A 136599-nucleotide genomic window follows, 5' to 3' on the forward strand; every position below is an offset into this window, starting at 1 on the left:
GAATGAAAGCTAACAAGGTGTGGAAGTAAGGAGAGAGATGTGCCTTCTTAAGAACAGAAGAGGAGGAAGGAGAGAGAAGAGGCTTCATTTCTTTTCTTTTTCCTTTTTTTCCTTTCGGGTATGGCCAACTATAGATGAAATTGGGGTTTGATTTTCGAAAGCTTATAGTATTGCTTTAAATTAAGGATCATTTGCATTAATGAACAAATATATAAAAGTTTCAATGTTTCATTAGGTTTAAATATGTTAATTTTGTATATATATACAGTTAGCTTATGTTGGATATATATGATTAACTAATATGAAAATTAATTAAATAACTAATTGAAAAATAATACAGAGTATTAATTTATTAGGTTTTTGTAAAAAAATTACTCATTTTGTTCTTTTTTCTTTGTCCTTTCTTTTCCGAGATATATTAAAATGGAATTTCTTTTTTCCTAATTGTTGGCTGTTATGTTAATGTTTTTTAACTGGAATCCCCATTGTCATATGGTCAGCTAGCTAATAGTGATGGATCAATTAAAAGAGTTTACATATATATATCTATATATATATATATCTATATATAATATTTGTCNATTATATTTATGTACCTAATTAATGATTGTAGTTAGTTGTCTATATATGGATTTTAATTGGTTTGTTTAATTTCCTTGTTTTGATTGTCTTTTAACCCATTGCATTGAATTAAGAACTTGCAACATATTTTTTTTTATAATATATAATTTTTAGGTGAATTTCATTTTTTTTATAAACAATAACCTCATGTCTTGATTCTCCATGCATGTATAAATATTCTATGGTTGGTACTTATTATAAAATGCATTGACTCCCAAAATTTTCTTATAAATTTTAAGACAAATGGGGCTAATCAAACATAAATATAGCTAACAAACTACACAATCATTGCTTAATTATTTAGTATTTTCTTCCTAACATGATTCATGTTCCATTTCTCACTAAAATCTTTGTTTTCCTTTTTTTTCTTCACCGGGCAGCCCAAGTTTTAGAATTTTGCTGAAAGTCTTCACCTCACGTCTTCACTAGGTTTGGTTGGAGTTAAGGCCCAAATCAATCTAGAAAGGTTCATTCAGCCTGGGCCTAAAGCCCATGTAAATACATCAAACATTCTTCATATGGGCTGAAGGAAGCCCTATAGAAGGATCCGAATTTCAACAACCAACCAGCCACTCGAAGCTTGACCAATGTCATTTCACATAAATTTCCTCTTAAAAACATCCATTATGTTCTTCAATCTAATGATGGATGAATCTGAAGGTAATAGAAAGGATTCAATCCATTTCCCAATCTTTGCTTTGAACTTTCCAAGGAATTTTGCTTAAACTCCACTAGATCAAGCAAAGAAAAAGCAAACAAAAAATTCAGAATCAAACTATTCACAAGTTAAATCTTTACTCATAAGCAAAACTTAACTAAACTGTAAACTCTGGACCAAATTCTCTTTTGAAGAACTTTCCATGGTTAAACTATGAACCTTGAGAAGAAGCTATGACTAGTGTCATTGACTTCTTCATTTGGCTTGGAAAACGGTTCACATTGTCGAAAAAATCATGAGCAATGAGAAGATGAAGAAAAAGATTAAGAGGCCGAAGAAAGGCAGAGTCATGTGGTGTATAAATTGGAAACAAGAGTGGTAGTTGGCCAAAAAAAAAATTTCTTGGATTTAATTAATGATAGTAGTTGGTGGACTTTATATTTAATTAATTCATTTCTTGAATTACGATTAACTTTTTTTTGTCCTCTAACTTGTTCTGTAATCTTATGTATTAAATTATTTTATGCAATTTTACACATTTTATATGAGAGTTAGGTGATAATTTATTTTGTAAAGAGTTAACCTCTTGTCTTGATTGATCTCCATATAAATAAAATATTTAATGCTTGGTCCATGGACTATTTTATTCCCAACATAAAATAGTATAAATGTAAGACAAGTTGTGCTAATTAAACATGAATGTTGCTGTCTATACCAAACACTACTATTAATTACATAATCATTACTAGGCTGTTAAGGCTTTAATTATTTATTTTCTTTCTAAGAGGATTTATGTTCTAAGTTAGGACCGCCTCTAGATCACTTGTTTTCTTGTTTACGGAAACGAGAAGAAATGAGAGATGGAGCTGCTTCAACATTTTAGCCATGAACATCCGCTGATTTTCAATGAAGAGCAAGGCCATGAAAGTGAGGAGCAGGCTTATTGCTCAGGATGTGGGGAGCTGGTGTCGGGTCCAAGCTTCAGCTGTGTGGAGTGTGGGTTTTACCTTGACAAGAAGTGCGCCGAGGCACCTTCACAGCTGAATCACCCCTTTCATCATAACCACAGCCTTAATCTTCTAGCAAGCTCGCCATATGATGCAAGTCTGTCTGTTATTTGTGATTTCTGTGACGAAATATGTGACAGGTTTGTTTATCATTGTTCTTGTGAATTAGACCTTCATATCAAATGTGCTTTGTTTTCATATAACATTGCTGAAAAAAGAATTGGAGAGATTCAACAAATTTCCACCATGGATCCATTGATCTCTAAGGAAAATGGTGATGAAGAACTCGAAGGAGCTGAGTGCTTTGCATGTTGGAAGCCATTACTAGATTCTGTGTATTTATCTCCTGATTGTGGATTTTACCTACATGCCAAATGTTTAGATCCATGTGCAGTCAATCACCTTCCCCTCCATGAACATCCTCTTATTTTACAGTTTAACAGTGAACTTCTCTATTGCAAGATATGCCAAGAAACCCAACGTAGGGGATTTGTTTATTGTTGTTCAATTTGCAAGTTTGCTCTTCACATTGAATGCGGGTCACCACCACCAATTATTGAAGATAAAAGTCACCAACACCCTTTTGTCTTATTTTGTAGACGTGTCTCATTTATTTGTGATGCATGTGGCACTGAAGGGAATTATGTATCCTACATTTGTTCTACATGTGGCGTTATAGTTCATAGAAAATGTATTTCATTGCCACGCACCCTCAAACACCCAAGGCATTTTGAGCACCCTATTTCCCACACCTATTTCCTTGGGCAAGATAAGTTTAAATTGTCGGAATGCAGAATTTGCCATATAGAGGATGTGAATTCAAAGCATGGAAGCTACTCTTGTTTAGATTGCGATTATATTGTCCATGTGAATTGTGCAATAGAAGATTATAAGTGGTACAAATTTGACGAGTTAGATGAGAATGTTGAAGAAAATTCAGAATTGCAACCATATGCTGTTGTTGAGGAGACTAAAGATGGAGAAAATGTGATAGCTATCGAGATAAAACATTTTAGCCATCAACACAACTTAATCTTTAGCAATGAGATCAAGGATGATAAATGTTGTGACGGTTGCGTGCTATCCATCTCTACTTCTTATTATTATTGTTCACTGTGTAATTTCTTTCTCCACAAATCCTGTGCTGAATTACCAAGAAAGAAGCATCTCTGGTTTCACGATCACCCAAAGCTTCATCCACTTACTTCAGGCTACATTTTCCGATGTGTAATTTGTGAGTGTGAAACTAGTGGTTTTGCCTACACTTGTGCTAAATGCAAGGACTACTTTTGCCTTCGATGTGCTGTATTTTCTGATAGCCACAAGTGTCAAGGACATGAACACGTCCTCCCTTTTTATGAAGATTATCAAGGGTTGTGTAATGCCTGTGGTGAGTCTACAACATGTGCATACAGATGCAAGAAATGTGATTTCTCTTTGCATGATACATGTATCAAATTACCACTTAAAGCTCAACACAAATCTGATGTGCATCACTTCACACTCACTTATCATGATGGTAATAATTATTCAGAATCTCATTATTGTGATATTTGTGAAGAAGAAAGAAATCCAAACCATTGGTTTTATTATTGTGCAAAATGTGACAATTCAGCTCATCCCAACTGCCTTCTTGAAAAATACTCATTTATCAAGCTTGGGAGCATCTACACAAAAGGAGATCATTCACACCCTCTCACTTTTGTCCAGAAGGTTCATTATTATCCAAAATGCCATGATTGTGGTGAGCCCTGCCTTGATCTAGCTCTTGAATGCAGAACAATTGGATCCAACTATATTGTTCATTGGGAATGTATAAAATATCAAAAAGTTGGAAGATAAAAATATTATTGTTTGCCAAAATAATTATTGTTGTTCAAGCAGCGATGAGACAAATAAGCAGTTTGATGATGGCACTGAAATATGCTGCTTTGCATGGTTGTTCCTAAACTATTTGTAATTATTCTGTGTTAAGTATTTGTGTCCTTATTTGGTTATCGTCATATGAGAATTTCCAAAATTCTGACTTGATAGAGGTAATGTAATTAGAATTAGTTTATGATATTTCTATTACATATTTGAGCATTGGAAGATTGCTTGGTATCTATAAAGTTCTCTATTTTTCAACTCAATCAATTGATTTGCTATTACTATGATGTGTTTATTATAGTTTATTAGATGTTATGCACTATTACATGCTTCAAAAATGCTGAACTTCCTCTTTGATTATATTAATTTGTACAGTAGTTTTGCACATAAATTTCCTCTTTAAAAACATCCATTATGTTCTTTTGTTGATTCTTCAATAATATTGTATACATGCTCGTTTTCTCATGATGGATGAATCTAAGAGTAATAGAAAGAGTCCAATCCATTTCTTAATCTTTCCAAAAATTCATAACTCTTTTCAAAAGTCAAAAGATTTGCAAGTTTCATCTTCACTCATAAGCAAAACTTGACTAAACTCTAAACCAAATTTTATTTTGAAGAATTTTCCATGCTTAAACTATGAATCTTCAGAAGAAGCTTTGCTTTATTAAAGAGATTGCATTAAATCATTCTATATTATTATCAAAGATGATAACAATGCACAGAAATTTGCCTAAGAAACAACTACAAGATCAATGTATAAAGGAATGAAATTTAGCAACAAGCAGACAACTTGAGAGGAAAAACTTACTTCTATACCACGAGCTCCCAAGGGAAAAAATTTATATTTTTGCTAATCTTTATGACTGCAAATATAAAGAATTTTCCTTTCCTGATTCTACATTAATGTTCAATTTCCTTCTTCAACTCTTAAGAATCATGTTACATTCTTAGATGTGATATAAAATGTCCATGAATAAGGCAATATGTTCGATGTTTAGATGGGCTTAAACACTTTAAAATGATAAGAGATGGAGAGATTTGGTGAGTTTATAATAATAAGATTTTGCTAACCTTGTCCTAAAAACACTTTTTAAGATTACGAAATTAAATAAAATTTTTAATCTCAATGTATTAAAATTATTACATTAACTATCAATTAGATTCAATGTATGGTTTTTTAGATTGTAGATTTTTTTTTCTTTTTGTGCAGCTTATACTTTGGATGTGCTGCTTCTTGATTAGCTACGCTTTGAGAATGGTTCTACTTGCTAATAACCATGGCTTCCATTGGTTGCTTACCTTTTTAAAAAAAATAGCACAATTGATTAGAATATAAATGAAACAATCTAAAGTTTAAAGTTTGAGTGATCTCTTTCTTCACCTTTCTGTCTCACTTTCCCTCCCACTCAAACTTAAAATGAAATGTTTAGTTTAATAAGGTTCCAAAGTAGCTATTTAGTCTCAATTTAATCAAAACAACTAAACTAATCAAAATTCTAAACTATTTTAGCCTCTGCCTTTAAGACAAAAGCAACAAAATCAGTACCATTGAACATTTTAATAAAATAACAAAGACAATGTGAATACAAGATAAGAGAGGGAGGGATGGGATGTAATGGAAATCTTAAAGATAAAAGCACTCCTGTCTATAAGAAAGAGATTGACAACATCAAAGATGAATATACCTTATGATACCTAGCTTTCTTGTTAAGCTTTACAAGCATCAAAAACATATAATTTGTAATCCAAAATCTCATGTAAAAAAAAAAAAACCATTCTAAAATTTTGAAAGTAATTACTAATTCTCCCTCCAATTGTACGCCAAGAAGATAAGCAAGAAGGAAAAGAGAATGAGAATACTCTTTTGATTAAAAGGACAGAGAATGAGAATGCTTCTTCCAATTCAGCTTCGATATGTGATTGAGATTGATGTTCCTTCGTTTTGCATTTTGTTTTCTTTTGTTTATCCTTTTGTTTTGTTTTTTTACTTAGTACTATTGATTATTTCATCTAATGCTTCAACTTAGAAGTCGAAATAATTGGTCTTTATATAATAATTCCTGTGGGATTTATATGTTTTCTTTCTTTTTTGTTTTTTAAACATTTAAAAGCGGGCATTTTTTTCTAGGTTCGAAGGAAGAGTCATAGCTTCTGTTTTTGGCATGTTATTTGGTTGTTAATGCTCTGTTTCATGAAGTTTATAAGATCATAGGTTCTCTAGTTTGGAACAGGTTTCATTACTCTGAAATTTATGTATATTGCTCTTAGAAATAAATGGTTTTCATGGATGGCTTTCTTTGGCCTTTATATCTTTCAGGTTGCTTGAGTATATTAATGCTTTATCTAGTATTATTACACATTTGCATCCAATTCATTTTTGGTATTTTTTGGGCATCGTGCCCCTTCTGCTGTTTTTGTTGTAGAATTTGTATATGTCTGCCTCATTTGGGTTTAAGGATAAGAGGACTCTGAGAATATTTGGGTTCAAAAGCTGTACGATTGTTTTCCCATAACATTTTTTATTTCTGTTGATTTCTTTATTCCAAGTAGACATGTTATATCCACCCTTTGGTGTTCCTTGAAAAAAAAGGCTTGGTTGCTTGGTTCCCTATTGTTAATCACATGAAGTTGTCTTACTTTTCAGAAAAAAAAAAAAGGAAAAGACTAAAGAGAAAGAAAAAGAGAATATTGAAGCCATTCCAAGAGAAAAGGAGCAAGAAAGGGACAAAGAACTGCTAATTGAACACGAAAAACAAAAGAAAAAAAAGTACAACGTCTAGTGCCCAATTTAGTTTCGTGGATCAATTTAATTTGGTTATAGAAACTAAATAAGTTTAAGAAAAAAAACATTCTAAAGTTTTGAAAGTAATTACTAATGTTCCCTTGAACAAGAAGAAATGAAAGAAAAGAGAATGAGAATACTCTTTTGGTTAAAGGAAAAGACTAAAGAGAAAGAGAATATTGATGATACCATTCCAAAGAGATGAAGGAGCAAGAAAGGGATAAAGAGCTGATAATTAAACAAGATAAACAAAAGAAAAAAGTCTATATCTATCATGCAATTTAGTTTCATGGATTTATTTAATTTATCTAACTTGTAAAAATTGCAAGGAATAATTGTATATCTGTTGCAAGCTTAGAACCTTACAACTAGGGCCTTGTTATTTCTTTGAACTAAGAATCTAATTAGCATGCTGCTTATTTACTTTAGTGGGAAATTAAATAGCTTCAATTGCACAGGAATTAAAGGCATTTCTCAATTCAATAGAATATCTTTGATTATTGCTTATTTTAGATAACTTTCTAAAAATTGCTTCCATTAGATAATTAACTAAAATTTAAGATTTTGAAAAGAGAATGATTAAATTAACCATTTAGACCAACAATCAATAACATGTTATCCTCTTCATAAGAATCACCCTTCCAAAATTTAAAAGAATATATCTATTTCTTAATTTATACCAATCTTGTCATGAGTAAAGAGAAAGCAATGTTTGTATCGACTGGAACTTGCTTCATCGAATCTGGGCAATGATTTACTGCTATTGTAGACTATGAACCTTTTGTAAATCATTCTCTGTTTTTGCATATTAATGAATATAACTTTGCTTTTCAAAAAAAAAAAAAAAAAGAAAGCAATGAATATAAGAGATTACTTTCAATAAAAATAAATTATGAGTGCATATATATATATATATTTTTTCTTTTACTTTTAAAGAGTAACCTTTAGATGCTCGACCTTTACTCTCCCTCGAAGTTATGCCATTCTAATTTGATAGTTCTCATAGATTTTTTGAGATAAAATAGAAAGAAATAAGTATTTTTTAATGTTTTTCGAAAAAGATAAATTGTTTCATTTCAAAATGTAATTATATATATATGTATAATATTTTAAATTGAACTTGAGATGTTGATGTCTCATATTAAGAGAAAGCTTGGGTTCCTATTGATTGGTAATACCATACACACTTATACAATATGAAAAAAACAGTGCATAAATTCTTGGTTTTAATTACAAATATTGTTTAATTAATTAAAAAAATAAAGATGAATTTGCTGAAAATAAAGAAAGAAAACAACAGTAAGAATTCCTTTCATTCTAAACAAGTTGCCACTCTCATATAAATATTTGAACCATGGACTTAAGCTTCCATAAATAACCATAAACACATTTTGCTGCTAATCAACCCACAAACTTACAAAGAAACAAACAGAAAGGAGAGATGGAGCTGCTTCAGCATTTTAGCCATGAACATCCACTGATTTTCAGTGAAGAGCAAGGCCATGAAAGTGAGGAGCAGGCTTATTGCTCAGGATGTGGGGAGCTGGTGTTGGGTCCAAGCTTCAGCTGTGTGGAGTGTGGGTTTTACCTTGACAAGAAGTGCGCCGAGGCACCTTCACAGCTGAATCACCCCTTTCACCGCAACCACAGCCTTAATCTTCTAGCAAGCTCACCATATGATGCAGGTCCGTTTATTTGTGATTTCTGTGGTGAAATATGTGACAAGTTTGTTTATCATTGTTCTTGTCATTTAGACCTTCATATCAAATGTGCATTGTTTTCATATAACATTGCTGAAAAAAGAATTGGAGAGCTTCAACAAATTACTCGTATAGATCCATCGATCTCTATGGAAATTGGTAATGAAGAACTCGAAAGAGCTGAGTGCTTTGCATGTTGGAAGCCGTTACTAGATTCTGTGTACTTATCTCCTGATTGTGGATTTTACCTACATGCCAAATGTGTTGATCTACCTGCAGTCAATCACCTTCCCCTCCATGAACATCCTCTTATTTTACAGTTTAACAGTGAACTTCTCTATTGCAAGATATGCCAAGAAACCCAACGTAGGGGATTTGTTTATTGTTGTTCAATTTGCAAGTTTGCTCTTCACATTGAATGCGGGTCACCACCACCAATTATTGAAGATAAAAGTCATCAACACCCTTTCATCCTATTTTGGAGACGTGTCCCATTCATTTGTGATGCATGTGGCACTGAAGGGAATTATGTATTCTACATTTGTTCTACCTGCGGCATTATAGTCCATAGGAAATGCATTTCATTGCCGCGCACCCTTAAACACCCATGGCATTTTGAGCACCCCATTTCCCACACCTATTTCCTTGGGCAAGATAAGTTTAAATCATGGGAATGCAGAATTTGCCATCTAAAGGATGTGAATTCAAAGCATGGAAGCTACTCTTGTTCTATTTGCGATTATATTGTCCATGTGAATTGTGCAATAGAACAATATAACTGGTACGATTTTGATGAGTCTGGAATAATAGATGAGAGTCTTGAAGAAAATTCAGCGTTGCAACCATATTCTATCATTAAGGAGACCAAAGATGGAGAAAATGTGATAGTCACCGAGATAAAACATTTTGGCCATGAACACAATTTAATTTTAAGCAATGATGTCAAGGATGACAAATGTTGTGACGGTTGCGTGTTATCCATCTTTACTTCTTATTACTATTGTTCACAATGTAATTTCTTAATTCACAAATCTTGTGCTGAATCACCGAGGAAGAAGCGCCTTTGGCGACACAGACACATGAAGCCTCATCAACTTATTACTTCAGACGGCATTCGCATATGTGATTATTGTAGGAATAAAACTAGTGGTTTTGCCTACACCTGTGTTGAATGCAACGAATGTTGTTGCCTTCGATGTGCTTTAATTTCCGTTTCTCTCAAACATCAAGGGCATGAACACCCCCTCTCCATTCAAAAGTATCAAGGGTTGTGTAATGCTTGTGGTAGGTCTTTCAAGTTTGCATATACATTCAGATGTAAGAGTTGCAATTTCTCTTTGCACCTTAAATGTATGGATCTATCACATAAAGCTCGACACAAATCTGATGTGCATCATTTCATACTCACTTATCATGATGATAATGATTATTCAGAATCTCATTATTGTGACATATGTGAAGAAGAAAGAAATCCAAACCATTGGTTTTATTATTGTGCAATATGTGACACATCAGCTCATCCCCATTGTATTATTGGAGAATATCCATTTATCAAGCTTGGGAGCATCTACACAAAAGAAGATCATCCACACCCTCTCACTTTTGTTCAGATGGTTTATTATTATCCAGAATGCCATGCTTGTGGTGAGCTCTGCCTTGATCTAGCTCTTGAATGTAAAACAATTGGATGCAACTACATTGTTCATTGGAGATGTGAAGAATTTTCTTTGTTCAGTAGTGATGAGACAGATGAGACAAATGAGTAGTTTAATGGTGGCACTCAAAACTGCTGCTTTGTCTTGTTGTTTCTAAACCATTCTGCCTAAGTATTTGTGTTCTTGTTGGATTGTTATCATTTGAGAATTTCCAAAATTCTGACTTAATAGAAATAATGTAATTGGAATTATTTTATGATATTTCTATTACATATTTGAATATTGGAAAATCGTTTGGTATCTATAAGAATCTCTGTTTTTCAACTCAATCAATTGATTTGCTATCACTCGAAGAGTTTATTACATAGTTTATCAAATATTATGCGTTGTTATGTGTTTCAGAAATGCTGAATTTCTTCTTTGATTATATTAATTTTTTAGTAGTCTTGCACATAAATATCCTTTTAAAAAAATCTATTTTGTTCTTTTGTTGATTCTGCAATAATTGTAAACTTTATCGTTTTCTAATAATGATGGATGAATCAGAAAGTAATAGAAAGAGTCCAATCCATTTCCTAATCTTTGCTTTAAACTTGTCAAGGAATTTTGCTAAAACTCCATTTGGTCGAGCAAAGATTTATCACTGTCTTTTGCATTAAATCATTCTATAATTTATCAAAGATCATAACAATACCTGCAAAATTGCCTAAGAAACAAGTACCATAATGTCAATAAAGGAATGAAGAATTGTACAAAAGATTCTTTTTCCAGGTATAACTTTGACAGATATTACAATCAATAATAGAATGTCATTGACTTCTTCATTTAACAGATAATAAGAACAACCCAAGTGCCTTCAATTCTTTCCTCCAAACAATCTCCCCTGTAAAAGAAACATATTTTCTACCAAAAAGAAAATGTAAAAAAAAAAGGAAAACTAAAAGTTTAATATTACCTCTTGATAATACAACAACTAATTAAATTTGCTTGTGTTAACGTTTCATTAATTGTAAATGATTTAATGTTATGTAATTGAGGGTGAGCCCATGTTTAAATTTTCTCGTAGGTTCATCCCCTTAAACTCGTTAAATTTGCAGGGAAGATTCCAGAGGTTAAAGATTTTATACTTGCTAGTAACATAATTGATTAGAATATAAACGAAACAATTCCAAAATAATCAACTAAGGTTTAAAATTTGAGTGATCACCGTTTCTGCTCCTCTTTCTCTCCCTCCCACTCTCCCTCCACACTCAAACTTAGAACTTTGTTTGATCATATTTGAAATGTTTAGTTTAATAAGGTTTCAAAGTGAATACAAGACAAGCGAGGGGTGAGATGTAATGGAAACCTTAAGGCACCACTGTCTATAAGAAAGAGATTGACAACACCAAAGATAAATATTTTTTTTTTCTAATTTTCAAAAAAAAAATCAAAGACTAATATACCTTATGATACCTAGCTTCCTTTCTAAGCTTTTCAAGAATCAGAAACATGTCATTTATAATCCAAAATCACATGTAAACAAAAGCCATTCTAAAGTTTTGAAAGTAATTACTAATGCTCCCTCCCATTGTACGCCAAGAAGAAAAGTAAGAAGGAAAAGAGAATGAGAATACTCTTTTGGTTAAAGGAAAAGACTAAAGAGAAAGAGAAAGAAAATACTGATACCATTTCAAGAGTAAAAGAGCAAGAAAGGGATAAAGAACTGCTAATTGCAAGGAATAACTGTAAATCTATTGCAAGCTTAGAACCTTACAACTATGGCCTTGGTATTTTTTTGAGCAAAGAATCTAATTAACATGCCGTTTATTTACTTTAGTGGGAAATTAAATAGCTTCAATTACATAGGAATCAAAGGCATTTCTGAATTCAATAGAATATCTTTGATTATTGCTTATTTTAGATAACTTTCTAAAAATTGTTTCCGTTAGATAATTAACTATAATCTAAGATTTCGAAAAGAGAATGATTAAATTAACCATTTAGATCAACAATTGATAATGTGTTATCCTCTTTATAAGGATCACTCTTCCAAGATTTAAAAGAATATGTCTCTTTTTTAATTTATACCAATCTTGTCATGCGTAAAAAGAAAGTAATAAATATAAGAGATAACTTTTAATAAAAATAAATTCTGAGAGCATAATTTTTTGTTTTGTTTTAGTTTTCAAGAGTAATCTTTAGATGTTCTGCCTTTGCTCCCCTTCAAAGTTATGTCAGACTTTTGATAGTGTTTATATATTTTTAAAGATAAGGCAATAATAGTCATTTTCTAATTCTTTTTGGAGGAGATAAATTGTTTAATTCCAAAACGTAATTATATATTATTATATAATTAAGTTGAGATGCTGATGTATTCTCCTTCAGACAAAGCTTGGGTTTTCTATAGATTGGTGTTACCATGTACCCTTATATAATATGAAACGAATGTGCATAATTCTTAGTTTTAATTAGAAATATTGTCTTTCTTTACAATAATCAAAATATTTCATTATCATATGTACCAAAAAGTTATTAATATGATATTTTATTATCATACAATGCTAAGTTGGCCTAGAACACTGTAAATTGTGTGCCTTTTATCAAACAGGTTTAAGGGAAGCTAGGAAATGATAAAACAGAGGATCTCGCTTGGCAAACAAACTAATGTAATCAAGCTCATGTGCTTTCTCCAACTACCCAAATTTCTATTAGAAAGTTAGATTAAGTCCAAATGAATTAGATTAAATATGATCAATTTGACAAGAAAATATTGGCAATTACTTACTTTTGTAGAAATGTGCATTATTTTTCGTATGAAAATATAAGCTTAAATATGTTGCTTGCGTACATCCATTTATCTTTATTATTGAAAAACATTATAATGAACTCTAAAGCTATGATGGCTTCTAGTTTCCAAAACAAATGTATGGTTGTTTAGATTGTAGATTTTTTTTTCTTTTTTGTGTAGCCAATATTTTGGCTATGCTACCACTTAATTAACTGCCAATCTGGTTTAACTGAAAATTCTAACCATTTGTACTCTTGTGATTTGGGCTACAAATGGCGATTTGGTCATACATATTTTGTTTTGACAATGAGAAATGACAATTTTTTAAAATTTTCCTTGAGGGAACACCTTATCAATTAGAACTTCATACTTTTACTTGGAAGTCTCGTGTTTGAATTTTCATATAAATAAGATGAGATTTATAAAATGACAGAAGGTTAGTTTTTATTATGTAGTCCAAAATCAAAAGGAAAAAAAAAAACCATTCTTAAGTTTTAATTTGGTTATGGAAACCAACTACAAAAAATTGAAAGGAATTTGTAAATCTCTTGCAAGCTTTAGAACCTTACAATTTTTTAAAAAAATTTTCCATTTGATAATTAACTATATATAATCCAAGATTTTGAAAGCAAATATCCAGGGTATTATAGAGAAAGAGTGGGTAGATGTTAATAATAATGAAAAAAAGAAGAAGAAAGAATAGGTGAAAAAGAAAAAAAGAAAAAAGGGAAATAAAGAGAATTTTACTTTATTCTTTTCAAGTTTATTTTGTGATTAAATTAACCATTTAGATCAACAATCAATAACGTGTTATCCTCTCTATAAGAATTACTTTTTCAAGATTTAAAATAATATATCCTTTCTCATAAGTGAAGAGAAAACAAGGAATATGAGAGATAACTTTTAATAAAAAAATAAATTCTGAAAGCATAATTTTTTTTTTCTTTTACATTTTAAGAGTAACCTNAAAGCCATAATTTTTTTTTTTCTTTTACATTTTAAGAGTAACCTTTAGATGCTCCACCTTTGCCTCCCTTCAAAGTCATGCCATTATTTTGATAGTGTTTATAGATTTTTCGAGATAAGGTAGAAATAGCCATTTTCTAATACTTTTCAAAAGAGATAAATTGCTCCATTCTAAAATGTAATTACATATATATATATTTCAAATTTAAGTCGAAATGCTGATGTGTCCTCTTTCAAATAAAGCTTGGGGTTCCTATTGATTGATAATACCATATACACTTATACAATATGAAATATATGTGCATAAATTCTTGATTTTGATTAGAAATAATTTTTCTTACAATAATCAAAATATTTCATTATCATATGTCAAAAAAATATTAATATGTTTTTTATTCACAACATATTTATTTTGCTTTGGCTACCATGGGAAACAGTGGAAAGTAATTAGAAAAAATTAAAGATGAATTTGCAGATAAACATTGAAAGAGATGGGAAATGAATCTTCCATTTAAAAACTAGATTGTTATTCGAAGCAGAAAGAGATATATTAGAAAGAAAGAAAGAGAAGAGGGGTAAAAATTCCTTTCTTTTTAAACAAGTTGCCATTCTCATCACCGAAACAATATAAATATTTGAGTCATAGGCTTAAGCTTCCATAAGTAACCATTAACACATTTAGCTGCTACTCAAACCAAAAACTTACATAGAACAAAAAAAAAAAGAGAGATGAAGCTGCTTCATCAATTTAGCCATCAACATCCACTGATTTTCAATGAAGAACAAAGCCATGAAAGTGAGAAGCAGGCTTATTGCTCAGCATGTGGGGAGTTGCTGTCGGGTCCAAGCTTCAGCTGTGTGGAGTGTGGGTTTTACCTTGACATGAGGTGCGCCGAGGCACCTTCACAGCTAAATCACCCCTTTCACCGCAACCACAGTCTTGATCTTCTAACAAGCTCGCCATATAAGACAGGTTCGTGTACTTGTCATTTCTGCAACAAAAAGTGTGAGAAGTTTGTTTATGATTGTTCTTGTACTTTAAACCTTCATATCAAATGTGCTTTGTTTTCGTATAACATGGCTGAAAAAAGAATTGGAGAGCTTCAACAAATTGCCCGTATAGATCCATTGATCTGTACGGAAAATGGTAATGAAGAACTCAAAAGAGCTAAGTGCTTTGCATGTTGGAAGCCGTTACTAGATTCTGCGTACTTATCTCTTGATTGTGGGTTTTACCTACATGTGGAATGCACTGATCTACCTGTGGAAATCAATCACTTTTTTCATCATGAACATCCTCTTATTTTACGGTTTTGCGGTGAATATTTTGACAACATTCGCCAGCGTCTCCCTTGCAACATTTGCAACATAACCCCACGTAAGGGAATTTTTTATTGTTGTTCAATTTGCAAGTTTGCTCTTCACATTGAATGTGCATCACCAACACCACCAATTATTGAAGATAAAAATCATCAACACCCTTTCACCCGACTTCGGAGACGTGTCCCATTTGTTTGTGACGCATGTGGCTCTTCAGGAAATCATGTATCCTACATTTGTTCTATATGTGACATTATGGTCCACAGGAGTTGCATTTCATTACCACACATCCTCAAACACCCAGGGCATTTTGAGCACCCCATTTCCCACACCTATTTCTTAGGGCAAGATAAGTTTAAATTGTGGGAATGCAGAATTTGCAATCTAGAGGATGTGAATTCAAATTATGGAAGCTACTATTGTTCTGATTGCGAATATGTTGTCCATGTGATTTGTGCAATAGAAGAATATAATTGGTATGATTTTGATGAGTCAGGAATAATTGATGAGAGTCTTGAAGAAATTTCAGCATTGCAACCATATTCTATTATTAAGGAGATCAAAGATGGAGAAAATGTAGTGGCAATCGAGATAAAACATTTTAGCCATCCACACAACTTAGTTTTAAACAATGACGTCAAGGATGATAAATGTTGTGACGCTTGCGTGCTACCCATCTCTACTTCTTATCATTATTGTTCACAGTGTAATTTCTTTCTCCACAAATCCTGCGCTGAATTACCAAGGAAGAAACATCTTTCGCTTCATAGTCACACGAAGCCTCATCAACTTACTTCAAACCGCATTTTCAGATGTGCACTATGTTGGAACGAAACTAATGGTTTTGCCTACACCTGTGCTGAATGCAACATTTGTTACTGCCTTCGATGTGCTTCAATTTCTGATTCTCTCAAATATGAAGGACATGAACACCTCCTCTCCTATCAAAAGTATGAAGGGTTGTGTAATGCTTGTGGTCAATCTTTAAATTATGCATTCAGATGTAAGCGTTGCAATTTCTCTTTAGGTGAGGGTTGTCTCAAACTACCACTTAAAGCTCGACACAAATCTGATGTGCATCATTTCACACTCACTCATCATGATAATGATTATCCGAAATCTCATTATTGTGACATTTGTGAAGAAGAAAGAAATCCAAACTATTGGTTTTATCATTGTGGAATATGTGATAATTCAGCTCATCCCAAATGTGTTCTTGAAAAGTACCCATTTATCAAGCTTGGGAACATCTACACAGAAGAAGGTCATCCACACCCTCTCACTTTTGTCCAGAAGGTTCATTATTATCCAGAATGCCAAAGATGTGGTAAGCCCTGCCTTGATATGGCTCTTGAATGTAAAACAATTGGATGCAGCTACATTGTTCACTGGGAGTGTATAAAACCTCGATTTTAATTTCTTTTTTGTTTTCAACCATAATTATTGTTGTTCAAGTCATGATGAGACAAATAAGCAGTATGATAATGAGACTCAAGATTGCTGCTTTCCCTGGTTGTTTGTAAACTGTTTGTAATTATTCTATGTAAGTATTTGTGTCCTTGTTTGGATTATTATCATTTAAGAATTTTCAAAATTCTAGCTTGATAGAAGTAATGTAATTGGAATTAATTTAAGATATTTCTGTTACATATTAAACATTGGAAGATCACTTGGTATGTATAAAGTTCTCTACTTTTCAACTCAATCAATTGATTTGCTATCACTCGAAGAGTTTATCAAACAGTTATTAGATATTATGCGCTATTACATGCTTAAAAATGCTGAATTTCTTCTTCGATTATATTAATTTTTTCAGTTGTCTTGCACATAAATTTCCTTTTAAAAATGTCCCTTTTGTTCTTTTCTTGATTATTCAATAATTGTAAATTTTCTCGTTTTCTAATAACGATGGATGAATCTGAAAGTAATGGAAAGAGTCCAATCCATTTCCAAATCTTTGCTTTGAACTTTTCAAGGAATTTTGCTAAAACTCCATTTGGTCGAGCAAAGATTTACCATTGTCTGTTGCATTAAATCATTGTATATTATTATCAAAGATAATAACAATACATCTAAAATTACCTAAGAAACAAGTACAATAATGTCAATAAAGGAATAAAGAATTTGTACAAAAGATTCTTGTTCTAGTTATAACTTAGACAGATAATACAATCAATAGAATGTCACTGACTAAATGAAGATATTGAGAACAATCCTGATGCCTTCTATCATCTCTTCCAAACAATCTTCCCCGTAAAAGAAACATATTTTCTACCAATAAGAAAATGTAGAAGAAACAGGAAAATTAACTAAAAAGGTCATTAAGTCTTGAAAATACAACAACTTATTAATTTTGCTTGTGTTTAATCTTTCATTAATTATAAATTGCTCTTCTTGATTTAATGTTCTGTGATTGTAGGTGAGCAGGTTCATCCCTTTAAACTTGTTAAATCTGCAAGGTAGATTCCTGAGGTTAAAGATTTTATACTTACTAATAACATAATTGAATAGAACATAAATGAAACAATTCAAACATAATCAACTAAAGTTCAAAATTTGAGTGATCTCCCTCTCGACTCCTATCTCTCTCACCCTCCCTACCACTCTCCCACCACCTCCCCTTCTCACTCAAACTTAAAATTTTGTTTGATCTATTTCAAAGTGAACACAAGACGAGAGTGTGGGATGTAATGGAAACCATAAAGAGAAAGCACCACTGTCTATAAGAAAAAGATTGACAACATCAGAGATGAATATACCTTATGGTACCTAGCTTCGTTGCTAAGCCTTCCAAGCATCTTTATTCAACGTCGTTTGTTCAAGCAGCGATGAGGCAAATAAGAAGTTTGATGATGGCACTCAAAAATGCTGCTTTTCCCGGTTGTTTCTAAACTATTTGCAATTAGTCTCTGTAAGTGTGTGTGTCCTTATTTGGATAATTATCATTTGATAATTTCTAAAATTCTGGCTTGATAGAAGTAATGTAATTGAAATTAATTTATGATATTTTTATTACATTTTTGAACTTTGGAAGATCGCTTGGTATCTATGAGGTTTTTTATTTTTCAGCTCAATCAATTGATTTGCTATTACTTGAAGAGTTTAGTATAGAGTTCATTAAATGTTATTGGCTAAAAATGCTGAATATCAGCTGATTATAAATTTCCTCGTAAAAACATCTAGTATGTTCTTTTGTTGATTCCTCAATAGTGGAAAAAGTCCAATCCATTTCCTAATCTTTGCTTGAACTTTCCAAATAATTTTGCTTAAATTCCATTTGGTCAATCAAAGACAAAGCAAACCAATAATTCAGAACTCTTTAGATCAAATTCTCTTTTGAAGAAATTTACATGGTTACCCTATGAACCTTAATTTAGAGCAAGCTTTGATTTATGTAAAGAGAAAAATTTCTCATTGTCTGTTGCATTAAATCATTCTATATTGTTATCAAAGATGATAACAATACACCAAAATGCCTAAGAAACAAGTACAAGAATGTCAATAAACTTTGACAAATAATACAGTCAATAGAATGTCACTGACTTCTTCATTTGACAGGTATTATGAACAACCCTGGTGCCTTCCATTCTCTCCTCCAAACAATCTCCTGTGTAAAAGAAACATAATTTGCTCTAAAAAGAAAATGTAAAAGAAACATGTTGCCTGGTAACATCTTTTTATCTTTATTATTGAGAAACATTATAATGAGCTCTAAAGCTTTGATGGCTTATAGTTTCCAAAACAAATGTATGGCTGTATAGATTGTAGATTTTTCTCCTTTTTTGTGCAGCCAATATTTTGGCTACGCTACCACTTAATTAACTGCTAATCTGGTTTAACTGAAAATTCTAACCATTTGTACTCTTGTGATTTTGGTTGTAAATGGCGATTTGTTTCATACATATTTTGTTTTGACAATGAGGAATGACAACTTTAAATTTTTCTCTAGGGAACAGCTTATCAATTAGAACTTCATATTTTAACTTGGAAGCCTCGTGTTTGAATCTTCATATAAAAAAGATGAGATTTATAAAATGAGAGAATGTTACTTCTGATTATGTAGTCCAAAATCAAAAGTGAAAAAAAAAAACATTCCTTAGTTTTAATTTGGTTGTGGAAACTAACTAGTAAAAATTGTAAGGAATTTGTAAATCTTTTAGAAACTTACAATTTTCTAAAATTTGTTTCCATTAGATAATTAACTATATATAATCCAAGATTTTGAAAGTAAATATGTAGGGTATTCTAGAGAAAGAGTGGATAGATATTAATAACAATGAAAAACAAAAAGAAGAAAGAAAGAATAGGTGAAAAACAGAAAAAAAAATGGAAATAAAGAGAATTTTACAATATTCTTTTCAAGTTTATCTTGTGATTAAATTAATCATTTAGATAAACAATCAATAGCGTGTTATCCTTTCTGTAAGAATCACTTGTCCAAGATTTAAAAGAATATATCTCTTTCTCGTGAGTGAAGTGAAAACAAGAAATATGAGAAATAACTTTTAATAAAAATAAATTCTGAAAGCTTAATTTTTTTTTCTTTTACATTTTAAGAGTAACCTTTAGATGCTCCACCTTTGCCTCCCTTTAAAGTTATGCCATTATTTTGATAGTGTTTATAGATTTTTTGAGCTCAGGCAGAAATAGCCATTTTCTAATACTTTTCGAAAAAGATAATTGTTCCATTCTAAAATGTAATTACATATATATATATTTCAAATTTAAGTCGAGATGCTGATGTGTCCTCTTTCAAATAAAGCTTGGGGTTCCTATTGATTGATAATACCATTTACACTTATACAATGTGAAATATATGTGCATAATTAAATTCTTGCTTTAATTAGAAATTTTTTTTGACAATATTCAAAATATTTCATTATCATATGTACCGAAAGAAAATATTATTATGTTTTTTGTTCACAACGTAATTATTTTACTTTGGCTACCATGGGAAACAGTGGTAATCAAATAGAAAAAATTAAAGATGAATTTGGAGATAAACATTGAAAGAGATGGGAAATGAATCTTCCATTAAAAAACTAGATTGTTATTTGAACAGAAAGAGATACCTTGGAAAGAAAGGAAGAAAACAAGGGTAAAAATTCCTTTCTTTTTTAAACAAGTTGCCATTCTCATCACCGGAACAATATAAATATTTGAATCATAGGCTTAAGCTTCCATAAGTAACCCACAAACACATTTTTAAACAAGCTACTCAACCCACAATCTTACAGAGAAACAAAAAGAAAGGAGAGATGGAGCTGCTTCAACATTTTAGCCATGAACATCTACTGATTTTCAATGAGGAGCAAAGCCATGAAAGTGAGAAGCAGGCTGATTGCTCAGCATGTGGGGATCTGGTGTTGGGTCCAAGTTTCAGTTGTGAAGAGTGCGGGTTTTACCTTGATAAGAAGTGTGTCGAGGCACCTTCACAGCTGAATCACCCCTTACATCGCAAACACTGCCTTGATCTTCGAGCAAGACCTCCATATGAAGGTGCATTCTTTTTTTGTCAATTCTGCTTCAAAAAATGTGAAAAGTTTCTATATGATTGTTCTTTTGGATTACTCTTTCATATCAAATGTGCTTTGTTTTCATATAACATTGCTGAAAAAAGAATTGGAGAGCTTCAACAAATTGCCCGTATAAATCCATTGATCTCTACGGAAAATGGTAATGAAGAACTCAAAAAAGCTAAGTGCTTTGCATGTTGGAAGCCATTACTGGATTCTGTATACCTATCTCCTGATTGTGGATTTTACCTACATGCCAAATGCGCTGATCTACCTGCAGAAATCAATCACCCTTTTCATTGTGAACATTCTCTTATTTTACAGTTTTGCGGTGAATATTTTGAATTTAGCCGGCATCTCCCTTGCAACGTTTGCCAAGTAACCCAACGTAAGGGATTTGTTTATTGTTGTCCAATTTGCAAGTTTGCTCTTCATATTGAATGCGCATCACCACCACCACCAATTATTAAAGATAAAATCATCAACACCCTTTCATCCGATTTCGGATACGTTTTCCATTCATTTGTGATGCATGTGGCTCTTCAGGGAATCATGTATCTTACATTTGTTCTACTTGTGAAATTATAGTCCATAGGAGCTGCATTTCATTGCCACGCATCCTCAGACACCCATGGCATTTTGAGCACCCCATTTCCCACACCTATTTTGTTGGGCAAGATAAGTTTAAATCGTGGGAATGCAGAATTTGTCATCTAGAGGATGTGAATTCAAAGTATGGAAGCTATTCCTGTTCTGATTGCGATTATATTGTCCATGTGAATTGTGCAATAGAAGAATATAATTGGTACGATTTTGATGAGTCAGGAATAATAGATGAGAGTCTTGAAGAAAATTCAGCATTGCAACCATATTCTTTTGTTAAGGAGATCAAAGATGGAGAAAATGTGGTAGCAATTGAGATAAAACATTTTAGTCATCAACACAACTTAATTTTAAGCAATGACATCAAGGATGATAAATGTTGTGATGGTTGCGTGCTATCCATCTCCACCTCTTATTATTATTGTTCACAATGTAATTTCTTTCTCCACAAATCTTGTTCTGAATTACCGAGGAAGAAGCATCTTTGGGATCACCGTCATCATGGTAAGCCTCTTTCACTTACTTCAGAGTTCATTTTCCAATGTGTAATTTGTAAGTATGAAACTAGTGGTTTTGCCTACACTTGTGCTATATGTGAGGAATATCTGTGCCTTCGATGTGCTTTAGTTTTTGATAACCCCAGATGTCATGGACATGAGCACCCCCTCTCACTTTCTCGTGTTGATCAAGGGTGGTGCAATGCTTGTGGTGATTCTACAAAACCTGCATTCAGATGTAACAGTTGCAATTTTTATTGGCATGGGAATTGTCTCAAACTACAGTATAAAGCTCGACACAAATCTGATGTGCATCATTTTACACTCACTTATCATGATAATGATTATTCAGAATCTCATTATTGTGATATCTGTGAAGAGAAAAGAAATCCAAATCATTGGTTTTATTATTGTGCCATTATGACAACTCAGCTCATCCCCAATGTGTGCTTGGAAAATACCCATTTATCAAGCTCGGGGGCAACTACATAAAAGAAGATTATCATCCAGACCTTCTCACTTTTGTCCAAAAGGTTCATTATCCAAAATGCCATAGCTGTGGTGAGCCTTGCGTTGATCTATCTCTTGAATGTAAAACAATTGGATGCAGCTACATTGTCCATTGGGAGTGTGTAAATGCTTGATTTTAATTTCTTCTCTTTTTCACCATATATAATTATTGTTGTTCAAGTAGTGATGAGACAAATAAGTCGTTTGATAATGGGACTCAAAATTGTTGCTTTGCCTGGTTGTCTGTAAACTATTTATAATTATTTTGTGCAAGTATTTGTGTCCTTGTTTGGATTATTATCATTTGAGAATTTCCAAAGTTCTAGCTTGATGCAAGTAATGTAATTGGAATTAAATTATGATATTTCTATTACATATTTGAACATTGAAAGATTGCTTGGCATCTTTTAGGTTCTCTATTTTTCAACTCAATCAACTGATTTGCTATCACTCAAAGAGTTCATTAATGTAAATTCTCTTTTGGAGAAACTTCAATCGTTAATCTTGAGAAGATGCTTCAATGGAGAAACTTATAATTGTCTAAAACACAAGTACAAGAATGTCAATAAAGGAATGAAGAATTATAGTAAAGATTTTTTTCTAGTTATAACTTTGACATGTCAATTAAACTTTTATCTTTTTATTGCATTCAATTAAGTCTCTTTATTTTCAATCAAGTAAGCCTCTCTCGTTAACATTGACTAACTTCTATTTTAAATACTTGAGCCAATCATTTTTGAACATATAGATGGATAAAAAAGTAAAAACATAATTCTTAATTAGCAATATTTAATGTCATGTCATATACTAGTAAAATGATAAGAATGACATGTCAACTTGTCACGTGCTAGATTACATAGTACAAAAGTACCAACTGTACTATTTACTAATATAAGTTAGGTAATTGTTAGTGAAAGAAATTTATTTGACTCAATAAAAGTTTAAGAAGTTAATTGAACACAATAAAAGGATATCGGCTTAATTGATTATTTTTTTTTGTATAGTGCAGAGGTTTATTTGAGTATTTAACCTTGATTCTTTTATATATTACATGTAATTGATCTCAACCATAATTCTGCTTTCTTCATTATTTTCAGTTTCTTGAAGATATTGAAGAACAATAAGACCTGTTTCTGGGCCGGTTCATGTAACAGATAAGCTTCTTCTACTTTCTAGAAATGCTACAAAACCATCCTGAAACTTTTTTCCTCATCTTTGTTTTGTTTAGTTATCCTTATTTTTTCTTTTGTTTAGTTAATTTTCTTGTGATACCATTCCTTTCTTTTAAAATTTAGCTCAGCTCATGCATGTTTAAATAATTGAATTTGATTGTTGTTATTTGTCACTTAGCTACTTAGTTTGACATTTCAAATGCAATTAAACAATATTTGAATTGGAATGAGAGCGAGAAGAGAGGAGAGATGATTCCAATTTTAAACATTTTTATTATGTTTGAAATGTCACCAATCGACTCTAGTTGCTTGGGTCTTACATACTTAACAATTATCCAGATAGCTTATAGCTACATCAATGTCTCTACTGTTTCTTAATCCCTTAATCCTTTATGTTTATTTCACAAGAGAATAGAAAGGTGAAGCTGGCCAAGCCTGCTTGTCAATGCTGAAAGAAAATATCTACAAATAACAAACTTATATCCCGCTATCCTCAACATAATGAATCAAAATTATTTCAAATTTTTAATTCCATGCGAAGTGTAAATTAATTTTTAATTTTGTGCGAAGTGTAATATTTTTAATTCCTTGCAAAGTGATATTAATGCATTTTCCATTCTTTGCCACAGTAGGAAACAAATATAAAAAAAATTATTAGTAAATATTAGAAACGCATAAAAACCATAAACTACAAGACAATAATTTCCAAATAACATCCAACATACCTTTAACATATATGAAGATCGACCAACACCTCATTTAGATTAAACAAAGTTTGTTGTCAATGCACAATAATTAATCAATGTTCACCTTCAAACATAGAAACTAAACATAACAATGGAAATCAACCCTCGTATATACTGTTCCTTAAAAGAAATAGCAACAAGTTTCAAAGATAAGCAGAACAACTAGAAGCTTCCACATATAAAAAAAAGCAATACAAATATTCCAGTATGTTAACCGAAAGCCAAGTAATCATGCAATTTAGATAATTATTATGGTACTTTACTCAAAAAATTAACATCAATTCACATTTGTAGAAGAAAAGGTTAGAGAGATTAGACGAATAATTCTAAAAAACAAACACTTATAAGAAGGATTGCTTCAGGGTTTGTGTGGGAGAAGCCATGGTTAATCACCTTATTTTTATTTTATTTTTATTTTTTAAATATTAATAATTTGTAATTTAATTATTATATTTTATTATTAATATTAATAATTTATTTATAATTTAAAAATTATTATGATTAAAATATTAGTATTTTAATTAATTTTAAAATTTAAAATATTGATTTTTATAATATAATTAAAATTTTAAACCTTTTATTTTAATTTTTTTTCTTGTCTTGTTCTTTGATTGATCACTAGGGATGTGGTCGATGTAATAGAACGTTGACCTAGCATTCCTCGTGGTCGAATTGGCCACTAAGGCACCAAATTGGCACTTCTCTTGACTAATCTAGTCATGGAATGCCAGATCGCAACAGGAGTTGTCCGATTGCTCATATTTGGTCCTAAAGCCACCAACACTAATGTCCTCCTTCAGTGGTGGATAGAGGAAATTTATAGAGAAGAGAATATAGGAACCAAAAGAGAGAAAGAAAAATGATAATGATAATGAAAAAAACTTTTTATAGATTTTTAATTGTAATTTTTTAAAATGAGTAAGGGCATTTTAGTTTTATAACTTTTATAGCATGTTTGGTTGGGTCTATTCTCAAAAATTTTCCCCTTGGTCTTGGGAGGAAGCTATTCCTCAAAATCTTGCAAAACCTTAGAATAGCTAATACCATTTCCCCCATGGTATTAGCTATTTTACACCTATGGAAATAGAATCCAAAACATTTTGGATTAAAATGTCCTTACCTACTTTTAAAAATTACAAACCTAAACTTAAAAATTAATATTTTAAATTATTAATTTTAAAATTATTAAGTAAAAATATAAATTAAAAAATACAAATACAAATAGAAAAAAAATAAAAATTATACTAATACTTAATAATAAATTATTAAATTATTAAAAATTTAAAGTTTTAATAAAATTAAAAAGTAAATGATTAAAAAAGAAAAAAATTTCTTAATTTTTCTTTTGGCATAAATTTTAGTAAATTATATGAAAAGTATTTTTGTTTTTGATGAGAATAAATCTTATTATAATAAAGAATTTAAGTTCTCAATTATATATTAAAAAATATTTTGTACTTCAAAATTAATTAAAAGTATTAATATTTTAATCATAATTATATTTAAATTATAAATAAAATACTAATATTTTAAAATTCTACTGATTAAATTATTAATAAAATATTAATATTTAAATTATCAAATATTAATATTTGAAATAAATTATAAAGTATTAATATTTTAAAAAAATAAAATAAAAAATCATATTTAAATTTTAAGTAAANTATTTATATTTAAAAAATAAAATTAAAATAAATAATATATATAATAAGGAATATTTTTATCTTTTTATTTTTTTTAAATTATTTTTATTAGTCAAACACTATAATAAGTTATAATAACTATTCCTATTCTATTCTATTTGTTGTAAAAAACTAAATAATAACTATTATATTGTATTTTTACTTTATTCTATTGTTACAAAATAATTATTCTATTTTATTTTTATTTATTCTGTAAACCAATCGTGCAGTTAGATGTTATTTCATCATGCATAGAATAGCTAATATCACAAGAGTGAGGAATGGTTAAGCCATTATTGAGGGATGGCTATTCCCCACCCAAAATGCAACCGAACAAATCAAAAAAGGAATACGGAGGGAATAAGTCATTCCCCTACCGAACCTGCTGTAAATCTCTCAACTAAAACGATGTAGTTTTTTGACAGAAGAGGGAAAGAAAGAAAATGGAGTGGGCTGGGCCAGGCCGTTTGTGGTGGGATAAATGCTTTGGGCCAGTCACAAAAGGACAGAATTGAAATAAAAATTTGAAATTTGATTTATATATTAATAGCACATAAACTAAATTGTTGAATTACCTATTGATTATATTGATTTTTATAGTAGTCTTGCACATAAATTTCCTCTTAATAACATCCATTATCTTTTTTTGTTGACTCTTCAATAATATTGTGTACTACAAGAATGTCAATAAAGGAATGAAGAATTGTACTAAAGATATTACAATCAATTGAATGTCACTGACTTCTTCATTTGACATGAGAAAGGTTTAACATTGATGAAATAATCATTTGCAAAAGAGAAAGAAGAGGAACAATGAAACAATCATTGCAAACAAGCGTGGTAGTTCGGATTTGATTCTGCAAATCTATTTTCCAAGACTTCATGCCATAACAGATCAGAAACCACTCTCCGGCACGATCGTTTGCACTTGCTTGCCGAAGGCTCATGACCAAGATGTCTCAAAACTGGTGTACTTCCTATCATCTGAACAAAATTGCAACTGCTCAAAAATTGACTCGAGAATAGGAGCTTCTATGACCGGCTGAAGGTCCACTAAACTTCCGCACTAAAGAGGAGAAAAAACTCTGCAAGAATGGCAGCATGTAATTGTAAAATTAACAACTTTTCTGTCATGTGATTACCTGTGTAGAAGAAACTGGCTGAATATACCAACTAACAAGGGGTACCTGTGTTCTATGCTGTAAGCTGGCCCAGATTTCCAAGTTTGGAATTACCTGAAGAAGGCGGAGCAAGGACATAACATAGTTAGAAGAATGGTCAACGGACCAAGATTGCCAAAGTCCTCAACTTTCATGCAGAATCTGAATTTTAGCAGCAAGCAGATAACTTCAGAGGAAAAACTTACTTCTACACCACGAACTCCGAGGAAAAAAAATCGATAAACTGTCCCAGCAAGCAGATAGGCTCCAAAGAGGCATAAGATACTAGAGACAAAACATTCAGTCAATCAATATAGACTCCTTTAGAACTACAACAGTTATCTAGATTGCTATTGATAAACTGAGGAAGAAGTAAATACCCTTACATGGTCATTAAGGTACAGAACCAGCCAAATCCTTTCTCATGAAAAGATATGATTGTTGCACAACCAGAAGGATGCCGCAGCACTGTGGCCTGTCAAAAATAAGGAAACAAACTTGAAACACCAAAGATGACAACTAATCCAACAACCAAATGTTAAAAAACAGAAAAGTTATCAACATAATAGATATTGTGCTTTATATTGAAAGTCTTTCCCACAGAGAATTTTGCAATCTGATAAGTCTTCCTCTGAACTCAAAAAAATTTAGCATCCTCATCTTTCTCGAATGGCAACTATCCCGTTCTTACTATAACCGCTATGTACACTGACAGCGCAAGCATGGGGAGACTTGAGAGAGTAATCTTAATTCTTACTACAAAAAGTTTTTGTTTCTCCAGATTGGTTAATAAAAAACACCTTAATTAAACTCAACCTCAATTATTCCCTGGCTACTTGAGCTTAGGCACAAATAATCATCCCCTAACAGGATAAAAGAGACCTAGTGTTCCCATCATGATCTCAAAACCACACCATTGAGACAGTTGATCGGTTTGATGGATGAAAGCCACATTATCTGCTAAAAGCTAGAACCCTCAGCACAAACATCAGAAAATCCACTAGAACTCACTCGCTGTTCCTTTACTCTCTCTTCCCCAGCTCTATTTCTTGAGTAGTGATCAGTCAATGCTGGGAAAAAATAATCAATTCCATGCTATGCCCCACACATTTTATAGATCTATCACCAAACAACATGGAAATCAAATGAAATGGGGAATAGCCAGAAGAGTAATTCTGTATAAGGCAATGTTTGCAAAAGCATTTACATGATTGTAGTTATTGAAGATATATATATCAGAAAAGTGCAATTCTTTAACATCATGCATGTATATGCATGTATATTCAAGTATGAGCATACTTACCACAACCACACAATGATGCTTGGTTCAAAAAATTTCAAGTATATGCAATATTAGAAACCTAAGTGGCAAAGCTAAGTTTTCTAGACTCACATAATCACAAGTCCCCAGTTTCTCCATTGAATTTGGCCCCTGTCAAACAAAGTGATAAGTAAGGTATATGTCATACATACATGTATATCCAACTCCAGGGAATTTTTATTTGATCAAATTTAGCATAAACATTAAGGAAAAAGATCTTACTTGAACTCCAGTTGAATCACAAATGATTGATACAGAGAGTGAACAATTTCGCCCTTTGCCACTGCTTGACATTCTAACAATGACACCCTTGTAAGGATTCTGCTCATCTGTCATTTGTGAAGTAGTAGAACCATCAATACTACCAAACTGCATTCATACACAGAAGCATGAAAGAAACTGTCTTCCCATAGCACAGCACCATGGAAGGAGAAAGCATGCAAACCCACAAAAGCAAAGTGCCACTAGAAGCTATGTCTTTTAAATGTGGAGCATCTAAGGCTTAACCACAGCAAGAGTTTCCACTTTGAGAGGAAACATTAAAGTGTTACTCTTATTCCTTTTAGGTCTGGAAGACAGTGAAAAGGCAATTAGAAGTAAAGGTAAAATCAACTTACCAATGACGCTAACGTTTGTACTTGAGACATGTCCAATAGTAGTGCATACTTGGTAACCTGCATAAACCACAGAAATTCAATTAGAATTTAATACTTTAACAAGCTGCACTTATTTTTTTCCAAAAAAGGGAAGAAGCAAGACAGGAAAATTTCTAGTGTCCTACAGGCATATGATAGTCTGTACTATGTTGACAATAATGGACATGTAAAAAAGTATTATAATCACTTCCATTATTGAGGAAAACTTATACTTCAAAATTTCAAGTAATGCAAATGTGAAGTAGCAATGCACTCCAAAAAGAAAGAAAATCATATATTTTAAACACTTTTTTTGTCAGACCCTGATACACTACAAAATAGAAAAGATAATCAGTTACTATAAAAGAATGCTAAAACACACAAATTAGAAAGAAAATTGAGCAATAAAGAAGAATAGCTTTGTTAAGCAACTTAATAATAGCAATTCAATTACATCTGATAATTGATTGAATCATTGATTCTCATTAACCAGTACTTGATGTAAGAAAATTATCATATTCAAAAATAGCACTCAGTAAAAACTAGTCAACAATGGAAGAACTAACTAAATGCATACAATTCTGTGAAATTATTTACCGAGAGCATTTTTAGCCACTAGTGCACTACATTCCATTCCACAGCGTGATGGGCCTCCACAGTCCTAAAGTATCATAAGACAATCAAATAAAAGAGGAGAAAAAGTTTCAATCATGTCCTGCACTCTTATTCTGGCCCCTTACATAGTCAACATGTAAAACAATACAACTCAGATAAAGTTCAAGAAGCATTTACCAAGCACTCAACACATCTAGGTGGATCATGGTTAAAAAGCATTCCATCGCAAAGCTGCTCCATTGAGTCATCAAAAAAAAAAAGCCAACAAGAAAATAAGCTGAATTTATATGGCAAGAGATTATATCCTTGCTTGTAAAAGACTCTTGTATAAAAATTTAATAACAATTTATAGCTTCTGCTCAAAGGTTACAAGTACTCTAAACACACAATTTTCCTTTGTTTACACAAGCATCAAAAGAGAAATCAAAAGAAGAAGAAAGAAAACAATGCTACATTAACAAAGAAATAAAGTGTGACCTGATGGAGCCAACCTGAAACCAGAGCACACTCTCATTCATCACCACCTTATAAAACCTGGCAAAGTAACATGAAATAAATCGTATTTCAATAAAAATAGAAGCTGACCCAATTCAGATATGAAAGTTTGCCACCAAACTAACATACGGTACACAAGCAAGCTGGTTCTCAATTGCGAAAACAACACAGTTTCCATACTCCAAACATGTCTAAAGTTCATCTAAACCACGGGCAGGGCTTCGTTATATTTTAACTAATCAAAACAAGTGTCCTAGCTAAAAATACCTTATCAACTATGACTTGATTCAACTCTAGCAAGCACCATTTTCTCTTTATCCAAAGTCAACACAACATTCTTTAATAAAAAAAAGAAAACTTTTTTATAAGTAATCAAATTGTGGACCACAGGAATTTCTCTCCTTGATTAGTTAATTATACCTAGTTGCACCAAGCATTAAACTGGACAATTTAAAATTAGTATAATATACACATAAAAGGAAAAAAATTACCAAAATTTTCAACATCGTACCACTAAAAATGACCAATATATTAATACAAATACAATATTTTATACCATAATTAAATTAAAAATAGGTAATTTAAATGACAATGAGAGACATTTAGATCAGAAAAAAACACTAAAGCTAACAGAAAGAGGGAGTTAGTGAGTTACCCATCTTCGCTGAGGACGCCATGAGGGAATCTAGGCAGAGGAGAAGCCAAGCTAAAGTTGTAGAGCTTGTTGCGTTCAACGAAGCTGAGTTCGCAGAGACCAGTGACTGAGTTAACTCGGAGTTGAATCGTCAAGAGAAGATTTACGAGAAGAAGAAGCAATCTCCGAGGTTCATTTCGGATTACCATTTTTTCTTCCTTTAACTAAATTAGAGAAGAGTTTTCTCTGATTTCCTCTCAATTTAGTTGTTTTATCGTCGATTGAAGCAGAGCTGGACCGAGGGAGACAAACAAGGAACTAGCTTCTTCATTAAGAGGAAATTTAAACTTTAAGTTAATTGCTTAATTTCGCCACAATTTTAGCTTAATTACAATTGACCCCCTTTTACTTTTGAGAATTGTATTTCAAGTGGTGGAGCGCTGACCGTGAGCCCACCGGCCTGTCCAACCTCGTCAGCCTCTTCCATTTCAACCCGACTCGCTAGTAGTATATTTAGAAACGACAGCGTTTTGCAAGTGTTATTTGGAACACTTCTTTTTCCCCCAACATGAGTAAGATCGTTACTGAGAAATTCAAAGCGGCGGCAAGTTAAACTACGAAACCTCTATATGGACTCACCGAATCCAAGCGGCGCGTTAACCGACACGCGCTTTTCCGACCTGAAACCTCCTCTCCCGGAGCCGGTTATCGAAGCCTTATCTCAAAACGGCTTTACATTCTGCACCCCAGTCCAAGCCGCCACAATCCCGCTGCTATGTAGCTTCAAGGACGTAGCCGTCGACGCCGCCACCGGCTCCGGGAAAACCCTCGCTTTCCTTATCCCTGTCGTAGAGATTCTGCGTCGGTCCTCCACCTCTCCTCCCAAACGTCACCAGGTTCTTTTTTCTTTTCCTTTTATTAAAAAAAAAGTTCTTACTTTTGTGCTGCTTTGTTGTTCATCTTTATATTACTTTCTCCTCTGTTTGGATGCTGAGAAAAACACAGGAAAAGTAGAAGAACAGTAGTGGAAAGTTTCTCTTTTCTTTTTGCAGCTTTGAAAAGATGAAACAATTGCTTTTATATAGATACTTAAATTTAACTTCTTTAAAGGCCACTTATTTATTCATTAAGCTTTGAATTGTCCGCAGGTGATGGGGGTAATTATTTCTCCTACAAGGGAGCTTTCGTCACAAATCTATAACGTAGCACAGCCTCTAATTTCTACCTTGTCTAATGTAAAGTCTATGCTTCTTGTTGGAGGTGTTGAGGTGAAAGCAGACATGAAGAAAATTGAGGAGGAAGGAGCAAATTTATTGATTGGAACACCAGGTAGACTGTATGACATAATGGACCGGATGGATGTCTTGGATTTTCGTAACCTCGAGGTAGTTATCCAAATTGTTGTTTTCTATTATCTTGTATGGAAAGTAGGAAGTTTTTTTTATTGAAAAAGTGTTTAATTGTCATTTCAATGCTATTGATAGTTTAATTAATCTTCACTATTTAGTGTCAAAGGCAAATTAAAAGAAATGTCTTCATATGTTATGATCAAATGGTAATCACCTAGATTGGTAGAAAGTCAATCACATGCATGTAATAACGTGATTTTTGGTAGTAACTAGCGAGACCGCTGTGTATGATGCTATTCTTTTCATGAACATACACTCTATTGAATTATCTGTTGCCCCATTTGGTTGGTACAGATTTTGATTTTAGATGAGGCTGATAGGCTTCTGGATATGGGATTCCAGAAGCAGATAAATTATATTATATCTCGCTTGCCAAAGCTCCGGAGAACTGGTCTTTTTTCCGCTACTCAAACAGAGGCAGTTGAAGAGCTATCTAAAGCAGGACTGAGGAATCCAGTGAGGGTTGAAGTTAAAGCTGAGACGAAGTCACTGAATAATTCAGCTTCATCCGAGCAATTAGCCTCATCAAAAACACCTTCAAGCCTCCACCTTGAGGTATATTATACTTCGATCTATTTCAATTTACACATAAAATTTTGTTCTTTAATTGCCTTTCTCCTTTTAAAATTAGAACAACCATCTCATGTTCTTTAAGGGTGGAGGTGAATAAAAGATAACTGATTCAATATTTGGCTTTGCTGTCATGTCATTAGACATTATCCCTTATTTACCACTTGTATAGCATGTTCTCATGTTCTAAGAGCAATTTGCTTTAATCAGTATGGATTTATCTGAATTTTCATTTATTTATCAATTATTTTTTTATTTTGCAGTATTTGGAATGTGAAGCAGATAAGAAACCATCACAGCTTGTTGATCTCCTCATAAAGAACAAATCTAAAAAAATTATAATGTAAGTTATACGCGGAGAATATTCTCTAAGTCTGGTTAATTCAATTCCATTTTACCGAAAAGACAATGAGTTATTGTTGGTTATTAAATGATTTCATTACTTATGCAGATATTTCATGACTTGTGCTTGTGTTGACTATTGGGGAGTTGTTCTTCCGCGTCTTACTGCTTTGAAGGGTTTCTCTTTAATCTCTCTACATGGAAAGATGAAGCAGGTAAAATTACAGACATCAGTATAGATGGTCAGTTAATAAGTTTGGAAATTCATGAATTGATTGTTGGGTGTTCTGATGTATTTATTCTTTTGCTGCTCTATAGACTGCAAGGGAGAAAGCATTGGCTGCATTTACCTCTCTTTCAAGTGGCATTCTTCTATGTACTGATGTTGCAGCACGTGGGCTTGACATTCCCGGTGTTGATTGTATAGTGCAGGTAGCTTAACAACCACAAGCCATTTAATTTTTACTAATAAATAACTATTTAGAAATTTCCATTGGTGAAGGTTAAAAGCTTTAACTTGTTGCTTCAGTTTCTGAAAGGTGATTGATGACTATGGCTTATGTGCTTGGTTCTTTTGCAGTATGATCCCCCTCAAGATCCAAATGTATTCATTCACAGAGTTGGTCGAACTGCTCGTTTGGGTAGACAAGGAAGTGCCATTGTTTTCCTTTTACCTAAGGTGCAGTTCTTTCTTCTATGTTTTTGTGTTAGATAATTCCCTGTTTAATCAAGTGTTTTTACAGTTTTGCTTTCTGATTAGGATTTTATGTTCTCTCCTTTACTAATTTCCACCATTTGTAATAAAGTTGATCAATTCGGTTGGACTTTTGTAGGAGGAAGCTTATGTAGAATTTTTGCGCATAAGAAGGGTTCCTCTTCAAGAGAGGAAATGCATTGATGATGCTTCTGATGTTGTTCCTCAGGTAAACAAAATTTGCATTTTACATTCTTGCCTCATATACCAAATTGTTCTTTCTTCATTAGTTTTCTTTTCTCAAACTTGTTTCAGATACGGTCTGCCGCAATGAAAGACCGTGATGTCATGGAGAAAGGGTTTAGAGCATATGTTTCTTATATCCGTGCATACAAAGAGCATCACTGCTCTTACATTTTCAGGTTATAACTTTGCTTTGCCTTTTTAATTAGTTGCTGCTTGTCTTTCACTTTTTTGTCTATATTAATTTTTGTTGTCTGACAGATGGAAAGAACTTGAAATTGGAAAGTTAGGCATGGGATATGGTCTATTGCAGCTCCCTTCTATGCCTGAGGTAAAGCACCATTCACTATCTGCTGAGGGTTTCACTCCAGTTGAGAACGTCAATAGGGATGATATCAAGTATAAGTAAGTAGAATCTACAAGTATGCCTCGTTAAATAGAAACTTAATCGTTTGACTGGACATATATATTGAATGATATTTCTTAAGTATCTTGACTTCATTAGCAGATCTCTTTTTTGGTTAGAAGTTCCAAAAAATTGTTCATGTTAGAACTCTTTCAGCTGTTAACTTTCCTACCTGTGGCCTTTAGAGTCTTACCTTTTATCTTCACCAATTGTTAGCCCAACTAAAGTCTATCTGACCTATTCTGGTTGCTAATGATGTTGATTATTTAGGGACAAATCTCGTGAGAAACAGAGGAAGAAAAATTTGCAAGCAAAGAAAGAACGAGAGCAACAAGAATCAAAACCCCAGAAGCCCAAAAAAGACTCAAATGCTGCAGCCCCCGCCATGAAGAAGAAAACAGCCAAACAGAGACGTGCTGCCCAAACTATTGAAGATGAAGAGGAATTGACCAGGGAATACCGTCTACTGAAGAAACTGAAAAAAGGGGCTATTGATGAGAGCGAATTTGCCAAGTTGACAGGAACTGAAGATCTACTATGAAGAATGTGATTTTCACATTTTGACTTTGCCCTGATATAGGCGGATGAATGTTATAACCCGATCTTCAGAAAGAGTTTGAGACGTATTGACGGTTTCCTTACGAGGTGCAGTTTTGCTGGTGACAGAGAGAGCACTGTTCGAGACTGACTAGTAAGTTTTAGGATTGAAGATTTCATCATTCACGTAATTGGTTTTGTTCAATCAGTGATCAATCTGTTGTAAGAAAGGGGCAGCAACCCAAAACAGAATATCTGTATACTACTTGGAATTTTAGTGTGTTAGTCCTTCAAAGAAATAAGAACATTTACCTTGCCAAATTACTGCTCTGCGGTGTGTAAAAGGTTATCTAAGTCAAGTCTGTTTAAGTCTTCTTCCACGCAGATACCATTAACATCACTGTCAAGCTGCTAGAGATTATCTGAAGACCTTAACGACTAGAAATTTACAAATGAGAAAATTATTAAATTAGAAAAAGAACAATTGTTGCAGCGAAGAACATGCTGAACTTGGAGAATTGACATAAAATTTAATTTTCAATAAAGAAAAAGCTGAACTTGGCTAAACAAACATCAATCAGATGGGCTAAAAGAGCCCATGTTCATACCGTAAAAAAAGAGAATAAAAATCCGAAAAGAACAAAGAAAGTTACCATTTTTCACATATCTGCAGGTCCAGGAAGTTACTGTTTTCACGTTTAAAGAGTCACTTTTCCGACCAAGGTTTTAACTGACAGAAATCCGAAGGCTTAAATGACTCTTCGCACCTTCGAGGAAGATTCCAAAATTGAGATGTCAGATGCCTCTAAAATCAGTGCTCCTCCTTGTACTTCGGTTTCTCCATCCCTTTGTAACCCGCAAAACTCTCAAAGCTCTCCGCAACTGCCTCAACTCAATCCTCAGAAACGTCAAAACACTCCTAAAGAAGATGTCCGTCGACCAATCCGAGGATCAGAAATTCGACCCAATACCACCACACTTTGATCCATCGAAGCCGTCCATTCCCATTTCTTACCCGATCAAGACCCTCGAAGACCTTGACTCTGGCTCTTACTTCACTTCTTTTCACTACCCTTTTAACAAATCCAGTGTTCCTCTCCCACCCAATTCAGGTTTGGCTCAAAGGCCCAGGATTTTGGTCTGCCATGACATGCAAGGTAATTACCTGGATGATAAGTGGGTCCAGGGTGGCGATAATTCCGGTGCTTATGCCATCTGGCACTGGTATTTGATCGATGTTTTTGTTTATTTTTCTCATTATTTGGTCACCTTGCCTCCTCCTTGTTGGACCAATACTGCTCATAGGCATGGAGTTAAGGTGAGTTTCTAATCGAAAAGCGGAGAATGATGATTTATTTGATTGAAAAGTGTATTCTTTGGTGAAAGTCAAGTAGAACAATGGTCGTTTCAGCTAACTCAAGTTATCAAGTCAGGGTGCTTTTTGAAATTATGATTATTTATAGATATATTGATATATGCTTATATCATTTAAGTAGAGAAGTGGGTTAATGATTTCAAGATGAACACAATCTTTTCTTTCTGCTAAACCAAGAAATGACCTCTGTTCCTTTTCTATTGTACAAGGGGTATCATGGCAGTCCAATGTGTGTGAAAGTCTGTTTCATTTTCTTTGGATTTTGGTGTGTTAGAGACTAAAGGAAGCTTTGTATATGCTTTTTTGTCTGTGGCTGTGGAATCCAAGGTATTAGGGACATTCATCACAGAATTGGATGAAGGGAAAGCTATTTGCCGGAAACTGCTCTCGACAAAGGAGTCTGCTCAGAAGTATGCTGAGCGCTTGGCAGAGCTTGCTGTTGCTTTGGGCTTTGATGGATGGCTAGTAATATGCCATTACTGAAATATCCAGCTCAGCCCTTGCACACATACACAATGTTACATAAAAACATGTTGAATTTTTTGGACAAGAATATCAAATAAATGTTCTTCCTTCTGTCACTATAATCCATAAAAGTTCCATATATCGGCACTCCATTTTCCACAATTGACCTATGAATGCTTACTTGCAGCTCAATATTGAGGTTGAACTGGAAGTCGGGCAAATCCCTAATCTGAAAGAATTCATTAGTCATTTAACTCAGACTATGCACTCCTCGCTTCCTGGATCTTTGGTTATATGGTTTGTAACAGAAGAAGCCACACTCGAATTATGCAATCTATTGAAGCATATTAGATTTTCTTGTGATTAATCTTGTTGTTACACAGGTATGATAGTGTTACAGTTGATGGAGATCTTAGCTGGCAAAATCAACTGAATGAAAAGAATAAACCTTTCTTTGATATTTGTGATGGAATCTTTATGAACTATACATGGAAGGTATTGCCTTCAATTTTATCATCCATCTCAAACCTAATTTCATCTTCTGTTGCACATAAAAACTTGTGTACTGTGCAGGAGGACTATCCAAAGCTTTCAGGAACAGTTGCTGGTGACAGAAAGTTTGATGTCTACATGGGGATAGATGTATTCGGAAGGGGCACATATGGTGGCGGGCAATGGACTGTACGTTTCATACTAATCTTATGATGATGTTTCTGTGATAGAGATATATGTTTAATTTGGCTTAATAGGTTGGTTTCAAAGGTCGATGTGGAGTTTAACAGTGTGGAAGTTATCTCAATGCTTTGATCTCTATTCTTTTTCTTGAGATACAGGATAAGTAATCAAGTTCTGATCTAGATTACTAGATATTCTACTTTACATAAGGAACTAAAGTTTGTTTCATTTTCTTTGTAGTATTATTGTTGTCTTTTGAATTTTGATGATATCTGATCTCGTAATGATATTGATCTCATATCGACCTTTGAAAACCTACATGTTCACTACTATGCCTCACGATTGGGGGAATTCACTTTAAATAAAACTGAGAGCATTGTGGTGTTATAAGAATCCTCAGAGTACATGTTTGATTAGGGTAATATCTTTGGAAATTGAAAGCTGACAATGTTCACCATTATGCTTTGGTTTTGACTGATGAAACTATTGCAATTCTTTACATAACAGACAAATGCTGCACTTGATGTGATAAAGAAGGATGATGTCTCAGCTGCCATATTTGCTCCTGGATGGGTTTATGAAAAAAAACAAGCCCCTGATTTTCAGACTGCTCAAAATCGGTAATGCACTTGTCTTTTTGCTGATTACTGTTGTTGTAGAGTGCTTGTTTATTTTGGTTAAGTAACTCTCCCCTTTACACGATGCTTTGATCCTATATGTTTTTATTTCAAGACTTTCTTGTTGATTTTCTGCTCCATGCATGAAATCAATGTAAACCTTTTCAATGAGCTTCACCACAAATACTTTGGCTTTTACAGTTGGTGGGATCTTGTTGAGAAATCATGGGGAATTGTGCAACATTATCCTAAAGACTTACCATTCTATTCAAATTTTGATCAGGTTGCAATTATGTCAAATTCTTTGTTCTTTTCTTTAAGTGTCATTCAAAATTAGAGGGCATGTAAAGCTTGCTGTAATAACCATATTATTAACTAACAGAATTCCTTGGGCACATATGCATCTATTGTCTACATGTTGACTGCCTTTGATATTGTTCAGGGCTGTGGCTATCATGTTTCAATCGAGGGGGCACAAGTATTAAGCAGTCAATGGAACAATATTTCTTCACAAACCTTTCAGGTAGGGACTACATGGATATAGTTTGCTTCTCTGATGTGTCAATTTTACTGTAGTTGCATATTTCTGAAGAAAAGGTATATGCTTCTATGTTGTTTTACCTTCTTGTTACAGCCTTTCCTTGAGTACGCTGATGATCCTACTTCGAACACTATTGAAGTCCATGTTGAGTAAGTTTTCATGAGTCGTTCTACTTGACATGATTCAGTCATATATATAATGTTCCACAGGTCTAAGAATTGGTTGATAAATGATAGCTTTAAGGAAGCATCGTTCAGCGGAGGAGGAAACCTCACGTTTAAAGGAACTCTTGGAGCCAAAGCCTCCATCTCAACAAGACTCTTTGTAGGAGATCTTCTTATGGGTGACTTACCTGTCCACTTCACATATTCTGTAAGCTATGTCGAAGAAGTGTTTTCCATGCAGCCATCTATTTCAAAAATATAATAATGTTGAGTCAGGTTGGGAATTAGAAATCAAATCATTAGACATTTTGCACATTCACTAGAATGTGACTGCTAACAATAGCATGTGATATGTGCCAATCTATGTTTCTTTTGGTATTAGCTTGGTTAACTTGAATGCCAAAACTTGCTGCAGGTAAAATCAGAAGGAAACTCTCAACTGGGCCTTTGTCTTGAATTCTCTTCTGAAATGAAAGGAAAAAAGAAGTTGCTTCTTGCGTCCGGGGGAACGAACCAATTTTCAAGCAAATTCAGTGAAGTGATTGTGCCACATCAACTAAGAAAACCAGACATGGCTTCAGGATGGGTTATACAAGAGAGTAGCATTGCAATGAATGGATACACATTAACAGAAATTCATGCGGTATGCTACAGGAAACAGCCTGAAAGATCAGAATCTAGATCAAATACCCAGGATCCAGCAGAATATTTTGCCGTGCTTGGACATATTAGAATTTCAACTTCTAACCAGAATACAGAATTTCCCCCATCTACTTCCTGGATCGTTGAGGGTCAAGATGTTGAATGGGGAGGTTCTCAAGGTTCCAAAACCCTTAGTCTTAGGATCAGCTGGAAATTGAAAGATGGAAAGAATTCTCCTTTCCCTAGGTACAATATCTATGTTGAGAAACTAACAAAACAATCCGTCCGAACTCTAGGAGGAAAACTAGGAGGCGTACAGGAGTATGTAGGAGTAGCACAAGTGGAAGCCTTCTATGTATCTGACCTTGTCATCCCTTCTGGGACTTCTGGCCTCAAATTTATTATTCAAGTATGTAGTGCTGATGGTGCGAGCCAAAAGCTTGATGAGGCCCCATTTTTTCAACTCAATGTAGAAGGTCAGTGAACATATATCACTTTTCCTTTATTTTCCCTTTGAAATTGGTCCTTGGCAAGAACAACATTGCTAGCTTGTAAACGAAAGCCATTGTATCCTGACAGCAAACTGGAAATAAACTCTCCAATAAATTTGAACCTTCAGTACAATTTACTTCGCACAGATGTTTTTCTGGTGATTAAGCTGCTCCTACATCACATATATTAAGCTGTTTGGGCAGTTTGCTTGCATTACAAGTATCTTGTCATATTGCCTGTAATTACTTTCCCTCCATGGCTGTATCTAGCTAAATTCAGACCTTTTTGTTCATTAACCTAGCTAAATAATGAAAACATAAAAACAGAAAAGAAAACGGAATGGAAGAAAGAACGGAGCAGAGCCACATGCTAGCCCAAACGTTATCTCCTTTAAGCCCAGCTTTTGAAACTCTGGGCCAAGCCCAATGTCAAGGACTTTGAGCCCAGATTTAAAAATAATGGGCCAACCTTCCTCTATCTAGAGAAAATAGTAAGCTTTACCAAATTTGATAAAGGTAATGGCATTGCACCCACAAAAAGGTCCATTACCCATAGTAGAAGTTCCTCCTATTAAGAAATAGGGTAAAATACACAACCACCTTAACATTTTTAATTTTTAATTATAATTATACGTGATCAATTAGTTTTTAAAATAAAAATTTCATCTCAAAAAAATATTTCACTAGACACATAATTGATCCTACCGTTAATCAACTGTCAATGTTTTTTTTAGTTTGATGACGTGACAATACTTTTAAGAAAATTTTATCTTTCATTAATTTTAAAAATTATCACTATATAAATTGTAATTTTTTATTTTTAAAATTTTTTTCGTTTTCAAAAGAAAAATCTTTCCGACCACTCGCGGCCAATGACACTCCCTAAGAGAGCAAGTGCTTCCCAAAGAAGTTCAAGGAGATGGGTGGTCGACCGATGTAAAGTAACACCGTCAGCTTGCCTAAGAAAAAAAAAAGGTAGAAAAAAAGCAATTTAGATATTTTAAGCATTTAATGTTTAGATGTTTATATGTTCATGTGGAATATTTACTTTGAAAATTAGTGAATTCACGTGTAATTATAGTTAAAAGTTGAAAGATGTTGGTGAATTTTACTTTAAGAAATACTAAGAACATTACCCAACTAGCATTTCATTTTCCTTGAACTTTCCTAATCCAAGACTTAGATATTTTAAGTGTTGAAAAAAAAGATTAACCATTCTTTACCTTTTCTATTTATTTTTTTTCCATTTTTCCATTGTTTTCTTTCTAGTTTGTCATATGGAACGGAGCAATGGTGAGTTTTTCTTTAGTTATAAAATAATTGTGCTCACATTTACTCGTCATATTTTTTTCAAAAATGGCGGTGGGGGTGCCCTTGAACGAATCTCCACCTCTAGAAACAAAGTTTGGAGGTCTACAGCAGCTTGTTCCTGTGGGTTTCCACTCCCCACGTCTTTGACGGATACAAAGACTTACTGTGCACCAGCAAGTTGATGGCTCCTTGAATCAAATTTGTACAAAAAGTTTTCCATTTCCTCAATCATCACTTTTCTTCCATTGAAGACTAAGTATGAAGTTGTTCGAGATTTCATCAACTCTTCGTTTTCTAGCCTCCCTAGCCCTGGTAGTCCTTCAAGTTGGTTCCCAAGATTTACCCCAGGACTTCTTAAACGCTCACAATGCTGCTCGTAAAGAGGTTGGTGTTCCGTCCATGACTTGGGACAACGTGTTGGAGGCCTATGCACTGAATTACTCTAAAGGAAAGATTGACAATTGCCAGCTAGTGCGTGCAGTAGGCCCTACGGGTCAGAATCTTGCTTGGGGCGACAGTGATCTCTCAGGAACTGATGCTGTCCAACTTTGGGTTAATGAGAAGGAGGATTATGACTTGGAATCTGGTGTTTGTGCTACAGGCGAGGGATGCGGTCATTAGACTCAGGTGATTTGGATTAATTCAACTCAACTTGGTTGTGCTAAAGTTAGATGCAGAAATAATGGAACTTTTATTGCTTGTTACTATTACCCTCCTGGAAATGTTGTTGGTACGCGTCCCACTGAAGGGATTGAATCTGTTATTGGAGTAGTCGCTCCGCGCCCTCAGATTCAGTCCCGTGCTCCGAGCCCTCAGAATCAGTCCCCCAATATTGATCCTCCAAAGGAAAGCAAAAACAGGACAGGGTTAGCGAAAAACAGGACAGGGTTAGTGATAGTGTTGAGCATAGGGGCGTCTGCGTTGATTTTTAGCCTATGTTTCACGACTTGGTTCATTTCAAGACGGAAAAGGAAGAGAGAAAACGAATTTGATGATCATGTTTTCGACATGTTCTTTGGCGATGAGTTTGGAAATGGAATGGGACCAAGGAAGTTTTCATTGAATGAACTGGCTAAAGTGACAAGTAACTTCAACGCTGAAAATAAGTTGGGAGAGGGAGGGTTTGGCTCAGTTTATAGAGGGTTCCTGAGGGATTCGGATACCTACATCGCTGTTAAAAAGGTTTCAAGGGCATCTAAGCAAGGGATTAAGGAATACGCATCCGAAGTGAAGATAATCAGCCGATTAAGACACAAGAATTTGGTGAAGCTCATCGGTTGGTGCCATGAAAGAGGGGAACTAATGCTTGTTTATGAGTTCATGGCCAATGGCAGCTTAGATTCCCATATTTTCAAAGGAAAAAGCTTGTTGACTTGGGAGGTGAGATATAGAATTGTGAAAGACCTGGCATCAGCATCGCTATATTTACATGAAGGAGATCATTGTGTGCTACACAGGGACATCAATACTAGCAACATCATGTTGGATTCTAGCTTCAATGCTAAACTTGGAGACTTCGGGTTAGCTAGGCTAGTTGATCATGCAAAAGGGTTGAAGAAGACTCTTTTGGCAGGAACTGTGGGCTACATGGCTCCCGAGTGTCTCTCTTCAGGGAAGGCCAGCAAGGAATCAGATGTCTACAGTTTCGGAGTTGTGGCACTGGAAATTGCAAGTGGTAGAAGGTCAATCGAACCCAAATTTGAGGAGTCTGAGGCTTTATTATTAGTACCTTGGGTGTGGGAATCATATGGAAATGAAAGGATTCTTGATGTAGCAGACAGGAAATTGGGTATGGCATTCTATCCTAAACAATTGGAATGCTTGGTGATGGTAGGATTATGGTGTGCGCATCCAAGTCACAATCTAAGACCATCAATAAGGCAAGTCATTCAAGTTCTTAATTTCGAGGCACCATTGCCAAATCTTCCAGGTAGCATGCCTATTCCCAATTATAATGATGTACCTATTACTCCTGGAATTGGATCAAGCGAGCCACTTATATCTAATATTACTATCACGATCCCACGTTAGATTGATCGATCTACTAGTTTTTGCAATCAAATTTACATCTCACAAACAATAAGAAAGTTTGTGGTTCAATTTCTTTTATTTGCAATGATATTGGTGTATAGATTGACTATTCCTTGTTCTCTTCTCGAAAAATTTGTCCTGCACAAGAGACAAGGGACCTTTGTGAATCAGTTTTTTTGGTTAGCTTCCATTGACAGAGGCCACAAACAGGTTAAAAGCTTGAGCTTGGCGCAACTTGATCATGTTTTTTGAGCTCAAGCTCATTAGAAAAAGAATGGTCGAAGCTTGAACTTTCCTGGCCAGGAACATTCATGTTTAATTATTCAAGATCTTTTTGGTCAGGGAACTGTTTTTTATGGCTTGTATCGTCATTAAAAGTAAGTTAATATTAATAGTAACAGAAGAGAAAAAGAAGGAAAAATAAGGAAACGAGTGAAACAAAAGAAGGTACCTGCGACTAGGCCAGACCAAGCGCTAAAGCAGCTAGGCTTTAGCCTAGGCTTTCAATCGGCCGGCCTGTAACAGCCAGCCTCTCGTCCTAAGGCAAGCTTAAACATTGCCGAGGTTGAAACTCTGGGCCAGCCTCTCTCCATGTAATTAAAGGAAGTCCTGATTAAAGTCCAAACTCTGGGCCGACCTCTCTCTGTGGCAGCATCTGAGCCAGCCTGTAAAAGGTCATAACTCGAACCCAATATAGCCAGTTTGGCTGGATCCGACCAACACTCATGCATGTAAAGTGATGACAAAATCAACAGGAGCATCTTATACACTAGGAATTCTTGGGTGAAGGAGATTATGGCATCCCAATTAATAGTAAATTTCTTCAAAGTTTCCGTCGAGTCCTTCTAGTTTTCAGAAAAATGCCGTTTTGAGTGAAAAACAACCAGGACCGGAATACTTTCCTGATTGTTTCTGTATTAGAAATTGCAAGATTCAGGCTGCAGCAGCTGCCAGCTATTGGCAGTTTGATCAATGGTAATGGAAACACAGTCACACGAAAAGAAAAAAGCTTCTTTTGAGATTCTTGCCTAAGCCAATGCCAGATTAAATCAAAGTTGAGCTAAGTAATAAGTAGTGGGGCAGTTGGTCTTAGACTTTTACCACTGTGCTTGGGTAATATTTAATGCTTTTGTTGATTGGGGCACTAGGTGAAAAGTCATTTTAAATTGCTCACTGCTGCAATCTGCTTTTCAACATCCCTGTAGATTAGCTACCAAGAGAGTTCACTGCTCAACCTTTATCTTCAGTTCCCATCTTCCAATGCACTGGCCTAGACATTCCTTAAGTTTGGTACTTTCCCAAGTCTCAAAATTCATTATTCTAGTCTATGGTGCTGAAGGAGCTTGCCAGAAGCTAAATGATTCATCATTTTTCTTCAACTAGACTTGTTAATCATGGAAAGGAAATCCCAATGATAGAACAATGATGAATCACATCATCTATACGACTACACTTAAATTCCAGGATTATGGGCTATCTACATACACCTGTGACACAATAGAAAAAACTGTTGCAGAACCATGTAAAATGTGAAAGCTCTGTTTGTGATTAATTCTTACCTAAAACAACAAATCTCCTTTCTCACCCACCGACACACATCACCTAAAAATTCAAGCGTGGTTTCCTTGAAGAAATGATCATTACCCTTCATAGTTAAAAGAAGTTCAATGCTGAGGCAAAGGTTTCCATGTTAAAAATCACACCAGAAATATTGTTGCTAGCTATTCCTCATCTTAATTTTGTCCTGGAAGTAGCATTGAGAAAACAATCTTACAACAATAACATTGTCAATTGTTTGGAAGTTTTTGTCACTTTATGTAGGCTCAGCCTGGCAGTCAATCAGGCCAACTAGGAAATTTAGAAGGTTTCCCTCATGTATTCCTATAGGTTTCCAAATGAATCTTCCCCCTCTTCCTTGTTGTAGGCTACTAAAAAGTACAACAAACAACAAATATTTGATTTCACCATCGATGGAAGAATGAAGACTACCATTTTTCCCCCCTTTTCCTGCTTCCTGAGGAAAAGAGAAAGATAGGTAAAACATGAGTAAACCTTAGACTGAAAATGGAGAGAGTAAATAGATATTGAAGTCAAACAAAAGAATACCACATCAGACTGAAAATGGTGAATCAAAATACCCTTCTGTGATTTAAGAGATAGCAGACAAAGTTGGAAGGGAACAGAACCAAACATCATCAGCCAGCATTAGAGTCAAGGGGCAATTTTGTTTTGCATCTTCCAACACTTTAAACTTGGAATTCAGTCAGGACTGTACATGCTTGAAAGCCTGCTGCAATTTCCATAATCATTCAATCATTACAATTTTTGAAACTGAGATGGATGGTCCAAAAAGAAAGTTACATCCACATATCTTTCACCGAAAAACAGGTTCATTTCAGGTTTATTGGAAAATATTGTCTGTCTTTCCACCTGTGGTGTGATAGGTTAAGTGATGTAAACATGATAAGCAACATTGGAAAGAACTGGCCAGCCTTCCTAGCTAGAATCTTTTTTTTTATTAACAGTCAGGTGATGATTGTCTCCCATCTCAATCACTTTGGCATTTTGTCTATTGAAGCAAAGTGCCTGAAAAAATATTCTAATTCAATGACTTAGACAAGAGAAAGAGGGGGAAGAAAAGAAGAAAGGAAAGAGAAAAAGAGAGAAGATAGAACTGAAAAGAGGGAGTGTAATTTGAAAAATCAAACAAACTTTCTTTGGAAGTATTATCCTCGAGCCCTCAAAAGATATACCAGGTTCTTCCCACTATCTCATCCCTGTCCCCATAAAGAAGTGGAAATCGAGGTTGATAGATCAAAAGTGAGATTATGTTTGTCTTCTTATATATACATCTCACTCTAATTAACTCCCATTTCTTTCTCATTGTTTTCAACTTAGAATTTGACTCTCCCAGCCATACATGATCATAATTATAAGTAATTGTACAGATTATAAACTAAATCAATCTTATATTACGAATATAATTATAATATTGTTATCTCTCCTAAATTATTGAAAATCCTTTTTATATGTATATATGTTATTCTTCCTATGAGTACATAATTTCGAATATAAGATTTCTCTTCTGGACCAAAAGTAGAAAGTTACATGTATGAAGCTAAATTCAATCAAGTTTTACAGCTAAATTCAGCTTATTGGCTGTCACTTTCAATGATTAAATTCTTCATTAGGCCGCCGCATGCATGACCTTTTCTTTTATATTATTATTAATCTTTGTAAAGTTTAGCCACATTATATGTATGAGCATGTGACCTGTTTGCACATGTAAACTAATTACCATGATGAACATCAGATTTGTTCTGGCAGGAAAATAAAATAAAAAAGGCATCACCATCATAATTAATTAGATTTTTGTCATTATAAGGGGAGTTGTCAATTGTTTCTCGAGTATGGCTGTGAAATTTTGATCATCTTTCATCATATTTATTTTGAAAAAAGACAAATTACAATGGTAAACTAATTATTAGCAAATTGATAATCCCTTTTTGTCTTTTTACATCTTTAATTACTTTCTAAAAGTTAAAATTAATAAAGACTCGTCTGGGTATAAATTTGTCTAAACCGAGATTCAAATACATTTGTATTTTTCATGTTTACGATATTAATATTTTATATAATTTTCTCAATAAGAATGAAATTAAGCTTTTGTTCATGTTTATGGATATATGAAAACCCAATTCAAAATTATACAAAGAAATTGTCATATATATATATAAATAAATTCAACAAAAATTCACCAAAGAAAGAGCTGGATTTTGATAGGGATATAAACAGAAGAAAACTTGGCAAAGGTTGACTTGGGATATTAATGCTTTCCAAATTAAATAAAGGCAAAGAGATGAGGAATCTTGAAGTCAGTTGTTGTTGCCTTTGTCTTTTCTTCATCATCTAAAAAATAGATGGATTTTAATTACAAAATCATAAGCAGTTGTATTGAAATTATTTAAAAAAAAAGAAACCAAAAAAAAATTATTATATTTCTTTGTTGTACTTTGCCATGAACAAATGAAGAGCTTCCTTGCAATTCCCCCTCCTCTCCCCCACGTGAAGAAGCTAAGATGAAGTGAGATCTAGTGGCACGTGGAGCTACATCAAGTTTATTTATTTATTTATGATTGATAATACGGATTATTACTAATTTAATTAGCTTAAGTATATTATTTTTTTTAAATAGGTCAAAAGAATTTTATTTAATTAGCTTAAGTACATTACCGATGGAATGGAAGCCAAGAGCATCTATTTAAAAAATATTGAAAGCATAGAGATTAAAAAATAAAGTATAAAAACAACTGTCGCAAACAAATCAGTCGATCAAATTTTTTCGTATTAATTTTAAAAAGAATTATGATAAAAAATCCAAGATCTAACAAATGCTTTTTTAATTAAGCTTTCTCTTCTTCAATAAACTTAGGGTATAGTTCCCTTTCAAGAGAAATTTTTCAAGTTTCAAATCATAGATGAAAAAATTTATGTTGAAATTAGTTTTCAATGGATGAAATGGTAATTTTGAAGAGGATTATTTTAAAAAATTTTATAACTTTTATATAATTACATTATATTAAGACGATCAAACGACAAAATAATCGATTCTATTAATTAAGACAGATTTTTAATTTATATTATTTTTGCCATATTTACTAAACTTTGTACTATAATTTTTTTTTCGTAGAAAATATTATTCTTTTTTTTTTAAAAAAAAAGAATAAACAACAATAACAATACAACAACAGGACAAGACACATGAAATGAAAGAAAGCATAAGAGAAATGAAAGAAAGCGTAAGAAAGATGGAAAATATGGTCCGAGATTCTCATGACTTTCTGCTTTTGGCCGCCAACGAAATGGAAGCTGTCCTCTATATTGTAAGAAGCAAAATCCAATTCTTCCATACTTAATTATACTAGGAATTTAATTAGGATGGCAAAATGAAAGCAAAATTCCTTTTACACCACAAATTCTGTCTCCCTCCCCCCTATCTTTTGTCAATGCAGCAATAGATTTACACCGTAAATTGCTGTAAAATCATGCTCCTAAAGCAAACTATAGGAACCCTTTTCTTCTTTCTTTGTTCATAACTATATAGGAATTTATGTCTGTTTTTTTTTTTTTTTGGAATTTATGTCTGTTTGTTTGATGGAAAAGAGCACCGACCCCACCTCCCATGGCAACTTATTTTATTGATCAAAGGGTTAAATTAATCTTTTTGGTTTATCAAAATCATGTAAGGAAAAGGGTAGAAAACTCTAGCTTACTTCACTTCCTCACATGCTAGAGTTGACCTTAATCAACTTACTCTTGTCTTAGCACACACTCTATATTCTGTCTCTGTTTATCATTTACATTAAAATATACTAGCAAAGACTTGGGACAAAAAATAAATAACTTAGAAACTACTCTTTCTCTGCCAGAAAATCAACCAAAAAGAAGAAGAAAAGGGGATTGATTTAAGAGCAAAAGAGAGAGAGATATATATATATATTTTATTAAGAAACCATGTCTCCAAAGATGCTCTCTCTCTTGAGAGAGTCTTGAATTACATTGCTGGAAGAGTTAGCAAAATTGAGGTACTGGTGGTGATGAGGGAGGACGACGTTGTTGTGGAGGAGGAAGGATTTGTCGTCTTGCTCTAGCTGTGGGGTTGGTGCCATTGGCTCTTGCTGCATCTGGATGCACAGTATTTCTGCTTGAGCCACGGCTAGCTGCATTTGGAGCTGGGACACCTGGTTCTGTAGGTAAGATATGGCCCCTACGCACCCATAGACCGGGTCCCTGACTCTTGCGTTTGCTTCATAAACCAAGCTGCTCACTGCATCTGCCCTTTGCTGAACGGGAAGCTCCTGCTTTCGAAGAAAAACCAACCTCAATCATTAGTAAAACCAAAGAAACCCCATCATCATACACATATAAGGTAGTGATAATGACCAAGTAAACATGAATGGAAAAGGGTAGAGAGGCAGTAAGGAGGGAGGGGAAATGAACCTGCAACATTTTGCTGACATTGCTAGCACCAAAAACCTTGTGAACTATGGCAAACTTGTGGGGATCATCAGAAGGGAAGTAAGGAGCAAAGATGCAGTCCTTGGCACAGCGGCGACGAAGCAACTTGCAGGAAGCACACGGCGAATTTCCCCCCATATTGGTTTGGAAATCAGAAGAAAAGTTGCTGGTAATTTGATGAAGGAAAGAAAGGGATCAGAAGAGAAAGAAAAGCTGAGGAGAGAAGTGATTTCTACTAGCTAGCTACAGGAAGGGATGTGAGTCAAGCACAAGCTTAATTTTCAAGACTTGGAGAGAATGAGCTGAGAGGGCATGCATATTTATAATAGCCCAATAACGTGTGTGCCCAAGGGTGTGCCATAGATCAACAAGGTTACCTATGTAAAATTTTTTATAATAATAATTCAATACAAATAAATAATTAAATTAATTGGCTTGATTAAATAATTTAGTTAGTACTTTCACATAATATCTAAGATACGAGAGAAATTCTTCGACCGGATACGAGAGATTAAACAATCAAGAAACTACAAAATTAGGCGACTAGCTAAGAAATTAAAGAACAAATATATAAATTCAAAATCAAATTGATAAAAATGGCTTAAAGGTAATCCTACGGGCTAATTTAGTAATATGGTTGGCATCTCAAGACCTGACAGTATTTCTTCAAACTTTTTCCTTGATTAGGATTAGACTTCCTTGAGGTTCATATGGGTCCAAAATAGAACCATTGGATGAATAAACTGATTTCAATAAAAATTGAATTTGGACCTATGCACTTTAAGAAAGGGACAAATAAAAGTTTGGAGCATTGAGGCAACCAGAGTACCAGAGCTAAGATCCCCAAAAATAAATAAATAAATTTAAAAATATGTTCGAGATTGTGCTAAAAAAAGTTCAATTTTTACTTTTTTTTTATAGTAAAAGTCATTGATTTGGTGGTGTGTAATATAATATACATTTGTTAATATTCTAGCTTCTTCAGTCCTATAGTTGTTTACTAAATGAAATTAGTGATATATATGATAATATATGAATTCAAATTGTTATCTAATTGACAACCGAATTAACCTCTTGTGTCAAGTAATTGCATCAAGATGAGAAGGGTAAAGGAATAATTATTATAATGTAAAATTGAAAATTACGATTCATAAATTAATTCTATATTTTTTTTGGAAAAAAATTCAAACCCGAATTTTTAAATTGTGAGATTTAGTACAAACAATCGAACAAAATGATTTCTTAAAAAATAATAAAAAATAAAATAGAAATACTTCTCATTTAAAGTTAAAAATTTCTCTTCAAAACAAAGAAATGTAGTAACTATCATTATCATATGTACAGACTCGAGCAAAATATCTATATTTTGCTTAAAATATCTATATTTTGCTTCTATAATGTTCCAAAAGGATGATACCAGAGGCAACCTCATCGTGGCCAAAACTGAGTAAGACGCAACGGTTACGGTTGACCGCCGCCAAAGCGTGTGATAGTTGGCCCCTATATCACTCTCTATATTTTGTGTTCTATAGACCACACCTAGGGTATTGCCTTCCACGTTCTTCTTTCATTGTCTAGAGTTCTTTATTTTCTTTTCCCTCATTTTGCTTCCTTAATATTTTATTAGAATTATTATTTTCTCAGTTAAATAAAGCAATTTTTCTTAGAATGGTAAGAAAATTTCTTTATATTATAAAAATAATGAGAAGTTCGAAAATTTACGAACAAAAACAAGAAACCCCAAAATCAAACCATTACAATATAACATAGAAATTTCTAATACGATAAATTTCAACTTTTGTTAATCCCAATCAAATAAAGTAATTTTATTAATATCACAATCTTAATATAATATAACTGTTGACATCTCAATAAAATTAAAACATGCGTACAGTTATAATTATTATTTTTTCAATCAATTAAATTATTTTTTGAAATGTAAGATTTTTTTTTAGATTATAAGATGAATGAGAAGTTTGAAAATTTACAAATAAAAATAAGAAGCCCGAAAATCAGCCTATGCAAGACAACATAAAAATCCCTAATACGATAAATTCATAATTACTGGTAGCTTAATAAAATTGAAACACGTGTATAATTAAAGAGAAAAGAGTGCATTTATATTAGAATATAAAATTTTATTTATTGGGTGAAGGCTTCAACGTGCGTGCATGGCATTAGGGTTAGGTGATAGGGGTAGGGGTAGGGGGGAGGTTAGGGTTGGAATAAGGGGTAGAAGGGGAAGAAGAGGGAAGAATTGGTTGATTTTGAGGGGTCACACACACAAAACCAAGTTGCAAAACAATGGAAAAATATAAAACCTAAGCCAAGATCCCATGATGAGAGAGGAGGCGAGGTGAGGGGAGGTTCAACGTGAATGTTTGTTAGCCACACAAACATTCACGTGAACACAAAACAAAAAAAAAGAAAAACAAACAAACAAAACCCAAAGCTCCCTCTCTAGATGTGTGTGGTTTGACCCAAAATCAATTAACTCTTAGCTCAACCAACAGTCAACCAAGAGCAAGTGTCTATACAATATGCTTTACCTTATATTTCATCATTTAATATTAATATAACCTTATCGAATGCCATTTATAAACTTATTATTCAACATAAAGTTAGATTATCATAACTTTTTTATTTGTCTTTCACAATTCTATGTCCATGTTCATATAATTTTTCTGTTTCTAAATGTTTTGATTTTAATGTATTTTATATATATATATATATATATAACAAAAAAATATTATTACAATTAAATAGAGTGCGTTCAGATAAATAATTAGAATTAATTAATAAATTTTGTTAAACTAAGGGTGCACTTATTTAAAAACATATATAAGATAATTTTCCTTAAACCGTAATTGATATTACATGATGAGACATTAATTTTTCCTTAATCTATAGTTTATCTCAAAATACGTATGATCCATCCACGAGTGCAAACAAGTAAGACACATGCACACTTTTTTGCTATAATCAAAAGTTTCACGACTTTGAACCAATTAAATAAGCTAAGATATCATTATATAGTGCAAAGCATAATTTTGTAGCATAATTTTGTTTCGTCTTGATACTCTTAATCAAGAATCCGAGCTCTCGAATTAAAAAATTTCCAAAAAAAATATAAATTTTTGTCAATTTTCTCCCTATATGTATATATATTTATTAATTTTTTTGGATTTTGGTTTAATTTTTCAATCGATGGTGGCTGGAGAGCAGTCCCGTGAGCTAGTCAACTTCAATCGTTTTCACTTGGATTGGTCGTAGCCTATTTTGATTTTGATATATCCGACGATCCATTTAAGAGACAGATTCAATATTTTGGATTAGGTCATATATAGGGCTCGTGGTATGGTTTTAGTCTTGACGAAGTCTTTGAGCCTGTGACAAATTGCTTTGCAAAAGTACAAAATGATTAATCCTATCATTAATTGAATTGGTCATTATCATCATTGGAATATTATTGCAGCCCATTGTTTTCTCTAACTTGGACAGAAAACTGGGATTTAAGCTATACCATAAGATTCAAATTAGTCAGCTAATTAATTAATTAAGCAACTAGGTATACCTCTTTATTTTATTTATCCAATAATGAATTCGAATCGAGGTAAAGATTTATCCACATAGAGTAGGATTTTTGTCAAAAAATACAAAAATCAAATATCTACCGCCGAAAAAAATTTATCCACGTAAGTAAGATTTTTATCAAAATAATAATAATAAATTTTAAATATCTACTGCCATTGGAGTTAAATATTATAGCTGAAATTTTTGGACTTAATTCAATTTCGTAGTCCTCGATCACTAAATTGAATTTGCCCTTTGCATGTTTTGCTCTTGATAATTAGCTGTCAATTCACATGAAATCATGTGAAAACAATAAATATTTGAGTGAAGTCGGGAAGTAATTCTTTTTCATTTCATAAATTTTATTCTGTTTATCTTAAAATTCAAATTTTGAACCTTCAAAATTCGAGCTCGAGACCTCCGAAATGAAATTTTAAACTCAAACGGGGTGTCTCCATGAGAATATGTATGGATGATTAGTTGGTTCATGACATATACTTTCATCAATGGATTGAAAGAATAAGAAATTATTAGATACTCTTTTCTGTGAATCAAATCTGATCATCAGCAGAAATTTAATATAGTGAAGGCCATAGACATCAAACAGATCACACGACCCTACAATGAAATTAATGACATCCTGACATGAAAAAATATTACATATATAAGGGAGGAAGGGGGGGATTTTGTTTTTCTTTAAAATATGGAAACCTGTTTCGAGGGAGATTAATATTGAAATTTGTAGTAGTTTTTAGGAACCCTAAGTCTTATCAGTACTTTGCATTTAATGGCCCCATCCACATGATTCCAAGCTTCTTTTCCTGTCTTCAAAAACAAAGCACAAGCTCTCTTTTCATTGTGTGTTGGTCTCTCAATGGAATCATGAAAAATCTTTTGCTTTTTTTTTAAATAAAAATTAATTATGATGAAGTTGATGAACATTGGTTTAGGTAGGCAGTGAAATTTTTGCCAATTCGGGCACCCCTTTCGTCCTACAGATATTTCTAGGTCGAGGTGTGTCACCTCAATGAAACGACTGGCTTGTCCCCTTACCGACAATCCATGGCCCATCCCACCTCTTCTCTTTCCAACCAAATTCGGAAAATTAAGAACTTTGGTCATTTCTCTAATCCTTTTTTATTAAGTTGACAAGTGAATATACATTTCGTATTAGTTCTTTTGATGTTCGAATTAAAACCGGCTTATCAAATTAATTAAAAATGTTAATTATAAGGTGCCGGTTTGAGAAAGGTGCCCAAAACCCCGTCTGCCACTGGTTTTTACATGTTGTGGCTGTCCATAGAAAGAAAGGCTTTATGGCTGAGTGCTCCCAACCTGGTGCATAGCCTTCTATAATGATAAAATCAACACTGTTTTTTTTTTCTTTTCAAAAACCTAAGCTCTAGGGAGGTGAGACCAAGTAAATTAACAAAGGGCAAAGAAACCTTTGTTGTTGTGTTTGGATTCTGTGAAAATTAAAAAAAAAAAAAGATTTGAAGTCAGTAATTTAGGAAGAAAAAAACAGACATCTTCACCACCTTAGAAGGAAAAACATGAGACCCCCAATGCATGTGCATTAAATGAGCTTCGATGGCAATGAATTAGGTTCATTTTCGAGATGCATGGTTCTGTCATGATACGGTCGTAATTAATGCTTAATTGTTTGTTTTTCCTTTTAACATTGGTAATCTCACTGTTGGAGTTGGGGTATTCTGCAAATGGTTTCATCTCTTTCCAACCTTGCCCCCCTCCCCTTTGTAATTTTTCTCTTTCTATATTCTTTTTGCCTTTAAGCTGTTTTTTTAGATTTCATCTTACATTCAGCATTTAAAAATGTTTAAGATACGATCCACATCATTTTTGCAAATCATAGAAATATTAGAATATTTATCTTCTACACTAACCTTGGGCTTGGGGCTTCAAGCCCTTTGCATAATGCCTAAAATTAAGAGTAGTATCAACCCAAAATCAAAATCAAGGAGCTGGCCCAAAGAAGTAAATGCCACTCGTTTTTCATTTTTGGTCTTCTTCACAATCTTTGGGATTTGCAAAGCCTATCAAAGGTAGGCTAGCCCAAACTTATAGTAATTAATTAGCATTATGCCCATTTACCCCAACTACAAAAATAGACCATTCCAATGTCCAAGTTTTAAAATTTTGAACATGAAAATTGGGTCACAAAAGGAACAAAAGAAGATTCTATGACCCATGTTTGGCCCAACTATAAAAAGTCCAAAATATATTCCCCACACATAATAGTAAATTATTAATGAATTTGATCTTAACTTGTTAATAGCATCATTTTGAGATTAAAATAAATCTAACACATGCATTCCGATCTTGTAGTGAATTAAAAATTTATATATTTTCTATCATATAATAGTATTTCCTCCGTCTTTCTTTTTTTAGAATATTTCAAAATAAAGTTTTTTTTAGATATTTCGTACTTTTATATATATATATATATATATATATATATATATATATATATATATATATATATATATATATATATATANTAATATATAATATCAAAATCAAAATTTTTATCTTAATTTTTATGAATTTTTTTTAAAAAAAGACAAACATATAAAGACGAAAAGAGTAATAATCTAAGAATTAGATACCCCACTTAAGTCATAAACTCATAATCAATGTGGAATACTTTGATAAAGTGGAACTTCTTAAGGTTCTTTCCACACATTCATCAACTTTAGCCAAGTAATCACACAATTTTACTGAAAAAAAAAGTGAAAGGCCTCCACTTATTCTATGAGATCAATTAGTACTTGTTTACTAAAGCCACACACACATCTGTCTAATTCCACCTTTAAACCATTATTGTTCCTTTCTTTGATGCTTTTCTTTTCTAAGACATCTCATCCAATTTCTTTTTGTTCTATATTTTTTTTCCTTAAAGGTGAATTATAAGCAACTATTGTATCCATTGAAACAGTTAAAAGAAACAGACAATGTTAGAGAATTTACTACTTTGATAAAAAATAGCCTTCAAACTTCAAAGATGTGCAAATTTGAAAAAAAAAGAAAAACCCTTCAAAAGCGTGGTCAATCTCTAATATAAATCTTTATCCTTTCATTACTTGTTTAGTAACATTTCTGTATAATTCCATTTACATATAGGTATTTTGTATGCATTTTTTATTATTTTAGTTTCAAAGTTGTTAGATAAATTTAATCACAAGTTATCGCTAACTTGAATTTTTATATTAACCATTCTATTTATTACTATAAGACTATTACAAAAGAAAATATGTATGAACATTGTTGGATTTTTTTCTTCTTGTTTTATGTATTTGACATCGATTTACATTGTTGACGTTTAAAAAAGAAAACTCAAATTACAATAAAAGAAAAATCTTTGCATTAATTATATATATATATATATATGTTACCACTTACCACATATGCATTAATTTATTTTTTTTATGTCTTATTTGGATTAAGATTGTTGTAATTGACTATATATTAAAAAGGTAATCAAGAAAAATGATAACTAATAAAAATTAGTCTAAATATTCAAACCCTGAACTATATAAAAAAAGTTAATTCAACCCCTATTCTTTTATTGTGTTTAAATAAGTCATTAAATTTCTATTTCGAGTCAAATAAGACATTCTCCTTATTACTCAACAATACATGTGATACTTTTATATCATATCATATGCTACGTGGCATTAAATATTATTAATTAAAATTTATGTGCTTACTTTTTGACTCATTTACTCAATCATAATCAATAATATTTAATATCATATCATCTATCACGTGTAGATGATATGGTATAAAAGTATCACATGTATTATTGACTAATAGAAGTTAGTCAATAATTAAAAAGGAAAGTTTATTTGACTCAAAATAAAAATTTATAAACTTATTAAAATGTAATAAAAAAAGGCTGAATTAATTTTTTTGACATAGTTCGAGAGCTTATTTAGATATTTAACTTAAAAATTAATGATACAACTAGCCTTATCTATATTTTACAATTATTCCATAAAAATAAGAAATAAGAATAATAATAAATAAGATATCTATTAATTTTGAAATATTTATATATGATTATACAATTTATTATTTGTATTTTATCTGAACTCCACTAACAATCCTTTAATAGAAACATGATTAAAATATAAACTTCTTTATTCGGTTAAAATTGATGTAAGCATCTATTACTAAACATGACCCGACACAAATTCGCACATTATTCGAACTTGTTCACAAAATATTTTAATTTTATTTAAATGAATCGAATAATACCGAATATCCATTTATTTGCTACCATCCTTTATTAGAAAAATAAAAAAAAATAACAATATAAAAATTGGTATCCAACTCAAAAGATCACAAGCTTTAAATAAAAAACTACAAAAAAAGAGAAAAAAAAATAGGACACAATATTCCATCTTGTTTGTCTTCTCTTTTGCCACACAACTAGAAGGACAAAGAACTACCATAGTACTTATCTTTTTGGTACCGACAAATTATTTATGATAAAGTGATTACAGAAAAGAAAGAAAGGCCTTTGGCTTCTGCTGTGACCTTTGAGGATCACAAATTGCTACAAAAGGTTGCCAAGACACTGGATATTTCGAAAATCAACCACGAGCCTGCCACGCTCCCAAACCTCCACCAGCCCATCTTACCGTCCACGTGTCATCCATCTAATGGCATCAACCCCCATCCCCAAGCATACTTTTTATCGCCCTGCCTGCTTGCTCCCTCCCCGATCTTCATTCACAACACAGTAAGCGTTACTTCAAAACCCTCGTCAATTCTTCTTCCCTTGTTTGCAAGAAGTCTATCTTTTGCCTTTGCGTTGAAGAGTCTGTTTACCGTTTTTGAGCCATGTTGCTGAAAGCTGCTCCAGCTTTTTCTTTGTTGAATGCTCAAGTGGAAAATCAGGGATCCCTGTTTTCCTCTGTTTCTTCATCTCAAAGCTCTCTTTTCAGTTCTTTTTCTTCTCCGACTCTTCGGGTTTCCACGCCGAGAAATAGAACTGGGGCTGTTATTGTTTGTGCTGCCAAAGGAGCCAACAACAAGCCACTAACTGGTGTCGTTTTTGAGCCCTTCGAGGAGGTTAAGAAGGAGCTCGATCTTGTCCCAAAAGTGCCTCAGGTTTCTTTGGCTCGTCAAAAGTATACTGATGAGTGTGAAGCTGCTGTCAATGAACAAATCAAGTGAGTTTTCTTTTCCTTCAAGATTTTGAGTCAACTCTATATATAAAAAAGGTTTCTTTCTTTATAGTATATCTTTGGGTGGCGTCAGTTTCTAGATTCTTGAAAAAGATGGCTCTTTTATGGTTTGATCTGCTTATCTATTTGAGAAAAAGATTTAGCTTTTCTTGCTTTGTTCTTTAGTTCTTTATAAAGCCAATTCAATTTTATGATTTATTGCCAGTGAAAACCAGGAATTACCCCTAGACTTTTTCTCTTTTCTTTAAAGAAAAAGAATTTTCTAATCTATTTTCAGATGTGTTGAAGTGTTGAAGTTCTGATTTTGCTGTGTTGTTTTTATGTGTAAATGCTTCTGTTCTAATGTCTTCTTGCATATCTTTTGGAATGACAGTGTCGAATACAATGTCTCCTATGTGTACCATGCTATATTTGCCTACTTCGACAGAGACAACATTGCGCTCAAGGGTCTTGCCAAGTAATTCTTCATGAAAATTCTCGATCTTGCACAGCCTTTTGGTGTACCCTTTTTCCTTTTGAGCTAACTTCTGGCTTCCTGGTGAACAGGTTCTTCAAGGAATCGAGCTTAGAAGAGAGAGAGCATGCTGAGAAACTGATGAAATACCAGGTTTCTTTTTATCTATGCTACCTGTTGCTAGCTTAATGTTTGGTTGTTCTTTTTGTCCCTGTGATTTGTTTTCCTGATTCACATGCGTCTATTGTTCGCAGAACAAACGAGGTGGAAAAGTGAAGCTGCAGTCCATCGTGATGCCTCTCTCTGAGTTTGACCATGCAGAGAAAGGAGATGCATTGTATGGTGAGTTGGAATTATTACGGCTAAATGTATGGTTGGTTTGGTAAAACGTGTTTCATTTCTTATTTTCACTCCCTTGTTGTACATGAACAAAACAATGAGATAAAAATTCATGTTGCTACTGTGGAAGAATGTTTGTAAATTTGTATGGGTGGTGCTTTTATATATTAGAAATCTGGACGAGGAAGAGATACTTCTTGAACATTCACTTCTGTTAACTCCATGTAGCATTTTGGATTTTGTACTATATATAATCCCATTGTCTTTCTGGATTCCGGATTGGACTGCATGATCATGTCAAATAAGTCAAAAATAGTAAAATGTGCTTTAGCTGTTAGCATTATCATATGTATGTGGTTGAAACTGATTGTAGTTGATTCCTTGGTTCAGCGATGGAGCTTACCTTGTCCCTGGAGAAACTAACAAACGCAAAGCTCCTGAACTTGCACAGTGTAAGACTTTCTTCTTTCGTTTTGCTTTCCTGTTTCTGTTTGAATTAACATGTTAATAAGGTCTAAGGTGTCATTGATTTGGTTTATGAATTCATAGGATAACACCATCTTCAACAGCCATGTTATTTTACATTGTGGATGTTTCTAAGATGATAGCAAATGGTTTTTGTTGAATTAATCTTCTCAAGGCTTTGCCAAACAGGTTGCTGAACGGAACCACGATGTGCAGTTGACAGATTTTATTGAAGCTGAATACTTATCTGAGCAGGTAAAATTCAATTGTGGTGTCTGTACTCTTAAGAACTTAGCTTTTCCAACATGTGTGTGCTGAAATTATAACAGAAACAATTTCTCATGCTTTTGATCTTGGCTTGCTTTCTCTATAGGTGGAGGCCATCAAGAAAATAGCAGAATATGTGGCTCAGTTAAGAAGAGTTGGAAAGGGACATGGTATGAATCTAAAGTCTCTTTAATTGTCATCTTTTTGCAAAAACTTTCATGTTAGCCAACTGTATGGTACCGTGATTTCATCTTGTTCATATACTTTTATGCTTAGTATGTACCTTGTTCCGTGAACTTATTTATCTTCGGTGGATATTCCAGGGGTGTGGCACTTTGATCAGATGCTTCTCCATGAGGGAGAGGAAGCTATTGCATGATACCGAAACTTGCTGATCGGTTCCATGTCTGAGGTTGTTCTATAAGGTCTTGTGTCAGTAGTTCCTTGTCAAGAGATTTTGGTTGTAATCTGTATAATTAGTGCAGACAGAAACTTTTGTGTTGATGATCAGAGCTCATATGGGATATTTTTAAGTCCTCTTAATCGAAGTAGTTATAGATTCATGGATTTGCTATCTTGGGTCTTTCTCCAGTGAATTTTTTTCGCATTTTCATGCTGCCCCAGCAACATGTTTAACTGTTTTCCATTGCTTAAATCCTGCATAGCTGGCATATAATAGCTTAAAGTTAGTTTCCTTTTGTTCTTTGTGACTGGGAAAATGAACCCAAAAAGGTCAATCCACGAAAAGTCTTTCCAATAGAAAAATTGATCTCTGCCTAGCTGCTCAGACCAATCATTTTGCTGCTAAGCAACAAAGTTAATGCCAGTCAACTAAGCGTCTGAGATATGCGAACCATGGCAAACCAAGTGCTCTTTCAGACCCGACATTGACTTCATTTTCATTGACGGTTCAACCCGTTCAGGCCACAAAATCCCATCTAAGAATTTTCCTTTTGTTTCACTTTCTTCTTGATTGTCGTGGGACCATAGCAGAGGTCGGCCTCTGTACGAGGGTATGGGCTTTCATTGTCCCTCTCATCACAAACCTAAGCTTACGTGATGCTTGTGTAGTATGTTGGTTTGTTACAATGATGTATATTGATTCGATATGATACATAGTATTCGATACTTCATTCTCTATATTAACATTACAGTGACATATTGATTAATAATAGTTAATAAATTTTTATTTGATTGATTATTAATTAATTAATTTTTAATTATAAAAATTGATTTAATTCAAAATAAAAATATAAAAATTTGAATGAATGGAATAAAAAAATAATGATTTATTTAAAATTTTTTTAACTAGTTAAGATATTTTTAAAATTTTATATCAAGAATAATATAAATATTTTAATTTTTAATTATTTTAAATTAAATTAAAGAATATAATAATAAATTACACATTAAAAATGGAGGAAAAATTTGATCCAACATAAATTTGGACCTTCCCATAAATCCATGATAAATTGATAAATCCAAAAAGAAGCCCAATAATGGCCCATAATCCAAACCCACATCCCTAAGAAAGATATTGTCAAACTGCCACGTGGAGTGCTTTGACCGTTTTTTGCCGACCAAGGAGAACGAAAGGCTTGTCATCTGGCGGTCCTTGAAGAACGTGGAGAAAAGCAGAAACCCAGAAAACCTCTCCGAATGTATTTGTATTAAATTTTACACTGTAGCGGAATTACTTTTAATATATTACACTTTGGCGGCCTTTGAAAAATTATTCTCACTTTTTCAATTTTTTCAATTTATATATTCCATTTCTCCAGTTCTTTCTTCTAACGCGGCTGCCGGAGAAGATGGCTATGGCTGCTATTTTGTTGCTCATCTTAGCGTTGTTTTCAAATTCAAAAGCTGATCAAGATTTCGATGTGCGTCAACACCTATCTACTGTAACAAGGTCTCTCTCTCTCTCTCTCTCTCTCTCTCTCTCCGTTTAATCGAAATTTGATTATGATCTTTGTTATAGTTTAAATGAGACAATTCTGGATCAGGTTTATCTTTCTATTTTAATTATTTCTTGTTGTTTCTTGTTTTTTTCGAGCAGATATAGTGCAGTGAAAGATATTGTCGACGATTCCTTTCTACCTTCTGATATTCCTGATGGATGTACTCCTATCCACTTGAATCTCGTGGTACCTTTAAATTCTTTTTATAAATTTCGAATTCTTATTGCTCTGTGATAGCTAGGAATACTGTTGAATTGGGGGAAAAAAAAAAAACAAAGAACAGAATGATATGCATGGATGATAATTCGTAAATTAGGTGTCCGAATCTTTGTGAAATTAGGAAGGCATTTTTGAATTCATTTTGAGTTAGATTTACTGCAAAGTTTGTTTGTTGATGCATGGAAAAAGTTGGATACGTTTCGTGCAATGTTTTCTTAGTCTTAGCTTTATTGGATATATTTTTAAGATTTGCTCCTGAATGTGTTACTCTTTGGAAAAATGTATTGTTGAAGTTATAGCAGCAAGTGATTAGGTTGCATGTTACTTATTGAATTGTTTAAAAACCTCCTTTTATTTTGCAACTTTTTTTTATTTTCCGTGTGGTTATGTGTTACTTGTTGAATGTCCAAAATTGGTTGTTACAAGATTAAAATTAAAATGGAGATTGATCTCAATTCAAATATTTAGGCAAGACATGGAACTCGTACTCCTACTAAGAAGCGGATGAGAGAGTTGGAAAAGTTGGCTGCTCATGTACAAGAACTTCTAAAAGACGCCAAAGAAAAGAATTTGTCCCTGCAGAAAGTTCCTGCCTGGTTGCAGAAATGGGAATCTCCTTGGAAAGGAAAATTGACGGGTGGAGAATTGGATATCAAAGGAGAAGAGGAAATGTATCAGCTTGGAATCAGGGTTAGGGAAAGATTTCCTGATATATTTAATGAGGAATACCACCCCGATGTGTATCCCATAAAGACTACACAGGTGAGTTCTATGTTTGAAATTTTATGTTCTTCTACTATATAAATGCTTTATTCAGAGATATTCCGTCAACTTGATTCCACAGGTTGTTTTATTCGTTTGGGAATTTCTGGCGTAATATATGGATGATACTTAACTACTTCCTGCCTGAGCACTCAACACCCTTTTTTCTTAATCCCTATATTCACTTTTGGATTATGCCAGTTTTGATTACTTTGATTTTATGACTCCAGCTCTGAAGCTGGCCGAGTTGTGTCTATGTTTTTCTTGATTTAGTTAAAACTCATGTGCATTTCTTTCTTATTCTATGGGAAAGGTTCCTCGGGCTTCTGCTAGTGCTGTTGCTTTTGGCATGGGGCTATTTAGTGGCAAAGGAAGTCTAGGACCAGGGCGTCATCGAGCTTTTGCTGTTACAAGTGAAAGTCGTGCAAGTGATTTAGTTCTGAGGTTTTTTGATTGTTGTCAAACCTACAAGGTACAAATGATGTTTCTCCCTTATTATTCAAGCAACAACACAAGTATATGTGTTTCCTGTTTTTCATACATTGAACTTTTTTCTTTCTTAATGCAAACATTGGTTTTTAGACATTGTGCTCTAATTTAATAGGTTTGTTTTTTCATTCGCTTATTTCATCTGGATATATAAATACAGGACTTTAGGAAAAACCATGGGCCTGCTGTTGACAACCTGAAAGAACCAATCCTCACCGAAATTACCTCTGCATTAGCAAGACGATATGAGTTCAATTTCACAAGACAGGATATATCTTCTCTCTGGTTTCTGTGTAAACAGGTTGTCATCTTCTTTTCATGCAAATCTTATGGTTCATATCCTGTTAAAAATCAGAAATTGCTTTCACAGTTCAATTTTTTACTTATAATTTGGGCTCCTTTGGATTTTCGATATGGAAGGAAACATCCTTGTTGGATATAACCGATCAAGCTTGCAGTCTTTTCAGTCCCACTGAGGTATTTTCATCCTACATTACTCTTTATGAAGAAAACAGGCATAAACATTTTGTTGGAGTTAGGATCTGTTCATTTGAAGGATCGGAAATAGTTTTCCTATGTGTATCTCATTATTTATCATATTGAAAATACTCTTAGTATGTAGGGCCTTAACTATTTTTCTGGAATTTAGGTATTTTCTCAAAACATTGATGTTACTATTGCTTGCTAAAAAATATATAAATCATCTTTAATTGTAGACGATATAAGTTTGCAGCTGAAATCTTTTATAATTTTCATGTTTGAATATTAATCTTATATATATGCATTTACTGATCTTCACATGTATAAATATATAGGAGAAAGGCCTTTATTTTGATAAATGCCTGTTAGTTTAGGTTATTTTATCGCTGTTCCTTAAATAAAAAATGAAAAAAGATCTTTAATTTGAGTAATACGCTTCCCATGATTTATTCCTTTTTTCTGTCAAACTAATTCAGCTATACATTTTTATTGAATCATGTTGTCTTCTATGCTTTATGGTTTTCACCTGCAAAAGCTGTCTGAATATTTAGGTTGCTTTGCTGGAGTGGACGGATGATTTGGAGGTGTTTATATTGAAGGGCTACGGTAAATCCTTAAATTATCGAATGGGAGTGCCTTTACTTAAAGATGTTGTTCAATCCATGGAGGAAGCTATCAAGGCTAAAGAAGGTAGTATTATGATGAGGTTTTAGTTGTGTAGTCTTTATATGTCAAGAAGTGAGGAGCCTATTGAAATGATTATCCTTGAATTGCCTATCAAGTGTTCTCTAACTATATCTGGTAGTGATTCTGTTCTGTCTTGTTATTAGTAACTACAGACTAGGGCTGGCAATGGCAGAATAATTCGCATTTGCGACTATTATGTTGTATCATCTGAGCATATGCATTACATAATTGACTTCTTCTGTTTATAACTTTTCTTCTTACAAGTTATTATTCTAGAGAATAAAGTTAGGAAAAAATCAGAGTATTGTTTTTTTTTTTGCTCAAGAAATCAAAAGTATCGTTATTGTTGCTATTGTTGCCATTCATTATTTATGCTTTATATGGCCCAACATAGCACAGTTTCTTGAGAGCTGAACCTAAAATAGATCAGATATATTTTCTTGTGATTATGGATTACTGATGTACATTGCAAAATGATGTTTGATAATGGCTTGTTCCCAACTTTGACTTCTGATTTTTTCCCTTCTTATGTGTAGATAACCAAGCTCCTGGCAGTTACGAGAAGGCAAGACTGCGGTTTGCACATGCAGAAACTGTGGTTCCTTTTTCATGCTTGCTTGGGCTTTTCCTTGAAGGATCTGGTCAGTGCTTTCTGGCCTTTTATCATTTCATGATTTTTTTTTATACTACAAGTATAAGCACGATTATCTGCAAATGTATAAACTTTTTGTTATATGCTGATATTTTGGTGTTTATTTAAACATTGTAGATTTCCAACGAATACAAAAGGAGGAGCCTTTGGGTCTCCCTCCAAAGCCTCCCCAGAATAGAAATTGGAGAGGCAGCACCGTGGCGCCTTTTGCTGGGAATAATATGCTGGTTTTATACAGTTGTCCTGCTAATTCTTCAAGCAAATACTTTGTGCAAGTCCTACACAATGAGCATCCCACCCGAATGCCAGTAAGCTATTTTTGACTGCATAGTTTCTTCTCTTAGTCTTTAAGTAATTCACTGGTTATACCAGCAAAAGGCAAGCGTTATTTTTATCTTTTCTAGTTAGGACAATGTGGAGTTTTACCTTATTCCTTGTTTCGTAGTGCTTGGAAAGTTATGGAACATGCTACTTTTGGATGCGCCTTTTCTTATTTGTGATTATGTCAATATCTTCTAATATCAGTTTGATGCTAATGTTCCTTTTTTTATGAATAGGGTTGTGGTGGTACTGATTTCTGTCCATTTGAAGTTTTCGAGGTACTATAATCATCCATCATCTATGTTTATGAAAATAATGACAAAATATTGACTTTTTTTCTTAAAACTTTCATGACATTCTCAGGAGAGAATTGTACGGCCTCATTTAAAGCATGATTACAATACCCTTTGCAATGTGAATCTTGATCAGCCTAAGCAGAAGCCTGAAACCAGTAAGTTATTGCAACTGTTTCGTTGGTTCTTTGGGTTGGGGAACGATGATATTCCGTCCCACAGAGTTGAATTGTAGTTTGCTTCTCAAGATACGAATAAGAAGGTATAAATTCTTACTCATTTTCCTTGTTGCCACTCCTTTCTTGGTGTGATTTTCAGCCACGGGCACCACTACATTCTAGCAGAGTTTCATTCTGGATTGACTCCAATGCTAACACAAAACAAAATTTTTCTACAACAAGAATTCTTGGTACGATAGGTTTTTCTGATTGAAGGGTTCATGTCGGAGTCAGATTCTCAACATTATAGTATCGATTCTTTTTCTTCTTCGTTTTACTATTTTTTTGGAAAAAACAAATAGTAGAGACTAGCATATGGGAATCTACTGTTTGCAACAAAGGAAACTACATCAAACAGGCTGATCAAACTGTTAAAATAATGGAAATTACATAGCTATGTAGCATGTTGCTAATGAAGTGTATTATATATATTTCATGCGTATTTGATAGTTATATGAGAGATTATCCGAGCGTAAACTTGTGATACATTTGTCAATAGATATCTATATCATGTAAACATTTTGCAGTCAATTTATGTTGGTATATCGAGGGATATTAAGGCTTCATGTACTGGTATGGTGGAGGAATTATCTCTCTCCCTTCACATCCTGCAATAAGTTGAATGTTTAGGTTAAATTCGGCACTGATCATGAGTCAGCTATGAATGCTCAGGAAATTTTTAGTTCTTAACACTGAAAGAAATGCTTAGCAGGAACTTGTTTTAGTAGCATTATCAGTCATTTTTAACAAGGTTTCACGGTTATGAATGAGGAGAAATCTTTATGTAGTTTTACCTTCAAAGCCTCTGGCCTCCAGCTCGCGCCACTCCTGAACCATCGCGCAGCAGCAGCAAATGAGATGGGTTAGATAGTCATCGCCTGAACCTCCCTGGAAAGATGGGAATTGGTATCAGAATCAAACTCAAAGCTTTTAAAGCAAAATTTCTGGTCCAACCAGTGAATACCTTTATGTTGAAAAGTTCTCTCAGTTTCTTCCGTATGCAACAAGAGTAACAACGGCAGCCACAGATCAGGGAGTATGCCATTAGATCACTGATGGCTTGTTCTCGAGCTGTATAAAAACACAACAATCAGACTTGGGATAACAAATTAACCAGGCTTAAGCGGGAGGATCTAACATGTTTTTCCCTTGGAGACAACATTTGTTATGCTTGAGAAAACTCCACAAGGATAGAAGCAGGTCTTCAAGCCTGGAAAATGAAAGAATAATGTTTAGAGTTATGGGAAAAACAAAAGTTTTCCATATCAAATAAGCTAAAGTTTATGAAGAATTTTGTTGCGACTCACTTAAACAAGGTTCACTGCAACAATCGAAAAGATCAACCTGCCATTCGGATTGACATCGTTCTTCAGTCTTCAACCCAAGTTCTCTGCCTCCAGGTTTTTCATTGGTCATGTACCTGTTCTAGGTAATCAACAACCGATTAATTCAAAAATAAGTGTATATATCTTGATATTCAAAAAATTGGGTTCGAATCTCTTTTATGAGAAAATGTAGAATTTTCTGAATGAGGTTTCTTACAAAAATTATTTACCCCGCTAAGACATAAGCTGGCTCATTCACAAGAAGCTTATGAACCTCCTTCCCAGGAAGCACATTAACAACATTTTCAGTTACATCGATGAGATGTTCAATCACACGGGACTGCTTAGAATCATCAATGGTTCGTGATCGCTGCAGCTCAACGTGCAGCTTCTCTTTTTCTTCTTGCAAAGCTTCCTGGAATCTCAGGTCAGGGTACCTGCGAGACAGGGATTTCTCCAATATGTTTGCATCTTTCTTTGTTCTGTCAGGTTTTAGTATAACCCTCTGGGCTTCTACATCCTCTTCGTCCAGACTGTATTCCCTCTGATCCTGTTCGATTGCCTGCAAGCATTCCTCCAAGTTCTGGTTTAATCATTCCAAGACAAAACTCCTTTTAGTTGTTCTGTTCATCCATGAAACCTTGCATTGAACAGTGAAGTAAAATTGCACCGACGAACAGTTGATGAAGTGGAGGATTTTTAGAGAATCTGAGGTGTTCATGTCATCTAGGGCCCCAGTTCTGACAATTGGGACCCGAAAAATCTACATGCAAGGTCCAATGCCTGTCTCCTGATTGAACTTGAATCCATTTTTTTCAACAACATAACAGTTTATCCACGAGCTTTTCAAGAAAATGGGGAAAAAGAAGATCATCGAATAGAAGCATGACAGCCTTTTTCAACTTTCAAAAGAAAAACTGCTAATATTTGATCTTGCCGTAAATCAAAAACAAAAAAGAAAATGAGTGTGTACAGTAACAGTATAGCTTACTTGCATTTGAAATTCATGAACAAGTGAAATCAAAGGCACGAGCTGAAGGTATCGATCAGTCTCAGCTTGGACTCGGCGAAACTGGTAGACGATGCTCCATCCCAGGGCAAGCATGTAAAGGCAGCTTTTGTCCCTGCAACTCTCCACCAAGTCCAAAGCTTTCTTCAGGGCCTCGTCCAGGCCATCCAATGGTTCTTTTACCGCTGGCAGAGTTACCAGGTTCGTCGATTTCAGCTTCTCTAACAGGTTTCCTATCAGCTTCACATGCTCAGCCAGCTGCTCGCAGTTGTTCCGGTGCATCGAGGCGTTTCTTGCTGATGATAGGATCAGGGTCGTCAGCCCCAAAGAGTTCAATCCTGGAGCCATGCTTGTTAACCAACTTGGATCAGTAGTTTTAAGTAGTACTTTAGGAAGAAGAGAAAGAGACAGAGAGAGTTTTTGTTTGAAAAGTTGCGTGACCTTGTGCTTAGCTCCTGTGATTATACACTAAAAAAACACAAAAAGAGAGCCTGTGTTCTTATTGAAAAGGACAAAGAATCACAATTCTTCAATCACTTCAAGTCTGGCTTGTGGTTCTTCATTACGCCTAATCTGATCCTCCTAGCTTTTTATGGTTGATTTGTTCTAAAGAGAGTTGCTGGTTGAGTCCTTCTTGGGGTTTTATTGCTTTTCTCCTGCTTTGTAACGTGTTGTTAATAACATGCTTTCACTTTTTCTTTCTTGGTACTGTATTTTCTTTTTGATGTCACACACTTGTAATTAAGTTGTTGCTTAGTTCCTCCTTTCGTTTCCCTATTTTTCTACCAATATTTCTTGGCTGTTTTGTTACTTTCCTCCTATCTTTCTTCTTCTTTAAGCATTTAAAGAACATTCTTCTAGTAGGTTCAATACTTAAACAAGTCATTATCTTTTGATTTATACTCATATAAACCCTTAATTATAATAAAAAGTTAATGACAATCAAATATAATATAAATTGACATTTTTTATCCACGTGACATATGATGTGATCACATGATAACTGATATAGAATAAATCATATAAACAGAAAATATTAACTGATATTGAATCTAAGGGTGATTAATTTTTTATTAAAATTAAATATTTGTGTAGATATGAATAGAATGATAAAGACTTTTTCCAATGCATTGAAACTTTTTTTTATCGTCTCAAAAAAATTTATGATATTACGAATCCAAGAAAACCGTAGCCCGTCTAGCTCAGTCGGTAGAGCGCAAGGCTCTTAACCTTGTGGTCGTGGGTTCGAGCCCCACGGTGGGCGTTTTTGAGCCAAAAAATAGTTTAATTTAAAATACATAAAGCCCAAATGAGCCCAAACCGACTTTTAGTGTTGAAATTATCCTTACTTTTCCGGTGTCCAGCGGTTGGGAGTTCTATTCCCATTTGTTTTCAGTTCTGTTGAACAAAACAACCAGCAAAGAGTCAGCGACCGTGAGCAGAGAATTAAAACAACTGGCACAGTTAAATAAAAAGCAAACGACATTCCGAATTCCTTCTCTCTTTTAACCGCGTCCGCTTCCCTTCCTCAGATATTCCTTCCTCAGCTAAGATTTTTCCATCGCTCTCCTCTCATTTTCTCTCCATCCAAACAAAGAGAAAACAAAAAGAGAGAAAATGCCGATTTCCGTTCCCAACCTCTTCAAAGAACGGAAATATCCTTTCCTTTTCGCTCTTTCGATCCTTCTCATTTCCTTCGCAATCCTCTTCTTAACCAACTCCTTCTCCCCTTTCCCTTCCCTCCCTCTCTCCTCCGATCTCCACGTCTCCCAATCTCAACCTCCTACTCCTCCTCCGCCGCCGTCTTCTTTACGATCACGATCTCCCAACGACACCGTTCGGTTCCCGCCAGAATCGCGGTCCAGAAACGACGCGGCGTCTGAGGTGGACTTGAGTGTGAGCTTGGACGTGCAATGGGGGAACTGTAAACTAGGGGCGGCGGCCGTGGATTACATACCGTGTTTGGATAACTGGAAAGCGATAAAAGAACTGAAATCGAGGAAGCATATGGAGCACAGGGAAAGGCATTGTCCGAGTCCGAGTCCGAGTCCGAGATGTTTGGTGCCCTTGCCGAGTGGTTATAAGGCTCCTGTTCAATGGCCTAAGAGCAGGGACATGGTGAGCTTGAGCTTGTTTGATACTACTACTACTACTACTTTTTATTTTTGGTAAGATATTTATTTTATTTTATTCTGGTTTATTGGTTTTTCTTAGGTTTTCTGTTAGTTGGATTAGTCACTGAAAATTTTTGAAATAATGTTTAATTTATAGATTTTTTTTATATTTTAATTTAGAAATTATAGTTCTGGTGATGTAAGCTTGAAAGTGATTTATAGAATAATAGAACTGAAAAATGAAAGTTTTGTGATAAAATTTGGTAACATCACTGGGTAGCTTTTGACTAATGGACTCGTTAGGATAAGTTTTGAAGAGCTAAATGACTTGAAAAATTGGATTTTAATAATACTGCTCTTAAAATATTTCGTTTCTCTGACGCATAGTTTGAATTAAGTGAATATAAGGCTGCTGAAGTACTTCTTTTATATATGTGACTGAGGAGTGAAATTCAAAGAATTGAAGTCTGATATTAAGGAACAGATTTTGGGAAGGTGGAAGCTGGGTGCTAAAACTTATAATATGAAGTACCTTTGTCATGCCTAAACATTTCTAATGCTGTTCTACTTGCTAAAAATGTGCATGATATGACCTATTCTTGCTTGTCCCCAGATATGGTATGACAATGTTCCTCATCCTAAGCTTGTGGAATACAAGAAAGAGCAGAATTGGGTGCGTAAATCTGGTGATTATTTCGTTTTCCCTGGAGGTGGTACACAATTTAAGAATGGGGTTACTAGCTATATTGATTTCATAAAAAAGGTATGCACTGGATTTTCCAATATTTCTGCAAATTGACACTTGAGCGCTGATTTGTTCATCAAATTTGGTCTGCACTTGGTTGAAGAGTAGACCCCCAAAAAACTTGTGTTACTTTCTGCTGAGCCTCTTTGCCTTCGTTTCCCTTCTTTTTTTTCTATAGACTTTACCGGCTATTCAATGGGGGAAGCACATTAGGGTCATTTTGGATGTTGGCTGCGGTGTTGCCAGCTTTGGTGGTTTTTTGCTGGACAAAGGTGTAATTACCATGTCATTTGCCCCAAAGGATGAACACGAAGCTCAGATACAGTTTGCTCTAGAGCGGGGAATTCCTGCTATACTTTCTGTCATTGGTACACAAAAGCTGACATTTCCAGACAATGCATATGATTTGATACATTGTGCACGATGCAGAGTTCATTGGGATGGGGATGGTATGATATCTTTTATTAACACCTTTCAGCATATGATTGACCATGTTGTTAATTTTATTTTTATTGTTTCAGTTTTCTTTTTTTAGCATATCATGGAATCATTGAGACTTTTGTGACACTTTTGAATGCAAAATGCAGGTGGGAAACCATTATTGGAGCTGAACAGGATTCTTAGGCCAGGAGGATACTTTATATGGTCTGCTACACCGGTTTATCGAGACGATGAGAGAGATCGTAATGTTTGGAAGTGTGAGGATAAATCTCTCTCTCTCTCTCTCTCTCTCTCCACCCAAAAAGGGGGGGGGGGGGGGTACAAAAATGTCTTCTTTAAATTTTCCTTGTTAACTTGTTTTATCCTTGCTATGATTAGCCACCTACACTTATGTTTTCATTGTTTAATTAGTATAATCTGAATGTGCTAAGTTGATCTGATATTCTGGACTTATTTCAGCTATGGTGGCTTTGACGACGTCCATGTGCTGGAAAGTTGTGGCTAAAACTGTTGATTCAACTGGAATTGGGCTTGTAATATATCAAAAGCCTGCCTCGTATTCCTGTTACGAGCAACGCAAAGAAAAAAGTCCGTCCTTGTGTGATCAGAAAAATAACCAGAACATCTCATGGTAATTATTTAGGATTTATATCTACATCTTACATTGCACACTCAAAGACAAGCTTCAGCATATGCACAGATGTGCTATGTTATCTTCCACTTCTTATTTCTTGGCAAAGGTGATATAAATACTAAAATAATGTTGGCATATCTGGTGTTACCCTCTATTTATGTTGAAAATGCTTCTGATGATGTCAATTTGTTGTTACAGGTATGAGCCTCTTAGCTATTGTCTTTCCAGACTTCCAGCTGATAACATCGGTAACTTGCTCAGCTGGCCCAAACCATGGCCCCGAAGGCTTAGCAGTAAGCCTCCAAGCCTTCCATCTGAACCAGATGCTAAAGATATTTTCAATGAGGATTCGAAACATTGGGCAGCACTTGTATCAGATGTGTATCTTGATGGTCTGGCTATAAACTGGGCAAGCATAAGAAACGTGATGGATATGAATGCTGGTTATGGAGGGTAAGAAATATTTTCTTTATAAAAAAAAAGGTTGCTTGTTTCATTCTTGCATGTCTGCTAGTTTTAGACTTCTCTGTTGTTTTTTTTTTGTTGACTTTGTAATCTCAAATGTATTAATATTTAAATTTAAAAAATTATAGTAACAAATTATTTTGAACTTTCTCAGGTAAAGAATTCTCACAACTACTTTTGGAATTTGTGGTTTGCAGATTTGCTGCGGCACTTATTGAGCAACCACTCTGGGTGATGAATGTTGTACCTATTGATGCACAAGATACTTTGCCCATTATTTTTGACAGGGGGTTGATTGGAGTCTATCATGACTGGTGTGAGTCTTTTAATACTTACCCTCGAACGTATGATATACTGCATTCCAGATTTCTCTTCGGAAACCTTAAAGAGAGGTATGCTGTTTTGATACCATAAAGTAATGATCTAACTATTTTTATGCTTTATCGCTAATTTATACTTCGAGTATTGAATAAATTACTAATAGATGACTAAAGCCAGTTACTGCATTATCCTTCTAAATTTGAAGTTATTAGGATTTATCCTTGAATCTGATCTAAGATTCTGCATCTATGTCAGATGTGACATTATAGATGTAGCTGTGGAAATGGATCGCATACTGAGACCCGGTGGATATCTCTTGGTCCAGGACACCATGGAAATGATTAAGAAGCTCAATCCGGTGCTGCGTTCACTCCACTGGTCAACAAGCCTTTATCAAGGCCAATTTCTTGTTGGTAAGAAGGGTTCTTGGCGTCCAAGTGATGACTAAACAAAAAAAACATGAACAGCTACCTAGGTTCGTCCACTCCGACTTTATTCTGAATTAGCATTACACCTTAACCAGTTGCAAGGAAAAAGGATGATCTCTTGGCTTCTGCAGCAAATTTGAGTCACAACACCCATATTTTACCTTTCTTTTGCCCCTAATTTCTTTCAGGAATATATTTTTTTCCCCTTCCGTTGCCATTTTGTTGTACAATCCTATAGAAAAGGATGAGAGCTTATAGCATGACATACAACAATCAGTCAATTCAAATATCTGAGTTTTGCTTGGCCATAAAAAAACAGGTCCAGTAGTGGTTTTGCACAGTTTGCTCAACTGCTCGAAAGGAAAAGCTACAGCATACGGTCGTGCCAAGTCCACATTATTTTTTCCTGAATTAAAATCCTGAAGCCCATAGATCCTGACAATTTCTGTGAATTCAATGAAGTTTCCAATGAAAGCTAGTACATCTCTTCGAATTATCCAGTACGTACGTTTCTCTCTTTGCTTTGATTATTTGATTCACTATATCAGTATTTGCCCATCTTTCTCTCTAGAAGTTTAGAGAAGCTTAGTATTAATAGGAATGTCGATGATATTTTATCATGGGATATCCTGCATTACTCAAACCGAATAGATAAAGATTAAAGAACCCTATAATTTGGTTCGGACAGGATTCGAGTATTAAAATTGTTACTCATGGGTTTGGATAGTGATTTGAAAAAACTCACTAGCCAAATTCAATTATAAGCAATAAATTTTAATATAAATTTTTGTTTTCTATATTTATATATTTTTTTATAAATTTTTATAATTAATGTAATATTTACTAAAATTCTTTAATTATCTTAATAATACTTTTAAATTATAATCTTTTTTATGAATTAACTTGAATTTATTAATTTATTTTTCATTAACAATATACATAAAAATTAATTTGAAATTTATTTTAATTGACGGATAGGAATATTTAATAAATAATGTTTAAAATATTCGAATACAAATTCGGATAGTAATTAAAAAAATTAATCAAGTATTTATAGATATCCAGTTAGAATTCCTCAAAAAAATGCATTAAAATAATAAAAAATTGAATTGAAATATTTCAAAATTAACAAATACTTTATTGGTTTACATCCATGTTAGTAAATAAAATTTCAACGTTCATTTAGTAAAAAGGAGGAGAAATCTGGAATGCATAGAAAATTACTAGTGGAAAATACATAAGATGCTATTCACCATAACATTATAGAAGCATAGAAGCACAGAAGCTGAAGCTGACACAAATTCATACAGAAGAAATGTAATTTTGGAATGTTCGAAACAAATTTTGGTAATGCACAGAGACACTGGAAACAACTGAAACTACGTAGAAGCTGCACAAGAAAACGTTGTATTGTCACCGATAAGCTTGCCGTTGAATGCCAAAACAGTCCGGGAATAGCAACCGAACTCATCCCTGAAATTATATCTCTGCCAAGTGGTCGCTTCGCCGGACAGAACAGAATGATCCCTGACCTTCATCCACCCTTCCGAATCCTGCCTGTTGTAAACGATACGCTTGTAAACCCCATTGATTCGCCTCTCATTCAAAGCATGAGAAACGTTCGTGAACAGCAAATACTCATCCGCCTTGTGCGCCAATGGAACAGTGGAAGTAATCACAGTGAGAGGATACCTCCTTCGAGTAACAGCACGACCGATCAAATTACCGGAATCTGCTCTAATCCTTGAATCCCTCTTTGCCTTAACCCTCTGTTTCACAACCTTGTACGTTCCGTTGAAGTCGAACCTTATCAAATTTGTCACCCTGAACTCTTGCGAAACAATGGTGGTGAAGTTGCCAGCTTTGGACTTAACCCAACCGGCGAACTCACTTTTCCGCTTGGCTTTAATCCGAAATGACCCATCAAGCAATCTGAAAGCCTCCTGACGTTCGATGGTAAGAGCTGGGCTGTTATAAACAATGGATTTAGCTTTGACTCTGGAAGTTCCATGGTCCAACCAGATATGCAGATTCGCATTGACGAGCCAAAACGATATCGCATCGTCGACGCCTATACGAATCTCGTGAGATTTCCCATCTAATAACCATCCCAAAAATGGGGTCAAATCCAAGTCATAGCTAGGCAGTTTAAAATCCCCGATAGCCACGACCGGTTCCCAAAATAAAGGGTTGATCCCACCGGTGAAAACAACCGGAAAAACCACCTCCGACCCCACGAATTTACTGTCGATCGTCACGAAAACTTCCCTGAATGCGCCGTTCCCGCGCTCCGTAGTCAAGTTGTTTAACCGGATGTAAGAATTTGGCGGGTTCGAATACCAAAACTCATCGTTGCCATGAAACGACGCGTATAATTCCAAAACGACCTGAAGGGTATTCTTGGGAAATCGAACTTTCTTCATGTGAACGTCCGATTCACTCTTCACCCTGAACCAATGCCCTCTTTGTCCATCGTCGCAAATCGGGATTATCAAATCCGACGGCGTTTGGAATAACCCCATATCAGCAGTGCCGAGATTATAATTATTTTTATTCGGAGAAATAATCGACGGAATCCCAACTTCGTCAGGTATAACGTTTTCTTTGTAAAATAGGAAGGAAACATGAACGTGGTAAACGCCGGTGTAAATGTCATTAACGACGTTTTCAAGCATCATGGTGGCGTTAATTTGGGATTTCGAGAGAAGAGAAGAGTACCTAGTGATATCCTTTCGAACTCTCCAGAAGATTCCGGTTTCCGTCGGCTCAGCCGTGCTGGTACGGAGGATCTCAGCGCCATCGAGCCAGATGGCGGCGATGCGGTCGTACTGTTCACCGGAGGAGGCGACATGTAGTTCGAGGACGACGCGTGGCCAAGGGGGAGGGCAATCGGAGGGAGGGGAGTATCGGGTGGAGAAAGGAGGGGAGTTGATGGTGTTGGCGTATGAATGGTGGATGACGGTGACGGAGCATGAGGGAGTCAGGTGATCGGACGGTAGAGGATTGGTCAGCTCGAAAAATTCCTGGACTTCTGGTTTTGGGGGTTTTAAAAGTTTAAGGAAATGATCAGGTGCGGTGAAGGTAGGCACTGTTCTGGTGAGGAAGAGAAAGAAGAGAATGAAGGCTGAGTAGTAGTAGTAGTAGTACATTTTTTTTCCTTTGAAAATTTCAGTTTCTTTTGCATGTGTTTATGCTTTTGGTAGGCTTCTTTGTCAAGGCTTGAAGATGGCAATTTGCAAGGCCCACCAGTTCATCACTCTTTGGGAATTTTCTTTTTAAGTTAAAATTAAATAAAAATGAGGTAAAAGTATTACTTTATTTAATTCAGATTTTATATAAATAATAAATAAAAAACTATACATTTTAAATTTTATATATAATAATAAAAAATTAAAAACAGTCACTACCTTCGATCTACCCTTACAAAAAAACTATGCTAATAGATAATATACATCGATAAAAAACTAGAATTAATATTAATGAAGCTAAAATGTTAAAAAATATTTGATTGTGATTGTCAATATACATCTTTAAATGTTTTGGTTGGGCGAAGTCTTAAAAGAATAAATCTCTATTTATTACTAACACATAACCTTGCAAGCTTGTCCTATTAGTAAAGGAAGCCACATGTTTTCCATTTTTATGTGTTATCTTATCTCTATTTGCTTTCCATTTTTAACGTGAAAGTACATATAAATAACCTTTAAATCAAATATTCGTATTATTAAAATTTTCATTTACATTAAAATCCAACATTCCCCATCACATGCATAATTCCTAAGGCTATATATATACATATTATCTTGTCCCTACAAGATCACATGTAAGCTTTAATCCAAACAATTGTCAGAAGAGAATCCCATAAACTTTCAAATCATCCTTCAACAACAAAGGATTCATTGCAATCACAAAATTTTTTGTTTGCAAATGGAAAATTTGTTGGAAATTTCAGAGCCTGAAGTTCGTATAAACTTCATACTCAACAGCAAATGCCGTTACAACCTGATGCTAAGATCCCTTTGCCCTGCTTTTCCGGTTGCTTTCAAGGTCCAAACTTCTTCTCCTCACAAATTTTTGGTCAATCCGCCGAGTGGACTAGTTCCCCCATTATCTCAAGTTGCTCTGCAAATCGTTCTTAAACCTCAAGACCAGATCCCACCCACTTTTCCTCGCTCTCATTCCGACCGTTTCCTCATCAGGACGGCCCTGTTCGACCTTGACTCCGGCGGGACAGCTCACTCCGATTCGGTCGACTCGTGCCTTTCAGCTCGGCCAACTCACGATATCAAGCTCAAGGTCGCCTTCGTGGGGCCCTTTCTTCTCCATCATGCTGTTAGTTGTGGGAATTTGGAGATTGTGAGGAAGATGATCAAGAGGCAGAAGTCGGTTTTGTATGATTTATCGACAAGAGAAGCTGAGTCACTCCTCCAAGTCGCGACGCAGTTGGCTAACTCGGAGGACATGGTGAATTTGCTGCTCGAGGCCGGTTTAAGGACAGCCTCACGTGGGGAAGAAGAAGATGGCCACGATGCGGGTTTTTATCAGCTGGATCCACGGTGGGAATCGAAAGGATGGACTGAGCTACACGTGGCAGTGGCCTTTGATCGAACGGAAGAACTCGTGGAGTTGTTAAGAAAGGGGAGACGCGAGCCGTTGGATTGGAGAGACAAGGAAGGGAGAACACCGTTGCATTTGGCGGCGAGCAAGGGGAATATCGAGTGTGCTAAGATATTGGTTGAATCGGGCGTGGATAAGAATGCAAAGAGCAAGGATGGGAGGACAGCACTGTTTAGGGCTGCAGCCAATGGGAACCGTCGAATGGTGGAAATGTTGATCGAGTTGGACGCGGACCCCACGATTCCTGATGATCGTGGCCGTTCAGCTTTTGATATCGCTCGTGATAAGGGACACGTAAGTTTTTTTGAGGCGTTACAATTTTGGCATTCAATTATTGGTATATGGAATGTTTGGCCCTAAAATATCCAAGCCAAAGGCATAGTGTTAATGAAGTTGCTAATGAAATTGAGTTTATGCCTATCCCCAAATTAAACGTATAAAATCTTAGAATATTAGGTTATTAACCATTATGCCAATGAAGTAGATTAACAAATAAAATAATATTACTATTACAATTAAAAATTGTAATTAAAAGTGATCGTGAATGTAATTATAATCATGGATCTTTACTTGCTTTTGCGATTGAGAAAAAAATTTATTGCTATCAAGATTTTTAATCAAAATTCCACGTCTTACATGACATTTTATTTAGGATTAAGTTTGACATTACCATCAAAGTAACTCAATCATAGATTAATGGTCATCCTAATGAAGTATATTAACCACCAGAATAACGAATCCTGTTATTTAGTTTGATATAGCAATTATGATTAAAAATTGTAATTTAAAGTAATCGTGATCATAATTGTAATTATAGATCTTGTGTTTGCGATTGAGAACAAATTTATTGTTATCAAGATTTTTGATCAGAATTTTATGTCTTACTTGATATTGCATTTATGATTACTTTTGACTATTGCAATCAAACGTAACTCAATTGTAGATTAACCATTATCTTAATCATATTATTTAGTTTGTTATTACAATTATGATTAAAAATTGTAATTCAAAATAATAATGATCGTAATTGTAATTGCAGGCCTTTACTTATTTTTACGATTGAGAATAAATTTATTGCAATCAAGATTTTTAATCAGAATTCCATGTCTTACTTGACATTGCATTTATGATTAAATTTGGCCATTGCAATCAAACATAGCTCAATCCTAATGCTAATATTGCTAGATGAGTTCTTACTTTCTTGTGCATCTTGGAAGTTCTATACCAAAGTGATTATCGATTTCTATGTGTTCATTATTCACAAAAGCTATCTTGCTTTTGCAATGGCCAGCCAAAGATCTGTTCCAAGAATGAACTGACAAGAACATGGCATGATCATGTAGGAAGAAATGGTGGAGATCATGGAACGTGGAGAGGAAGTACTGATGGCAGCAAGACGGGGAGACGCGACGCGGCTACAATCACTCTTGCAAAAAGGAGCCGCCACGAATTTTCAGGACCAATATGGACTCACCGCCCTGCATGCAGCGGCCATAAAAGGTCACAAGGACGTGGTTTCGCTGCTCATAGAATCGGGGTCGGACTTGGAACATCGGGACAATGAAGGCCACACGGCGTTGCATCTGGCAGTGGAGTGTGGCCACTTGGAAACAGTGGAGGCGTTGATTGAGAAAGGAGCTAATGCCAAGGCCAAGAACAAAAGAGGGGTCTCTCCTCTCTACATGGCTAAAGCTATGGGTTATGATGTTATCTCTCAGGTCCTTGCGCAAAGGGGAAATTACTCTTCTCTGCCTTCTGCCTCCTCATCTTCTTCCTCCCTTCCATCCATGTTATGACATTCATATTTTATAAATTTTTATTCAGTGTATTTAATTTACAACTCAAGCTTCTCTGCGGGTCTTGCTCTTTTGGACGTACTCTGTAAGAGGTCACTAGCCATCGAAGAAATGGGCAAAGAAAACGCACCGTTTTAGGATCAGTTGCTTGCGCCGTTACAAACGTAGCATCGAAAGTTTTCATGCACCTGGTTGTAAGATTAAGATTCCCCGATTACACCCCGTCGCATCATTTGAATTCAATTGCGAGCCCGCGCAAATCGCTTCTTTATATTCAGCTACGCACTAATGAAAACCCCTCTCTCTCTCAAACGAAAACAATAAAGTAAAGAAAACTCTCTCGCCCTCTCCCTCTCTCAGAAACTCCATTAACGAAAGCTCTGTTTCTTTGTTTTCTCAGTTTTTGTTTTCATTTCAAGTTTCAAAAACCGGAAAAGAAAAAAGAAAAATAAAATGCTTTACTCCAGAGAGTTCGTTGCTCGCAAAGCTTCTCTTGGATGAACATGGTGATCTCTCTCTTTTTCTTTCTTTTTTTGAAATTTATCTAAAAAAGAAGTAACGGTTACATCAAGAAAAAGCTCTCTCTCTCTCTCTCGATGAGAGATCGCCTTTAACGAAGCTCTGTTTCTTCGTTTTCTCAGTTTTTAGAGAGATCCTTGCGGGCAAAGCTTCTCTTGGCCAAACATGTGAGCTTTCTCCTTTTCTTTTTCTTTTTGTTAATTTTTATCCATTTTTAACTACGGTTTTTTTCCTTTTGTTTGTCTCCACGATCTCGTAATATTTGTATTGTTTTGTTGAAATTTATCTGGAAAAGAAGTATCTCTCACATAAAGAAAAAGCTCTCTCTCTCTCTCTCGATGAGAGATCGCCATTAACGAAGCTCCATTTCTTTCTTTTGTCTTTTAAGTTTCAAAAACCGAATAAAAAATAACAAAAGAATGCTGATCTGCTTCTTTTCCTTGCTTTATTTTTCCACATTAGACATAGTTTTCATTTTGTTTATAATCAGGAACTCATTTGTTTTCATGCATGAGTTTGCTTTATTTCTTTGAATTCGTTGAAAGTTCTCTTTAGAAAAAAGTTTCTGATTACATTTTTGTCTGGATGATAAGTATTCCTATTACGCTTCATTATTTATCTGTTAAATCTCTGTGAAACGTAAATATTTGAAACTGAACTTTCGAGTAGTTCTACTTTGCGATTCATTTTCACCTTTATTCGACGCCATTTTTGCTTGATTTTTCTTTAAAAAAGTAGATCTAATCTGTCTTTCTCTTTCATGCTCTGTTTTACTTTCCATTTATAGTTTATTTTCTTTTAAATGAGTAATTAAACGTTCTATTTTTTTGTGAAAATAAAAAGTCCCCGCGCAAATTGATTGTCGTTTTTAGTTAACTGAAGGTCCGCTTGGCTTTCTGGTATATTAGCTGGAATAAATAAGTATTCTCTGCTGTTTTTCTTATTTAAGGTTGCTTTCTACTGAGCAGTCGAAGCTCGACCGAAGGAAGGCTAGCAAGCTCGACGTAGCTCAACTCTGGTTTCTATTTTTCCTTTTCAGTCATGCGATCTCTTTTTGTTGCCTTATTTTAATTTGTATTTTAAACGAGCTCAGATTCTTTTCTTTTTCCTTTGGAGAATTATATGTAACAGTGAAGAGATCCTAAACCCTCCCGTTCCTAATGCTCTTCGATTCTCCTGCATCCTCATGGGTAAATCAAAATAAATACCAGTAATAATTTCTATTTTTCCTTTTTAAAAAAAAAAAAAAAAACTTTCTAATTTTCTTGTTACTCTCGCGAGGTGGAGTTGTGATTCTCTACAAGAAAAAAGTGATGCTCCTTCATGGTAAATAAATTTTAAATCCTTATTTTTAAAAATTTTACTATTTACCGTTTTATTTTTGCTCTGGTTTTGATGCTCTGGCTTTGTTTAAACAGATGATGCTAATCGGCTTCTGGTGCCAACTTGGAAAGCACTACATAATTTCCTTTTCGTCTTTCTTAAGGTAAGTAATGTTTGCTCATACATACTCTCTCAAGGTTCGAATTCGAATATAAGATGGAAAGAACAAAAAACCAAAAAAAAAAAAAGAAAATCAGAATGCAGCTATCTATCATTATGAATTTGTCTTGCACATGGCTTTGAGTCAAACCTCTGCAATGATTTTTGTTTAATTATCTCTAAGTCTCATTTGATTTTCAGTTCTTCGGACTTTAGATTTAATAAAATTTAATTAATCTAAGCTTGAAAACAAGAAAGCCTATAGGGAAAGAATAGGCCAGAACTCTTTCTTAATTAAAGTATAGCTAAAAATCCCACGTTTTCGAAAACATAATGGAATATAGTTTTCCCTTTGTAACGTGTACTTGAGCAAAAGCCAGCCAGAAACTGCATTTAGTTTCAACAACCAGAGTGTGTAAACTAGGTATTGTCTTTGAGATTCCAATGGAAAGCCACGTGACATAGAATATATGTTAAGTACTCCTTACATGGCAACCTGGAAATTTATTGTTCTTGTCCTGCTTGACAGCATTAACTACCTAACATTCGTGCAGGTAAGATGCTACTATACTACTAAACTAGTTGGAAAACATATACATTGGGCCTTACTTTCAAATTTATCTCCATTTGTCAACAGAGCTAGTAAAGATTTTAGGTAATGCCCTTCAATATTTTAGCAAATAAAACTAAGGTGTCTTATTTCTTGAAAGTGATTGATATTATTTTGATGTTTGATTAATTTATTTATTGATTTTTTTATAAATATCGAGAATTATTTGTTTGCGATTGTAAATTTTACTTGTCATAACATAATCCGCTAAAAAAAACATTCTAGTACTAGATAGCCTTGCAATATAAGTTACAAAATTTGGTAAGTTGTTACCTATTTCCATTTCTTCCTTCTAACCTTTTTAGCACATGAAATTTCATAATTTCTCAATTTAAAGATTAAAAAAATTTTGTGCTTGCTTGTTTGGAATAATAAAATATTAACAATAAATATTTTAGGTGATGCCAAAATATTAATAATAAATATTTTAGGTGATGCCCTCCATTATTATAACAAATTAATAGTTGTAGTTTGATTAGCTTGTTTACTAAACCTTTTATAACTAAGGAAAGCTTTTTAATTATAATTATAATTTTGGGTTGTCATGTCAGTAAAATTTGGTAAGTTGTTACTCATTTGCATTTTCTCCTTCAAACATTTTAACGCATGAAATTTCATAATTTCTCGATTTAAAAAAAAAACAAACAAAAGTTTGTGCTTGCATGTTTGGGATAATAAGAATATTAACAAATTATTTACACAAATCCCAAATTATACCAGTGAAATAAAAATTACTAACTAAATAAATAACATAAAACTGACTATTTTCTTTGTTTTATTACTGTGATTTTTTGTTTTCCTAAGCTAGGGAAAGGAGTAGGTGATTCGAGGTTGACCGGGGCTGCAAGACGGGCACCTAATCAGACCATTAACGTTGCAAGCGGTGCAACTCCGGAACCCGGATTTTTCAGAGTAGATCTTACGGCTACCATTGCATTGACAACAGAGGACAAATCTCAGCCCTTCACATAAATCACAGGCGCTGGAGCCCACCACCAAAGGTATCCCACCTATCAGCTTCTTCAGTTCTCCACACTCATGTAACTGTTTGATTTCCTCGGCCCCGCCAACGTACTTCCCACCAACGAAAACCGACGGCAGGGTAACATTCTTACGCCCGAATATCCCCTGCAGCTCGTCTAAGAAATTGGAATCCAACGACAAATCCCGTTCGTCGATCGGGACGCGGAGCCCTCCGAGGATCGATCTGACGACCCTGCAGTCCTCGAAGGTCTTGCGGACGACGCGGAGGCTGGTGAGGTAGACGACGACGCGCTGGTCGGCGTCGGGGGGTACTGCGACGGACGGTTGGGACGAAGGGGGAGCATGGCGGTGGTTGGCCCAGGCGCGGAGGACTGAGGTGGAGAGCTTGACGCGGTGGAAAATGGAGGGTCGTTTGGGGGATTGGGGATAGAAACGGGAGTCTTCTTCCTCTTTAAGGATATCGTTAATGTCTTTGAATGAGGAGAAAGAGAAATGGGAGGGTGATTTGGGCGTGGAGTTTCCCCTGCTTGGTGATCTTAGCCACTGAGGAAACATTACAGAGAGAGAGGGGGGGAAGGAAAGGATTCTTTTTGGCAGGGAAGGTGAGAAATGGTTGGGTGGTTTAAGGATATAAGTAGGGTAATAAAATAAAAAAAGGGGGGGGGGGGGGGGGGGGGTGTGGGGTTCTGAGTTGGAGTTAAATGGAATTTGGGCTATTAAGGAAACCCTAGAAGAGGGAGGGAGAGAGAGGAGGTGAGGCTGAGATTAAGGGCAGGGATTCAGAGTTACGGCATTTGGGGTAATAATGACTTCGTTTCTTATATAGTGCAGTAGAAGAAAATGGGTGAGTGATGGGGTGAAATTTTTTATATACTGCATTAGTTGCTTGTAGTTGGGATGGCTTGTGACAAAAGAAATGAAGATATGGATCTGCCAGCTGTAAGTGTTTTTTTTTAATCTACTATACACTAAATAGGAGACCAAAACCAGTCCAAAAAAAAAAAAATAGAGGCAAAACCAGAGGAGTTCATTTTTTTGAAAATTAAATTTCAATTTTTTTTAAAAAAAAACTGGTTAGGTAATTAGGAAAATGACTTTGGAAAGTTAATTTTTGTTATTTTTTGGTTTTAAGAAACTTTGGAAACTGTCTACCAAATTTGAGGAAAGGACGACAATTTCCTCGAGCACATTTGCAGCTTGTTTTACTTTTAATTAACTTTCACATCTATTTTTTTCCTCAATTTTAGAGAAAGTAATCTATTATACAAACATTTTAATACAAATTTTAAAAAAATTATATAGAATAATAAAAATAAAAATAATAATAATATTATAAAATTTTAAAGTACAATCAAATATAAAGAGTACTGTTTTTATTGTTACTATTTTAATAGTATTATTAATATTATTACATTTACCACACTCTTATTACTATTAATATAATAATTATTAGAAATATTAATTCATATTGCAAATATTTTAAAAAAATCGTAATTATATAAAATATAATAGATTAAATATTATTTCAAAGATTAATAGTAATAAGGAATATTATTATTATTATTATTATTCTTATTACGACTGAACATGAATTTATTGTATTTATATCAATATTAATATAATACTAATTAATATTTTCTTGATAATAAAAACTAATCAATATTAATAATATGAAATAATAATTTTTAAGAATTATAGGAATATGACAACTAAATCTTATGTGGTAAATAATAATATTCATTCCATTACGTTTTGTATAATTAATATTTTATTTTAAATATTTATTTTTTGAATTAATAAATAAATAATAAAACTTAATTTATTATCTTTTGTAGTATTATTTTATTTACAATAAGAAATGATATTTCAATTATAATAAAATATAATTTATTATATTTTAGATCATTATTAATTTATTTTAGGCATTTATAATATGAAATAATATTTAAATTCTAATAATATCTAATTTATTATATTTTAGAAAAATTATTAATTTGTTTTAAATATTTATAACATGAAATTATATTTCAATACTAATAAAATGTAATTATTAAATTTTAGATAATTATTAATTTATTTTGAATATTTATAATATGAAATAAAATTTAAATTATAATAAAATATAATTTATATTATTTTATATAATTACTAATTTGCTTTAAATACTTATAACATGAAATAATATCTCAATTATAATAATATCTAATTTATTATATTTTAGAAAATTATTAATTTATTTTAAATATTTATAACATGAAATTATATTTCAATACTAATAAAATGTAATTATTAAATTTTAGATAATTATTAATTTATTTTGAATATTTATAATATGAAATAAAATTTAAATTATAATAAAATATAATTTATATTATTTTATATAATTACTAATTTGCTTTAAATACTTATAACATGAAATAATATCTCAATTATAATAATATCTAATTTATTATATTTTAGAAAATTATTAATTTATTTTAAATATTTATAACATGAAATTATATTTCAATACTAATAAAATGTAATTATTAAATTTTAGATAATTATTAATTTATTTTGAATATTTATAATATGAAATAAAATTTAAATTATAATAAAATATAATTTATATTATTTTATATAATTACTAATTTGCTTTAAATACTTATAACATGAAATAATATCTCAATTATAATAATATCTAATTTATTATATTTTAGAAAATTATTAATTTATTTTAAATATTTATAACATGAAATTATATTTCAATACTAATAAAATGTAATTATTAAATTTTAGATAATTATTAATTTATTTTGAATATTTATAATATGAAATAAAATTTAAATTATAATAAAATATAATTTATATTATTTTATATAATTACTAATTTGCTTTAAATACTTATAACATGAAATAATATCTCAATTATAATAATATCTAATTTATTATATTTTAGAAAATTATTAATTTATTTTAAATATTTATAACATGAAATTATATTTCAATACTAATGAAATCTAATTATTATATTTTAGAAAATTATTAATTTACTTGAAATATTTATAATATGAAATAATATTTCAATTATAATAAAATCAAATTTATATCTTTTTGGTAAATTATTAATTTATTTTTAATATTTATTATATTTTAAATAATTATTAGTTTATTTTAAATATTTATGATATGAAATAATATTTCAATTATAATAAAATCTAATTTATTATATTTTAAATAATTGTCAATTTATTTTAAATATTTGTAAGATGAAATAATATTTAATAAAATGTAATTTATTTAAATTTGGATAATTACTAATTTATTTTAAATATTTATAAGATGAAATAATGTTATTTATATTTTTAATATAAATAAACAAAGTTTAATTATAATTGAAATATTTTTTCATATCATAAATATAATTTTTAATTTATTTTAAATATTTATCATATTAAATAATATTTCAATTATAATAAAATCTATTTTATTATATTTTAATTATATTTTCTATAATTTTTAATTTATTATATTGTCTATAAATTTTAATTTATTATTTTGCATATCTTAATATCAATTTATTATTTTTTTATAATTTTAGGTTTATTTTAAATATTTATAAAATTAATTTAATATTTCAGTAATAACTGAATCTAATTTATTATATCTTCTTTGATAATTATTTTATTTTAAATATTTTAATATTATTTTATTATTCATTATTATACTGTCAATAAAGATTAATTTTTATTAATAACACGGAACATTAATATCTGAAAATGATAACAATAATCATTTTAAATATGATAATAATTCATAATATTATTATTATTATTATTAAACACATGAGATTCATTCTTCGTATTCCTATTATTCTTATATATTTTTATTTCTTATTATTAATATTAATTAATCTTTACTAACAGTAAAATAATAAATTAATACTATATTAGTATTAAATTATATTATATGAATATTTATATGTGAGTAATTATGTGAAGTATTAATTCATATTATGAATATTTAAAAATATAATAATTTAAATGTTATTATAATGGATTAATCTTCAGTGATAAAGTAATAATCAATATTATGTTTGTACTAAAATATTTTATGTCAACACTAATTAATGTTGATATATTAATCATTATAAACAATTTTTATTATGAAATAAATTACATTTAAAAATAAAATCATATTATATATTGTGAAAATAAAAATAATTGTAAAAGTCTAAGAAATATTAATCTATAACAACAATATCCACATTATAACATTATATAAGTTTTTTAATAGTAGTAATATTTTATCTGTTATTATATTCATCTTTAAATCTTAGATAACATCACATTATATTTTATTATATATACTATACAATATTTAATACATTATCATTTTATATTTTTTTTATATAAAACGCAATATTATTATATATTTAATTATAAATAATTTTATATAATGATAATGCATTTAATTATGAAGCTTTGAATGTTACAATTATAATTTTGAAAAAACTAAAATATAATTCAAAACAGTAGTCAGTAACAAAAAATGTATTTAAAATAAATAAACTATGAACATAAGTATATAAAAAAAGTGTTTATTTTTTTAGAATTTTTAATTTTCAAATTTATTTTTTAATAAAATAATAATACTTATTTAATTTAATTAGTAATATATAAAATCTAATATATTGACAGAAAATCAAATACAAACTCAAAATGTAAAAATGAGATCGAAAGAGAAATCAAACTTGTAGACTCAAGTTGTGAACTATTTACTAAGAAATTAACAACACAAGTAGGCACAATCTTGTTTCCTCCCCTTTATATATTCTTTAACAAAAGAGAAAAAAACAAGGAAAGAAGAAGGTTCTAAAGCCAATTAAAAGAAGAAAATTAACATTCAAAGCGATGTTTCACTGGAAAAGAAAAGAGAGGAGCAACTAACTAATTGATCTTTTTCCTTTTGAAACCAGCAGTTAACTTACCTTTTGTAGCGTCACATCTTTGGTCCTTTAGAGATAAGAATGTCTCCAAAAGGCTCCCTTTGTTTCACTTTTAAGAAACCTTGAGAAGTAAGAACTGCAAAGCAAAAACAATATTCAGATGCTTATATTTGACACTTTCAAAAACCAATAGATCACATCTTTTTGCATATATATACCACAAGTCTGATAGAAGAGCTGAGCTGCTCCTTTTCGATTCAGTCCAGCTGCTAAGTTGTTCAGGGATTCTACTTGAGGAGCTCCTGGAGTTTCAAAGTGTGCTTTCATATACCTGCAAAGCCAATTAAAGATTAGGCTGAATCAGACAAAGTCAAAGGTTAATTTTTAAAAACTTTAAAAAGGGGGATGGATGTAAAGAACAAATACTTCCTGATGTTCTCAGTCATTATGTCAGGAGGATCATTCGCTGGAGCTTCCATTGTAAGTTGGGTTTCCACCAATAATTCTGTAAAAAAGAAAAATAAATATAGAAAAAGGAAATTCCAGTACTGATTATAGATGTTATGGCAAAATGGAAGTTGATGAGTCCATTTACCTTGATCCGGTGTCAGGGCTTTTGGTCCTGGACTTGATAACTTGTAGTCAATGTCAGCTTCCTGAAACACTTCAACCACTGGGTCAAGGCTGCCAGTACTGTTCTTCGAAGTCGACGGCACAATATTCTTCTTGGACCCAACCCTTTAAGTTAATCACAAGCACATTGCTCATCTCCTGAATGGAAATTTTGTCTACCTTCTAATTTATTTTGGAACATGGATTTTTTACTTACCTTCCAATATTTACTTCTAAGTTATTTGTGGGGATTCCATCTCCGGATACCGAGCTCCCGGTGTATCTTGCTGCATCTCCTGCAAAATGCACATGAAGCTTAGCTAATACACAGTGTCTCCAAACAGAAGAAAAGAGAGATGATGTTTCATACCAGAATTTCCAGGGGTGACAAACTGATTGGTCTCCAATGGCGTCACCTTATTTACCACACTCGTTCGCTGTAACTCTATGGTAGCAGCAAGAGAAGGGGAACCAACTCCGCTGTGAAGATCTTCAAAAGGCTTCACATTCCAAATTGGATCAGGCCACAGGGGTACAAATGTATTTCAGGGAAGCAAATTAAAAGACCTGGTTCCGAGACTTACATAATCCATTGGATTATCATACTGTACTCTATCCGGAGGAGATGATTGGGGTGCTCGTGGTTGTGAGGTCCTCACTGTGTACAGTATAAATATAGATTAACTTCCCTCCATTATATCCACAAGAACTTAAGAAGCAAGAAGCTGTGAGTTCAAACCAGTGGGTGAGTCATTGCGAGGTTGAGTGCCTTTCTTCCAGAGATCCAACAGTGGTGCTGGGTAAGGGATGTCTTGATCTCCTTTCGCAAACGTATCATCCATTAGTACAGTAGATGGGAGCTCCATGAGCTCAGCTATCTTCAAAGTAGACAGGATATTTGTGCGCCCCTGCATCATTTATAGCATAAAAACCTTACGTTACATAAGTGATTCTTGAAATGATTGTTTTCTTGGTATAAAACGCTTCTGATATGTGTGGTTCAGAATAATGTGTAACAAATATTTGCTCATGGGGCAAGTTTAGTGGCTAAGTGATCTTGGTATGCAACATAATTATGCACAACATGAATAGGATAAATTGCAAATATGCAGGGCATACCCTTTTCCTCCCTCGTCTTGATACAATATCTGAAGTGTCATGAAGCCAGGATAGGTACACATGGTTTGGAAGTGTAATTTGTTCCTCATCTATGGTAATTCCTTTGGCTTTTCTCGCTTTTCGTCTTACTGGCCCTGGCCTCTGTTGGTCCTGCTTTCTCAAGGAGAATAAAATTAGCGAAGACTGTATTTTCCATCTGATTCTTTGCAAAACTGTTGGTAAAAATCATTAATGTTTACTCTGGCTTCTTGGTTTTTATTAAGTTGTTGATCCAAGTGGTTCTCTGGATGCTGCTCTTGGGTTTCTTCATCTGCAGGAGATTAGCATGAATATCAAGCTCACTCTCATTCCTAGTTTTTCTAAAGTGGAAAATAACTGAAATGACACAAAAAGATCACTGATATTAGGAAAACTTTCAGTTATATATAAATTTATGCACAGGAAAGCTTTCAAAACTTGTTTGGTCAGAAAATTCATTTTGAACAGCAATTATTTATGACAATGTTTGCATACTTGGATCTAAAATCAATATGAATGGTTCATTTACAAATATTATTCAGCAGGACTGCGAAAATGGTTTAAAAATTAAGTGAAAGCTTCATATCTTTTTCCAGATTTCTTAAATCTTTCCCTTAAACGATCAAAAACTGCAGACATGGTTTAAGGTTGCACTATTCTTGACCATCTAAGGCATTACAGTACTCTTACCTCTTTGAGGCCCATCTTGCTGGGCTGGAGAAGGAATGGGAGTAGTTGGTATCTCTATATACTCTTCTAAATTGACGTTCAGTTGCGTCTCCCCATGACCACCTTCAAATCTGTCACAGCAGTTAGAAAAATTGAGAGAATTATTCAGTCCACAGACACCCTTGTGAATTCTTAACTAAAACCTCTGCCAGCTACAGATGCGCACCCCCATGGAACTAAGCTTTTAAAGTTACCTTTCAAATTGATCATGAATGTGTGTATTAGGCTGAAATGAATCGAATAAGGTGATGTCGTTATCATCAGCTGTAAGAAAGAAAGCGAGAGTGGTCGAACATGCAGCATAACATTAAATATGATTCTCAGCTTGATGTACATGTTCGAAATGACCATCTAGCAGAAAAGTTCAGGGGTGAAAAAAAAACCTTGATGGTGGTCATGGGTGAGATTATCCTCCATGGGATCATTGGTAAAATAGTATTCATCAACTTGGTCAAGTCGCTGTACATCATCAAAGGTAACAAAATATTAGTCCCGGAATGGAATTGTAAATGATTCTGATAACTGCTTTCTGTCAGTAATTGTAACAGACTTTTCTTCCACCGGCATCTAATAAGAATAGTACCTTTCTCGGCCTTTAGGCTAAAAATCGAGGCATCTAATAAGAATATGTTTCAATTATAAGTTGTTCCTTCTCAGGGGAACTGATTTTCCCTTAACAATTCACTCACATAATTTTGATAATGATCAAGGGTGAACAGATTAAATACATGAAGACTCAACATGTTGGGTCACAGTGGAATTGGCCAAAGATAGGAAGAGGTGAACCAAAATAACTGAAACAAATGCACGAACTGTAAAAAATGGATACCATTAGCTGCAGGTCTGTGCCCCCAAAAAGGAAGAAATCAAGTAGAAGAACAAAAGGTGATAAAATGAGAAAAAGTCCACACTTATTATTAGCATTGCATGCTAATGTATAGGACACACTTAGATTTGAAAAAGTCCACACTTAGTTACATTTTCAGGCTTCCCCCGAGCCAACCCAATTAGCATCCAAAGCCCCAATGAAACGAGTCACCAGGCCTAGTAACAAATTTTGGAAAAAAAGAATAAATTTAGTTAAAACACCATGAATGAGGATAAGATTATTTTACCATATTTCAATATCTCAAGTAATATAGCTAATTTACCACTTTATTTTTGAAAAACCAAATAATAGAAATGATAATAAATCCATCAAACCTCTCTCCAGCAGGGGCTGGGGAAAATATAATTAACCATCATATTTTAAACTGTCCAAACCTAATGGCAGCGTAAAACACACATTTATAACAGTTTTTTTTTTAATTGCTTCTTCCATCAAATAAAATATCCTTACCTTAAAGAGTTTATATTATGAAAAATTTACCATGTTAAGATTGTTCTGTTGAAACCGCATGGAGGTTTCTTCATCTTCAGGTTCTCCAACATTAGTGTCTTCATTTTCAGGCAGCGTAATGGTTTTTCTCCTGCACACAATGGAGACAATGAGACAGAATAACACCAAAACCAAATCTTTTCAAATGTTTTCAACTTTAATTTGACAGAAAAGAGATTTTGCCCGGCTTTTGTTCTTCTTTTGGGGAGTAGAGTTGGCTCGTCCATCGCCTTCCATGCATTTCTTAGTTCAACCTCAAACACACCAAAAAAAGAAAATCAAAGGTGATTAGCAAAAACAGTTAATCAACAGAAACGAATTTACTAATTGAAGAAGAAAATTACAGAACAAAAAAAAAAAAGATGAAAAGGAAATTATCCAGTGCTTTCCAAGTTGGTACCAGAAGCCGATTAGCATCATCTGTTAAACATAAAACTACAGAATCAAAACCACTGTAAAATAAAACGGTAAATAGTCAAATATTTTGAAAAATGAGGGTCCAAAATTTATTTACCATGAAGGAGCATCACTTTTTTCTCATAGAGAATCACAACTCCACCTTGAGAGAATAAAGAGAAAATTAGTGAAATTACTAGAACCGAGTTTGAAATTCAGAAAACTATTTAAAAAAATATGAAAAAATAGAAACTAATACTAATATTTATTTTGTTTTACCCATGAGAATGCTGGAGAGTCGAAGAGCTATAGGAACCGGAGGATATAGAATCTCTTCACTGTTAAATACACTCGAGAGGAAAAAGGAATCTGAGTTCGTCTAAAATACAAGCTAAGGCAACCAAGAAGAAATCGCAATGACTGAAAAGGAAAATAGAAACCAGAGCTGAGCTACGTCGAGCTTGCTAGCCTTTCTTCGGTCGAGCTTCGACTGCTTAGTCCCAAGCAACCTTAATAAACAAAGAGCCAAAATAAGAAAAAACAACAGAGAATAGTTATTTATTCCAGCTTATATAACAGAAAGCCAAACGGAGCTTTAATTAACAAAAAGTTCACTAAAAATGAACGTTTAATTAAAAAAAACTAAAAAGAAAATTGATCAAACTAGTAATGGAAAGTAAAACAGAGCATAAAAAGAAAAAGAGAGATTAGATCTACTTTAACAAAGAAAATCAATAAAAAATGGCGTCGAATAAAGGTGAAAATAAATCGCAAAGTAGAGCTAGTTGACAGTTCATTGTCAAATATTTACGTTTCACAGAGATTTAACAGATAAATAATAAAACGTAAAAGGAATACTTAACATCCAGACCGAAATGTAATCAGAAACTTCTTTTTCTGAGAGAACTTTTGAAGAATTCAAATAAACAGAACAAATTCATGCATGAAAACAAATGAGCTCGTGATTATAAACAAAACAAAAAATAAAAATTAATATGGAAAAATAGAACAAAGAAAAGAAACGGAGCTTCGTTAATGGCGATCTATCATCGAGAGAAAAAGAGAGATAGCGTTTTCTCCATCTGAGAGATACTTCTTTTTCCGATAAATTTCAGCCAAATATTACAAATATTATGAGATTTTAAAAAAATGAAGTTAAACAGTGAAACGTAGAAGGAATACTTATCATCCAGATTAAAATGTACTCGGAAACTTCTTTTTAAGAGAACTTTCGACGAATTCTAAGTAACAGAGCAAACTCATGCATGAAAACAAACGAGCTCGTTAATGGCGATCCTAAACACAACAAAAACTAAGTTTAACATGGAAAAACAAAACAAAGAAAATAAACTGATCAGTATTCTTTTATAAACTTAAAAGACAAATAAGAAAAAGAAACGGCGCTTCGTTAATGGCGATCTCTCATCGAGAGAGAAAGAGAGATAGCTTGTTCCTCATCTTAGAGATACTTCTTTTTCAGATTAATTTCAGCAAAATAATACAAATATTACGAGATTAAAAACAAAGACAAACTGAAGTTAAAAATGGATAAAAACAAAAAAGAGTAAGAGAAAGAGAAAGCTCACCATATTTGGCCAAGAGAAGCTTTGCGAGCAAGGAGCTCTCTAGAGTAAAACATTTTGTTTTCTTCTTTTTTTTCCTTCCGGTTTTTTGAAATTTAAAAAAAAAATACTGTGAAAACGAAGAAACGAAGCTTTCGTTAATGGAGTTTCTGAGAGAGGAAGAGAGGGAGAGAGAGAGTTTTCTTTTCTTTTTCTTTTTCTTTTTGTTTGGGTTTTGGTTTTGGTTTTGTTGAGAGCCAAACAAACACAGTTTGTTATTTGTTACCTTCACTCTGCGTAGTGCGCAGCTGAATACCAACGACGCCATAGCACTCGCGCGGGGTCGCAATTGCATGCAAAATGACGCAACGAGTGTGATCCGGGAAGTCTTAATCTTACACCAAGCTGCATGAAAAAATCGGTGCTACTTTGGTACAGAGCCAGAAACTGAGCCCCCAAAACTGTGCGTTTTATTCACTTCCTCCCCACCTTCCATAGTCTCCCCAATCTCTTCCTATATTTGCCTTGCAAATTTCTGTTCAGTGTACACATAATTTTCCACTTAAAGCTAAATCCAAACTGCAAAGAACTAAAAAATCAAATGAGACTTCATCTACTTAAATCATTGCAGAGGTTTGATTCAAAGCCACTGGAACTATTTCTTTTTCCTTATATTTTGTGGGGATTATCTGGGTTGGGCTCTTGGACTTCACTTTCCCAATGGGCTAGACCAAACCCAACCTTGGCCCTTATTGGCGACTAAGCATGGGCTTATAAATTCCAAATTTCAATTATAAAAATATTTAGAGCTTGTTTGGTTTAATTTTTTTAATTTAAAAATTTTTATTTAAAAAAATAATTTTAAAAATTAAAGTAAAATTATTTGGTATGTTATTTGGTAAAATAAATTATATAAGTTCTAATTTTGATTAAAATTATCGTATTCATGCTATCTTCAAATACTTAATAAATTAAAACGAAACAAATCTATTTCGAGTTTATATATAATTTCAGAAATTAAAAATAAAAAAATTTTATAAAAAAAAAGAACAACTCTCAAATTTGTATAATAGTAATAGTATTATATTTTTTTTGTGAAGAAAAGAAAAAATTTTCAAATAGTATCTGAATGCAGTTTTAAATTTTGAGTTTTTTTTTTAATTTTTGTAAGAATAAAAAAAATTAAATTTTTTGATTCTATTGCTAGGCTTTTTATTTTTTTTTTCTAGTAGTCTTTATAAAGAGAGATAAAGGAGAGGGAGATCGTGATTTTGTATTGAAGAATAGTGATTTGCAGAGAGAGGAAGAGGAGAAGGAAATTGATTAGGAAATAGAAGTATTTTTTGAAAAGATGATTTTTTTTTAAAAAAAAGAAAGCTTCTATATGAAGCTTTTTTTAATTTTGTTATTTAAAAAAATTATAAGAGCTTTTTCAAAAATCCTATTTAATCTTATTTTTATTTTTAAGAGATAACTAAACTAAAAAAAGTCATACCAAACAAACACTTAAAATAATTTTTTTGAAGCGAATTTTCCTTTTTTTTTCTTTTATTGAAAACGATAACGATATGATCAAATTGCAGTTGGTTGGTGAGAAATAAAACTATAGGTGCCCTTTCTTTCCACCAAACCCAAGTCATCCATCCCTTAAAGGTTTAGGTCAACCATGTGCAACACAAATTCCTCCATTTATAATGATAGATGCATTCCGATTGTTTTTCTTCTGTAGTTGTTGTTTTAAATTCTAATCTTGAAAGGAAAATATATACAAAAAAACATCACTTAATATTAGTACATAACTTGAAATTGATAACAAATTTATGCACATAAGGAAAAACGAATCGATACATGCCAAGTAGGCAGATAAACTGTTAATTTATGCCGTTAATCAACAAAATCTCCATGAAAAGGATCTTAGTAGTTAATTTCTTTAACTATAGTTGAACTTGTTGAACCTTTCTCTTTCAAGGATGCCCACAGCTCAAGCTTTTAGTTTTAGCAGTAAAACCCTCTTACTTTGTCAACAAGTGAGTTTTCTCTTGGTTTTAAGGAAAGTGCACATTGTTTTTGAGTAGGAAAGAATTAAAACAGAAGTGGGTAATATGAACCCATTGCATCCTTATCCTCTAAACACGTGTTTAAGATGACCATTTAGGATTTTATCTAATTGTTATATATGCCCAAACCTTTTTTCTCCCTTAAAAAGCTTTATTTTTATTATAATTTTATGTTTTGGTACGAAAACGATTTAAATAAATATAAATTATATAAAAATAGAGTAAATTTTACATTTTATTTTTTAAAATAATAAAAGAAAACAAAAAAAAAAGATAATTTAGAAATAAACTATTAAAAGTCTATCAAAATTAATATATATATATATATATATCAATTATGCCTCATAAATAAATAAAAAAAATTGAAGCTCACGTTAGTTGAAATTCTCTCTGCTATTCTTTAATGAAAACTGAATTATTTATGAACACAAAGCAACAAAACCCACATGAGAATTATGGATATGGAGATCCCACCACCTTGCAATGAGAAAGATGGAGGCTGGGTGGGAGGGCGGGGGGGGGGGGGTCCAACCATTAGCTAGCCATTAATTCTTTTTAAGAGGCAGGAAGAAATATTTTATGAGCTTATTATTATAGGAGAAATAAAATAAATAAATAAAAATCAAAGAGTATTTATCATCTCTTCATTGACTTGGAGCTATAAGCATGTGATACACTAAAGAATCCAGCCAAGCACTACCAAACTATTTCATTGACTCATTCAATCTTTCCCTTTTTTCTCACTCAAACTGTTTCCTTTTTTTTTTCCTTGTTCCTTTTCCTTCTTTGAAAGCAGAACCAAAAATTTGCTCTCAAAAAATGTAAGCATTAAGTTTGAGCCACATGACTTTTATCACTTCATTTATCACATCAAAATGGTCGGTCAATAATTAATAAATATAAATTATTTTTTCAGGTTTTTCTGTGAATTTGAAGAATATTTCGGTCCGGGAAAATTTTCCTTGTTCGGGTTTTTCGCTTATCCTAAAATTTTAATTAAATATATGTCATACGGAATGAAAAAAATTCAAATTTTAACTATTTAAAATGGTAAATTAAATATCAATTTTAAGTTAGGGCACCTAACTTTACTACCAATTATGTGTAGTGTACGCGTATGATCTTCCTACAAGCAAGAAACAGTTAAAGTCTTAGTTTATCTACATCGGTTAGGTTAATTAATTACAAATCTCGAGTTTTTCAGTTAATTTCATCAGAGAAAGCCTAAATTTAATATTTTATTTAGGATGATCAATCAAATTTATTGCTATATTTTTTAAAATTTAATTCAAAATAATTACAAATTAAGGGTAAAAAAATAATATTTGATTAGAAAATGAAAGAACATAGAAAACGATTTTGACTAGTTCTAGTAGCTATTGTAGAAAATGGGTTACGCGACAAAATAAGAGGCGGACTGCTAATAATCAATGATAGAGACTAATGCCGCTTTCATTACTCTATATATAATAACATAATTTCTCTTTCATGCTCTGACCTTTTCTTCTTATATTTTTCAGAATAATTTTCTCAAAGGCTACCAAGAATCACATTATTATTACTATTATTATGTGATAATTCAAACATTCTAGTTTTGGTTGATTAATGTCAAGAAAATATATAGTATTATCTTATTCTTTCGTTTTTCTAATGGAATACAGTAATAAAATTGTATCTCGTTAAAAATAAGTTGTAAATTTGATCCATGATAAAGACCGTATTTTATAAAGCAATGACTTGTGAACAAGTTTTGCTTCCCGACAAAATCAGCTCGGCATAAAATTATATCCATCACAATTAATTTCCATGTTTCGGGTTTTGAATTAAAGTTGAAAAATCAAATCCCAAAAGGATATTCACTATTTTTGGACCACCTATAATTATTTTCCTCTGAAATATGAGATTTTAGATCCAAACTATGAGAATTTTCATATGTGTTAAAAAATTTTTCTCAAAAGAAAAAAAAGGTGTCAACTAATTATATGACATAATTTCTTAATTTTCTTTTGACAAATTGACTTTTTTATCGAAAAAAATTATCTAAAAAAGGTTTCAACTAATTATATAATGTCTAATAATGTATGATCATGATAATCCTAAAGCCTATATTAGTCATTAATTGTCAATTTCTATATCAAAAAGTTTAATTAATTTGGGTCCACAAGCAAATTAAACTTTAATAATATCGTTAATGATTTTAAGAAATTTTGACATGATATAATCACAGTTATATTTGATTATCAATTACGTATAAAAAATACAGTGCCAATGGTAAACAATAATACATATATAGTAACATATTTTGTTTTTAACACAAATGTTTGAAGGGTTAAAACCAAAAATATGTGTATAGTTAGAACCTTTTCTCATTAAATTAAGTTAATAACTAAATTAGTAATATTTTTAAGAGTTTGAAGTCTTTGAAATTGGTATGAATAGGAAAAGTTCAAAAACTATAGAAATAAACAAGCTTTTACGTCGCCACCAGCTTGCTTTTGCCAACATAAGCAGCAAAGGTTTTTCAAAAGCAATGCTGGCACTACATGCTTTGCCCTTGATCAACATCGTTCATATATATATAAAAATATAATTCTATATAAAATTATTTATATAATGACACGATACTAATCATTACGAAAGCTCTTTGAAGGTGTTAATTGGAAAAAAAACCAATATATAATTAAAATTACAATACAAAATTTCAATTATAAGATATTCTTATTGTGATCACTTATTTTTTGTAAAATTTATATATTTAAATTCGAGTTCAAACACTAAAAAAATTAAGAAATTTTGAAAAAAAAAATACGCGTTGGAATATTTCAATTATGGAGTGTGTATAATATAGTAAACGATTAGAAATAATATAAAAATATAGTGTTATATGGAAAAAAACCACTAAAATATTATGAAAAGTCAATGGCCATTGCTTCAAACCCCTGATATCATAAGAATACAATTAATAAGTTGATGATGACCCTGTGGGTAATGAAAATTTTATGAAATCTTTGAATCTATTCCACACATATCATTATAATATATTATTCAATCTCTCCTAAATCTTGGCAATGATTTTGGGGACCTTGGTAACATGTTGTTACCAAATTATTAGAAAGAATAATAGAGACATATATATGATTTCCAATAATTTGCAAAAATAAGCTATAAAAACCTTTTTGTTCTCTAAATAAATTTTTTATTTATGATTTGATAGTGAAATCGGGTTTTTCTTTTTATTTTCATTTTTGTTATTTTTTTAAATTTTTGAATAATTATAGAAAACCATTTTAGGGATTTTGATGGGATAATTATAAACAAAAGTCAAATAAATAAAATGATTGGGTTTCAAATGCCAAAGGAAAGAGTAAGACTTACCTCTTCTCACTTTTGCAACTTCAACCGATTAAAATTTAAATCGAGAAAAAGCCTTCTAAGAATAAATATTGCGACTCGATTAATATAAAGTTTTCTAATTTAAATATTCGGAAATTGGATGACAAGATATATGAAGAGGGAAAAATATATTGTTTTTATATAGACTCAATCCTTATTCGAAATATGAATATCCAAAATAATAAAAAAAAGAGATTGAAAATTGAGAATCAAATTTAAGGAAGGTTCTTGGAACAAAATCTTGGTTGCTTGGATTAGACTGAAGAAAAAATTTTTAAAAAAAGGTAATAATTTGAAAAAAAAATGTTGGCAACAACACCGTATTGCCCACGCCCACATGCCCTGACCCAAGCTTCCAACTCATTGTATCTTTACTTTTTGGATACAGCAAGCGTGTGGACTGCAACTGTTTTTGTCCTACTGCATTCAGTTATTTATTCAATGCCCTTCATAACTTCCTTTTTGGGTCTGCCTTTTCTTTTTCTTTTTTTTAATTTTATTTTTTTGATCACAAGCAAAATCTAATTATCATAAATATATTTGATGCTATTTGAAAAAGAAAAATACTGTCAATATTATTGCTCCTTTCGGATTAAAATCATATACTAAGTTAAATTAAGAAAATTTTTTCAGTGTCAATTCGACCATGTTAATAAATTGTAATGACGAAATCAAGATTTTGCAATTAGAGAAAAAAATAATATTTATAAAATAATTATATTAAAAGTTTAATATTTATAAAAATAAAAACATTATACAAATTTAAAAATTTTAAATTATAAACCTTTTACTAGACCCCTTTCTCTCTGTCACTTGTCATTTGAATGAAATGTTATTTAATTATTTACCAAATAGATAAATATATTTGAGTTCAATTTAAATTTTTAAGTTTTGAGTAATTTTGTAACGAAAAGATGAATTAATTACACTACGACATACAAATGGTTATGGAATTAATTTTTGATCCAATCTAAGTCATCGTGTAGGAAGCATCAAGGAAGTAACTCAAGCTCACCAAATTAATAATTAATTTTCACAACAAACATTAATATGAAATGAACTACATGCCAAGTCAGCATTGGACCCCACGCCAAGCCCCCCGCCCCCCTCGCTTTCCAAAAAGAAGAAAACGACTCAGTCTATAATTGCCACCTTTTTTTGTCTTTCCTTTGTTTCTTTATTAATTTTCCTCGCCGGCATCGCCTTCTACTTCACGTCACTTTTTCACCGCCGCCGTATCCATGGGGGTTGGCTTCGCTCGCCAACAAAAAGTACGTTCAAGGGTGAATAAATTAAGTTAATTTTTTAAATTGAAAATATAACAATTAATTCTTTTGGTTTTTTTTACCGCGGTGAAAAAATGAACGAAACCGAAATTTGAATAGGTTGAGGGAGATAAAAAGGTTCCAGTTCAGTCTTTTTGAGTGTACGCGTTTTCAAAGCCAACAAGCACTAAAGAAAACGAGGAATACTTATCTGAAGTCTAAATTCGATGGTTTCGTGTTGGATTCAGCTCTGACTCAGCTGCGTGTTCTCTTCCAAATCAGTGAAAAGTTTCGGGTTTTTTTTTTTTTTTGAGTTTAAGCTCTCTCAAAGAGAAATTAAGCTTTTGATCAGAAGAAGGAGACCATGATGAACAAGAACTGGAAGTTTGTAAGATTAAGACAAGAGTTTGGAGTTGGTGTTGTGTTGTTTTTGTTATGTCAAAGTTTGGTTTGTCGGTCGTTGAATGAAGAAGGTAAGTTTTTTTTTTTTTTCAATTTCAAGTTTTGGTTTTTGTTTGTTTCTTGGGAAAGTGGAGGAAAATAGATGTTTGGTAATGGATATGCAGGATTGGCGTTGTTGAGATTGAAAGAAAGAGTTGTGAATGATCCGTTTGGTGCTTTTTCGGATTGGAAGGAAGAAGATGGACTGTTTGACCATTGTTCTTGGTTTGGTGTCGAGTGCTCTGATGGCAAAGTTGTTGTTCTGTAAGTTTTTTCTTTTTCTTTCCCTTTTCTTTTTCTTATTTTTTTCTTGCTCTAATGATGTTTTTTCTACCCTTTTTTGGTCTCTACTGTTTGGTTGCTGAGAAAATAAAGGAAAAATAATTCAACTTTCGAGCCTTTAGAAATCTTTGTTACCCCTTTTGAGAATATTAAAAAGAATTTTAATGTTATTTTTGAGACTTGAATTCAGGCAAATTGATGGCTTATTTCCTTTAATTTGTTCCAAAATTTGATGGATGGAATGAATTAAAATGCAGGAACTTGAAAGATCTTTGTCTTGAAGGAACATTGGCACCTGAGCTTGGAACTCTAATTCACATTAAGTCTATGTAAGTGCCTGCAACTTCTTTATCTGCTTGTTGATATCAAAAAATGCTAAAATGCTTTCTTAGATGGTTGCTTGATAATCTCTTTTAAGTTTATACCCGGATCTACTTTCTTCGATCCATCCTTCTGATGCCATTGTTTCCCTGCAGTATTCTGCGGAACAACTTGTTTACTGGGATCATCCCTGAAGAGATTGGAGAACTGAAGAAATTAGAGGTGCTGGACTTGGGATACAATAACTTCAGTGGACCAGTTCCACCTGAACTTGGCAGCAATCTCTCACTGATGATCCTGTAAGTCGATGGTGTCAAAACAATTTGGTTCTCATTTTCTGGAGGTTTTTTCCGTCTCTCTCACCTGGTATAATGAATTGATTTTCTGCCTACGTTGCAGTTTACTGGACGATAATGAGCTTCTGATCAGTAGTTTCTCTCCCGAGATTGCTGAACTTCAGAAGCTTTCGGAAACTCAAGTGGATGAAAACCAACTATCTATCACGGCTAAATCATCCTGCAAGAAAAGATTCAACACATGGTATGTTAGTATATTTGATTACAAGTCATTGTCATATGGCTAGTTCTAATATGTCAAAAGAATAGAAATAAGCAATCCTGAACAAGTTTAGTTGCATCATATTTTCAGATGTAATTGTCATGAAAAATTTTCAACCTTTACTTATTATTTTGTGTTTTTTTCTTTCTACTATAATTTTCCATTGGCAGTTTCTTTATGACCATTTGTTCTTATTTGATCTTTCTTTATATCTTTGCTAGGAACATTGGCCAATCTGAAGATGCAGTGCAGAGGAGACTTCTGCTAGCAGCAGCTGCCCCTTCACCAGAGGGACCACCATCTTTTAGCTTTTCAAAAATACCTCCTCAGCCTCATGCACCTCAAATTGGACCTCATCCTGCATCTGCTGAAACTTCCCCAAATAGTACTTATAACAGAGATGATCCTCATAAACGACGTTCTTCTGCTCAAGCTCCTGCTCCATCAGAAAATAATACAGGATCACCTAATGCTTCTGATCCATCCTCTTCAGGAAGCAAACCTACAAGTTCTCATTCTAATTCAAATCAGCGGCCTACAATAATAGCAGGAGCCATAGGGGGTGCCATATTTCTTCTCATATTAATCGTTGGTACCTATCTCTTTGAAGCTTCTAAGGTATCTACTGTGAAACCTTGGGCTACAGGGCTAAGCGGACAGCTTCAGAAAGCATTTGTAACTGGTAATTCTTCCGCTCCACTACGACAGTAGATTAAAATTTAAAATCCTTCTTGATTTCAGACATACTAATGATTGCAATACAACTTAAGACAGTTTGTGTTGCAATACTCATCGTCTAGAATATTCATCATGGATGATTAATTACTTGCGTTTCAGGTGTACCAAAGCTGAAGAGATCAGAGCTTGAAGGAGCCTGTGAAGATTTCAGCAATGTGATTGGTTCTTCAACAATTGGCACTGTGTACAAAGGGACATTGTCTAATGGGGTCGAAATAGCCGTGGCCTCTGTCCCAGTGAAATCTGCCAAAGATTGGTCAAAGCCTTTAGAAACACAGTTCAGGAAGAAGGTATTATACTGAAATTTCCATCTAGATACACGTGCTTGATGTGTTGTTATGGTCTCTCTTAACTGTTTCTAAGTTTCTGGTTTCAGATCGACACATTATCAAAAGTGAACCACAAAAATTTTGTCAACCTTCTCGGTTATTGTGAGGAAGAGGAGCCTTTTACTAGGATGATGGTTTTTGAATATGCTCCAAATGGGACACTCTTTGAGCATTTACACAGTAAGTGGCTAATTGTTGTTTTCGGTATATACATATATATTCTATAACAATTCATTTACCCCGATGACCTTAGTCAATGTAAGTGTCACTTAATTTTGCATCTCTTCTGTTAAAGCAAGTCCTATGGTGCAGAAACTGGATAATGTTGCTTGTTACGAACATATTATTTTCTGTTTTTCTCCCTTTGGGGATCCAAATTCTGCTACTTTGAGCATATCATCTGGAGCTGAGTCAGTTGTACTAATTTGATCACAATATTTGCCTTTCAAAAAAAAAATTGTTCACAATATGATATTTATTGCCAATTTCATTGATGTCTTGTATCATCTTTGTAGTTTGACCATTTTAAAATAGTGGCAAAAAGACTTGGTTAGTCCTCTTGTCTGTCCAAGTTGTTGATTTTCTCATAGAGAAAGGAAACTCATCTTGCAATTTTGACTTTGAATTATGCACAGCTTAGTTTGCTACATAACCTGGCATTAGAAGGTCATATGCTTCTTCACTTGAACAAGCAACATTATGTTTTTTTCATTCTTTGTAAACAAATGTCATTTACCTTTTCCATTGGTGTTCAGCATTGAAATTAAACATTGTTATCTTTTTACCTGATATTGCAGTTAAAGAATCCGAGCACTTGGACTGGCCAATGAGGTTGAGAATCATAATGGGCATGGCTTACTGCCTTGAGCATATGCACCAGCTGAACCCACCCATTCCCCACAACAACCTGTCCTCCTCTGCTGTCAATCTAACAGAAGACTATGCGGCAAAAATGTCAGACCCCTGTTTCTGGAATGAGATAACTGCAGCAGAGAGGGAAGCAGACAGAACAAACCTTGAAGATCCACCACTATCAAGCCTGGAAAGCAATGTTTATACCTTGGGCGTATTGTTATTTGAAATATTAACGGGTAGGATGCCTTACTTGGTGGATAACGGTTCACTTGAAGACTGGGCATCAGACTATTTGAGAAGGAAGCAAGCCCTCATAGAGATGGTTGATCCAACTCTAAACTCTTTTGACAGGGATCAACTTGAGGAACTCGGGAAGGTCATAAAATCTTGTGTCCACCCTGAACCTAGATGTAGACCAGATATGAAAGAAGTCAGTGCAAGATTGAGAGAGATCACTGCAATCACACCTGATAGTGCAATCCCAAAACTTTCTCCTCTTTGGTGGGCAGAGCTCGAGATCATGTCTGCCGAAACAAGCTAGGGGGATGAAGTTGAGGTTGTAAGTATGGGACTTGGATGTTTTCTGTCTGCTGCTGGTGGAGAGGCGAAAAGAATAAGTTTGCCCGTAAACCAGCACTGGTTGTATTTACTTCTAGAGAAATGGAAAGTTTGTTGTATATATTTGAGATAGAGAGGAAATCCAGGAAATTTTCCTTGTTTTTGGTTTTCAGTGTGAAAATACATAAAAGAAGAAGAAGAAAAGCATAATTGCAAGCTGCTTGATTTCTATTTGTTCATTGTTACCTTCTCTGTTGCAATGCAGAATCAATTTGTTGCCCAATCTTGCACTCTTTCTTTGCCGCGCATTTTAGACTAATCCATTGCAACCGTGAATTGTATAAAGGAAAGAGTAGAAACAAAAATTACAAAATATTATGTGAAAAAAGTTAAAATCACGAAGATTATAAGTGGAATTTACCTGAAATTTGAATCGGAAAAAGGGAGTTTTAAAGGAATCCATACATTTCGAACTCTAAAAACTTACCCAACAATGAACCAATTCCATTGATTTCCAGACAGACTTCAAAATGTAGCCAACCCCTTAGATAAGCCACTATATATGAAGTTTGAAAGCCTTAGCTTAGGCACAGCCCAATTTTCCAATTCTAAGGCTTTGGATGTGATTGTATTTCATTGTTGATGGGAAAGTGGCCTTCACGTAAACAAATAGAGAATGCAATAAGAGAAAGTTGACTATACTTAGTAGCCTCCACGTCCTTCAAAACTTTCCCTATATATACCACCCAATGGCAGTGCCCCTCCATCCTGCAATTCGCATAGCTTTTTTACCTTAATCTTCTCTCCAAGCTCCAGGCCGATATCCCTGCAAAATGGCTAGCAGTCACCTGGCGGTTTTCATCTCATCGCTGTTGCTGCTCCCCCTGGCCTTCCCCTCCATAGCTGCTGCTTATGGAGACACCCTGCAAGGGAAGAAAACTGAGGTAGTTGTGGAAGGAGTGGTCTACTGCCAGAGCTGTGATAACTATGGATCATGGTCCTTGTCGAAAGCAGAACCGATCGCTTCAGCTAAAGTTAGTGTCATCTGCAGAAACGACATGGACCAAGTTAGCTTCTACAAGGCTTTTGAAACAGACGGGAACGGCTACTTCTTTGCTGAGCTCGAAGGGTTCCAAATGAGCCATTCTCTCTTGGACCATCCCCTCCAATCTTGCCGAGTCAAGCTCGTTTCATCGCCTCTCGAGAACTGCAACCTCCTGTCTAACGTTAACTACGGGCTTAATGGCTCTCCACTTCGTTACGAAAACAAGAGACTGCACCGAAAGGATTACGAGGTTGTGGTCTATGCTGCAGGTCCCTTGGCTTTCCGACCAGCTCATTGCCCTGCCCCAACCAACTATTAATGTCACTGCCGATCATCTTTGGACCTGGATTAAGTTTTCATTTTGATTTGGATTCTTGTTTTTTCTGATCAGTTTATGTTGGTAAATCGTTCTATTTCTTGAATAAATTGAACTCTGCTGCCATGCAGCATGCTGTTTTTGCTGCCACAATTTTTCAGTTTTTTGTCACAATTTTTCATTCTCAAGCATGACGGAATTTAAATAGGGTTGAGCTCCAACAGAAATCAAAGTAAATGGGAAAAGGTGTACATTTCAAAAAATTGTCACATAAAGAAACAAGATGGAAATTCCATCTAATCCAAGGTTGTTACATCTCAAATACATGTGCCAGGTTAGGATAAAGACTCGGGCAAATCCACCATAGCAATATATCCAAACGTTCTCTCTTCTAGAAGTCCAGTGGCATTCCAAACATCTTATTTATATCATCCATTGCTTCTTTTGTAAACACAGTTGGCTCAAATAAATCACAATCACTTAACTTGGCAGATGATTTTGAAGGGGGCAGGCGTTCTTGATTTTCCAATTCATCATCAGGAAGTATAGAAAACCCACCAACATCTTGATTCTTATTAACTGGTGCTTTTTCCTGCTTCTTTCTCTTTGCCCTTACAAAATCTATTGGCTTCCCAAACATGCTGTTGATATCTTGCATAGCCTCCTTCAAGTTAATGGTGGGATCGACTAAGCCATGGTGGCAAACGTTTTCTACCACTGGCTCATCTGAAATGGTCGAACCAACAAATCTGTGAACCACTGTATCCTCTCTAAGCTTTGGTTGTCGCGAACTTTGTGCATCAACATCATCTGAACTTTCAGGAGAATCATTAGGACAGGGAAACACAAACATATTTAGATGTGAAGCAGATGACATAGAATCCCCTTTCGAATTTTGAACCTCAATCTGTTCTAAGTTATCTTTCTCATCATTTCCTTCCCCAGCCTCACTATCTTCTTCATCGTCAACATATATTTTAAATGAATCCTCCTGAGCCTGACAAGTTCGAGCTTTACCCTTTTGCCCCTTTTCTTCAGGTTGAATTGATGAGTTGATTCCACTATCCAAATTTGCATCAAACACCCTAAATCCAGAGTTCAAACTACAATCTTCTTTCTGTTGCCTTCGGTGTGATCTCCTCCCAATAGGAGCTGTCTCCAAAGGCTCTCGAAACATGCTGTTAATTGCATTCATTGCCTCCTTCATGTTTATTGTAGGATCCACCAGTCCATGATGGCAGGCATCTTCTGCTTCAGATTTACCAACAATAGCAGTATCAACAAACTTCACCCCAACCGTATCATCATTCCGAATTCTCCTTGGTTCATCCAACTCTCTTTCCGTTAAAGCTCTCTTCTTCGATATACCATCATGTAATGCTGAAGACCACTTATGCTTATCCTCAACTATGCATATGCCTTCACTGTTTTCTTTTGATTGGCTGCATTGGAGAGGCCTCCTAGCAGTTCTCCCTTCCTGGCGCTGCAGCACAGTCAGATTGTGGGAAAAAGACAATGAAAACAAGCACACTAGGTAAGCAAACAAAAGGGTTACCTGGATTTTCTTCTTCTTATGTCTCTCCATTCGATTCAGGAATTGCTCATATGATTTTTGCAACTCATCAACTGGTTCTGCAAGGCTTTTCAGCAAATGATAGGAGTAAATCAAGCACTAGTTTGAGTTTCCAAAGCACATATGCAACATCAATAATTACATATTTCATGCTATGTTGGAATTGAAACATTAGTTGCAGTTGAGTTAAAAAAATTGCACAGAATGAAGTATAATCTCTTGTTTATGACCAATTGATCTCACCAAAACACCTAGACCTTAAGTATAATCAAGTAATAAGAAGGTGAAATCAGTAAGTACATAAACTAAGCTTAATATCCATGATTAGTTACATGTTTCAAAAACTTGTAGAACTAAGCTTCCACACTTAGCAAAACAATTGGATTTACAGATTATTCGTATTAATTACCAAAAACTGATAGCAAACTGAAAAAGCCTACTTTTGAACACCCAAATGGTACATTGTCTCAGCCTCATCAAATTTCTTGATCTTCTCATAGTAAAGAGCATATGCCTGGTAGTACAAAGACCGTTTTGTCCCTATGTGATTCATCTCCATTCTTCTCAACAGCAACCTCGGTTCATCCACAAAATCCATCTGCTCACCAAAAGAAACCAACCCAGAAACCAAATAATTATAAATTTCCAAAAAAATGAAAAATGAAGAATGCATTCGTTAGTCAGTAAGTTACCAATTGTAACCAAACGCGGAGGTACCGTAAATCGTTACGGTAACGGCGATCGGATTCGAATGTTTGGGTGCATTTCTGCAAAAATCGAGGTAGCTTCTCATTCAAAATCTCAGGTGGAAGTGACTCTTTCATTTTCTTAATCCCTCTGTGAAAAAAAGTTTGAGTTCATATAAATGATTTGAATATCAAAAGAAAAAGAAAAAGAAGCTAATCGAGAGAGAGAGTACCGAAGCCATGGGAGAAGAGGATCTTTGCCAGAGTAAGATTTGATCTCGGATATTACTGAAGAGAAGAGATTTCTGTACATTGTCTCGTTCTTTTCTGCCATTTTTTTGGCTTTGGAAGGATCGAGAGAGGAAAATGGAGCTTGCTAATGGAAAAAGGCTTTGTCCTGTAATCTTTTGAATTTATGTTATGGCGCCAATCGGGTCGGTGCCGTATTGGATCTCGGGTTACAATCACGGGTCCATTTGAAGAGGAATGATGTAATGACAGAATGACACGTGGTGATATCACTGCCGTTACTTCTTTTGTCTTATTGATCATATAGTAGGCTTAAAAATAATTACAGCCCTTTTCTTTTTCTTTTTAAATGAAGCATTGATCCAATTTCAAATAAAGAAAATATTCAATTTTTTTATTATTTGCATAATCACTAAATGTATAATTGTTAAATATTATCATGTTTAGTGCAATTACGCCTATGTTTTTTTAATCGTATGATCTTTGTTCTTTCGAGATGAAACTCTTTTAAATTTTAATAATTTAAAATTTTAAAACTTGAATTAAATCAATCTAGTAACTTATTTTTAAGAAAATAAGAAAATGAAAAAACTTATTTAGTAATTCACCTTGATTTTACAAAATCATGAAAAGTAATAAATAATTTCATATATAAAATTAATCGAAAGCAAAAATAATAAAAAATGAGCTAAAGGTAATTGCACAGTTAGGCAAATCTCTTCATTTATTTAAAAATTCAAATAAATCTTTATTTTTTATAAAAGTAAATCGAAATACATCAAAATTAAACAAATTTTGAATGAATTTGTTAAAATCTAGTTTAAATCAAACAATTTCGATACATAACACCAATTTGCTCAATGCCAATCAAGTTCTTTGAAAAGGGATATAAAATGTCAAATATAAACTTAAAAAATATGGAAACAAATCGAAATTCACAAATTTAATAAGAAAAGGCTTGCAATACTTGAAATTAGATTAAAAAATCGATGAAATTTAGAGATATTTCAATTGAAAAATTAAAATAAATTAGTAATTTTTTAAATAAGAATGATTGAATGACTACTTAAAATTCTCAACACTTTCATTGAAAAAATTTCATTTAAATGTTTTTTGAAATAAATTATCAAACATATTGAAAGAAAATTAAACAATTAAAAATATAAAATCATTAATTTGAAAATTTTCAATTATTAATCAAACAGCAATAATCATCAATTATTTACCAATAACTAATAATGCATCTCTTATTTCCAATTAAATTCTGATAACTTGCAATTGTTTACAATTGTGTATAGTTCATAACTTTAAAATGACTCAATCAACAAAAAACAAACATTTGTGAACATAAAGGAAATAAAAAAGAGTAAAGGGGTATCTTAGCAAAAAAAATGCCTCGAGTACTTCAGCATCTAAAACCTCACCGCCACCCTCTTCCTCACTTCACAGTTCTACGAAGTCGCACGGTGGTTCTTCTTCTTTTCTGTTTACAATGTCAAACCGGGAACCGAAACCCGACTCGACTCCACCTAATTCGAAACCCGACCCTGAACGCCCAAAACCTTTCAAAACCAATGACATCGAAGAAGAAGAAGACGAAGACGACGATAACGACCTCGAAGATGATGAGAACCAAAACGACGACGTATTCGGAGAACCGAACAGCCCTAAACCGCAAGCACGGGAGGCTCGATACCGTGCGGAGAAACTCAAAATGGACTCGCTGCTACAGCGAATGCAGAGCGGTCCCGTTTCCCTCCGAGTCCACGACGTGATCATCAAAGGGAACACGAAAACCAAGGACCACATCATTGAAGCCGAGACCGAGGAGTTGAAGAGCGTCAGCTCAATGCAAGAGCTCTTAAAAGCGTCACAATTGGTGAATCTGCGGCTCCAAGCGCTTGAAGTTTTCGATTCAGTGAAAATCACGCTCGATTCGGGCCCGCCGGAACTGCCCGGAACTGCTAACGTGATTATCGAGGTTGTCGAGACAGCGAACCCGCTTTCGGGACAGATTGGAGCTTATACGAAAGCAGAGGTAACCAATTTTATTTCAGCTGATTTTTGAATGTTTGCTTCTCTGTAATTTGATTGTTCCATTTTTGTATGTTTGGTTGCTGAGAAATTTAGCGGAAAACTGTTGCGATGTGGTTTTTGTAGACATGAGTTAAATGGAGTTTACGAAAAGTTGGAATGCGAGTAAATAGTTTGAATTTGATATGCTAAAATGAAAATGCGCTATTAGATTTTGTGCTGAAAATTTGTATCTTGAAAGCTGTATTCTAATGTGTAGAATGTCGCGAGTTAGAGGATTTCCATGGCTCAAGAATTGATCTTTATGATAGCTATTGAATAAAGCTGCATATATGCAATTCTACCTCCCAAATATTTTTAACTGTCAAGTATGATTTGCAGAATTTTGTTGTGTAAGAGCATAATTTGTGCCATGCTTCATGCACAGATTTGCTTAGATATTCCATGGCACTCTGCCTTCTTACAGAGTTAGTTTAGTTATGATTTGGTCATTACATGTAACCTACGAGGTGTGAGTATCTGAAATAAACTATAAACATATATATGTGATTGTAATATTTACACTGACTTTGACATGGAAAGTTCTGTTGCTTATGCCCTTTGATCACTCATTTTTGTGAATTTATAAGCATACTAGCTCAAATGTTGTTTTCTAAAATTGAACAATGCTGTTATAGGCTAGATCTTCTACGGTGGAAGGATCTCTCAAGTACAAAAATCCGTTTGGTTATGGGGATCTTTGGGATGGTTCATTGGCATACGGCTGTGATCACTCCGCAGAGGTAAGTGCTGGCGTGTATTTGCCCAGATTCAAAGGACTGGTAAGTCCTGTCACAGCACGAGCATACTTACTATCCCAAGATTGGCTAAAGTTTTCTTCTTACAAAGAGCGATCTTTGGGCCTCTCTCTTGGCCTGTTTTCTACTACACATCATGATGTGGCATACAACCTTGCATGGCGTATGGTGACTGATCCATCACAAATGTCATCAAGGTCCATAAGGAGGCAGCTTGGACATAATTTACTTTCTTCTTTGAAGTATACATTTAAATTTGATAGGAGAAATTCGACTCTGAGGCCGACTCGGGGCTATGCTTTTGTTTCTACTACTCAAATTGGTGGCCTTGCACCTGATAGTCGGAGCTTAAGATTTTTGCGGCAGGTGTGGATTACGTGTGCTTTTCTTTTACCCCACCTTTTTTCTGCATTTCTTTTTGAAGTTTTTAGAAGCTTTCTTTTTTTTTTTTTGGTCTCACAATCATGCATTTGTACTTGTGTGGTAGAATTGCTGTTTTTTTCTTTGTTTTGTCAATTTTTTTCCTGTTTATTCACTTTAGTTTTCTTTCCATATATGACAGGAGTTTGATCTTCGTTACGCTGTTCCTCTTGGATTTTATCGTGCAGCTCTTAATTTTGGGATTTCTGGTGGTGTTGTCTTTCCATTGGGAAATGGGTTCTTGAGTAGGCCATCATCCCTGCCAGAGAGATTCTTCTTAGGTGGCAACATGTCTCCGGTTTGCACTGTTGGGGGGCCAACAGCATTATGGGGATTTAAGACAAGGGGATTGGGTCCAACAGAGCCAAGAAGAAAGGTTAATGATGAAAACACTGATCCTTCTGGAGTAGATTTTCTTGGAGGAGACCTTGCTGTTACTGCTTTGGCAGACCTGTCATTTGATCTTCCGTTTAGGTGGTTTAGAGAAAAAGGGATTCATGCTCATGTTTTTGCATGTACCGGTAATGTTGCCAAGTTAACGGAGAATGAGTATCGAAATTTCTCTGTTCAGAAGTTTGTAGATTCACTTCGAAGTTCTGTAGGAGTTGGACTTGTTGTCCCTACAAGTTTATTCCGCATGGAGGTTTGCTCTCTCTCTCTCTCTCCAATTATTTTCAATCTAAGCTATTGAGAGCTTTTAAGATGTTGGTTTTCTATTCTTTTTTGTATAATCTTATTGATAATCTAACTAGGACTTTTGTATTCCCTGATTGATCGAAGATTTTTGATAATCTTATTGCGTAAGATTTGTTTCTCCCTGAATTCTACACTTCATATAGACACTACTCAAAGATAGCTAACCGTGATAGATCTCTGACTGTGGTTGTTAAGGGAGTCAATGCCGTTTTCATCCTTTTGCTTTTTTCAACTGTTTTGAATGTGTTAAGTTTCTTGATGATAAAAGATATGGTAGGATTGAGTAGATTTCTATGTTAACACTCCAGTTCAAATGGGACCAATTACATTTAATTTTGGCTCCTTGCCTTCCATTTTGTTCATTATGTTTTGACAAGTCTTGGGACTGGCATTTTGTAGCTAACATGATTTTTCCTCCTTTCTGGATCAGCTTAACTACTGCTATATACTGAGGAAGTTTGATCATGATCGGGCGAAAACTGGCTTTTGGCTTACCTTCTCTGGTGCATCATAGAATTTGGACTTGATATAGGCGTCCGGCAGCATTGAGGCAACACTTAAAGCCTGTCATTCAGGCAACTGGGTTTTCCCATCCCTCGGAAATCCTGCTTCACTCCTCGGTATTGTTGTTTCGGAACAGTGTTGATTTTTTCTGTTGTCAAGTGTAGTTTTCACATTTAGTTGGACAAAGTTCAGTGGGCTCACTTTTCCAGCTCAAGAGTACAAGAAAATAATGGCATTTCAGTTACCAGTGTACTTATAGAGTCCCACAAAATCAGGGAACTTTCTATTCGCATCTCAAAAATTGTTTATTTTGAGCATCTGATTATTTATTGATTATGAGAAAATATTTTCCAGGAATACAAATTTTGACTGCCTATATTGTTGCTCCAAATAATTGCTTCAATGGCCCCTTGAAAATGCAAGGCTAATCTTTTGAATTGGTGCAATACTATGATGCATGAAACTTACAAGATTATTTATAGATTGGGATTTACTTTCATTACCTTTTTGTTTGATGTTTGTCAATACATTTTTATTTGCCGGTTACATGTGTAGATTTATCAATAAATCGTAAAAGTCATATTTATGAACGGTGATTAAAAGTATATTAAAAAAAAACAAATTAAAATGTAGTGGTGGGGAGTTGGATTTAATTATTATTTGATATGAGAAAAAATATTTAAAAACATATTGAAAAGTAATGGAAGAAACGGGGAATGTGATTTCTATATTTGGAATTATTTGGGCTGCTCACAAAGTCCAACAAAAAGGGTTAGGGCCCTGGCTGAATGTATTTTGGTGTTTGGGTTTAGGTTAATTTACCAGAATTGGGCTTTTTCTTAATTTAGGTCCACTTTGAATCTAACCCAATGGCCAATGCCTTTCAAAAGACCATGATTCGCCTTAATATGTATTCTCATGCATGATAAAAATTACATAAAGAAAAATCAAGAACAGAAAAAAACCATTAGGGTTGGCTTTACAGATTGGGAAATTGAAGCACAATCTGTCATACCAGAACCTTTCTATAATAACTTTCACAAGCCAACCAAGCCAGCCAAACTTTTGTTCAAAATCATGCTTAACCTTTGGCTTGTTTATCGTGAAGCTTACTCTTAATTTAAAGAGAAAGAATTACAAATATTAATTTTTTTTATTCTACTTAATTCAATTTATTGATAATCATTGGACCGGACAACATAGACATGCAGAACACAAAACGAAAATTAAAAATTCTTTTTCTATCATAAAGATCACGAATTTCTTAGACATTAGATTTGACAATATTATTTGTAAAGTTATTAACAAATCGAATGAAGGTCGGTCTTTATTTCTTATAAAATATACACATATTTTCCCAACAAAAAATGCTTAGGGTAAATTCCCACCAGCCAATGCGCAACAAATTGCGTTTGTTCACCAATCTTGTTGAGTGGCCAAAAAACAAATACCAAATAGAACAAACTTGCGTTCAAAATCTGTCGATGAGAGAAATTCTAATACAACTATGCAGCAAAAGACATTCTATAAATTACGTGCACTTCCTTCACGCTTATCCCTTACGTGCCTTACCAAGACACAACTAATACAAGTCGGTTTCACCTGCGGAAAACATTTCTTGGACGGCTGTGATTTCTCCCACCAGGATGCCCGTGACTGTCAAGAACTTTTGAGCTAAGAAAGTTCGAAAACCTTTCAGTTTTGTGGTTATCTGCCATTTTCATACAGGAAAAAAGGCCTTTCCTTTCATGCATGGAGAAAGAGAACACACACGAGTATGGAATTGGAATATAAGGTTTTTCATGCAGGCAAACAATTAATGATATTCTCACCTAAACAGCCTTTTGTCAAAAGTACTCACGATCATGTGAATAACAGTAGGCTGTAGCGTCATGTGTTGAATTGTTGATCAGTTTCATTCAGATTAGAAGAGTTTTAACAGGATCCAGTTTCATGACTTAATCTGCTTCTTTTACAATCTGTCTTGTCCAAACTTTTAGCTTTTGGGAGGGGGAGGGGAGGGGGGTTGGGAACTTGGGATCTGAATTCTAGTTTAACAGGCATAAATTGAGTGGTCCAAGGCTGATGGCTCCATGCCATGGCCAAGAGGGCAGAAAGGCCAAGCTGACCCGTTACTTTTGCCTAGCTGTAAGCAGCATATATGCAATGAAGGTCATGATTTTCTGCCTTCACTTATCTCTCCAATTTCCCATTTCACAATCATTTTCCAAAGTTGTCTCTCTCGAACTTTCCCATAGGCCAAGTTCAGAATATGTCAATGACCCCAAGCCAAAGAGAGTGAGAGATCCAATTGAAAGAGAGATGATGGCAAGAAAAGCCAGCCACATACCCATAGCTGACAAGATCTTGAATTATTCTAATCTATTCATTCTAATAAGTATTTTCGACTTATCTTTCAATCACATTGTACAAAAAATTAACTCATTAAACTAAATTTCCACGCGGTATCGACTCTTCTATTCTTCTCACTCCCTTCTAATTTTGGAGATGACTTTTCTTTCACTTCCAGGTAAATTCTTCGTTGCCTTTATTCTAAACTGCATACATATAGTCAAATTGATCTTTTACATCAAAAAAACCTTAGCTTAAATTCCCATTCCTCCAACATTCCCTTGTTTAGGTGGCACAACCCGAAGCAACACCCCACCATGACGGTCCACACGTAGGGTATTCATACGTTAATGGTTCGGTGAAGTGGGGTCAGGGTCATTGATTCAGACTCTAAAGTAGGAAAACCGAAGTGAAAGTCTCATAAAAAAGAGATAACCATTTTTTTTTTCCAAAGAAACCATTGACTCTGATGAGCTAGAATGCTGAATCAAGCTGAGTCTTCCAAAGGGGGACAGGAAGACAAATCCGTGATTCTCGATGGAAAGACACTGGCATATTTCTAAAGTTTTTGTGAGTGAAGTGACTGACAGGCCAGCACTTTCCTTTCTTTTTTTTCCTGATAGGACTAATTACTCCCATTGATTGATGAGAAACTATATGCCTTAACAACACGCACGCAAGGCTAGCTCTATCTCTCCAGCTTGCCTGCCTTATTTATGTCATCTTGTATTAGAGAAAGTCACGAGCTGTCAAGCCTAACCATTTCTTTTATAGAGCCAACAGTCCACAGGGTACTCGTTTACTGTGAATTTGTAGGGTATGGCTTAGCCAAATCTAACCTTCAATTTCTAGTAGTATTTCCATAGATATATACCTCTTAGAATAATATATACAATTACTGGTTAATTAATTTCAAGTGAGGACAATGGTCTTCTTTTGGTAACTTGGCAGGATCTTAATTCTTGTTCTTATTATTAGTTTGTTGTGGTATCCATGACTTTTACCCTTCACTTCCTTGTGATCATAGCCTATTTATTAATTATATTACTCATCACAATTATTATTTTATAAATACATGTCATTATTTAATTAATATGCATCATGCATGGGGGTCATACAACTATAAAATAGCAGACAAAGAGAGAGGTATCTCTCCCTATATTTGTGAAGGAGCTAGGGTTGAACCTGTTGCTGCAACCAAATGTTCATTTCTGTTGCATTCTAAAGCATAAAACCTCAACATATTCTCCCTCTTGCCTGATCTGAGGTGAGGAAAGCTGGTTGCAGACATTAAATTTTTTAAGTCATTTTCTAGGCATGATCTCTCTGGATGACTTGAATCCCTAAACACTGCTGTTCTTTGATCATTTATACTTGGAGTTGCAAACAAAGACTAGCTAAAGACCATGATGGCAAGTGATAGTATTGAAGATTCCGAGACCAGCCAGGACAACAACAACAAGGAAGGCTGCAGTGAAGATGAAGAGGAGGAGGTGAACAAGAGTAACAGCAAGGCAGCAAATGGAGAGAGCTCAAGCAATAGCTCAATTGAAGAAAATGGGAAGAAGCATGCTTCTGGATCTGTTAGGCAGTATAATCGTTCCAAGACACCCAGACTCCGGTGGACTCCTGATCTCCATCTTTGCTTTGTTCATGCAGTTGAAAGACTAGGAGGACAAGATAGTAAGTATTTGTATAAAAGCCAATGAAACTATGGATTCTTTTTTTTCTCTTTTGTACTTGCGATGATGATATATAACCCTCTCAAAAAACCCAAATTTTTTTTTCATATTGTTATGTGTATAAGGAAATCCTACTAATTATATAGTATATAATCCAATTTGTTGGTGCAGGAGCAACACCCAAGTTGGTTCTTCAATTGATGAACATCAAAGGCCTTAGCATAGCTCATGTGAAGAGTCATCTACAGGTTTTTTGATCTTCCAAAGTTTCTTGGAACAAAAATTAAAGTTAATCATATATGATTTTCTTTTGTCAAATTTGATATATATATATTGACTTTTTCTGAATTTGTTTTGGTAGATGTACAGAAGCAAGAAGATTGATGACCCCAATCAAGGTAAGCTTAATTTATTCCCTCAACAAACAATACATAGATTTTGGCCTTAGGGTTTGTTTTCAAGGTGTCTTAGGTCTAGTTTTCTCTCTAATGAAAGTATATATATTTCCACATACATGGCAGCCATGACAGAGCAAGGGCTTCTGTTTGAAGGTGGAGATCACCCTACATACAAACTCAGCCACCTTCCCATGCTGCACAGTTTTGATAATCAGAGGCCTTCTTCAAGTTTTCGGTATAAAGAGCTGTCATCTTTTTCCCTACTTCGAGGAAATCAGTGTCATGTTTATGTTTTTTGAACTGAAAAATGGATTTTTTTTTTGGATTAAAAGATGAAAAGGAAATGTGATTAAATTAGATGTTTTTTCATCTTTTGAAGGTATGGTGATGTTTCGTGGAGAGGGAATGATCAAAAGGTCTATGGCTCTCATAGGGGTGGCAGTGCATTGGCGTTGGATATAGCAACAAAAGGGCTTTACACTTCGGTCACAGAGAGATTGTTTGGAAGCTATCACAATAACTCACTTGGCATTAGTTCCCCAATGGCTGATTCTTGTGTCAGAGGAAAAGCTGCTTCAGGAAGAAGAACTCACCAAACGCTGGAAGAAGTTCAATCTCTTCCTGGATCCTGGCAAACACAAACAAGGCCAAGCAGATTAGGTCCCATTACTTTCACAGCCCAGTTTCAGGAGAGAGGAACAGATCAAACTAGATGTCTGAGCAGCATCAACAATTCAAAGCAAAATAGCTGGAGAATGACTCAAGAAGCCCAAGACAGGCTGAAGAGGAAGACTTCGGCTTCAAATCATGACCTGGATTTAAAGTTATCCCTGAAAATGACACCACCAAACATTAATGATGATGATGAATCTGAAAGGGATAGTTTGGAAAGATTTGCTGGTAGTTTGTCTCTTTCTTTATCTTCACCTTCATCATCTTCGAAGCTTAGCAGCTTGAAGGAAGGAAATGCTGATGGCAGAAAGCATTCAAGGACCATGGCAAGTACCCTGGATCTGACTCTATGAAAGAGACATTAAATGATCAGATCTTGAAGCACTTGATCAATGAGACAATTCATAATCAATGTGGAATGAGACAATTCGTATTCAATGTGAGTCGTTGCCAATGTTAACCTGAAAATGCAAAAATATCAGTAACCGACTTGATCCTCTTTTGTTGTTAGTGCATGGATTTTCGAGAAAATATTGGACGAAATTATAATTTTAGCATTAGGATTAATTTGGGATTTAAGGACTCTCTTTGCTTAACTAGAATTTACTTATAGGAAGAAATAAACCAAAGGAAAATAACTCAGGATTGATCAAGAACCATGTCTTGAACTTTGCTAATTAATATATAGTAATTATCTCTAAAATTATGTTGAAAAAAGACATGTCTCAGAGAGAATATAGTATTTCTCAATGCTCAAATTTTCTCTCACCCCTTCTTCCTCTATTGTATTCTTGTTGGCAATCATTACAGGCAGATGTATTTGACAGGAAATTATAATGCAGTGATCTTACAAGAGAGTTCCATCAAAATCTACATTATTCTATGCATGTAGATATCTTGGGGGGCAGAAGATTTTTTCCTGAAGGGCTTTAGCATCTTAATTCAGAAATTAGTGTATGCATGGTTCCTTGTGTTCATCATATGCAAATGGGTTTCTATTGCTTTATGTGATGTGAGAAAGCCAGCTGTGAATGCATTTGCTCCTGCCTATGTACTTGCATGCACTTGTCAAATGAATATTTGTTCAGTTTGATCGATTTTATTTTAAAATTTCTTTTGAAATATGTATATATACATATATTTATATATATTTATATATATATATTCTTGCAAAAGTTATAGTCTAAGCTCGGGATTGATTCTAAATTGCTTACTAAGGTTATTACATGTATGTATCCTATGCCTTAATTGCTCTTAAATTTCATTTCTACATTGATGATGAAGAAGAAATTAATCTAATTAAATAGAGAACATAAAGCTTATATATATAATGGAAACTATCCTGAAGATCCTAAAGGGAAAAAATGGAAAAAGAAAAAAGGAAGCTTATACGTAAACAAATTGAAAAAAAAAACAAATTAAGGGTTGATTAAGTTATGCTTGTAGGAAATGAGTTCCACATGTAATTAACTTTGGTTGCAATTTTCTTTGGACTTCTCTCCAATCTCACTTCAATGTTTAATGGTTTTGTCAATTCCTATTGCAACTTTTCTTATTATATGCCCAAAATTTGAGTAAATTATCGGTTCAAAAAAGGATTGAAACAAATCTTTATGCCACACAAATCATGGATTAAGATCTTAAAAACATTAAAACACTTGATTTCGATTAAGATTTGAAGTCAAGATTGGGTTCCCCAAGCCTTAGTCCTTATACCAATCGATTACCGACCCAAAGTCCAAATTTGTCTTAAAAACAGGCTTGAGACATGAGGCTAAGCTCCAAAACTTTCTTGGTCTTTGGACTGAAAGACGCTGGCCCAAGGTTCAGGCTAGCAACCAAGGACATGCCCCAAGGTTCAGCCAGGAACCAAGGCTAGGATATGCACCAAGGTTCAGCCCAGGAATCAAGCCTAGAACAAGCCGGAAAGGGGCTCCCGGGTTCACAATTTCACTTCCCAACAATTGAAAAACATGAACAGAACAAAGATTTTTCTATCTCTTCGATCCCCACGTGCAATGCAAGTAAATAAAAAGGTAAAGAAAAGCCAAGAAAATCACAAGAACCAATGAAAATTGAGCAAAAGATGAGGTTTTTAGACCCTTTCAGGACAAAACCCCGCAACCGGACACATACGTATGTTTTTTGACGGTTATTTCCAAGTCACTTCCCCTTTGTTTCCCCCCCGCAGAATCCTCGGTATATGCTTCCAGCATCTGTTCTTATCCTCCTGTCCTCTCTTCCCTTTCCCTCCCCACCTCTTTTTTCTTTTTTTTCTATGTCATTTCCTTTCATTGTGAACCATGGCCAGCAGCACAAGAGCTTCTTCTCTTCTTCTTCTTAATCATAAAAACAACCATTTTACTCTCTCTTTAAACTCAAAAAGACCTTCTCTTTTCCACTCTTTTCCTTCTGTTTCCTCCCAGAATCCTCTTTTCTCTGTCTCTTTCTCTCTATCGCTCTCCTCTTCTCCATCACCTTCCACTTCCAGCAGCATCACACGCGTCTCCACAGCGGCTTTAGAGTACGCGCCACCAGCACCCGACTCCAACAATTTCCAGCAGGAAATCTCCCGCCTCAAAACGCTGCGTTTGAAACTCTCAGCTTCGAAAACTCTCAAGCAGAAACTCAAAGTTCTGAACTCTGATTCGAAAGTCAAGCATTTTTTAAATACCCGAGGTTTTGAAAGGGTTTTAGGTTCGCTCGGTTTGGGATTAGACGAGTCGTTTCTGGTCAAATGTTTGGTTGCAGCTGGTCAAGAGCACGTGCTCGAAATGGGTTTTGGATTTGGAGAGAAAGGAGGGGATGGAGTGAGGAGTTCTGTCAAGACCGCGCTTTATGCTTTGGTGGAAATGATTGAGAAATGGGATGTGAATAATGGTGGTTTGAGAGAAGGTTTTGTGAAGAGTCAGAACGGTAGCGTTTTGGAGGATGAGGATAGTGAGGACTTGAGAAAGTTGCTGAAGATTTTGGGAGAGATTGAGGAGTTTTATGGTTGCATTGGAGGAATTATTGGGTAAGTTTTTCTCTGCTCCTTTATGTATGTTTTAGCATTTTGTTTGGTAGGAAGGGGAAAATGTTGAGGAAAAAAGGATAGTATCGGCCTAATATGTAAGTAAAATGATTAAGTTTAGTTAAATCAGTGTTTTCCTTTCGTAGGTGGAAGGATTGGATTTTGAGGGAATGGAACGGTGCCATTATTCATAATCAGTGTTTTCCTTAGCTGTTTCCTTATGTTAATTGCAGCTTCATTTGTTCTGACTCTGTTTAAAAGCATTTTCACCTTGTATGCAAACTTTCCTTTTATAGCTGTGTAGCAAACTGCTTAAATAGGATGTAAGCATAGTTTAGCTGTTTTGCATAATTGATTTTCATTCATCTCACTGGGATAAGAAATGTATACATAAGCTAACATATAGGCTGCATTCTAGCTAAAGCATGAGATAATACAAAGAAAGGGCTCAATTCGTAACAGAAGAATCTGGCAGAGGTATTACCTTGAAGATTCTGACAGAAAATTACACACTTCATGCTCTTGGAAGAAGGCTTCTTAGCTCTGTGTCTTTATCCCCTGCCTTTATTCTACTCCATAAATGGCTTGGATCAAAATGACTTTCCTTTGAACTGTTCTATTTTCAGTTCCCAAGGAAGGCTTTATTAATATTAAATGCAAAATCAAAATTCCCATCTTTACCATGTCTTTTACATATCCTAATTGGGTGGGCAGAGGATTGAGTCATTTTCTTGACATAACTTTCCAGATATCTTTACCATATACGGAACTTATTTCATGATTGCTTTGTTGTTTTCCTCCATATTTCTTCTTTTCACATATTTTCAGATTGTTCAATGTCATAAAATTTTGGAATATACTAAATAGTTTAAATAAAATACTTGCTGCAGATATCAGATAATGGTGCTGGAGCTTCTTTCCCGATCCTCACATGAAATGCAGACTACAAATCACTCCCAGCATGTACATGAATCAATGGAATACCAGTTTTTGGAAATTCATGTGCCTACTGGATGTGACCTTTCTCAAAATACAGAATATGCATCTCAAGCAGCTTTATGGGGAATTGAGGTTAGTGGCGAGCGTGTCCTGTTCTTGTAAATGAAAAGGATGTGCCACAAGTTTGCTTGAATAATAAGATCTTATCCTTTTTAGGGTTTGCCAGACTTAGGTGAAATATATCCTTTGGGAGGTTCAGCAGACAGGCTTGGTTTGGTTGATCCTGACACAGGTGAATGTCTTCCGGCTGCAATGCTTCGTTATTGTGGGCGGACATTATTAGAAGGTCTTATCAGAGATCTTCAGGTATGAGATCACTGTTGTAAAGCCTGAAACATTAGTTTATGTTTATGATGCTTTACGAAAAGATAACAGTTAAGTGATTCATTACTAGAAAACAAATTATAAGTACACTCTTTATTTCGACATCATGTTTTATTTTATAATTGCAAGGCTAGAGAGTTCCTGTACTTCAAGCTGTATGGAAAACAATGCATCACTCCTGTTGCAATCATGACAAGTTCAGCAAAGAACAACCATGAACATATCACATCACTTTGTGAAAGACTTGGATGGTTTGGAAGAGGACGATCAAGTTTCCAACTCTTTGAACAGGTTTTGAGTTGAAACTATGAAAATGCCTTCTATTGTCTCTTCTATTCCATTAAATAAATATTGTGGTTATTTTAGAAATTTGACTTCTAAATTGTCAGCCTCTAGTTCCGACTGTAAGCGCAGAAGACGGGCAATGGTTGGTCAGGAAACCATTTGTGCCTGTATGCAAGCCTGGTGGTCATGGTGTACTATGGAAACTTGCTTATGACAAAGGCATCTTTCAATGGTTTTATGATCATGGAAGGAAAGGTGCTACTGTTCGGCAAGTCAGGTTTGCCATATTCACTATATATCAGAAATTATTTGCAAACATTATCATGTACCAGTTGCTGAATTTAAGATTTCCATGGGTGAGTTTGCAGTAATGTTGTGGCTGCTACAGATGTGACCCTCTTGGCATTGGCAGGGATTGGTTTACATCATGGAAAGGTAAGCTCATGTTGGAAACACCGATTTAGTATGCTCTTTCTTTTGTGGGCCTAACAAAATCAGATTGAGGTAGAATGTGTCCGCTAATGTTTTCAAACATTTTTCCTTCAATTTGCATATTACAATCAAGGATAAGATCTCTGGGAGTTCTTTAATAAGTTTGATCAGGAAGTTTATTGCACATTTGAAGATACACATCTCTGGTCATATGCTGAGTTCATCAGGACCAAGGTCATTTGCTATCTTGTATTGCCATACTGATTCTATTTGTAACAGAAACTGGGATTTGCTTCCTGCAAGCGGAACTCAGGGGCTACAGAAGGAGTCAATGTTTTAATTGAGAAGAAGAACCTTGATGGGAAGTGGGCATATGGTTTGTCATGCATTGAATACACTGAGTTTGATAAGTTTGGAATCACAAGTGGACCTCCTTCACCCAATAGGTACACAGTAATTTTCGCTATAATATGGTTATAAGCATGCAGTTTCAATTTTGCTTTTTGTTTTTGTTGTGCTTTTTAACATCAATATAATAACTCTCCAGCTTATTACATATTGTTTTTCATGTATGTCTTTTTCTTCAAGAACTTACGTCAAGCAATAAAGTCAGAAATTTCTCTTCCTTGTGTCAAGTTTGCAGGCAGAGTTCCCTGCCAATACCAACATTCTTTATGTGGATCTACCTTCCGCTGAACTAGTTGGATCAACAAGAAGTGAAAGAAGTTTACCTGGCGTAGTATTAAATACAAAGAAGTCAATTGTATATACGGATTATTTTGGAAGCTGGCACAGGTAGTTAGCTTGTTTCTTTTGGCAGGGTTAGCTAGTTTGTTTTTGATAAATTTTATCTAGCATTTCATATTTCACTGCCCTTGTTTGCACAATTAATTGAAGTATGGATCATGTTCCGCGTCAACTTTTTTGAAATTAATAACCAATGCTAGTATAACTATCAGTTTTTGCTGATGATGACCCTGGCACTAATGCTGACAACTTTCTACTTGCAGTGTCCATGGTGGCAGGCTGGAGTGCACTATGCAAAACATTGCAGATAATTTTCTTAATACATATTCATCTAGATGTTACAAAGGTGTGGAAGGTATGGTATTGGCTGGGTTCAACTGTGACTTCTCACGTCCATCATGCGTTATCATCTGGTTAACATCACAGCTACATGTGTCTACAGATAAATTGGATACCTTTATTGTTTATAATGAAAGGAGAAGGGTTACATCATCTGCTAAGAAGAAAAGAAAACATGCAGACATGTCTCTTCACCAGGTAGTTTTCTGGATATTCTTCTTGTGCATCCTTGTTCTATTATCAAATGAAACTGCTTCAGATTCAAATATGGCTTTCTGGGAGATCAGATGCTCAATATCATTTTTTTTTTTTTTGTATATCTTCCTATATTAATTAGTGGCTTTCTTGTTTTCACTCTCCTGGATTTTTATTTGAATTCCTTTTGCTTCATTTGAGCATAATCACTGCATGCTGTTAAGTAAGTTACTTTTGTTTTCTCCAACAGTAATATAAGTATGAGTTATTGTGCAGACTCCTGATGGTTCACTGTTGGATATCATGCGGAATGCCTATGATCTTCTTTCGCACTGTGATATTGATCTTCCTGAGGTATTTCCTATAAGAGTTCTTGCAATATTACTGCCCAAATCAGTTTCAGTTGAATGACATGGATTGTCACCATGTAGTAGATCTGCTTATTATTTAGTATTTATTTTCATTATGATGCGTAAGAAATTGTTAAAATTTTCCAGTCTTTGTGTAAAAAATAAAAATCGAACCACGCTATAATTGGTGAATATCCTATTCAAGTGTATTGAGCTATAGTGTTCTCTTTCATATTATGCAGGTTGAAGGTAATGATAAGTATGTAGACTCTGGACCACCATTTCTCATCTTTCTTCATCCTGCACTTGGCCCACTTTGGGAGGTCACCAGACAGAAAGTAAGTATATTCAGGCTTTTGGTAGACTCAAAAGTTTTTGCTGTTAATGCTTCTTTTTCCGCTTTTGGTGTAATTGTTCTGGGACTTTGTAGATAAAAGATCATAAATCCATTTCAGCCAAAACTTGTTATTAACTTTCAAAAGTTCCAGAATTGAAGCTGTAATGCTAATCATCAATCCATCATATTTTGAAGTAATAATGATGTTTTCTTTGCCTTCTTAGTTTAGTGGGGGTTCCATTTCAAAGGGCTCAGAACTACAAATAGAGGTTGCAGAGTTCTTATGGAGAAATGTTCAGGTTATAATCTCTTGACATACGGTTTAACTAATGCATGCTAGATCATTATATGCTGATATGGTTTGTTTCTTTCAGCTTGAAGGGAGCATGATTATTGCAGCTGACAACATTATGGGCTCAACTAGGGTTGATGAAAATGGTGAACCAACACTACAATATGGGCACAGGTTTGATATTGCATGCTTTTCCGAGAATCTTCAAAGGGGATATCAAACAACTTCTCAGGTTCAAAAGTGAGTTCATCTATGCAGGTATGGAAGGTGTAAGTTACATAATGTGAAGGTGCTGAATGATGGAATTGACTGGAGTTCTGGAGATAATGTATATTGGAAGCATGATGTTCGTCATTTTGAGGCACTTAAGGTCATACTTCATGGAAATGCTGAGTTTGAGGCCAGCAATGTTACCATACAGGTTATATGCGATAACAATCTCAATATTTAGCTTTGTGTTGCATTCCAGGAATGATATAACAAATCCAATCAGTTCTTTTTCTTTGTATGGTTTGAAGCAACATAAACATTGACTCATGCACAAACTTGCATATAGGCAGCTGCCATTCTTGGATCCATGCAGTGAATCATTTTTCCTTCTATACAGGGAAATCATTTATTTGAAGTCCCAGATGGCTACAGAATGAAGATCACTTCTGGAGATCCAGGTTTTTATGCCTCAATATGTCTTGCTTCTTTGCTTTCTAGATTGCCTAATTAGAGCTCACTTACTTTTATTGTTGTTATTAGTTTTTAAGTTTCAGATTTGTCCTGTCAATCTTCCCCTCAAGGGATGTAGAAATTACAGGATTGGGGACTTATTTGGTCTCCTATAATTATAATTCAATCACCTTCTATTTTTAGTATCTGTAAATTTTCGGAAACTTGGTTATAGTTTTAGTTTATTACTTTCTATCATCTAAACAAAAAAGTTTGCTGTTATGCTTCTAGAATGATCTCAAATTTTATACAAATTTTTATCCTTAATTCATCTTTAGTATTAATATCTATTTCAGGTCTAGCTCTTCAGTTGGACCCCTTACCACAGAATCTGATGGATAGAGGAAGCTGGTTCTGGAAATACAATATCAATGGCTGTCACATTTTGTTGGAATTAATAGAGTTGTGAAATAATACCCAGATGCTTAACCTTGCTCTTATGTGAATCATGGTTCACGAATACTGAGCTTCGACCTCTCTGATTCTGATTGGTTGAACATAAGTTTAACCTTTTCTCAACTAGGATGTTTCATTAAAGTAAATTGAATTGGAGTCATCTAGAAAGTTATGAAGTCCCGGCCATAGTTCTTTGCATATAATTCTTTTTTGTTGTAGTTACATTGCTCATGTAACTTAGACTGTAAAAGAACGGTGTAAAAGTTCCAGCAATGAAATCTGTATCTATATTCATTAAAATTCTTGTATTCATATTCAATCTGCTAGTAATGAAAGACATTGAAAGTAATAATATGAGGATCAGAAGCAGATAATTATCCTTTATTGTAAACAAGCCTATCATGAAGGTGATTTAAAGCTGAATGATGAGATTCATTTACAGAAAAACTTTTACACTTTCTTTCTTTCTTTTGTCCAAATCCACAAATTTACACTCTCTAGATGTTGGCGACATGCTATCCGACTGGATTGTGAGATTGGGAGCAGCACCTGTTGAGTAATCTAAGCAATGCATCAGCCTTTCTTCGAGCTTTTGAAGAGCCATCAGCAGCCAAGCTTTGAAGGGAAGGAATACTTCGCGGATTGATCAACAGGCGTCTGGCAACTTCCTCTCCTCCATCTTTGCACAACCCCAGCAAAAGCGTTATTGAGTTCTCCTTTCCTTTGGCTGATCCAAATCTCAAGAGATCAATGAGAAGAGGCACCAAAACTCTACTCTTCTTTATAGCTTCAAGCCCTTGAGGGCAGCTCAGAAGTAGCGCCAGCACTCCCAAGGCATCATCAGTTACGCCTGCCTTGTCATCCATCAACAATTCAATGAGCAAAGGGACTGTCCCAGCAGCTATGATGCTTGCTTTGTTAGCATTATAAAGTGCAAGGTTGAATATTGCAGTTGCAGCATCCCTTTTGGCAACTGTTGTTCCTTCTCTCAGGAGCCCAACCAGGGCCAGAATTGTTGTCGGTCGGGCTCCAATTGCCATCTTGAAGTTATCTATCATTGACAGGCTAAATATTGCTGCTGCTGCGTTTCCTCTTGCCTCCATGGTTTTTCCTGATTCCAAAACTTCAACTATATTGTCGATTCCTCCAGCTGCCATTATTAAGACCTTGTTGTTATCAAAAATGGAAAGATTGAGCAAGGCAGTGACAGCATTTTCCTGGATTCTCGGATCATTGGAACTTAGCAATGTCACAAGAAATGGTATAGCTCCTGCCTCTGCAATTAACCTGCGATTATCCATGCCGGTCTTCGCAAGCAACCGCAGCTCATAAGCTGCCTGCCTTTGGATATCGGGGGACCCCATTGCTAACTTCCCTACTAAAAACTCAGCTGTCATTTTGACAGCATCTATTGCCACTTTGGTTGCAGAAATGTGATCAATGGCTTTCTCACAGGCTTTTTGCTTGCTATTACTTCTCTCCAACTCTGATGTATTTGAAGATGAACATTCTGTTAATGGGATGTTGTTCTCTTGGCACCATTGGTGCACTAGACTCTTGAGTGCATAGTTGGGTATCAAGGCCATGTGAATTAACCTCTGCCCACTTTTCGGACATGTGTGACGTCCTGTGTTGATCCATTGAGCTATTGAATTTCGTTCGTATGTATGCCCAGATGCTACGATCACTGGATCTTTCATCAGGTCAAGCGAAATCGGGCAACGAAATTCATCAGGAATATTCAAAGACATTGACTGAGAAGTTGAAGACTGATCAAGATTTCTGTTTATGGAACCACATGACTGCTTGATGTCTTCTTTGTTCTTCTCACATTCTTCACTACTGGAGAAAATCATGGATTTGGAATACGAAACAAAGGATACGAGATTGTTTATGTTGGAAACTACAAACAGTCCTCCTGTACCTGCCTGCTTCAGTGCTTCTGCCTCTAGCTTTGATATCTCTTCCTCATAATCCAGTGGGCTTCTCAACCCAATGCTGCTTAAAACTTCTTTCACTGTTTCAATGTCAACGAACCGTTGGTTCTTCCTGTTCTTTCCATTGTTAGAGGCCATTACTTGGAGAAGCTCTTCCCTTCTTTGAACCTCCCTGAGGTCTACAAACAATTCAGCCCTTTTCGCCTGCTTGTGAAGCAGCTCAACTTGCTCTCTGATATCTACCGTTATATCAAGCAAACTCAGAGGTAGAATGTCGAGTGCCCTCCCCATCTCCTTCACTATCGCATAGAATTGGTTGGAAATGAGCTCTGTCTGTATCAGGCCCCAAATAGAGCTACCATCCCTGCACCCTTCGGTCAAAACTTTCACTCTCCGGATCACAGAGAAAAGCTCAGTGAGACACAAGACTGAAGATGGAGGGAGCGGGCTGTTTATTTCCTGAATCTCTTCAAACAAAGATGAAAGGAGCTTGATCCTCCTCATCATGGTTGAAATGTTCCTAACCTGTACAAAAGGAAGCTTTTCCATTGAAGCTACTTCATTAGATACATGAATCAAGGACTGCAACAAAGACCCAGATGGCAAAAACCCCGAGGAAGCCATCACAGGAGGGAGAGCCAATTCCATGACTGAATTTCTCTCCAAGAGTGAGTCAGTTCCTGAAGCAGTTTGCCACCATTTTTTCCATGCCAAAGGTTTTATTAAAAAGTTAGGTAACTTTGAACAAACTTCTTTATTATCATTCTTTGCATGGAAATCTTGACTGCTTCTCTTTGTACATTTAACAGAAAAAGACAACAGGGTGGATGCCAGCAGGTGAACCATGGACTTCCAGGCTGCTGCCACTTGGAGGACTTCCCTGGTTCAAAGCGCTAGATGCATTCCCCGCCAGTTTTATATTCAAAAAACACTGAATTATTTAACCAGTCTTGTCAACTTTTCTGTTTGGTAGCTTCCTAGACTAGTTTCTTACATATATATATATTTTTTTCCCCATTTTTAGACTGTTTTACCAAAGAAATGTTTAGGCTTTCATCTGACTTTTTGACTTTTACATCCGAGCATTTATCTTATTAAATGATGTATAATTTTTTATATAAAGAGTAAGACTTGAAAAAAAAAAACTTACCACCATGAGAGACACTTTCATCTCAGTAATCATTGATCACCACCCCATTTCCATTGCTTGATTCAGATTGTGTAGTGTTCTGAAACTGATTTGGTTTCTTATTGTTGTAGATAATAATCTGAAACATCCTTAGATTTGGCATCTCAAGTGTGCCTAATAGCAAAAATTTACAGATAAAAAAACATGATTAAAAATATTGCATTAGATGTCAAAAATCTTGTTATCGTTCAAATTTTTTATATTCCATTTGAAAATATCATTTTACGGATAAAAATTATTAAAAAATGTTAACAATTATATATTGTTTCTTCATCAGTTGAAAAGTTGAATTCAATTCATACGACTCGAAATATTAAAACTTGCGAGTCAAAAAGCCAAAGCCAAATCCTTTTGATCAAAGCCTTCCCTTGAATTCAGCAGTCAGATGAGAAAAGAGTTGAACTCCATGGGGAAACAGCCTTAAAGCCAAACCCTCCTTTTGCTTTTTCTCTTACAATTGACTGGGTCACCAACTGTATTTGGAATCTTCTGTTTGGCTTTCTTGCGTCAGAGGAAACATTTCTTTAATCAGCTCCCTTGGTACTTTTCAACTCTTCGTTTTATTCTACTTCACAAGATCTGATATAAGGTATAGGCCAGCAACAGTATGTAGGACAACTTGCATTGGTGTTACAACATCAACGTTGAAAACGACACAATCATATGTACTCAATGTTGATGTTCCAAGGCATTTGATTAATACTCTTTCCGTTTTTAAATATTTGTCTTTCTTCGAATTTTATGGAAATTCATATAAAAATTATAATATAAATTTGTCTATGCTCCTTAATATGAAAAAATTAAAAAAAATCATAAAAAACCAATTTATAATATATAAAAAATAAGAATAATGAATGTTTAAAAAAGATACATTCATTACGACGTGTTAACTTTTTCTAAAAAACATTTTACTAATCTAATTATATTATTACTAATTCTTTATATTCTATATGCATATATTTACATGTATATATATAAATGTATACGTATATAATTTAAATATTCAAAGATAATTAAAGACAAATAACCCAAAAACTCTATAAATTTATCAAGGTATGACTTTTTTTTCTTTGGCTAAAATTAGCATACGAGGCTGTCCATATATGCAAAGAATATGCCAAAAACATCAATAATTATTTTACTCAATTATTTTAAAGAGTCTCTCCACTATAAAAAAAAAAAAGAAAAATTTGTGTACGAATTGACATGACCTTACAAGGAAAAAAAAGTGAGGCTTCAAGATGGCCCTTTTTCTAATGCTTTGATATTTTTGGCAAGCCTTAGAAAGTTTGTAAATTTTTGTTAACTTTATGCTTTGCCACATGGAGAACATCATGTCATCATAATCATAAAATCTTATAAGCAACAACAACCACCACCTTTTTCTTTATTAGCTAATTCCAAGAAATATAAATAATAATGTCAATAATAAAAAAAAATCAATTTCCCCCCAAAAAAAATGAATAAACAACATGTAATAAGATGATCTTTTATCGTATCCAAACAAACTGAAAAATTAATTTTTGTTAAACTTAATATTAATTAGTATTTTTTGTCTAAATGACATATGATATGAGCAGCTAACGCGTCAACCATGTTAATTGTTACGTTGATTACGTTAACTCATGTGTCATGTAAACATAAAATGCTAGCTGTAGGATTTAACAACAGTTAATTTTTTGATAAATTCGAGGATTTGTTTAAATGTAAATTAAAGTTTAAAAGTTCGTTTTAGTTAAAAAATAGTTAAGTAGAGGAATTTTTTTAACTATTTATGTCAAAATTCTTATTTTATTATTCACTATATTTAGAAGAATGACATAAAGTATTGATTAAGAGTAGTACATACTAAAATTTTCTTGGATTCTTCATTGGATGAAATTATTTGCAAGTCCCATCTCAAGATTTAGACAATAAAAACATAGGAGATTTCAATACTAGTACTTTTGAAGGTAAAAGAGTTATGCTTCTTTCTCCTCCTTCATTAGTGTTGTGGGCCCTCACAAGTCAAACGTTTGGAAAGATGGTGATGGTGGGTTTAATCAATCGCAAGAATCAATAGTGGAGGTGGAGCAACACCAAAGTCAAGCTACAGTCCCCCACACACAATCATTTTACAACCAGAACCAATAGTGGAGCTTTCCTTCTATCCTCTCCATATCAATCAACAATTCTTTTGGGCCGGCCCGTTCCCCCGTCCTCTTTTTTCTTTCTTTCAGTTGGAAACGCAAGCCTTTTACGCGTGTCGATCACAGTCCGTTTGATATCCGGGCCCATACCCATCGGACGGCTCGTGTCTTAGCCCATTTTAGCCTTTGGTTTTTTATTAAGCTAGGTTTCATTGTTTTTAGAGAGAAAACGACAAGCATTAAAACAAGTGGGCTCTTTGGGAGGAGCATTATCATCTCTCTCTCTCTTTTCTCCTTTCCCAACCACACAATTTGTTTGAAGTGACACCTTGCTAACTCATTTCTTGAAACTTTGGTTGGTAATAGAAAACAAAATAATAAATTCTGATTTTCAATCTTCAAATTTATCTTTTTCTTTTATTTTATATAATTTTTTTGTTAATAAACATAAGAACAAAGTTCATACCCAATGGGAATATAATAATTTTCGATCAAATTGATATTTGTATAAAGATAATATAATTGGATATTTTATAATATCTGACCCGATTAATATGTACCTTATTCGTTGTCATTTTTAATTTTGTAAAATTGGGTGATAGATAAAATCGAGATCGGAGATCGAAGGGAACCTATCAAAAAATTTAAATCTATTTTTCCCTCATAGTACCAATAATGTTTCACTAGGGACTATGTAATTTCCCCATTTTAGAAAAAAAAATAAGGGGTGACAATATTGGCTCCACAAAATGCAAAGTGGGGATTCCTTATTGATCTTTTTCAACCTTTCTAGTCTTCCTTTCATGGGGATAAAGCCCCAAGCAATCTCCAGGGCTCAATGCTTTTCTTGTGAAAGTTCTCCTGTCCAATCAAATGGGGATCTCTCATCTTTTATCAAAGAACTGCCACTTCACAACCAAACTCACCAATACTGATTCATAATGCTGCCCCATGTACAATTATTTCTAGCCCCACTTCCAAGATATAAAACAAAATAAATACATTTTCTTTTGTGTTTTTTTTTTTTCTCTCTCTCTCTTTCCAAGTCTTTGAATCAATGTTTTAGTCTTAGATATTTTTCAAGATTGTTGGAACAAGTTCTTCATTTGTTTTACTTATGGAGAATTATTTTATTCATTAACACCTGAGGTTTTTAGATTTTGTAAACGAGATTAAAGGTTCAACAAGTTTTTCGTTAGAGTATATTTATGAAATGGATACATTTTCAATTAAATTCACCGAGGTTCGACAAATGTTCTATTAAAGTATATTTATGAAATGGATAGTTTCAATTAAAAGTTCAATAATTGTTTTGTAAATTTATAAAATGGGTACGTTTTTAATTAAATTCATCAAAGTTTGACAAGTATTTCATTAGAGTATATTTATAAAATGGTTATGAGGTTCGAGTAAGTGTTTAATAAAATGAGTAATGGCCCGTGCAGGTCTCAAACCTACGACCTTCGTGTTATTAGCATGACGCTCTAACCAATTTAGCATATAAGCTTAAATAATATTTTATACTTTACATACTCTTTGCTATTGTTTTTACAAATAAAAATATATATTTTTTATAATTTTATATCACGTGCCTCTTAAATTTTTTATGTTAGTCTGTAACGAGATTATAATAAATTCAAATAAATAAAAGTATGATAAAATTTCATATCAAATAAGTAGGATAATGTTCATAAACATATACAAATAAATACTGTATACATCTTATCAAGTTAATTTTTTTTAAAAGGAAGTAAAGATCTCGTAACATTGTAACATTTCTACTAGCCTGCTACTGTTTAAAAAGGTCGAGCCTATTTAAATGGAAGCTAGACAAGAGGATAGGACATTGGAAGTTGAAAGCCATTTGTAGTGGGGGGCGGTGTGATGTGAAGCCATGAGGAGCCAGGAGCCACGTTCAAGGGCTTCTTGTGCAGCTTGCAAGCTATTGAAAAGGAGGTGCACTCCCAACTGTATTTTCGCACCATATTTTCGATCCGATGAACCGAAGAAATTCGCCAAGGTCCACAAGGTTTTTGGTGCCAGCAATGTGAGCAAGATCCTGATCGAAGTGCCCGAAGAGCAGCGAGAGGAGACGGTGAATTCCCTGGCTTACGAGGCTGAAGCAAGGCTTAGGGACCCTGTCTATGGTTGCATTGGTGCCATAGCCTTGTTGCAGAGGAAGATGATCGAGCTGCAACATGACTTGGCCCTTGCCAGAGAACGTCTGGCTCGGTATGCTGCAACCACTTCCTCTGCTATCATCAGCAGTGACCGGGTTAGCATGGGTCCATTCGGTGAGTTTCAGGTCCCGGCTGCTTCTTGTGGAGGATTCATTGACAGTTTCAGCCTGAATTCATTTGAAGTGAACCAAGATGCACATATGTATGATTTTAGCCAAATTCCATATGTATAAAGATCTCTCTCTCTCTCTCTCTCCCTCTTGTTGGTTACTAGCTCTGAAAAAACTTGGCATCTTTGGCCTTAAATCTATGTTTCAAGATCAAGATCAAGTAAGAAATTAAATGGGAATTCAAAAGGGATTCTCTAAATAAGTTAAAAAGTAAGATAAAAGTGATAAATATGTGTGCAATTTTGTTTAGTGTTCTCAAAAGTAGTCATTTCAAAGGACCAGTTGAAATTATAACTCAATTGGCAATCTCCAAAGTGTAGGCCAGAGTGCTGCCTTCATTTTCAGATACTCTCCTGCCCAACCAAGCAAGTATCACATGCTCTTGTTCGCAAGCTTGGCCTAATTCTTCCCCGCATGAATTATGACCGATATTGCCCATTGTTACCCTGTCCTCTCTCTCTCTCTCTCTGTTATTTTTCCGAAACAAGTTTTAACTGCGATAACGTGGTCCTGCTTCCTTCCCTGAGGTTGAAGTCTCTAGGATCCGAGGGTTGGGGTAAGTGAGGCGATGGACACAAACTTATCTTTCATTTGTCCTTTGGTGCATGAGTAAACACAACAATGTCATTAGCTTTTCAACATGTTAATGTCACCGGACTTTTACTCTCACTCCAAAAAACTAATTTAACGAGACGTGGTAACATTCACACTTATAAGTTTAAGAACTCTCCCTTACTTATCTAAGGTGAAATTTCATAGCATTCTCTCTCACCCAAATTGGTGACTTTTTTGTCACAGATTGGTCACCTTGCCTACGCCATCCGTTAAAACACTTGGTATGACACCGAAATCGAGTCCGAGTTAACTCTAATCTTCTCTCCAAAAAACAAACTTGATAAAGTGCGTAACGTCCAAAATTATAAACCCAAGACACCTCTTTTATCTATTTGACGTGAATTCCATACCATTAAAACATCTCCGGGAGATTTTGACCATAATCCAAGAAAAGCACATTTTTCGATTTGAGTTCTTGGAGCTGAAAAATGAAGCTTCAAATATTCCAATTGCTCAAACAAACTTTCCAATTGCTCAAACTTCCACAGAATTCTAATCAAGTCAGGATTAGCTATCTTCTTACAAGGTAGTTCTTCCATTTTCCACATTAAACTATCAATTATAACAATAAAACTACAGAATACAAAAACTTAACAAGTTGATAAAGATTATTGTATTATAACAAGTAGAAATGTTACGATGGACCTGCAGCAAACAACTGCTTATGTACAAGAAATGTTACGACCACCACATGCACTTGATTTTCGATGCGATTGGATCTACAGATAGAGACTTCTGTCTCAGTTAATTGAGATCGAAAGAGGACATAGTCACAAAGATAATCAGACTCAGCTTCTATTTTCAGATGGTATGGCACAATCTCCTAGTGCTTCTTCCCTGTTCAATTGCATGAAAAGTTCACAAAGATGCTTATCAGACATCAGAATGTAAACAGAAACCAAGCCCAAGCTTAGTACTAATATGAACTTCATATGATGAATCAAGCTTAATAGCAACCGGAGTTTCGTATACCTATCAGTTCTAAATTCTATTAACAAAAATTAATCAGATAATATGAGGCAGCGGGATGTTGTTCTCGCTGCAGTGCATCAAAGAGAGAGAATACGAGGCAGCGTCTTGTTAAAAGAACACCTCTCTGTTTCCCCCTTCTTTAATGACTCTAATTACTCCAAACCCAAACAAAATACTAGTTCACCGTAAACATTATTTTCACATGCATCGTTTACTTCTTTTGGAACAGCTCACGTTATATGTGAAGCAAGGGCTAAAGTTCAGATACCAAATTTACATTTCAGGCACACAGCCTCTATATAACAACGCTAACCGAACAACATTCCAATATTAAAAGTTTTTTGATATACGATAAGGGTAATGCTAATCGTGGTAATTATTGGGCAACATGGCAACATTCAGATAGACACATATGATAGGTTCAGGTTGGGTTCAAGGTAATGCTAATGGTGGTATATTAAAAGTTTTTGATAAATGATAAGGGTAATGCTAATGGTGGTAATTACTGGCAACATGGCAACATTCAAACAGAGACATTTGATAGGTTCGGATTTGGTTCGAGGTAATGCCAATGGTGGTAAGTAGTGGTGAACTTTGGTGTTAAAAGACAATGACAGTCAGCATGCAAACATTAAGATTAAGTTCGAAATAGTCCAACTTGAACA

The 136599-nt window shown here is 34.0% G+C and overlaps 26 protein-coding genes and 1 non-coding gene across 36 annotated transcripts in view; 18 read left to right on the forward strand and 9 right to left on the reverse strand.

The window, feature by feature from the left end:
- On the forward strand, positions 2104-4418 carry LOC108663694. The gene has a single exon (XM_018128973.1). It carries the CDS (start codon positions 2140-2142, stop codon positions 4126-4128), a length of 1989 nt encoding a protein of 662 aa, XP_017984462.1. The 5' UTR covers positions 2104-2139; the 3' UTR covers positions 4129-4418.
- Positions 8281-10513, forward strand: LOC18585793. The gene has a single exon (XM_018128969.1). The coding sequence runs from the start codon at positions 8382-8384 to the stop codon at positions 10404-10406; it is 2025 nt and encodes a 674-aa protein (XP_017984458.1). The 5' UTR covers positions 8281-8381; the 3' UTR covers positions 10407-10513.
- Positions 14711-16928, forward strand: LOC18585794. The gene has a single exon (XM_018128970.1). The coding sequence runs from the start codon at positions 14761-14763 to the stop codon at positions 16765-16767; it is 2007 nt and encodes a 668-aa protein (XP_017984459.1). The 5' UTR covers positions 14711-14760; the 3' UTR covers positions 16768-16928.
- On the forward strand, positions 20610-22718 carry LOC18585796. Its single transcript, XM_018128742.1, has 2 exons — positions 20610-20850; positions 21348-22718. The coding sequence occupies exons 1-2, from the start codon at positions 20610-20612 to the stop codon at positions 22457-22459; spliced, it is 1353 nt and encodes a 450-aa protein (XP_017984231.1). The 3' UTR covers positions 22460-22718.
- LOC18585797 lies at positions 26696-31280 on the reverse strand. Its single transcript, XM_007008803.2, has 11 exons — positions 30959-31280; positions 30300-30342; positions 29986-30039; positions 29791-29854; positions 29176-29232; positions 28781-28887; positions 28631-28669; positions 27624-27712; positions 27444-27522; positions 27265-27312; positions 26696-27162 (listed from the first exon to the last, which is right to left on the reverse strand). Exons 1-11 carry the CDS (start codon positions 31144-31146, stop codon positions 27082-27084), a joined length of 849 nt encoding a protein of 282 aa, XP_007008865.2. The 5' UTR covers positions 31147-31280; the 3' UTR covers positions 26696-27081.
- Positions 31467-35462, forward strand: LOC18585798 (DEAD-box ATP-dependent RNA helicase 18). The gene is made up of 11 exons (XM_007008809.2): positions 31467-31833; positions 32086-32322; positions 32641-32901; positions 33180-33259; positions 33368-33473; positions 33577-33690; positions 33839-33937; positions 34092-34181; positions 34268-34374; positions 34457-34600; positions 34872-35462. The coding sequence occupies exons 1-11, from the start codon at positions 31567-31569 to the stop codon at positions 35140-35142; spliced, it is 1776 nt and encodes a 591-aa protein (XP_007008871.2). The 5' UTR covers positions 31467-31566; the 3' UTR covers positions 35143-35462.
- On the forward strand, positions 35691-40254 carry LOC18585799 (cytosolic endo-beta-N-acetylglucosaminidase 1). The gene is made up of 11 exons (XM_007008810.2): positions 35691-36456; positions 36841-36978; positions 37166-37275; positions 37362-37473; positions 37552-37659; positions 38161-38273; positions 38472-38553; positions 38713-38793; positions 38905-38960; positions 39048-39183; positions 39391-40254. Exons 1-11 carry the CDS (start codon positions 35938-35940, stop codon positions 40099-40101), a joined length of 2166 nt encoding a protein of 721 aa, XP_007008872.2. The 5' UTR covers positions 35691-35937; the 3' UTR covers positions 40102-40254.
- On the forward strand, positions 41480-43633 carry LOC18585800 (L-type lectin-domain containing receptor kinase IX.1). Its single transcript, XM_018128743.1, has 2 exons — positions 41480-41971; positions 42041-43633. Exons 1-2 carry the CDS (start codon positions 41678-41680, stop codon positions 43448-43450), a joined length of 1704 nt encoding a protein of 567 aa, XP_017984232.1. The 5' UTR covers positions 41480-41677; the 3' UTR covers positions 43451-43633.
- On the reverse strand, positions 48955-49758 carry LOC18585801 (LOB domain-containing protein 12). Its single transcript, XM_007008812.2, has 2 exons — positions 49451-49758; positions 48955-49308 (listed from the first exon to the last, which is right to left on the reverse strand). The coding sequence occupies exons 1-2, from the start codon at positions 49604-49606 to the stop codon at positions 48955-48957; spliced, it is 510 nt and encodes a 169-aa protein (XP_007008874.1). The 5' UTR covers positions 49607-49758.
- LOC18585802 (ferritin-2, chloroplastic) lies at positions 57617-60353 on the forward strand. Its single transcript, XM_007008813.2, has 8 exons — positions 57617-58239; positions 58628-58711; positions 58801-58861; positions 58963-59050; positions 59438-59499; positions 59702-59767; positions 59886-59949; positions 60103-60353. Exons 1-8 carry the CDS (start codon positions 57908-57910, stop codon positions 60156-60158), a joined length of 813 nt encoding a protein of 270 aa, XP_007008875.2. The 5' UTR covers positions 57617-57907; the 3' UTR covers positions 60159-60353.
- LOC18585803 (multiple inositol polyphosphate phosphatase 1) lies at positions 61365-66414 on the forward strand. 4 transcript variants are annotated; one of them, XM_007008817.2, is made up of 13 exons: positions 61365-61440; positions 61561-61691; positions 61839-61926; positions 62428-62721; positions 63035-63193; positions 63371-63511; positions 63631-63687; positions 64242-64380; positions 64914-65018; positions 65147-65337; positions 65587-65628; positions 65714-65801; positions 65962-66414. In XM_007008817.2, the coding sequence occupies exons 2-13, from the start codon at positions 61591-61593 to the stop codon at positions 65982-65984; spliced, it is 1428 nt and encodes a 475-aa protein (XP_007008879.2). In that variant the 5' UTR covers positions 61365-61440; positions 61561-61590; the 3' UTR covers positions 65985-66414. The 4 variants fall into 4 exon arrangements, with proteins under 4 accessions (XP_007008879.2, XP_017984464.1, XP_017984466.1 ...); XM_018128975.1 differs by having other exon boundaries at positions 65714-66392; XM_018128977.1 differs by having other exon boundaries at positions 61397-61446; positions 65714-66392.
- Positions 66382-68910, reverse strand: LOC18585804 (protein MID1-COMPLEMENTING ACTIVITY 1). Its single transcript, XM_007008821.2, has 7 exons — positions 68178-68910; positions 67417-67769; positions 67169-67281; positions 67000-67071; positions 66826-66932; positions 66656-66749; positions 66382-66469 (listed from the first exon to the last, which is right to left on the reverse strand). The coding sequence occupies exons 1-7, from the start codon at positions 68541-68543 to the stop codon at positions 66417-66419; spliced, it is 1158 nt and encodes a 385-aa protein (XP_007008883.2). The 5' UTR covers positions 68544-68910; the 3' UTR covers positions 66382-66416.
- TRNAK-CUU lies at positions 69387-69459 on the forward strand. Its single transcript has one exon. It is a non-coding gene; the product is annotated as a tRNA-Lys (tRNA).
- LOC18585805 (probable methyltransferase PMT23) lies at positions 69547-73846 on the forward strand. Of its 3 annotated transcripts, none has more exons than XM_007008823.2 (9): positions 69547-70313; positions 70923-71072; positions 71233-71503; positions 71642-71752; positions 71955-72126; positions 72328-72582; positions 72792-72986; positions 73171-73390; positions 73532-73846. In XM_007008823.2, exons 1-8 carry the CDS (start codon positions 69813-69815, stop codon positions 73361-73363), a joined length of 1848 nt encoding a protein of 615 aa, XP_007008885.2. In that variant the 5' UTR covers positions 69547-69812; the 3' UTR covers positions 73364-73390; positions 73532-73846. The 3 variants fall into 3 exon arrangements, with proteins under 3 accessions (XP_007008885.2, XP_007008886.2, XP_007008884.2); XM_007008824.2 differs by having other exon boundaries at positions 73663-73846; XM_007008822.2 differs by having other exon boundaries at positions 69548-70313; positions 73171-73846.
- Positions 74501-76550, reverse strand: LOC18585806 (peptide-N4-(N-acetyl-beta-glucosaminyl)asparagine amidase A). The gene has a single exon (XM_018128573.1). The coding sequence runs from the start codon at positions 76490-76492 to the stop codon at positions 74723-74725; it is 1770 nt and encodes a 589-aa protein (XP_017984062.1). The 5' UTR covers positions 76493-76550; the 3' UTR covers positions 74501-74722.
- Positions 77056-79899, forward strand: LOC18585807 (serine/threonine-protein phosphatase 6 regulatory ankyrin repeat subunit B). 2 transcript variants are annotated; one of them, XM_007008827.2, is made up of 2 exons: positions 77056-78254; positions 79252-79899. In XM_007008827.2, exons 1-2 carry the CDS (start codon positions 77271-77273, stop codon positions 79522-79524), a joined length of 1257 nt encoding a protein of 418 aa, XP_007008889.2. In that variant the 5' UTR covers positions 77056-77270; the 3' UTR covers positions 79525-79899. The 2 variants fall into 2 exon arrangements, with proteins under 2 accessions (XP_007008889.2, XP_007008888.2); XM_007008826.2 differs by having other exon boundaries at positions 77059-78254; positions 79304-79899.
- Positions 82970-84327, reverse strand: LOC108663814 (uncharacterized protein At5g39865-like). The gene has a single exon (XM_018129471.1). It carries the CDS (start codon positions 83904-83906, stop codon positions 83172-83174), a length of 735 nt encoding a protein of 244 aa, XP_017984960.1. The 5' UTR covers positions 83907-84327; the 3' UTR covers positions 82970-83171.
- LOC18585810 (sister chromatid cohesion 1 protein 1) lies at positions 88199-94169 on the reverse strand. Its single transcript, XM_007008830.2, has 20 exons — positions 94117-94169; positions 92971-93039; positions 92810-92868; positions 92649-92693; positions 92535-92554; positions 92318-92388; positions 92126-92225; positions 91140-91215; positions 90951-91020; positions 90718-90827; positions 90249-90319; positions 90010-90159; positions 89630-89798; positions 89475-89548; positions 89261-89390; positions 89108-89186; positions 88874-89016; positions 88705-88783; positions 88497-88609; positions 88199-88414 (listed from the first exon to the last, which is right to left on the reverse strand). The coding sequence occupies exons 1-20, from the start codon at positions 94167-94169 to the stop codon at positions 88332-88334; spliced, it is 1764 nt and encodes a 587-aa protein (XP_007008892.2). The 3' UTR covers positions 88199-88331.
- On the forward strand, positions 101172-105134 carry LOC18585812 (probable inactive receptor-like protein kinase At3g56050). The gene is made up of 9 exons (XM_007008833.2): positions 101172-101280; positions 101374-101512; positions 101788-101859; positions 102007-102150; positions 102251-102391; positions 102631-103091; positions 103247-103437; positions 103524-103656; positions 104274-105134. Exons 1-9 carry the CDS (start codon positions 101172-101174, stop codon positions 104870-104872), a joined length of 1989 nt encoding a protein of 662 aa, XP_007008895.2. The 3' UTR covers positions 104873-105134.
- On the forward strand, positions 105625-106398 carry LOC18585813 (non-classical arabinogalactan protein 30). Its single transcript, XM_007008834.2, has one exon. The coding sequence runs from the start codon at positions 105723-105725 to the stop codon at positions 106251-106253; it is 531 nt and encodes a 176-aa protein (XP_007008896.2). The 5' UTR covers positions 105625-105722; the 3' UTR covers positions 106254-106398.
- LOC18585814 (probable inactive serine/threonine-protein kinase bub1) lies at positions 106467-108924 on the reverse strand. 2 transcript variants are annotated; one of them, XM_007008836.2, is made up of 5 exons: positions 108743-108924; positions 108516-108660; positions 108264-108421; positions 107806-107890; positions 106467-107727 (listed from the first exon to the last, which is right to left on the reverse strand). In XM_007008836.2, exons 1-5 carry the CDS (start codon positions 108841-108843, stop codon positions 106642-106644), a joined length of 1575 nt encoding a protein of 524 aa, XP_007008898.2. In that variant the 5' UTR covers positions 108844-108924; the 3' UTR covers positions 106467-106641. The 2 variants fall into 2 exon arrangements, with proteins under 2 accessions (XP_007008898.2, XP_007008897.2); XM_007008835.2 differs by having other exon boundaries at positions 106467-107733; positions 108743-108923.
- Positions 110195-113585, forward strand: LOC18585815 (sorting and assembly machinery component 50 homolog). The gene is made up of 4 exons (XM_007008839.2): positions 110195-110796; positions 111470-111955; positions 112152-112652; positions 113136-113585. The coding sequence occupies exons 1-4, from the start codon at positions 110251-110253 to the stop codon at positions 113217-113219; spliced, it is 1617 nt and encodes a 538-aa protein (XP_007008901.2). The 5' UTR covers positions 110195-110250; the 3' UTR covers positions 113220-113585.
- Positions 116652-119319, forward strand: LOC18585816 (two-component response regulator ARR14). Of its 3 annotated transcripts, none has more exons than XR_001929673.1 (6): positions 116652-117244; positions 117415-117491; positions 117605-117641; positions 117765-117876; positions 118021-118752; positions 119124-119319. XR_001929673.1 is itself a non-coding variant. In XM_007008841.2 (5 exons), the coding sequence occupies exons 1-5, from the start codon at positions 116968-116970 to the stop codon at positions 118664-118666; spliced, it is 1149 nt and encodes a 382-aa protein (XP_007008903.2). In that variant the 5' UTR covers positions 116652-116967; the 3' UTR covers positions 118667-118823. The 3 variants fall into 3 exon arrangements, 1 of the variants encoding a protein (XP_007008903.2); XR_001929674.1 differs by having other exon boundaries at positions 119141-119319; XM_007008841.2 differs by lacking the exon at positions 119124-119319 and having other exon boundaries at positions 118021-118823.
- On the forward strand, positions 120459-127042 carry LOC18585817 (UTP--glucose-1-phosphate uridylyltransferase 3, chloroplastic). Its single transcript, XM_018129202.1, has 17 exons — positions 120459-121329; positions 122217-122397; positions 122482-122631; positions 122779-122940; positions 123039-123211; positions 123303-123369; positions 123646-123812; positions 124003-124161; positions 124377-124468; positions 124556-124650; positions 124924-125001; positions 125240-125335; positions 125559-125633; positions 125709-125800; positions 125885-126047; positions 126234-126294; positions 126643-127042. Exons 1-17 carry the CDS (start codon positions 120617-120619, stop codon positions 126753-126755), a joined length of 2637 nt encoding a protein of 878 aa, XP_017984691.1. The 5' UTR covers positions 120459-120616; the 3' UTR covers positions 126756-127042.
- On the reverse strand, positions 127116-129756 carry LOC18585818 (U-box domain-containing protein 1). The gene has a single exon (XM_018129203.1). It carries the CDS (start codon positions 129523-129525, stop codon positions 127258-127260), a length of 2268 nt encoding a protein of 755 aa, XP_017984692.1. The 5' UTR covers positions 129526-129756; the 3' UTR covers positions 127116-127257.
- LOC18585819 (LOB domain-containing protein 21) lies at positions 133787-134557 on the forward strand. Its single transcript, XM_007008848.2, has one exon. The coding sequence runs from the start codon at positions 133892-133894 to the stop codon at positions 134408-134410; it is 519 nt and encodes a 172-aa protein (XP_007008910.1). The 5' UTR covers positions 133787-133891; the 3' UTR covers positions 134411-134557.
- Positions 135412-136599, reverse strand: part of LOC18585820 (trihelix transcription factor ASIL2) — a 2419-nt gene continuing 1231 nt past the window's right edge. The window contains exon 2 of the mRNA XM_007008849.2: positions 135412-135799. Within this exon, the coding sequence (XP_007008911.2) occupies positions 135786-135799 (14 nt within the window). The 3' untranslated portion in view covers positions 135412-135785. The remainder of the gene's footprint in view (positions 135800-136599) is intronic.

This window comes from Theobroma cacao, chromosome 10 (genome assembly GCF_000208745.1).
Source record: "Theobroma cacao cultivar B97-61/B2 chromosome 10, Criollo_cocoa_genome_V2, whole genome shotgun sequence".
Classification (NCBI taxonomy): Eukaryota; Viridiplantae; Streptophyta; class Magnoliopsida; order Malvales; family Malvaceae; genus Theobroma; species Theobroma cacao.

Excerpts from the sequence above, each read along its gene's own strand:
- LOC18585803 (XM_018128975.1), top strand. The coding sequence starts at position 61,591 with ATGGCTATGGCTGCTATTTTGTTGCTCATCTTAGCGTTGTTTTCAAAT. Across the intron at positions 63,688-64,241 it reads GTCTTTTCAGTCCCACTGAG|GTTGCTTTGCTGGAGTGGAC; the intron begins GTATTTTCATCC and ends CTGAATATTTAG. Across the intron at positions 65,629-65,713 it reads GTCCATTTGAAGTTTTCGAG|GAGAGAATTGTACGGCCTCA; the intron begins GTACTATAATCA and ends TGACATTCTCAG.
- LOC18585814 (XM_007008835.2), bottom strand. The coding sequence starts at position 108,843 with ATGGCAGAAAAGAACGAGACAATGTACAGAAATCTCTTCTCTTCAGTA. Across the intron at positions 108,661-108,742 it reads CCTCTTCTCCCATGGCTTCG|AGGGATTAAGAAAATGAAAG; the intron begins GTACTCTCTCTC and ends TTTTTTTCACAG. Across the intron at positions 108,422-108,515 it reads TCCGCGTTTGGTTACAATTG|ATGGATTTTGTGGATGAACC; the intron begins GTAACTTACTGA and ends TTTGGTGAGCAG.
- LOC18585816 (XM_007008841.2), top strand. The coding sequence starts at position 116,968 with ATGATGGCAAGTGATAGTATTGAAGATTCCGAGACCAGCCAGGACAAC. Across the intron at positions 117,245-117,414 it reads AAGACTAGGAGGACAAGATA|GAGCAACACCCAAGTTGGTT; the intron begins GTAAGTATTTGT and ends TTGTTGGTGCAG. Across the intron at positions 117,877-118,020 it reads AGGCCTTCTTCAAGTTTTCG|GTATGGTGATGTTTCGTGGA; the intron begins GTATAAAGAGCT and ends CATCTTTTGAAG.
- LOC108663814 (XM_018129471.1), bottom strand. The coding sequence starts at position 83,906 with ATGTTTCCTCAGTGGCTAAGATCACCAAGCAGGGGAAACTCCACGCCC.
- LOC18585799 (XM_007008810.2), top strand. The coding sequence starts at position 35,938 with ATGCCTCTAAAATCAGTGCTCCTCCTTGTACTTCGGTTTCTCCATCCC. Across the intron at positions 36,457-36,840 it reads CTCATAGGCATGGAGTTAAG|GTATTAGGGACATTCATCAC; the intron begins GTGAGTTTCTAA and ends GTGGAATCCAAG. Across the intron at positions 39,184-39,390 it reads CTGTCCACTTCACATATTCT|GTAAAATCAGAAGGAAACTC; the intron begins GTAAGCTATGTC and ends AACTTGCTGCAG.
- LOC18585797 (XM_007008803.2), bottom strand. The coding sequence starts at position 31,146 with ATGGTAATCCGAAATGAACCTCGGAGATTGCTTCTTCTTCTCGTAAAT. Across the intron at positions 28,888-29,175 it reads TACAAACGTTAGCGTCATTG|ATGAGCAGAATCCTTACAAG; the intron begins GTAAGTTGATTT and ends CACAAATGACAG. Across the intron at positions 27,523-27,623 it reads TTCTGTACCTTAATGACCAT|TATCTTATGCCTCTTTGGAG; the intron begins GTAAGGGTATTT and ends TTTTGTCTCTAG.
- LOC18585800 (XM_018128743.1), top strand. The coding sequence starts at position 41,678 with ATGAAGTTGTTCGAGATTTCATCAACTCTTCGTTTTCTAGCCTCCCTA. Across the intron at positions 41,972-42,040 it reads CTGATGCTGTCCAACTTTGG|ACTCAGGTGATTTGGATTAA; the intron begins GTTAATGAGAAG and ends TGCGGTCATTAG.
- LOC108663694 (XM_018128973.1), top strand. The coding sequence starts at position 2,140 with ATGGAGCTGCTTCAACATTTTAGCCATGAACATCCGCTGATTTTCAAT.
- LOC18585812 (XM_007008833.2), top strand. The coding sequence starts at position 101,172 with ATGATGAACAAGAACTGGAAGTTTGTAAGATTAAGACAAGAGTTTGGA. Across the intron at positions 101,281-101,373 it reads TCGGTCGTTGAATGAAGAAG|GATTGGCGTTGTTGAGATTG; the intron begins GTAAGTTTTTTT and ends ATGGATATGCAG. Across the intron at positions 102,392-102,630 it reads AAGAAAAGATTCAACACATG|GAACATTGGCCAATCTGAAG; the intron begins GTATGTTAGTAT and ends TATCTTTGCTAG.
- LOC18585802 (XM_007008813.2), top strand. The coding sequence starts at position 57,908 with ATGTTGCTGAAAGCTGCTCCAGCTTTTTCTTTGTTGAATGCTCAAGTG. Across the intron at positions 58,712-58,800 it reads GCGCTCAAGGGTCTTGCCAA|GTTCTTCAAGGAATCGAGCT; the intron begins GTAATTCTTCAT and ends CCTGGTGAACAG. Across the intron at positions 59,051-59,437 it reads GAAAGGAGATGCATTGTATG|CGATGGAGCTTACCTTGTCC; the intron begins GTGAGTTGGAAT and ends TCCTTGGTTCAG.
- LOC18585801 (XM_007008812.2), bottom strand. The coding sequence starts at position 49,606 with ATGGGGGGAAATTCGCCGTGTGCTTCCTGCAAGTTGCTTCGTCGCCGC. Across the intron at positions 49,309-49,450 it reads ATGTCAGCAAAATGTTGCAG|GAGCTTCCCGTTCAGCAAAG; the intron begins GTTCATTTCCCC and ends CTTCGAAAGCAG.
- LOC18585817 (XM_018129202.1), top strand. The coding sequence starts at position 120,617 with ATGGCCAGCAGCACAAGAGCTTCTTCTCTTCTTCTTCTTAATCATAAA. Across the intron at positions 124,469-124,555 it reads ATGTTACAAAGGTGTGGAAG|ATAAATTGGATACCTTTATT; the intron begins GTATGGTATTGG and ends ATGTGTCTACAG. Across the intron at positions 126,295-126,642 it reads GATCACTTCTGGAGATCCAG|GTCTAGCTCTTCAGTTGGAC; the intron begins GTTTTTATGCCT and ends TATCTATTTCAG.
- LOC18585810 (XM_007008830.2), bottom strand. The coding sequence starts at position 94,169 with ATGTTTTACTCTAGAGAGCTCCTTGCTCGCAAAGCTTCTCTTGGCCAA. Across the intron at positions 89,799-90,009 it reads CAAGACGAGGGAGGAAAAGG|GGGCGCACAAATATCCTGTC; the intron begins GTATGCCCTGCA and ends TAAATGATGCAG. Across the intron at positions 88,784-88,873 it reads AGCCCTGACACCGGATCAAG|AATTATTGGTGGAAACCCAA; the intron begins GTAAATGGACTC and ends TCTTTTTTACAG.
- LOC18585796 (XM_018128742.1), top strand. The coding sequence starts at position 20,610 with ATGGAGCTGCTTCAACATTTTAGCCATGAACATCTACTGATTTTCAAT. Across the intron at positions 20,851-21,347 it reads AGCAAGACCTCCATATGAAG|ATCAACACCCTTTCATCCGA; the intron begins GTGCATTCTTTT and ends AAAGATAAAATC.
- LOC18585813 (XM_007008834.2), top strand. The coding sequence starts at position 105,723 with ATGGCTAGCAGTCACCTGGCGGTTTTCATCTCATCGCTGTTGCTGCTC.
- LOC18585794 (XM_018128970.1), top strand. The coding sequence starts at position 14,761 with ATGAAGCTGCTTCATCAATTTAGCCATCAACATCCACTGATTTTCAAT.
- LOC18585807 (XM_007008826.2), top strand. The coding sequence starts at position 77,271 with ATGGAAAATTTGTTGGAAATTTCAGAGCCTGAAGTTCGTATAAACTTC. Across the intron at positions 78,255-79,303 it reads TCGCTCGTGATAAGGGACAC|GAAGAAATGGTGGAGATCAT; the intron begins GTAAGTTTTTTT and ends ATGATCATGTAG.
- LOC18585798 (XM_007008809.2), top strand. The coding sequence starts at position 31,567 with ATGGACTCACCGAATCCAAGCGGCGCGTTAACCGACACGCGCTTTTCC. Across the intron at positions 31,834-32,085 it reads CTCCTCCCAAACGTCACCAG|GTGATGGGGGTAATTATTTC; the intron begins GTTCTTTTTTCT and ends AATTGTCCGCAG. Across the intron at positions 34,375-34,456 it reads CACTGCTCTTACATTTTCAG|ATGGAAAGAACTTGAAATTG; the intron begins GTTATAACTTTG and ends GTTGTCTGACAG.
- LOC18585793 (XM_018128969.1), top strand. The coding sequence starts at position 8,382 with ATGGAGCTGCTTCAGCATTTTAGCCATGAACATCCACTGATTTTCAGT.
- LOC18585806 (XM_018128573.1), bottom strand. The coding sequence starts at position 76,492 with ATGTACTACTACTACTACTACTCAGCCTTCATTCTCTTCTTTCTCTTC.
- LOC18585818 (XM_018129203.1), bottom strand. The coding sequence starts at position 129,525 with ATGGTTCACCTGCTGGCATCCACCCTGTTGTCTTTTTCTGTTAAATGT.
- LOC18585819 (XM_007008848.2), top strand. The coding sequence starts at position 133,892 with ATGAGGAGCCAGGAGCCACGTTCAAGGGCTTCTTGTGCAGCTTGCAAG.
- LOC18585804 (XM_007008821.2), bottom strand. The coding sequence starts at position 68,543 with ATGGCTCCAGGATTGAACTCTTTGGGGCTGACGACCCTGATCCTATCA. Across the intron at positions 67,770-68,177 it reads TTCATGAATTTCAAATGCAA|AACTTGGAGGAATGCTTGCA; the intron begins GTAAGCTATACT and ends TGATTAAACCAG. Across the intron at positions 66,470-66,655 it reads GGAGGCCAGAGGCTTTGAAG|GATGTGAAGGGAGAGAGATA; the intron begins GTAAAACTACAT and ends AACTTATTGCAG.
- LOC18585805 (XM_007008823.2), top strand. The coding sequence starts at position 69,813 with ATGCCGATTTCCGTTCCCAACCTCTTCAAAGAACGGAAATATCCTTTC. Across the intron at positions 72,583-72,791 it reads ATGAATGCTGGTTATGGAGG|ATTTGCTGCGGCACTTATTG; the intron begins GTAAGAAATATT and ends TGTGGTTTGCAG. Across the intron at positions 72,987-73,170 it reads TTCGGAAACCTTAAAGAGAG|ATGTGACATTATAGATGTAG; the intron begins GTATGCTGTTTT and ends CATCTATGTCAG.
- LOC18585815 (XM_007008839.2), top strand. The coding sequence starts at position 110,251 with ATGTCAAACCGGGAACCGAAACCCGACTCGACTCCACCTAATTCGAAA. Across the intron at positions 111,956-112,151 it reads GCTTAAGATTTTTGCGGCAG|GAGTTTGATCTTCGTTACGC; the intron begins GTGTGGATTACG and ends CATATATGACAG. Across the intron at positions 112,653-113,135 it reads CAAGTTTATTCCGCATGGAG|CTTAACTACTGCTATATACT; the intron begins GTTTGCTCTCTC and ends TTTCTGGATCAG.